Source organism: Macaca mulatta, chromosome 20 (genome assembly GCF_049350105.2).
Source record: "Macaca mulatta isolate MMU2019108-1 chromosome 20, T2T-MMU8v2.0, whole genome shotgun sequence".
Classification (NCBI taxonomy): Eukaryota; Metazoa; Chordata; class Mammalia; order Primates; family Cercopithecidae; genus Macaca; species Macaca mulatta.
The window spans coordinates 61,425,515-61,569,693 of record NC_133425.1 but is presented as its reverse complement, the minus strand read 5'-3'; positions in this window follow the sequence as shown (position 1 = coordinate 61,569,693).

Here is a 144,179-nt window from a genome sequence, read left to right as displayed (position 1 = left end):
TACAACAGAGAGGGCAGCTAGAGAGTGCCTGAACTGGGCCCCCTGACCATTTGGTGGTGCTCAGTCAGCTTCCCTGACTTGTCTTCCAGCCACCAACCTCTCCTCAAATACTGCTTCCCCAGAGGAAGCCTTTTCCAGTTCACCAGCTTAAAACAGGTTTCCCTGCTGTACATTCTCGCATGCCCTTCACTAGACAGATGATAACCCGTAAATGCTGGTGTGATTATTTGCCTAATGTCTGCCTTTCCCTTGGAAGCCAGGCTGGTCTTGTTTACTATGGGGTCCCCAGTAAAATTCCTGGAACAAATTAGATTCTCAGAAATGTTTGTGGAATGGCTGAAGGAATAAATCCTCAGTCTGCAGATTTTTGTTCCTCTTTACAAGCTTTTGGCCCAAGATATTCATCTACCTACATTAGGACTTCCTGGCAAAGAGACAGACTGTGCAATCACTGCGATTCATACACATTTGATCACAAGCCAGTTTTATTTTACTCAACACAAAAATACAAATGAAAAATATTTATGTGAACTTCAAGGAAGATACAGGGGAAATGAAGAAGCCACTTAAAGCTGCAGTGAGTGACAGTGCATCTGCCATCAGAAACCAATTGCATCAGCTTGAGTCCCCAGCCAGGCATGTGGGATCTCAGAGGAAAAAAGACCTGGTCTTCTTCCCCGGGCAGCTCCCCTGTCAATGGCTGCCTTGATTTCCACCATTAAAAATTATCATTAAGTTTTAGTTGAGATTTTCTGATCCCACTTAAATTTCCAGACTTACTCTGAGGGGGTCTGTTTTCTACACTGTTGGAAGACCCTGAAATCTGAATAACTAGGGGGCTGAGAACAGGTGAGTAGTGAACCAGGACAGCTGTAAGAGGGTGGTAGGGTCCCTGAATGGGTAAGGAGAGAAGGCCCCATTAGGAAGAGATTAAAAAAGAGAGAGAGGACACAGTTGGGTTCTAAAGATACAAGCTGACCTTTTGGGAGGTCTTTTTCTATTAATGGAAGGATCCCAGGGCTGGGAGATAGGTATCTTATTAAAATATGCTTACTGAGTGCCTGTTACATTCCAGGCACTGTGCTGGGCACTGGGGTTGTAGCAGAAAATAGTACACAGTCCCTCTTGCATGGCCTCATGAAATTCTCCACCCAGCGGGGAGTTCTGATCAATGTGGAGACACCAGTCAGTGGAGGTCATGGAGGTGCTTGACATTGAATAGCCAGGAAGGAGTTCTTTGAGGAGGTATGGCTTAAGAGCTATAAGGTGAGCTATGCAGAGCAGGGAAGAGCCCCCCCGGGAGAAGGGACTGCAAATGCAAAGGTCCTGAGGCAGAAATGGACTTGGTGTCCTTGGGAAGGAAGGTGGGAGAGTGAGCAGGGATTGTTAAGTGAGCAGGTAGGTTAGCAGGGGAAGCCATACTAGGTGAGCAGGCATGGTAGGCTTTGAGCAGAGAAATGACATGACCTAATTGAAGTTTTATGGAAGTCACCCTCTTTCCCTGAGGACAAGAAATAGGATGAGAAGAGAGATTGGGAGGAGGCTGTGTGGAATCCAGGAAGGGATGATCACCTGGAGAAAGGAGGAAGACAGTGGAGAGGGGAAACAAAAGGGACCAGTGTGGGAGCTTCTAGTCCTGTTGTTGACTGGCCCTGGGCCCTGGTTCCCAGTTTAGCCCTCTGTAAAGTGGGAGCAACCCTCCAAGGTCCTCCTAGCTCTGGGTGTGCTAGAGGGTCTGTTGACTCTGGCCCTGCAAGCTCTTCCAATGTCCATGTTTTATTGCCTTTTCTTCAAGCCCGAGAAAGCTTCACTGGAAAGAATTTCAATGTATGGTTTAAAGATAAATTTTCTAGCTTTCTAAAGTTCTGTTAATATTTTAAATGCATGACCATCTTGTGTCCCCCTTGGTGGGAAGTGGTGGGTGAGGGTGTCACATTATTAATAAAATATGAATACATTAAAACATTTATTTTAATGTAACTTACATGGGAAACATCTTTTGTGAAGCTTTTTGGCAAGCGGATGAAAAAGCGTGTTTGCCCCAAACCTTTGAACGTCCTTGATTGGGTTGGGGGTCTTTGTTTCCAAAAAAGCCCTTGACCCCTTGTGGTTTCCATTCTGTTTACTCTTGGCAAGTGTTTTGGGTTCAAAGGGAGAATCTTTAAAAGCTGCATTTTATAGATTTTATAAAAGCTGCGTCTATAAAATCTTAATGCATCTTTGACATCAAATAGCTCTTTCAAAGCAGTGATTTGATGAAGTAAATAGGAATGCAGCACAAACCATATGGAACGCATTTTCCATAACTGTTCCGCGCTTGAATAACAGAGGAGAAAAGTTCCTGGCAAAGGGAGTTTGGGATTTTAATGACCCTTAAATATTTGGCTCGGTAGCCAGATGTGTTTTACCAGGCTGAAAACCCTGAGGATAGGCCTGCCTTTCTCTTTGGCAAAACATAAGCTAACGCGATGTTGCTGTTCGTGAAAAGATGTTTGTGCCTCATTGCAGAAAGCTTAATTCACCATGATTTCCTTAATTATCCACCCCTCCCCCAAACTGGCATAGCTCCCAGCATGCCTCGCAGCAGCATTTCTGATCTGAGACACTAAGCTGTTTACGATGATGCCACAGAAACCTACTTAATTATTTGAATTTGGGAATCAAAGGGTTGAAACATGGACCAGAGTGTGTCTTGTTGATGGAACTGGGGCGGGGCAGAGGGGCTTAGGCTTCCTGGCGTGGATGCCTCTGCTCCTAACTGGCTGTAAGAGCTGAGCAAGACCCTTGATCTGGGATTAAGATAAAATGGGACAAACCATATTTGAGCCATTACTGTCAAGTTCTGGTTCCAATTATGAACAAACCTGTACTAAAAACACAGATGCACATTGGCAACCTCTCAAAGTCATCTTGAAAGTCCATGCCTGGTGGCTTTAGACATTGGCCCTTTACTTGAGACATTTGTGTGTGAGTATCCAGAGTGATTCTCCTCAAGACAACCTCAAAATTGGTTTATCTAACTTTTACCACTGACAGGTGGATTGTTCCCCCCACCCCTCAAAAAAAAAACCTTCCCCAATAAAAGATATAAGGTTGCAATTTTGGATGGAAGAGGCCTTCAAAGTGAAGTCCAGCATTCCCATTTCAAAGATGAGAAAACTGAGGCCCAGAGACTAGAACTGGCCTGTCCATGACCACACAGTTCTCAGCATCAGGACCAAGACCAGAATCTGCCCCATTCATCAGCAGTCTGAGCCCCCACATGACTTTTGTTTACAAAAGTAAAATGTGGCTGCATAGTATGAAGATTTCCCAACACAGAAGACGTTCAAGAGCATGCACCTCAGGAGGGGATGAGCCAATGGAAAGGGAACAAACCACTCCCTGAGTTCTGAGCTGGCACTGCTCTTGGACTGTGTTGCTTATTCTTCCATTGCAAAAATACAAAACATTTGAGAGAAGAAGCAACTGAGGATTAGAGCTGTGATGTGGCTCTTGCATGTGGCCCAGCTGGTGCCTCTAAAGCCTTTGCTCATCCTGTGATGTGAATTTGGTCTGTGCTTAGCCACTGTGGTGTCTTAGTCTGTCCTGGCTGCTATAACAGAATGCAAGAGACTGTATGGCTTATAAACAGCAGATACTTATTTCTCACAGATCTGGAGGCTAGAGATCCAAGATCAGAGTGGCAGCATGGTTGGGTTCTGGCAAGGGCCGCCTTCCTGGTTCATTGACAGCCGATTTCTCACTGTGTCCGCACATGGTGGAAGGGGTGAGGGAGCTCTCTGGGCCCCCTTTCAAAAGAGCATGAATGCTATTCATGAGGGTTTCACCCTTATGATCTAATCACGCCTGCAAAGACCCCTACCTCATGATACCATCGCTTTGGGGGTTAGGATTTCAATGTGTGAATTTTGGGGGCAACACAAACTCTGAGACCCTGTCTCTGCGCTGGGTTCTGTCTCTGCGCTGGGGCCCTGTCTCTGTGCTGGGTTCTGTCTCTGCGCTGGGTTCTGTCTCTGTGCTGGGGCCCTGTCTCTGCGCTGGGTTCTGTCTCTGCGCTGGAGCCCTGTCTCTGCGCTGGGTTCTGTCTCTGCGCTGGGTTCTGTCTCTGCACTGGGGCCCTGTCTCTGCGCTGGGGCCCTGTCTCTGCGCTGGGTTCTGTCTCTGCACTGGGGCCCTGTCTCTGCGCTGGGTTCTGTCTCTGCGCTGGGTTCTGTCTCTGCACTGGGGCCCTGTCTCTGCGCTGGGTTCTGTCTCTGTGCTGGAGCCCTGTCTCTGCGCTGGGTTCTGTCTCTGCGCTGGGTTCTGTCTCTGCGCTGGGTTCTGTCTCTGCGCTGGGGCCCTGTCTCTGCGCTGGGTTCTGTCTCTGCGCTGGGTTCTGTCTCTGTGCTGGATCGAATGGTTGGATCACTGCCTTTCCCTCCTCTTGTCACCCTGGAAAAAAACTTGACATGTTCCTCTCAGCCTGGCAGGAGCCCCCAAAATGAATCCATCTTTCCATTCTTGTCAATAGATGGATATAGATGAAAACCCCCATACTTTGTGGAACTAGGAGAAGGTACAGAGAAGTCCAGATCAAAGTCACAGCAGAAACTGCGGTATAATTTCTCCTTTTAAAAATGTAAGTGGCATTCTGCTTAAAAACAAGAAAAAAAAAGAAAAAAAGAACCAGCCCCTCTACCCTACCCCCTAAAAGCCCCAACCAAATGCTGAATATAAGTTTCTCTACCTTATGATGTACAGAGTTGTGGGGAGGGCTGGTGACTGTCACTAAGGGGAAGGAAGTATTGCCTGCCTTGCTGGTTTCCACCGCTGCTTCCAGCTTTGCTTGCTTTTTTTCACTTCTCCCTACCCCACAACCTGGCCAGCTTTTGTAGCAATGCTCCCCTGGCTGACCACTGACTTCCTGTTTTCCAACCCATCAGACATACACAGTGGGTAGCATGAACTTTCCATCAAAGACAATACATCATTAAGAGAAAAAGGGCCCGGCATGGTGGCTCATGCCTGTAATCCCAGCACTTTGGGAGGTTGAGGTGGGAGGATCACAAGGTCAGGAGATGAAGACCATCCTGGCTAACATGGTGAAACCCCATCTCTACTAAAAATACAAAAAATTAGCCGGGCGTGGTGGTGGGCACTTGTAGTCCCAGCTACTCGGCAGGCTGAGGCAGGAGAATTGCTTGAACATGGGAGGTAGAGGTTGCAGTGAGCCGAGATCGCGCCACTGCACTCTAGCCTGGGTGACAAAGCGAGACTCCGTCTCAAAAAAAAAAAAAAAAAAAAAAAAGAGAAAAAGAGATCCAGCCAGAGTGATGGGGGCTGGATCAGAGAGAGAGAAAGAACTGAGTGAGAAGAGCAGGGGTCAGAGAGCCAGGACTGTTCTCCAGCCAACCCTAGGGAAGGTCTTGTTGTTCCTGTCCTGTGCCGCACCTTCATCCTTGGGAGAGGCAGGGGAGGGTCACTGCATCAGGACAAGTAGGAAATCACTCTGATTTTGGTTCATGCCAGCTCCTGAGCATGGTTTCCAGGTTTTTGTTTCTCAGTCCAGAGGCTAAGAAGTCCTGAGACCTTCCAGCAGCCCCAGACATGGAGCGGGAGAGGAAAGCCGTTGCTCCATCTGAGCCAGTTCTGATCCTGTATATGCTCTCCGGGAGCATCGGGCAGAGTGAGGGATGATGTGGACTCAAGAGAGAACTGGGTTGAAACTGAGCAGCTTTGCACTGTTTCAGGAATGTTAATTAAATGCGAGATTATAGGCCCCAAATCTTCACAGAAAGTAGATTTATTGTACCTCGTTACCAGATTTTATACACTCCACTTGGGCGAGACTGATGTTCTGTATTATAAAAGAATGCTGGATTTTATGGTCTAAAGCCTTCAGATATTAAGAGAGAAACATTCAGAAATGACAATAGTGAGACCCAAGGTGGCGCTTGGAGGTCCCTGATGAGATGCTGAAGCAGACACGGCTCAAAATGTCCCAAGTGCTCTCCAGCCGTATTATAGGCAAACACATTCAACTTCAGTGCAGTTTGGACCAAGTTAAGGTTTTGCATTTCTAAGGACCTGTGGACTTCATTTTCTCTCCTTCTGAAACTTGTCCCTCTGAATTTCACAGAACTCGCTCCTTCATTCTTTCCTGCACTCAGCACTTTAACACACCTGTTAAGTATGTGTGCAGATAAGTGTGTTTGTGTGTGTATAGATGGGACTCAGAATATGCTATCCCAGAATAGGGCACCTTGGCATCTGAGAAATTAGCAGAAGCAGAAATGTCTCCCTGACCCTGTCTCACCCAGGGAAGACCCTGAAGTGGGCCATAAAACCTGGAAAGAATTACTTGGCCTTCTCCCTTGTCCCAAAGCAAGACCCTTGTGTGGGGTGTACCCTTCCTATAGCATATACCCAGAGGAAAGGAACGTTCTTATCTCTGGAAACACAGGGACACAGAGAATCTGAACAAGCAGGCCTTGCTAAGTTTCCCCGACTTTATTACTGTGAACCCAGGTCTGAATCAATTTAGAAAGTTTATTTTGCCAAGGTTAAGGACGCATCCCGTGACACAGTCTCAGGAAGTCCTGATGACCTGTGCCCAAGGTGACTGGGACAGGGCTTGGTTTTATACATTTTAGGAAGACATGAGACATCAATCAATATGTATAAGACGTACATTGGTTTGGTCTAAAAAGGTGGGACAACTCGGGGGCTCTCAGGTCATAGGTAGATAAGATACAAAAGATTACATTCTTGGGGGTCTTTGATCAGACTTTTATTAAATGCACAATTTACGTGTGAAAGGGGTTAGAGGAATAGTCACTTATGCCTTAGTCTGGCTCTGTGAATCTGCATTTTTACATAAACGGTAGGACAGAGAAGCAATCAGCTATGCATTTGTCTCAGGTGAGCAGCAGGATGAGCATCTGTGAAGATCAGCTGTCGATGTCCACTGCCACGGTGAAATTCAACGGAACTGTTTAGGGTAAATCTCCAGACCCACAAGGAATTTTCTTGAGGGCAAATTGTGAGGGAGGTATGCAGCTTTTTTTTTTTTTTTCTTTCATCTCCATAGCTGTTTTATTTAGGAAGAAAATGGGAGGCAAGTTTGCCTGATGCAGTTCTCAGCTTGACTTTTCCCTTTGGCTCAGGGATTTTGGGGTCCTGAGACTTACTTTCCTTTCACATTACTATTAGATCATACCTGCTTTGTCCAATCATTCTCCTCTGCAACTATCCACTTGTTCGTGAAATTTAACAACACACAGGCTTCCCTGTTTCTTTGGGTCTTTGTTTCTGAAGGCTCAGGTATCACATAAAAATTAAATAAATTTGCATGCTTTGTTGTTGTTGTTAATCTGGTTTTGTTGTAGGGGCCTCAGCCATGAACCTAGCAGTGGCTGAGAAAAGACTTCTTCACTCCCTACAGTGTATATGTATATACATGGTGTGTGTGTATTATATATGTGAGTGTGTGTATGTATATACGTGGTATGTGTCTATGTATGTAGCTAGGGGTGTGTCGGTGTGTGTGTAGGTAGGTAAATAGGTTTGTGTTTGTATGTTTAGATAGCTGTGTGTGTGTGTCCGTGTGTTTATGTAGATGTATGCATATAGGTAGGTGGGTTTGTATGTATTTGTAGATAAGTGTGTATTTATGCAGATAGGGGTATGTGTGTATGTATATTGGTATGTGTGTATGTAGGTAGGTATATGTGTCCAAAACTTAAATATAATTTCAGTTTTTATCAAAGGAACAGATTAAAATATCAAGTAGTTCTACTAGGATCATAATGAGAAACAGCAGACCCCTGATCAATTCCTTCTCACTCTTGATTTCTGTTCCCCAAAGGCAACAGCTTTCAACTCCTATTTCTTTTTTTATATTCACCTTTATATCTCTAATGACATATATACTGCTATTTTAATTTTTCCTGTATTAGACATGATCTATTGTCTTCTTGCTGTAGAAGATGAGGGTATAGCTCTCTTCTACCAGCTCCTGCTCCCCAATCCCCAAATATACATCTTTTCTCCCCCTCCTATAATTATTTCTCACCCATCTTGGTTAAATACATATTCAGTGCTTTTATTATGACCATGTAAATATCATTTACAGTTGAGACATGTAATGTCTCAAGATCACATGTTCTTTCTTATGCAACTGTTTATTGAGTGAAGAGCTAAAGTAATTGCTTTGCGTGGTCATTTGCTGGGTTACTTTGTGCCTATCCTGGATTCATCCACAGTCTCTCCATGCCTGTCAATGAGATCAAAACCACAAGGTCATCTTGCAGCTCTTGCCACCTGCTGCCCTATTGGCCCAGTCTACAGGGATTGCTCTATACGCTTGTTGCATGGTTCTAGAAATTCTTTTAGACATCAGCCTGGGAGTACTTGCCAATCCACTGTATTGAATCTTCTGTTTCTTGAATTCCACCCTCTTCCTCTTCTCTGGTTTATTTCTCATTTGATGGCCCAAGTTTTTGGAATATCTTTTTTCATACCTAAACACTGAATTGTGGGTATATGCTGAATACAGAATTCTAGACTGCAAATTTTTGTTGTTGTTTAGAATTTTGAATTGGCTTCTAGGTTTCAACATTACTGTTGATGACATTTTAATTACTGACCTTTTGCACATGACCTGTGTTTTCTTTCATGGAAGCTTTAGTACATTTTTATTTCTCTCCCTGGTGTTGTGATATTTTACAATGATATGTCTTTGTGTTGATCTTCATCTTATCATTGAGCTAAACTCTCAATGAACTTTTTAAATCTGGAAATGCATGTCCTCTGGGGAATTCTTCTATTTCTTCATTTTTTTTTCTCTTCTCTGTTTTTCTTTTTATTTTCTAGAGCTTCTAGCATTTGTCTATTGTTTTCCTCCATAGATCTTCTAATTTTCTTTCTTTTTCTCCTCTGTTTTTCCATCTTTTTGTTCTACTTCACAAATTCACAAATCTACTTGTTTGTTTGTTTATTTATTTATAGCAAAGTACAATTTCTGTTTCACAGATAAAATATTTTCTTATCCTCTGTGATGGTTAATGCTGAGTGTCAACTTGATTGGGTTGAAGGATACAGAGTGTTGATCCTGGGTGTGTCTGTGAGGGTGTTGCCAAAGGAGATTCACATTTGAGTTGGTGGGCTGGGAAAGGCTGACCCACTCTTGATCTGAGTGGGCACAATTGAATCAGCTGCCGGTATGGCTAGAGTATAAGCAGGCAGAAAAATGTGAAAAGAGAGACTGGCCTAGCCTCCCAGCCTACATCTTTCTCCTGTGCTGGATGCTTCTTGCCCTCGAAAATCAGACTTGAAGTTCTTCAGTTTTGGAACTCGGACTGGCTCTCCTTGTTCCTCAGCCTGCTGAGGGACTGTTGTGGGACCTTGTGATCATGTGAGTTAATACTTAATAAACTCTCCTTTATATATATAGCTATTCCATTAGTTCTGTCCCTCTAGAGAACCCTAATATACTCCCTTTAAGGATACTAAGATTGTGATTGTTTTTTCTTCTTGTATGTATGTCTTAGTTCCTTTATTATTTCTGTTTGCTTTGCTCTGAGAGACTCCTCAAATACTTAGTGATTCTTGGCTGTCCACACACATGTTTGGGGGAAATGTCAAAGTGATGATTGGGAATATTAGTGTGGTCAGGCAGAGCTTGTTAGCTGGGGGCTTTGTTGTCCAGAAATGGAGCTATGACCTGACAATTTCTCTGCCTCCCTCCCTCCACCCCAAATGTTAGTATCAGTAGGTCTTTTCCCTTGGGAGGTTCGGTTTGCCCAAGGAGGAATTTTCTAATCTCCTGAGTGACAATTCAAGCTGGGCTGTGTGTGGTCCTAGTGTCTCCCTGTTCAACTTTTGCCAACTTTGCTTATTCCTCCTATTTTTAGTACCGTGCCTCATTGCAGCCCCACATTGCCTCTGTTGACTGTGAGTGTGGAGCTCCTCTAGTTCCCTGTTCCTAGAGAGCAACAATACCTGAGTCTTCTGCCAGGCTGGGGAAAGAGCTGCCACCTAGATGCCTGATTGTATGGGGAGGGGGAAGCCAGAACCACAGCACCTCCTTGCACAGATTTTCAAGGAATCATCCTGTTTCCATTCTCATCTGCACAGTCCATCATCAGAGCTTCTACCCTTGAGACTATCCAGGGTTCTGTGGTCACGTCATATCAAATGTGCCTCCTCAAATTCTCATGGCCTCACCTGTCTCTTGGACCCTTGGCAACTTACTTGACTCTACTTACATGACAGCAACCCTACCCGGTTGGTCCTGGGTAGTTCAGCCACCAGAGGCTGATCAGGGACAACCTCCTCCCACCACTTCCCCACATAAATGGGTTTCTGGTACCCCCCACCTGGCCTCGTGGGGGATCTTCTTCCAGGAGAAAGAAATGGGTTTCAGCACACACAAAAATTACATTGATTTCCTCCAGACTTCGTCTGCCTGGTTGTGTGAGTAGAAAATGAATCCACTGCAGAATGTCAGATGGGCTGCAAATTGAGGATACCACGTCCAGGTCCTCCTCAAACCCCTGGTACTCCATCCTTTCTCTGGTTCTACAAGAAGTCCTTCCGTCGTCATTCTTTCATTTGCTATATCAGTGTAAACATTGGTGACTTAAAGATAATTTATTTCTTTTTATTTCTCAGGAAATGATAAGGAAACTAGGAAGATCTGGAGAGAAAATACTCTGGGTATCAATCTTGTTTTTGAGGCTTAAAAACCACCTAGTACAGACATGCAGCTGGTGGCTGTGAGCACATTCAGTTTCCCTGAGTCACATTTCTCACCTCATTTTGACATTAGGATCAAGGAACAGGACCTTTGCCAGAGGAAATGCCTGCCATTCTCCCATGTGGGCTCCCTCTCCTCTCCTCCCTTTTTCCAGTTGGTGTGATAAAGGGCAAAGACCTTATCTTGTTTATCTCAGTGGCTCCAGCACCCAGAGAAGTGCTTGACATGGGTTAGGTGTCCAAAATGTTTTTGGAAGAGATGACTGGAAGCCTCTTAGACATCTACCTTCCATGCCGCCCACCCCTCTCCTGGGAACTTGTGTACCTGGAGGCATCAACCTTTGAAGCAAGCAGAAAGGAGCGTCTGTGAAAGCACACATTGCTCATCAATCTAAACTAGGTTATCCAGCTGTGAACCTGCACTTGCCCACTAGAGCAGGGACTCTGTTTCCCTCGCAAAGGTGGTGCCAAGTTTTGGTGATAAATGCAAACTTAACTTCAGATATTCCTTCCAGCCCAGGAACAGTTCTTTCTCCTTAACCTCACACATTCGGGAATGTCTGTTTGCCTCAGTAAGATCCACTTGGCATGCAGGTCTTTCCAGCTATACTGTCGATTCTAAAGACAGCGTCCTTTTCCCCTCCCAGCATCAAGTCTCATTCTTCCATGCAGAAACCAGACCTGTGCTAGCCCTAGTGAGTCAACCCCATCGTTAAAAACCATTTCCTAGCTGCAAAAACAAATATATAGTGTATCTAAGTTGTTAAATGTAGTAATGAAAGACACACCCATGAACTCAAAACTTGATATAAAAATATTACAAGACTATCACCATTGAAGCTTTGCCTCACTTCCGTATACATAATTGTATATAGATTTTCTGGATTTTGTATTCATCATTCACCTACTTTTCTTTAGAAAATTCCCTATATGTATATGCATATACCCCTAAACAAGCTATTGGTAGGTATTTTTGGTTTAACTATATAAAAATGGTATCATGCTATGAGATTCTTATGCATATTCTGAATTTTCATGCAACTTGCATACAACTCTTACCATTAAGTTTGTGAAGTTCATTCATGATGGTCTATGTACTGTACTATGTACTTCATTAATTTTCACTGTTGTATACTATTCCATTGTGTAACTATACCACACTTTCACTATTCTATTAATATTTGGATTGTTTCCAGTCTTTTTCTAGAAAAAGTATGCTACAAACATTATTTTAAACATATCTGGATGAACATGTAGCATCTACTTAAGATTAGGATTACTGTGCCATATGTACTACTCAAACCAAACTCTCTTAGCCAATGCCAAATTGCTTTTCAAAGTGCTTGAGTCAATTTATACTCTTCCCTGGTAGTGTACATAATTTTTCATTAATGTACATCTTCACTAGCACTTTATACTGTCAGATTCTTGAATTGGGTATATTATATATATTCTCTCTAGTTTTTAGTTTACATTTTCTTCATTACATAATGAGATATCTTTAAAAAAAAGTGTCAGCTATTCTAGTTTTTATTGTTGAGAAAACCTGTTCAAGTCTTTTCCATAGTTTTTATTTGGATTGTGTGTCTCCTTGATTTTTAGGAGTGAAATACATATTCTGGACTCAAATAATTTAGTCTCTTATATACTTGGCAAATTTCATTCCCAGTTTGAGCCATCTTCTCACTTTCTCTCAGGTATGTTGATGAACAGAAATTCTTAATTTCAGGATAGTTGAATTCGTCAGTCTTTTCTTCTTTTCTTGAATGACTTTATTTTTCCATGTGGATAATCAATTCAATTGTTGCAGTACCAATTATTGATTAGTCTTACTGTCTCCCACTCACCTGAAAAATTAGCTCTGTCAAAAAAATTGATTGTGTACATATAATGGATCTGTTTTTCAACTCTCTGCTCCATTAGCCAATTTGTCCAGCCCTGCACCAATTCTAATTATTCTTGATGACTGGTGGGGCAAGTTTCCTTGCCATTAGCTTCTGTGGTGTCTTGACTCCGTTTGTTTCCATGTGTGCATTTAAGAACTCTTAAAAATGTGCATTACACTGTTACCAAGTCTAAAACTTAGTAACTTCACATATCCAGTCAACAAAGCAAATTTCTCAAACTCTTTTATATTTAAAAAGCTGTTTGCGTCAAGATCCGAGTAACATCCATCTCAAGAGTTGTTCATAGTCTGGATTGTACTATGATATCACCGTAGTGTTATTTAACATGTTCCTCCATTCACTTTATTTTTTGTAAATAGATAGTTTGAGAGTTGATCAGATTCAGGTTCATTTTGAGGAGGAAGATAGGCAAGACTACTTCACAGGTGGTAGAATGCATTTCCATCAGGAGGCGCATAATATTTATTTGTCTCTCTTTTGTGTTAATAGCAGCCATTGGTCATCATGGCCTAGATCCATTAATCATTAGGAATGCAAAAATGGTGGCGTTCTAATTCTAACACTCTTTCTCACTTGTTAGCTAGAATAATTTGTAAAGAGAAATTTCCTCTAGTTAACTATTCGGTTACCTTCACATAGAATTTGTAGAGGAAAAACAAGAAAAATGCTTGATTCTTTTCCTTGTACTGGGTTTCAGGACAATGACTTGGGGCATCAGCATCCTCCAAAAGTAACAAATAAGTTTACTAAAATATTATGAATTCAAGGGCTAAATCTTTTAGTTGTGTTTTAATCTATTATAGTCATTATCTTCATTGATGTCCAAATTTTCCCATCTATGGCCAGTGGGAACTTTAAGTTAGCACCTGAAATCTTTTTACGTGACCCAGTAGTCTTTGTTATTTTTCTTGAAATCTGAAATTACAAGGTGTTCCAGGTTCATATTGGACATTTCCTACCCCAGACTTAGAATCAGCCATTTGTCCAAGAAGTCCTGGTTCCTAGTAGTTTGAAATTCTGCTTAGAAAAACTACAATCTCGGCATTAAGAGTGCTTCTTGCTATTGCTTAGTAATTGTTTCTGGACCATTTCAGTGATAGAGATAGAGAATATATATATTGCACATCCAGACTAAAGATATGTCCTGCGTTCTTATACTTCCAACTTAAATTTGTGATTACATGGTTTTATTTAACTTCATCAATCTTAACTTCTGTACAATTTCCTCTATATGGCACTAATGCCATTTTGAGTTCTTACTATCTGTATAAAAGTGCTTTTTAACGCACGTATTTTTAGAAAACTTTTGGATGAGAATTGGCATCTCAGTGTAGTTTCAATTTACATTTTTCTTATTTGGGCAGGCAGAACATGCATATACATATACATATACATATACATTTATTTATTTATAAATCAACTTGTCAAGTTCTACAGTTACTTTGTTGGAAATTTTTATTAGAATAATATAGAAAATATATGTCAATTTTTGTCAAATTGGTATTTTTATGACATTGAGTTTTCCTGCCCATGAGGTAGGTCTATTTATTCGTGTATTTTGGTCTTCTGTGTCTTTCAACAAGTCTTTCCAATCTCTTCCATAAAGGTCTTTAGCATCTTTTGTTAGGCTAAGGATGAATCTTGTTGTTACCAAAAATTGTATTATTAAACATTGTCATTTATATCCATTTGATGGTGAAATAAATATTGATTTTTGTATATCACTCTTATATCAAATAATTTTGCTAGGTTTATTTTTTTCTAATTCTAGATTCTTTTATTATTTTTTCTGGAGATGGGGTCTTGCTCTGTTGCCCAGGCTGGAGTGCAGTGGCGTGCAATCATGGCTCATCACAGGCTTGAAATCCCAGGCTCAAGCTATCTTCTCAACTCAGCCTCCTGGGTAGCTGGGACCACAGGTACATGCCACCACCTCCTGCTAATTAAAAAAAAAAATGTAGAGACGGGGGTCTATCTATGTTGCCCAGGCCAGTCTTGAACTCCTAGACTCAAATGATCCTCTTGCCTCAGCCTCCCAAAGTGCTGGGATTACAGGCCAACCACTTTGGGAGGCTTTGACCCACTGCACTTGGCCTAATAATTCTAGATTCTTTTGGGTTTTTCATGAAGCCCATCTTCTAGAAATAATGATGGTTCTATTTATCTATTCTAGTCTTTCTACATTTGATTTCTTTTTTGTGTCTTGGCCTGCTGTTGAGGACCTTTAGGATGACATTGGTTCTCATCAGAATCTTAGGTTATCCACAGAAAACATTGTCAGGTGTCCCTCATCTGGCCTAGAAGCAAAACTTACAAGAAAACTTTATTCTTCTCAACTTGCCCCAACCTCTCATCTCTGTTTGGGTTTGACTTTTGTGCAATGAAGGCTTCAGCTGAAGTTTTCCAGTTGACTTGCAGCTGTGAAGCCTCTCATAGCCAGCTTTTAGTCAACCTGGATGGGCAGAGGAACATGAAATGTGGCTTCTTGGACCTCATGTGCTATGAGCAGGATGGGCTGGGCTGGGACCCCAGGAAGTGAAGCAAGCCCTGGGATAGGAATCCCTGAACCATAGCTGGGCAAGTGGGTGGGTTGAGTCTGAGGAACAGGAAGTCTTATGTCCTGAAGGTACTGAGGGTCAAACATAAGAAGCCATTCTACTGTCAAGACAAATGAGGCAGTAGATCATAAGGCAAAACCTAAGACTTAGGTGACCAGTGGGCAGAGGCAGGGAGCAGGAACAAGTGCTTGGATCCAGGCTGTGTTGTCTGGACATTATTTCATCAGCCTAAGTGCATACTTATATCTGTGGGTCAATGTGGTTAGACTCAATTTTAGCACTGTATGCCATTATACATGCAAAGCCCCTAGCTCATGTCCTGGCATGCAATAAGAGCTCAATAATCAGCAGTTCCTGGCCAGTGCAGCACCTCTGTAGAACTTCAGTGCTATACCTCTCAAGACCTGCTGTTTATTGAGCTCCTGTTACATACTAGGACATGGGCTAGGTACTTTGTTATCTGTCGGCTGTGAGCTCTTCTCCCAACTGAGTCATCCTCCCCAGGCGCCATGTCCCTGGGGCGTTCATAGCAAGCCCATCATAGCACCCATTCTGGAAAACAGCTGTCTGGAGCCTGCCCTTGTTTTCCTGGTCTGTGGATGTTCAACTCTGTGTCCTGGCTTTGATCCCTGCCTTATTAACATGCTCTCTAGTCCCTTTCCAGTTTCTGGGCAGTGCTTAGGCCGTGGGCCCCATCAACACATTGGCGTCTGGCCCCCACAGGGGCTGGGGGAGTCCGTGTAGCCAGGGCCAAAGCTGTTTCAGTCACAGGCTTGGTTAGTATACACTAGTTTTGATCGTCCAGGGAATAAAGGAACAATGCAAATTCCTAGGATACACCCCATCTGGACTACAGGAAATCATGGTCATTCTGGATTAGGGTCTGTCATTTGATGTATGACTTTAGGCACATCCTTTCCCATCTCTAGACCTCAGCTTTCCCAGTTCAACTGGTCCAGGATTCTCTGACTAATGACTGGCTATCCCCTCCCCAGCCTCTTCCGGGCAGGCTCCCGACTCCAGGCAATATCTTTCTACAGAAAACTCAGCCAGGGAGGGGTTAGGAAATTCATTGCTCACGTATCTTGTACTATTATCATGACCAATCTCCTTTCACACATTTTATCCTTCATTTTATGATGGCTATTAAAGACTGTTAGGAGCTCTCTCAGTTCCTTGAGGAATATTTATGCATTTTATAGGACTCTCATGAAGGAGAGAAGCCCTTATTAGGAGCAGGCAGGGAGATTCTGCATTAAGGGGGCATTAGGAGGCCTCACCCAGAGAATAATGATGCTTGGGGCTTCCTGTTTAACTGGCTAGTTTATGCACCTGTTTGAACTGTTTTCTTTCGGGGGAATTAAGGGATCTTTGAGAATTTCAAACAGTGCAGAGAGACTGCTCTCTCGTTAAGATCTTGCTTATGTTTGTAATAACATCAGCACTGGCCAGAGAGGTGGGGAGAAATGGAGCCTGAACTTCTTATTTTGATTTCCCAACCCATCTACCCCACCATACTTTACTCACTCATTAAGAAATTGGCACCTGGCCAGTGGCTTGGGTTTACTCCTGCCATGTCCCCAATAGTTTTAGCCCCCTGTCTATGTTTCACCACTCAGCCTCCCCACTACTCCCCTATTTCATGGGACCTGAGGCAATCTCCAGCCCTGGTTTTTAATTTTTATTTTTCAATAGACTTTATTTTTTTAAAGAGCAGTTTTAGGTTCATAGCAAAATTGAGCAGAGAGTACAAAGTTCCCGTGTACCCACTGCCTACACACAGGCACAGCCTCCCCGACTATCAATATCCTCACCAGAGTGGTACATGTACCTACATCCACACATCATTATCCCCCAAAGACTATAATTTACATTAGAGCTTACCCTTAATGTTGTACATTCTATGGGTTTGAATAAATGTATCAAGATGGGTATCCACCATTACAGTATCACACAAAGTAGTTTCACTGCCCGAAAAATCCTCTGTGTCCACCTATTCATTTTTCCCTCCCCGCTAGCCTCAGGGAGCCACTGATCTTTTTACTGTCTCCATGATTGTGTCTTTTCCAGAATGTCATAAGTTGGACTCACACAGTATGTAACATCTTCAGATTTGCTTCTTTCACTTAGCAATATGCATTTACATTTCCTTATGTCCTTTCATAGCTTGATAGTTTCTTTTTAGGGCTGAGTAATATTCCTTCCACCTGTGGATGTACCCCAGATTCTTTACTCACCTACTGAAGGACATCTTGGTTGTTTGCAAGTTTTGGCAATTATGACTCAAGCCACTATAAACCTGGGTGCAGGTTTCTGTGTGTATGCTAGTTTCTGACCCTTTTGGGTAAATACCAAGGAGCACGATGGCTGGATCATATGGTGCAAGTGTGTTTAGTTTTTTGTAAGACACTGCCAAACTGTCTTGCAAAGTGGTCCAGCCCTGTTTTGAGTCATGCTTCTTGGGAAGCAGGCTACCCAAGCCAGGAGCCTGAGAGATCTCAAAGACCACCCCTTTCTCCATCTGTCTGACCAACCTCATCTCCCAAATTTAGTTGATTTCTTCCCCTTAAACGTTTCTCCAAGAGGCCTCATCTTCTCTGGAGGGGGTGATGCAAGGGTCTTTTTGCTTTCTGTCTTCAGGTTTCCTGCAGCAGTCCCAGGGATAAGCAATGCCTGTGGTCATTGCTGCTACCCTGGTGACCAGGGGTACAGCATGATCTCTCTAGTCTAGTTCTTGCTTTGCAAAGTGTGGTCCCAGACCACCTGCACTGGATCCTGTGGACGGTTAGATGGGCAGATTCTCAGTCTTGCAGTGACCTAATGAATCAGAACCTGTGGATGTGGGGTCTAGACTGTTTAACCCCATACCTTCGTGCCCTTGAAGCTGATTCTGACCCTAACTGAGAACCCTTGATCCTTGGTCCACTGACCACCAGTCCCCCAGATCTACAAAATGAAATCTTCTAGCACCCCAGGATTCCTCTCTTTCCCAAGGGAGTTGTCTCCCTGGATTGAGGTCCTTCTGTTCTGTTCCCCAGTAAGGTAAGCCTCTCTCCTCCCTGCCCTCTTTCTTTCCTGTTATCCTCTATTTCTTTGTGCCTTTTTCTCTATCTCATTTTAATTGATCCCAAAGTGTTAAGGCATTTAGTGAGTATGAATTTGTGTTTCGCTGAAATCAATCTCTTTCTGCAAGCTTGCTTCCCCCTTCTTTCAAGTCAGCTAAATCTTCCTCCCCAAAATTAAAGGGCTCCGGGCGGAACCAGCCTTGAGTTGGTTACCTAATGCTGTAGCAGCTCCAAGGCCACTGATCTGACTTGACCTAATTTGACCCCAAAATGCTGTCCCACTCATGAGCATAGTCCTTATTGCAGAAAATACAGGTGTGCTTTTAATCTGTCATTCAGAGGACAGAAGGCAGGGAGGAGAGGGAGATTTGGGGGTGACGGGGCCATTTTGCCCAAATGAAAAAGGAGAGAAGCATCAGGACTTGGAGTGGGGATGTCCTGGTGGGGGTGGGATAGGGGAGGGGTTGTTACTGGCCTCTAAGGAAGACCCCAAGGAAGATACAAAAATTCCTTTCTCAGTGACTATTCAAAGCTTGTTGTCCTCCCTGTGGGCCAGGAAATCTGGCGCCCTGCATTGCGAGGAGTCAGGAGGTGTCGTGGAAACAGATGGGTTTCTCCATATGACCATGTGACTCCAAACCTGTTTCCTCATGAGCAGAACAATGAGTATCATGTCAGGCACTCAGTGATGCCTTTGTTATTATTAAAGCTCTGCTGGACACGTATTAACCTGCTCATTTTATCAGTGCAGAAGTGACCACTGGGCGCACCTTGGTGGCTTATCCAAGGTCACATATCTGCCTCCATAGGAAGTGGCAGGGCGGGATCTGGATTCACTGCTGACTGCCCATCAGGCCATCATGTGCAATGCGGCTGGCAGAGGCCTGGGGGACGGGGGGTCCTCGCTGGCCTGGATCTGCCTGATTTCTCATTTCCATTAGGAGTGGTCGTGGCTTATTCTTCGGCTCTTGCTCATTCATTCCTTGGTCTGAGAAAGTGAGACACATTCAGACAACATGGGGGACTCCTCTCAGACCTGTCAATCATGCCTGTAGCTGCTGTGCTGAGAACAGAGCTTGAGCAATGAGCCCTGGAGATCACACAAGTCCTATCAAAGCCTGAGATGAAGGTGCTCATGACAGCAGTGTCTTGGGTGGAAGTAGCCCCCCCGGGGCCATCTTCTCCCTTGGTTCCTTCAAATGTCAAGTGGGACTCCCGCAGGGCATTGTGATGAAGAATGAATGTGTTCATGGATGTGAGTAGATGTAGCACATTCCTTGGCACCTAGTAAGTGTTCAACATTTTTTTAAAAAAATATCTGTCCCTATAGAAACAAATAATACAATACACATCTATTAAAACATCTGTTAAAATATCCATGAGAGCTGCATGTTGGTTGATGAATGCAGGCAGGATAGGTTTCACCCCCTCTGCCTGCCCAGGGCAAGCGTTCAGCTCTGCAGCTTGGGGAACAGGGTGTGACTCCACATCATAAGGATACCTATCTTAGTTAAAAAATATACAGAGGGTGATTAGGGGATGCACTGATTACATGCACATGAAAAAGTTCAGCCTCTGTCGGTTAGATCAGCAATTCTTCCTCCTGGTTTCTTATCACCCCAGGGTGTCTCCAATTATCTCAAGAAGGGTCAGGAACCACTCAAGATGTTATTAATTTTAATCCATTCTAATTAAATATATAAATGGGCCATGTACCACTTTGTGGAAGGAGAAGAGAAGGGGGAATAATATCTTAAAATCAAATATGTAATTCTTCAGTACCACCAACCAGCTTCTCAAGGCCTGAGGCTTTTTCTTCTTTCCCTTCTCTTTCTCCTCCTCCTTCTCTCATTTGATGCCTTGCTGGGTGCTCTGATTGATATAGTCAGAGGTTGATTATATTTGCAGAGCCAGCAGCATGATAGGAAAAGTGAGGCCCAGGTTGTGGTGGTGTGTGCATGCAGAGACCCAGAGGCCTGGGCTCTTCTCCTAATTTTGCTTCTTACTGCTGTGAAATCTTGGTCCAGTCTGCTTTGAACGAGACCCTGATGAGGCTCTGTCCTTCCTGCCTCATAGGTCATGGTGAGCTTCAGGACCATAATGAACGGGCCAGTGCATAGTAACTAGGATGTCTATGCATTCATGCATTCCTTCACTGCATGTGATTAGCACTTTCTTGTGCCAGGCATGGGGCTACCTGGAGGGGAACAAAGATAACCCAAAATTGATGGGGTCCCTGCTCTTGTGCTGCTCATAGTGGAAGGGGTTGAATTGGGATCCTAATAGTTCATGAAGAATGTTGCCCAGGGAGAGAGAGCTGCTCTTGCCTTTGCATCAGGATATTGCTGGGCCTCCAGAGGCTACTTCACGGGCCAGGAGGGAATGGTCCCTGTTCACAATGAGAACTAACGGAGGAGGAAAGGATCCTGGCCCCCAGACTTCCATCTTTTCCTCCAGCAGTTCCCAAGGGTTTTATGTTCAGGCTCTCTTCCTCTGAAACTCTATATAGGTTGGGTTAGAGGGGTGGAGGAAGCCCGCAGCTCAGCCAGCACTGGTGGGATGGGGAGGTGTGGAGGGGTGGACAGAACTTGTGAATTGACACCACTTGCAGTAGGAAGAGGGAATCCATCACACAGAGAGGGTCAGGTTGCTGGAGAGATGCTTTGTCCTCTAAGCTGCGATGTTTCCATATGTACCCTAGGCCTCCCTGCGTGCCGCCTGAGTGTCCCCACCATGAGGTCTGAGGTGAGCCGGTGGGATTCTCGGGGAGAGGAGGGAAGATGAGTTTCTCACTCAGGAATCTGAGACTAAGCCACTGGGTGAGCAGAGCCCAGAGTCTTGTGGGAAGTGGAGTCCATGGCTACTGAGGGGAGGTTGAGCAGGTGACCCAGATGTAGGGCCCTGAAGCAGGCCTGGCTGCATTGCTTTTGTTTTTAAATGCCCGGTGTCTCTGACCTTGGGACGTTGCATGTGCCACTCCCCTGCCTGCTGTGTGAATTTCTCTCTTCCCCTGCATTCTCTCTGCATCCTGGCTCACCTTTCAGATCTCGTCATCAATTTCCTTTCCTCCAGGAAGCCCCCTGATCTCCTTGGATGGGGGAGGGACTATCCCATTGGGTCCTTCATTTCATGGCTATCAACTCCCTGAATCATAATGGTTGTTTTCACATCTGTGGCCACATTAGCCTGTGTGCTGCATCTACCCTGGCTCCGAGCACAGGGCATGCTACCTAGGAGGTGCTCAAGACGTGTTTCTGGAATGAATGATGGACTGAGGTTGTGTATGCAAAGCCACGGCAAGGGAGTTAGGGAGACCAGGGCCATGACAGCAGGAAGCAGACATCCCTCCTTGCCGTTGGGACTCTGGAATTAGGCACTACTGGCCTGGGTCATAGATGGTCTTGAGGGTCCTTTTCTTCTTTGGAGCCCAGGCTACTCCCTCCTGGGGCTGAAGCTGCAGCTACATTCAAATTCTTTAAATGTCTTGGGTGATTTTTCAAACGTTTTACCTCCAACGTGCTTTGCATACTGCCACACATTTTAAAACCCACATATAATTTAAGGAACATTTAATCAATAGAGTCTTGATTCATTTTTTCCCTTAAATCATCAGTATTATTGTTGTGAAGAGCCCATTTGAAGTTCAGGAAGGCTCTTAAGCATTTTTAATAACCATTTTCTTCCCCTGCGTGCTATTTTTTTAACTATATTTTTGAAAGATACTTTTTCCGATGGTTGAGCAAGCTCAAAATGCCAGGTTCCCGATTGCTTAAATTATGTCCAATATGCAGTTCTGTAAGGAAAACGAACTCTTCCTGAATACTTTCAAACAAATTTTTTAAACAGAAGTAGTTTTTGCTGGTGGCTGTTTGAGTTATCTGAGAAGGCCTCTCGGCTCCCAGTTGTGACTTGAGGAACTCCTGCTGGGGCAAGGTAGACAGGTCTCAAGAACACCGCACCTTTTCACATCTTTGAAGCTCCAAACACACACACACAGAGCAGCATTATCTCATTTCCTTGGGTCTGATGCAATTCTCTGTTCCTGTGGTGTTTTGCTTGTTTCATCTTACATTCATTGGGTGCTTAGAATATACTAGATTCCTTGCTAAAATGTTCCAGTGCACCATCTCCTGAAGTTCCTATCCCATTTTACAGACAAGGAAACTGAGTCAGAGGACTCCTGAAGTTCTTATCCCATTTTACAGACAAGGAAACTGAGTCAGAGGACTCGTGTATAAGTTTCCTGTGGCCGCTGTGACAAATGACTTATTGGTTTAAAACAACAGAAATTCAGTCTCTTACAATTCTGAGACCAGAAGTATGAAATCTAGGTATTCGTGGGGCTGTACACCTTCTGGAGGTTCTAGGGGAGAATCTGTTCCTTGTTTCTTCAAGCTTCTGGTGGCTCCAGGCACTCCTTGGCTTGTGGCCACATCAAATTCTCCAACCTCTGCCTGTGCAGTCACATTGCTTCCTCCTTGTCGTGTGTGCTGCCTTCTCCTCTCTGTGTCTGTCTTGTAGGAAAACACTTGTCATTGGATTTAAGTCGTTTCCTTCAATGTCCTTAACTTAAGGACATCTTTTGCCCCATATGTGATGGTTAATATCGAGTGTCAACTTGATTGGATTAAAGGATGCAAAGTATTATTCCTGGGTGTGCCTGTGGGGATGTTGCCAAAGGAGATAAACATTTGAGTCAGTGGACTGGGAAAGGCAGGCCTACCCTCAATCTGGGTGGGCAGTGTAATCAACTGACAGTGTGGCCAGAATGAAAAGTAGGCAGAAGAACATGGAAAAACTAGAATGGCTAAGTTTTCTGGGCTCCATCTTTCTTCCATGCTGGATGCTTCCTACCCTCGAACATCAGATTCCAAGTTCTTCAGCTTTGGGACTCTTGAACCTTTGGCCACAGACTGAAGGCTGCATTGTCAGTTTCCCTACTTTTGAGATTTTGGGACTTGGACTGGCTTCCTAGCTCCTCAGCTTGCAGATGGCCTATTGTGGGACCTCACTTTGTGATCATGTGAGTCAAATAGTCCTTAATAAACTCATATATATATATATGTGTGTGTGTATCTCCTATGAGTTCTGTCCCTCTAGAGAACCCTAATACACTATACAAGGTAATACTCACAGGTTCAGGGAATTAGGATATGAACATATCTTTTTGGAGGTCAGCATTCAACCTACTAAAGCTTGAAAGAAGTAAAATCAGGACTTAACCCAGGCAGTTTGTCTGTAGGTCTGGGGCTCCCTGCTCCGCAGCTCATGTGCTAGGACAATGGTGATGCCAGCTGCTGACAGCTGCCAAACTCAGACAGCTTGGTTGGGATTTTAATTGGTCTGTCCCCCAGAGTGTGCTCATAGCCTTTCTGCCTTTTTTCCCCCCTCTCCTATCTTGGCAAAAATACTTGGGTCTGACTCCATCACAGAAACTCCAGAGTTTACTCGGCTGGTGTTCTAAATTGTGGACAATGGTCTGTATTGCAGACAGTTACGTGTCTGCTGCCGGGGATGTGGGGTTATGTGTATATCTGATTGAAACACCTCCAAGTGCCATAGTTTTGGTCAAGAAAGATTAAATATCAGCAATTTTATATGGTTCAATCTCATATTTGCTTAAAATATATTGCCCATCAGCATTCCTCCTGTGTCCTCCAAGGGCCAACAAAATGTTCCAGTTTCCTGCATGTGCCTTTGGCTTCAGCACATGGCTCATCTGACCCATGTCTGTTGCTTAGTTATTCCAGCACATCTTTGGCAAATTTGGTGCTCCGTCATGCCCCAGATCCCGTCTTAATTTCAACTGTCTCCAAAGAAGCCACAAAGTAGCCAGCCCATCTTGAAGTCATCAGCTTCCATCAAGGGTTCAGGAACATCTGTTTGAAACCAACATGTTATTTTCCTTCCTGGCAAATCAGTAGCAGGATTGCATACTCTGCCCACGAACACAAAGTACTTACGGGTAGTGTCAGGTTGGGTCCAAGTCTAAAAATATTCTCCTTCAGCATCTCATTTTTTTTCTGTAGAGTGGCTTGGCTCACAACTGGAACTTTGCCACACTCTAAACATTTACACATTTAATGCATCCTGAAATATTAACCAATAGTATGCACGAGCAACAGTGTGAATGCTTCCTTTCCTGGCAAGGACTGTGTTATTGGAAATCATTTACCGAGATTTACATTCTAATAGAGATGAAGGGCTGTTTGCATTGTTAAGATTCCCCAGAAGCCAAACTGGAAATTCTGGGGTTGGGGTTCCATAGAGATTTGGAGTCCCTAGAAACTCCCTCCTGGGGACGGAGCTGTCAATCAACCCATAATACTTATTGCATGCATACCATGTATACCATGCATGTGTGCCTAGAAAATTACAGTCATACCTCACCAAGGTTGTGTGACCTTGAACAATTTCCTTTCTGTATCCTAGCTTCCTGTTTACAGGATGGGGTGATAGCAATGATACATACTTTGCAGGGTTGCTGGAAGGGCTCATGGACTTGGTCCAGAGCCAAACCTACTGGTGTGTAATTCTAATTTTAGAAGAGCATTTTGTAGGTAGTGAGTTCTCAAATGCTGAAAGTGTTTTGGCAGAGACTGAGAGATCGATGGGCAGGAGCCTTGCTGAGGGGATTCTACTACTAGAAGAGAGAAGGGGATTTGCCCACCTAGCCAGGAGAGCTAGAATTAAGTGCTACCTTGGACTGGGAAGAAAGTAAATATACCTACACTGAAAGGTGAAAGGCAAGAGAAATGATCAGAGACTTTGGTCTCTGGTGACCAGCACAGAGTCAACCACTCAGTAAGTGATTAATCATTGTATATTTGCTTAATAATAAATATTTACTGATTATCTGCCATGGTGCCAGCCCAGTACAGGGTGCTAGGGACACATAGATGGTTGTACCTAAATATCTGACCTGAAGAAATTATGTCTCAAAATGCCTAATCCCATCATGAGAAGGACTTGTGGGAAAACAGTGCAGAGAAGAGAGTGTGCAAGCTGACGTGTCAAAGGCCTGCAGTGTACCAAGCATGGTATTTTGAAAACTATGAGATACAATTGTCCCCATTTTACAGGTGCAGAAATTGAGTCTCAAGGAGGCTATGATTTAATCAGTGTCACTGTAGCAGTCAGGATGAGCTATGTTATGCTATAGTAACAATTAGCCCCAGAATCTTAGTGACTGAAAGCAAAGACTTATTTCTTGATCATTCTATGAATCTATTGCAGGACAGCTATGGGTTTTTCTTCTTATTTTCCTTATGTAGGAACCCAGGATGGTGGAGCAGACACAATCTGAAACTTTGCTGTTTGCCATGCCAAATGGAAAAAAACAATGCATTGGTCCTTAAAGTTCTTCTTTCTTAGTTCAAAGCAAGTCCCATGGCCACACTCAGCTCCCAGCTGGTGGGAAGATCATTCTTACCGCATGCCTGAGAGGAGAGTGCTGGAATGTTGGCCAAAAGCCCTATTGATTATTGGTCTCTCAGCCGGTGGCAGAGCCAGAGTTTAAACTCAGGTCAGGCTCTCAAGTCTACACTGTTTCCAGTAGACCATGTGGCCCGGGAGGTGGGAGGTGGCCTGGGAGGTGGGAGAAGGCCTGTGGACCCTGAGTCTGCTGGCTTCTGCAATGGGAAATGGTCCCACCTTGATGGCAGTGACACTGTGGTCTGGGACCAGCCCCCGCTACTGTTCCAGCTCTCAGCACCCTTAGTCCTAGGTAACATCCCTGCTCTTCTTGAGAGATTTGCCAATCACTGCTGTAAGTGGCCAGGCCTGAGAAAGGCTTCAGGCAGCCTCCTTCCCTGGGCTCTAGGAAAAGGGACAGATCCCTGTGGCACATGCAGACCAGATGGTAGTAAAAGCCCCGTCATCAAGATGGAGTAAATAAACTGGCCATGATGTGAGGAAAACAAGGGGGTAAGAGGGCTGTAAAAGATCCCAGCAGGCAAAAAGAAGTCCCTTCCTTGAAAGTGGCTATATCAATCGGCTGTGGTTGCCATAACAAGATATCCCCACAGAGTGGCTTAAACAACAGATATTTTTTTTTCTCCGAGTTTGAGGGGCTGGAAGTCCAAATTCAAGTTGCTAGCAGGGTCGGTTTCTGGTGAGGTCTGCCTTCTTGGCTTGTTGGTAGCCACCTTCTCACTGTGTTCTCATGTGGCCTTTCTTCTGTGTACGTGGAGAGACATAGCGTGCTGATGTCCCTTCCTCTTCTCATAGGGACTCCTGTCCTACTGGATAGGGCCCCATCCTTATGACCGCATTAAACTATAATTGTCTCCTGAAAGACCCTATCTTCAAAAGCAGTCATTTTGGGGATGAGGGCTTCAAAATATGGATTTGGAGGGGACACAGTTCAGTCCATGACAGCGAATTAAAAATTCCATATTTGAGAGATGGTGGATGGAGGAGGCAGGAAAAGTGGGCTTGAGTTCCTGGTTCTTGCAGTTATGACCTCTGTGTCATCTGCTTCACCTCCATGGCTCAGTTCCTCTATCCACAGAATGAAGAATGCTGAGTTCCATGCACAGCGTGAGGCATGTAGAGAACACACAGTTGATTCCCCCCTCCCTTCTGAGCCTCAGTTTCTCTCTTGTCCAGTGGACATGGCCATTCTCTATTCACAGAACTGCTCCAACAACCAGAAAAGTGAGGTTTCCTGAACATTTAAAAGGCTAGAGTTGCCTCAGAGATGTTATCATCGCTCTTCCCCTACCTCATGCCCAGCACAGAGGTTGGGACACAGTAGAAATAATAAATGCGTGTTGAAGGAATGATGGAGCAATAAAGATTTATTTATTTATTTAATTATATATATATATATAGTTTTGCTCTGTTGCCTAGGTTGGAGTGTGGTGGCATGATCTTGGCTCTCTGCAAGTTCTGCCTCCTGGGTTCAAGCAATTCTCCTGCCTCAGCCTCCCTAGTAGCTGGGATTATAGGTGCACACCACCACGACCGGCTAATTTTTTGGATTTTTAGTAGAGATGGGGTTTCACCATGTTGGCCAGGCTAGTCTTGAACTCCTTACCTTAAGTGATCTGCCTGCCTTGTTCTCCCTAAGTGCTGGGATTACAGGCGTGAGCCAACGTGCCTGGCCTAGAGCAATGAAGTTCTAACAAGAGAATGAATAAGGTGCTTGGTGCATTGGAGGCTCTCCACCTATGCTGAGCCAGAATAGATTAGTCTTGACCACTAGGGTCAAAGAATGACCAGGGAAAACAGCTGATGTGGGGCAGAAGACAGACCAGGAACACTGGCGACACATGCAGGGTTCACATCCTGGCCCCCAACATTTCCTAGATGTGCCATTTAGGGCAAGGTGGTATCCTCCCTGTGCCTCAGGGTCTCAGCCTCTAAAGTGGGTGTACTGGCCCCTTCTTTGTGTGAAGATGAGGAGCAGGGTCCCAAAAATTAAACACATGAGTGGAACTCAATAAACAGTGTCTGGTATGGTTGAGATACATATCAGCTCCTTGTGGCCAATGGACATTCAGAGTAAATTCTTGTCCTTTTCAGCATCTTTCCCTGGGGTGGAGCTGCAGCCTGGTGGCCCCCTGATGATGGCATAGCAGCTATGCCCTCCTGAAATCAGTCATTCCACCTGAGCACCAACCTGAGCTCCTCCATCAATGACCTTTCCTTGTGCCTCCCTTCCTCTGCTAGTTCTTAGGCTGTGGATGATGTAGAATCACAGTGCTTTATCCTCAACAAGGTTCCTGATGGGAGGGTGTTTAAATTTGACCGATGGCTTAATATTTTGTCCTCAAGAGGAGGCAGTCTCCCTGAGGGGCCCTCTGGCTATGAATCTTTGTAATGGCCCCTCTCTGAAGTACCTGGAAGTCATCAGGAGAAAAACAGTCCCTTCTAACGTTGACTTCTGTGCATGCCATTGGTTTCTTACAAGCCCTCCTGATTTCTGCAGGTGCATTTCTCCAGGCCCTGTCTGAGGTTCCAGGGGCTCCCCATGGCTCCGGTAAATGTCCTGGTGGCTGCTTAGTTATTCCATCGCCCTCTCTTTATTACTCTTCCTCCCTCCTCATTATTCTTGCAGAACCATAGGCCGTGGGTGCATGAACTCCTTCTGGGCTGAGGCCCAGAGACGCCGCTGAACTGATGGATGTGCTTAATGGTGTTCACAGTCCAGATGGCTGGAGGCGCCATCAGGATGCCCTCAGCCATCTGGGGGTCCCGGCTGGCCTTTTAGTTGTATTCAAACCAAGTTTTATTAAGCACCCACTGTTGGCTGTGGCTATCCTTGGCAGTGGGGCAGCACTTTACAACTTACCACGTCTACTCTTCATGTGCTTAATAAGCATTCCCCATTCATTTACTCATTCATTCCCCATTCATTCATTCATTCATTCATCATGTTTATTGAGCATCTGTTATACAGTGTGCAGTGCACAAGGGCTATATGCTTCCTAGTGTTAATATAAAATGGTCCCTGTCCTTTACAAGCTATGAGGGAAAAGAAAGTCACAATATCTCATTCAATGAGTGAGAAAGGAAAGCATTTTGGGAGCCCATAAGGAAAGACATTTAGTTCAGTAGTTCATGTGTTGAGAGCACAAGGTGGGAGGTATTAGACTAGGCTTCCCAGAAAGGGTACTTCCCATGCCGAGTCTTGGGGGATCCACAGAACCTAGGTAAGCCAAGAATGCCATCAGGAGGAAGAGGGGGCAGGGGGAGATGACAGCACAGGCAAAGGCTTAGAGGCATGGTGCATTGTGCAGTAGGGCATTACAGGTCGTTTGGTTTTTCTCGGGGTAATGGGTCTGTTTAAGGGGTGTCAGGAGAAGACAATATGGGAGTTTCCCTTGGTAGAGCACTCCTTCCCTTATGTAACAGTAAGAATACATTGCTGTGCAGAGAGCCGTGGATGGGTTCTTGCCTATGAAAACCTAGAATATGGTTGTGGAATGAGGTGGCCTTTTCGTCTCAAGGACGGAGCGGGGCAGTAAGTTGGCAAGGGGCCCATACAGTGGTTCTCGTTTCAGCCCTTTTCCTTCCAAGCCCTGGTCCTGAGCTTTGGTTAAGGACTTGGACTCTAGAGGGGCTGCCTTAGACCTTCCTTTCCCTGTTCTGCCTGCCCTGTCTCCAGACACAGCACAAAGCTGGGAGGGCATCCTTACTTGGGCTGGTGGAGTGGGAACCACTGGCCTCAGTGTCAGGGCCTGCGTTCCAGCATTGGTTCAGCTCCTGACTCCAAGTGAGACCTTGGGCAAATGACTTCTCAAATTCTTGGGGTGGGGTAGGAGGCTGTGAAATTAGATGAAATGTCTCCCGAGATCTGCCCATCATGATTTTGTGCTTCTAAACATACAACTAGATCTCTGACATTGTGTTAGTTAATATGTTATTAACCATTCATTCCTAGAAACCCAATTTTTTTTTTTTTTTTGCCAAATAACCCTAAACCAATAAAATATTTGGCTGATCCAAAAGCAAAATGGAGTGAGGCAGATAACGATTGTGTTATTCTGTTTTCTAATATCACAAACTTTAGAGACTTGTATATTATAGTTACACAAAGTTGGGCAAATTACTTTCTCTAATCCCCATTTTTCTTGTCGCTAAATTGATGCTACAAATAGTGTACTCTTCATAAGGAGAGTGCTGAGTAGGGCTGCCATGTACAGTTGTGCCTGTCACACACTGCCTAAGAGCGCCTGGCTGAATGGCAAACGGGGACAGAAATCCGGCCCACGCTCTGCTCACCAAGCCACGTGTCCTGTCCCAGGTCCCTTACAAATGTACAGTAAGGGTTGGTGGCTGCCCTGGTCTTTAGCATAGCATCTGGCCCAGAAATAAGTCTCATTTTATTTACTTTTCTTGTGAGGAAAATTAATATTTGAGGACCTACTTGAACCCAAAGCCACAGTATCCCCATCTGTAAAGTGTAGGAAGTAGGTTTGTTCATGTCTGCTATTCTCACGAACTTGGATCATCTGTGTGATTTTCGAATCTAGGAGATGAGGACTCAACCTTGAAACTGATTGTGCATTTCTTCCCAAGCACATGCTCAAGCTGATTTGAGTCCTGAAGCCTGGCATGGATGAGACTTCCTGGTTGCATGGGCCAGTTTAATGGAGGGAAGCTTATTTCTCCACCCCAGGTTTGCCACCAGAGCCCCAAGTGAGGCATCTGGATGTGTCTTGGCAGCTAATGGAGACATAAGTCACTGCTTTGGTGAATTTCACCAAGGAAGCAAGGATGCTATTATGAAGGACCCTCTGCCAGGCTGTTCTAAAGAGTCAGGGGTAGGGGTGGGTAGAAAGGAGGATGGTCTCCTGTGTAGTCCAGAAGAACCACATCCAGGAGGGATTCCACCCCCTCAAAGAACCAGTCTGTGAATTTGTAAAAATTCCTTTCCAGTCGCTATCTTTCCTTTCCTCCTTCCTCTCATCATGTAACTTTTCTCCAATGAAGCCTACGCTTGAAGTGAGTTGAAGCAGGGTTTTCAGAACCTGAGCGACTCAGGCTGGAGGTTTTCAGGCACTTTCAAGCAGAATCTGGTCTGGCTGGCTGCCCAGTGCTCAGCCCGCCTCCAAGGCCCTGACCTGAAGGCTGCTGGACCCTCACTGGGCTTGGGATTGAGTCCTCTGTTTGGTGAGTCATCTGCCAAAGCAGCACAATTAGTGAAAACTGCCTCTGGTGGAGCCAGCTGCATTTGCCCATCAGGGCCTGTACTGGGGCCTCCTTCTCATTAGCCTTGACTTGGTCTCTGGTAGTGAGAGGAGCTGGCTCTTTGATGTTTGACACCTGCCTCTGGCTGTGAGTCCCAGAACCACCAAGCCTGGCTGTTCTCCACCTTCCAAAGGCTAGGGCATGCAACCTGCTCCACTCTCTCCAGTGTGTTTTCCACTGCGATCTCCTATTCTCTGTTTAACAGTGGCGGGAGTATTCTGGCTTAACCCAGAGACTGACATCAGTCCACTCTATTGCTTTTCCAACCTCCTTTCCCCCAGGGCCCAGCACAGTGGCAAATCAATGACTTTAAAGACTGATCCATTATGAACACTGAATATTACCATATCTTTACTCCCTTCTCATATGATAGTATTATATATCCATATGCCTTTGCCATATGACTTTGCAGTATCTTTCTATAGGAAAGGTATATTTATCTCAGTCTCATTTCTCTTTGACTTTGGACATGGCCATGAAACTTGTTTCAGCCAATAAAATGCTAGTAGGTGTGGCAAAAGCAGGTTTTTTTTGAAACAGGGTCTCACTCTGTCACCCAGGCTGGAGTGCAGTGGCACCATCACGGCTCATTGCAGTCTTGACCTCCCAGGTTCAAATGATCCTCCCACCTTAGCCTCCCAAGTAGCTGGGACTACAGGTGTGAGCCATCACACCTGGCTAATTTTTGTATTGTTTTGTAAAGATGGGGTCTTGCTTTGTTGCCCAGGCTGGTCTTGAACTCCTGGGCTCTAGAGATCCTCCCACGTTGGCCTCCCAAAGTGCTGGAATTACAGGTTGAGCCGCTGTGTCTGGCTTAATTGTATTTGTGGAGTTTTGCTCAGACTCTTGCCATTCTGCCATTTGCTGTGAGAAGACAATGCCCATATTTGCTGCTAGTCTTGGAGAGAGACATGGAGCAGACCCCAACCTGCCCCACTTCCCCATAGCCAGAACAGTAAATCTACAGACTTAAAAGCAGTAAATGATGTTGCACCACTGAGAGTTTGGACTTGTTACACGGCGGGATTGCAGAAAAACATCTGCCTGTCATAGGGATCATCTGGGAGCCAGGGCTGTGTCGTATTTGCTTCTGGCTGTCTCAGATCTTAGGTATGTAGTAGAAATGCCAAAACAATTTGCTGAATGGAAACAGGGACAGGCAGGGTAAACTCTGGACTTACTGTGCTTGGTTGACACTTTGCTCTCAGTCTGGGTCCAGACTCCCACGTTCAATCCATCACCAAGCCCAGTGGAATCTGCTGCTAAGATATAGCCCAGATTTGAGTGTGCAATCTCACAATTGTAAGGTATTGAATCAAATTGTTATGCCACTCTATAAACAAAGTAAAAACACTTCAATCCATGGATCCTGAATGTGCCCTTCCTCTAAGCCCCTGACATTGGCTAAAACATGAATGGGAGGATCCAGGAAGGCAGAATAGCAGTCAGCCTAATGGCATATCGTGTTCCTTGGAGAGTTCCTCTGGTCTGTTGAAATAGTTCAGATCTGACCAAGAGAGCACTAGCCTGAAAACTCAGGGTTTTGAGTTTGCATCCTGCTGCTACTTTGACTTGCTCTGTGACACTGAGTGGATCACTTTCTCCCCCTGGTCCTCAGTTTTCCCATCTGCATAGTGGCTTTATCACTTACAAGCTGAGAAGGTAAGAATCTGAGAACAATTCACTAAACCTCTCCAAGTGTTAGTATCCTCATCTATAAAATGAAATACTGGCTGGGCGTGGTGGTTCACACCTGTAATCCCAGCACTTTGGGAGGCTGAGGCGGGTGGATCACTTGAGGTAAGAAGTTCAGGATCAGCCTGGCCAACATGATGAAACCCTGTCTCCACTAAAAATATGAAAATTAGCTGGGCATGGTGGTATGTGCCTGTAGTCCCAGCTACCCGGGAGGCTAAGGTAGGAGAATCGCTTGAACCTGGGACGGGGAGGTTGCAGTGAGACGAGATCACACCACTGCACTGCAGCCTGGGCAACAAAAGCAAAACTGTCTCTCTCCCAAAAAAAAAAAAAAAAAAGAAAGAAAGAAAGGAAAGAAATACTGCTGCTCACCTCTCCAAGTTAAACAAGAATGGAATAAAATGACAAATGCAGCCAATAGTTCACTGCCTGGACACACAGTCCAGGGGATGCTGCTCGTAGTTATTATTTATCATTATTATTGTTTATTTCTGAGGCAGGGTCTGCTCTGTCATCCACGTTGGAGTGCAGTGGCATAATCGTAGCACACTGCAGTGTCCAACTCCTGGGCTCAAGCCATCCTCTCATCTCAGCCTTTTGGCTAGCTGGGACTACAGGCATGCACCATCACGCCTGGCTACTTTAATTTAATTTTTTTTTTTTTTTTGTAGAGATGAGGTCTCACTGTTACCCAGGTCGGTCTTGAACTGCTAGCCTCAAGCAGTCCTCCTGCCTCAGTCTTCTAAAGTGCTGGGATTACAGGTGTGAGCCACTGCCGGCTACTGATAACTACTAACAACAATAGTAAATGGAAAATGACCTATTTCAAAACAATGCCATAGATTAGCAGAGCCTCTCCAGTGAAATAAACTTGCTTATAACTATCTTGAAGAAAAGCAGAATAATCGATTCACATAACCTGAAAGCTCAGGGATTGAGCCAGGGCCTCATATACATTGTCATCTCTCTCACTTTCCTTCTCTATCTCCCTCTGCTTTCACCCCCAATCCCTTCTTGCCTTTGCCTGAAGGATGCCCTTCATACCTTTATAGAATGTGATTGGCGTAAGCCCAAACAGAAATAGGACAGCTTTTCTTCCAAGCTATGATTCTGATTGGCTGCCCTTGGACACATCACTGTTGCTGGAGGATGAAGAGCCACATTTGGCTGCAGCTGAATGTGAGCCTTGCACTGCAGCAAGTGTGTGTGAGGTGTGCTGTCCCCAGCATTCTCTCCAGAACACTGCAGCATGAGGGAGGTGTGGCTCTCTAAAGGAGATGGGCTGGGCTGCCCCTGAATGCTCTGCCTGACCTGTCTGGGACAGTGTGCGAAAGCTTCAAGCCACTTGGTTCTTGGTAGATTTCATTTGGCAATTCAAGATTGGGGGATATCCCCATAGACCTCTTTGCTGTAGGATGACTAGTATAGACTGTCAGGGATAGGAGGACCAGGTGGATTCAGCAGCAGTGATGTCTTGGATGATGAAAGGATTACACAGCAATTTTTGTAAAAGCGGAATTGTCTGACATATACACGTGCAGAAAGCAGAGGCTGGATATTATATAACATAGTAAGCCAACTTGTGTTTACATGGCTGGGGAAGGCCTCGTGCTTCTTTGTTTTTTATTGTTGTTGTTTTTGTTTTGTTTTGTTTTGAGACAGAGTGTCACTCTGTCTCCCAGGCTAGAGTGCGTTGGCATGATCTTGGCTCATGGCAACCTCTGCTTCCTGGGTTCAAGGGATTTTCCTGCCTCAGAGTCCTGAGTAGCTGGGATTACAGGCAGCACACGCCACCACCTGGCTAATTCTTTTGTATTTTTAGTGGAGACAGGGTTTCACTATGTTGGCCAGGCAGGTCTTGAACCCCTGACCTCAGGTGATCCAGCCGCCTCAGCCTCTCAAAATGCTGGGATTACGGGTGTGAGCAACCATGCCCGGCCAGAGCTCATGCTTCTAAATGGAAATGGGTCAGCCAGCAGCACATCCCTTGTCTCTGCTCTGTCTCCCATTGCCTTCCCCTATGACTCCTCTAGGTGGGGCCTCATCTCTGCCCCTTTAGACCTGGCTCTTTTTTTCCGGCATGCCACCTCTCTCTGCCTCCCTCCTGCCCATGTCCCATGGAGCTGCAGGTGCAGCTCTTACTGCGTTCCCCTGTTTACAAGCCTCTGCCGATTCTTATTACCCATTAGAATAAAGTGTCAGAAACTTCCTTATTTTCATATAAAACCCTTACTTTGCCCTCTGCTGCAGACCAGAATAAGTACATGTTGGAATATGACTGACCTGGATTTGAGTCTTGCTGCTTCTTTCATGTGATTTTGAATTGGACATTCATCGTCTCTGAGGTTCGGTCTCCTGTAAAATGAAGTTAAAATCTTTCTCTTCTCTCCCTCCTCTGTCTCTCTTTCTTCCTGCTCTCTTTTCATTCTTTTCTACTCTCTCTTCCCCACTTTCCCTCTCTCTGCCCTCTCTGTTATCTTCATTCCTATCATTCTCTCCTCTCTTCTACTTTCTGTCACTTTCTCCACTTCTCTTTCTCCATTTCTCTTTCTCTCCCTTCCTCTCTCCTCCCCTGCACATACACTGTACAGTGATGTCTTGAGGATCAGATGATAGCACAAACCAGAGCACCCAGAGCAGCAAAGGTATAGATGGGAAACTCAGCATGTGCCTGTTGCCCAGTGTTCTCTGTTGCCTTGTACCTTTGTTGTGTAAAACAACATTTGTCTGGTCTTAGCCCTAGGTGCCTGGTACAGAGCTTGTAAAGCTCTTGGATTTCTTTTTCTTTTTCTTTCTTTCTTTTTTTTTTTTTTTTTTTTTTGAAACAGAGTCTTGCCCTGTCGCCAGGCCGGAGTGCAGTGGTGCGATCTCAGCTCACTGCAACCTCCGCCTCCTGGGTTCAAGTGATTCCCCTGCCTCAGCCTCCTGAGTAGCTGGGACTACAGGCATGCGCCACCATGCCTGGCTAATTTTTTGTATTTTTTAGTAGAGACAGGGTTTCACCATGTTGGCCAGGATGGTCTCGATATCCAGACCTCGTGATGCACCTGCCTCAGCCTACCAAAGTGCTGGGATTATAGGCATGAGCCACCGTGCCTGGCCAACTCTTGGATTTCTTTAGTGATAGGAGTATCTTTGTTATGCAGGATCCCCTTGGATCACACCTGAGTTTATGCTGAAATGAGATGACTTGGGCTGGAGGCTGGTCACCAGGAAGACCAATTAGGTAGTTAGGTTGGAGCTTGGAGCCAGCCTTACTTCCAGTAAGGTGAGGGAGGATGGAGATTGAGTTATCAATCATGTCTATGTAATGAAACCCCAATAAAAACTCTAGACACTGAAGCTCAGTGGAGCTTCCTGGTTGGTGAATACACTGATGGGCCAGGGAGTGGCAGGCCCTGATTCTACAGGGAGAGGGCATGGATGGATGGATGGACAGATGGATGGAGGGATGGATGGAGGGATACATGGAGGGATAGAAGGATGGATGGATAGATAGGTAGATGGAGGGATGGATGGATGGATAGATGGATGGATGGATGGAAAGGTGAATAGATGCATGGAGGGATGGATGGATGGATAGGTGAATAGATGGGTGGATGGATGGATGGATGGATAGGTGGGCAGATAGATGGATAAATGGGTAGATGGACAGGGAGAGGGCACGAAAGCTCCATATTCAGGACCTTCCTGGGTCTCACCTTGTTGTTTGACTGGTCCTGATTTGTATCCTTTATAATAAAATTATAGTAATAAGTATAGTGCTTTCCTGAGTTCTGTGATCTATTTTAGTGAATTATCAAATCTGAAGGGAATGCTAGGAGCCTCCACATGTGTAGCCAGTTGGTCAGAAGGGCAGATGATGTGGGACCCCACTTGAACTGGTGTCTGAGGTAAAGATGGTCTTGTGGAGGACTGAGCCCTTATCTTCTGGGGTCTGCACTATGGGTGGTTAGTGCCAGAACTGAATCACACTTCACCATTTTAGGTTGAAATAAAATAATCTTCCACAAGACTGCCCAGCTCTGGGCTCTACTCTTGTGACATCCCTTTTTGTCTGGATTGTTCCTCTGCTCCTTATTTGACCAGAAACTCTTATTCAGCCTGCAAAACTCAGTCCAGATGCCCAGCTCTTAGAGGTTTTCTTTCTCAACTTCTTATGGAAAATTTCAAACATATGCAATTAGAGAGAATAATACAACCAACTCTCATGCACTCATTGCCAGCTTCAACAAGCACCAACTTCCTGTTGTTTGTGTTTCATAATTTACCTTTATGTTCGGGTGTATACTTTCGCCCACACCCGAACTGTCAGAGGCTCCTCATGGTCTCTGCAGTGAAACCAGGGTGCCTTCTGGGGTCAAGGAAGTGAAAACTAGGCCAAGGTCATCCTTCAGGGAGTGTGGCAGACCTGGGGTTTAGCTGCCTTGCATCAGTGACTTGTATGCAGAGGAAAATGAAATGAGAAATGCACTTACATAAAATCTGAATTGGCACGACAAGCAAATTTACAGAGAACTGCGTGTCGTTTGAAATAATAAGACCAGCATTGTTTAGAAGGCAGCAGATGGGAAAGAGCACACGTCTCGTCAGCCAGAACTCGGGTTTATCTAACAGCCCCGTGTTAGTTCAGTTCACCAAATATTTCTCCATGGGTGAGGGGGTGGGCTGGACTTCACACCTACTCTGGAGGCTGGATATTAGCAAGGAAGTGGTAATGAGCAGGGGAGTGAGGAAGGGTGGGGAGGAATGGTGGGAAGAAAGGGGCTTCCAGGGATTGCTGACATATTATCTTTCCTCTTAAAGAATTTTACTCAACTCTCTCCCTCCATCCCTTCCTCAGCTGCTTGTGGAGCTCTAGCTGTGCCAAAGCCTGGGCTAGGAGGTGGTGATGGTGGTGGTGGTTTTTCATCATGATAAAGATGATAATGATAAGAATATGTAATAATAAGCACTTACATTGACTTTAGCATGTGGCAGGCACGGTTCCAAATGTTTCACATGTACTCACTCATTTCATCCTCACAAAAAACCTATCAAGGTCAATTGTTATATTATCTCATTTCCAGAGAGGAGACTGAGAAACAAAGAGATGAAGTCACTTGCCCAGAGTAGCAGAGCTACTAGACTTGCAGAGAGGAATAAAGCACATGGCTGCCAGCTTGCATGGGCTCCCACGGGCCAAATTTAGATCAATTTTTGAGCATCAAACAGAACAATACTATATTCATGACTCTATGGTTGATAATAGACCAGGGGAGAGAAAAAGAGAAAGAGAAAGAGGGAGAGAGAGAAGAGGTGGAGGAGGAGAGGAGCTCTTCTTTACAGAAAAATGCCAACTAATCAATGTAGATAGAATGAGAAAATTATCATTTTTCAACCTCCATTGCAATAATATATTCAAGCAAGGAGCACAAGGGATGCTGAAACTGTCATGTCAAAGGTGCTGGGGAACAGTATATCCTTATGGTTTGAAAGAATCACCCCGCATGTTAACTACACATTACAAAGGAAAAAATGGACCTTTACCCGTGGAGAGACCTGGTATTCATCACCTTAACTAAATGATCAAATGTAGCATCACCAAAAGTCGGGACATCTGACATTATGAGCTTTTTTCTATGATACAGTAAGAAGTTGAAGACATCGTCTACATGGTTTTCTCACTAAAAATGTTGCTCTGAATCTAATCACAAGGAAACAAGTAGACAGATACACATGTGGGACATTCCATGAGACAACTGGCTCGGACTCTTCAAAAAACCAACAGAAAAAGTCACAGTCACAAGAAATAGACAAAAAAGGTATAGATGTGTGTGTCGTGTGTGTAGGTTTGTGTGTATATGTATGATGTGTGTAGGTATGTGCATGTGTGTATGTGTGTATATGTATGTGTATATACATGTGTATATGTGTATATGCATGTATGTATAGATATGTGGGTATATGCATATGTTTATGTTTGTGTATACACATGTGGGCATATGCATGTGTATGTATGTAGGTATGTGTGTATATGTACGTCTATATATATGTATGTGTGTGTTTTTCAAGGCAGAGCTTTTACACTTTAACATGTATACAAATTCCCTGGAGATCTTGTTAAAAGGTAAACTCTGGTTCAGAAGGTCAGCAGGTGGACTGAGGTTGTGCCTTTCTAACAATATCGAAGCTGATACTGCTGCTGCTGTTGTGACAACCACAGTTTGAGTACAGGGGTCTGGATTTAGAGAGGTTGGAGAGCATCACCAAATTCAATGCATGGGCTTTCATTGGTCTTAGACTCAAATAAAACTATGAAGGACACTATTGGAGCAATTGGGGAGATTTGAATATGGATGATATATTAGATGGAATTATCAACTTCCTGTGAAATTTCTTATGTGATTATGTAGGGAAATGCCCCTATTGTTAGGATGAAGGCCAAAATACTTTCAAATGCTTTGCCCAGCACGCACATACACAAAGAAAATGTGTAGAACATTAATAGAGATCCAGTGAAGAGGATATGGGAGTTTGTTGTACTTTTCTTCAGTTTTTCTGTTGGGCTGAACATTTCGAGAAAAGTCCTAGGGAAAATGAGGTTGGAGGTAAGGAATGCCTATGTGGACTGCTGAGAGGTGGGAGCAGGTGTGTCTAGGATTTCAGATGGTGAACTCAGGGGGTGGGCAGGATGGTGGAGGGGTGGCAGGTGCTAGACAAGTAGCTGAGGAGTCTCAGTCTTGAGGGTTCTGAGTTCATGGTGGAAGCTGACAGACTCCGGCTGGTCATGCATGGGCCTTCAGGCACACATCACTCTAACTCAGCTCACAGGGCCCCAATAGGTTCTGCCCACAAATTAATCCATTGGGCAAATACTTATTGAACACCAGGCACCAGGGAAGGTATTGGGGAAGTGGAGTGGACAAGGCAGGTGTTGTTCCTGGCCTCAGGGAGCTCAGGTACAGTCTGGAAACACGACAGATCAAGTAAAGGGCTGTTACATAGTGTAGGTAGGGCCACCATGGGAGGGTAGGCAGAGCTGGGTGGGCTCACTGTGTGGCCTCTAATTGTCCCATGGTAGCCGAAGCTTCCTAGAGGAAGCATGCCTTGGTGGGGAGGGGGACGCTTAGAAGCAGGGATGGGGCAAGAGGGAAGGGCTGATGTGTCTGGTCAATTGCACAAGAGCAGGGTCAGGTTCACCATTTACATGATCGGGGCTGCTTCTCTTCTCTATCAGCTGGTCTTTGTGTCTGCTATGGGGCACTCTTAAGGAGGGGGCAGTCCTATGTCCTAGCAGTCATTCAAGGGGAAGGGAGGTGCACATGAGAGGGTGTGGGGTTCCCCAGGGAGGTCATGGGGTTATGGGTCTCTTCGTCTTGTGAGTCCTGGGAGAGGCTAAGCAATGAGTTAGAATAGGTACAGACGACTCAGCCAGTGTGACCAGATGGAGGTGAAGGCTGGAGCCAGAAGGGCTAGCTTAAGGTCAGGAACCCAAAGGAGCAGGGACTACAACTGAACAGTAGCCAGAATTGGTGGTGTTCACTCTGGGTCCCCAACACCTAGAAGAGCAGTTGACACATGAGTTAAGCACGTGAGTCTGCCAGCTGGTAAGTATTGGGGCTGTTCCCATCGTCTTCTCTTACCCATGGCACTACTTTTATGAGTGATAACTTAATTAGATACATATCTTTCATAGTTATTCCTACACTTAAAGGGTGACATTGTTTTCTAAGATAGGTCATGAAAAACTGCAATCCTCCACCTTTTCTTCATTTCTTCTTCCCTGGAGCAATCACTTTCAACTCTTTTAGTTGATTCTTTTGGCATGCATCTCCATATCTCTAATCCCATGTCCATATCATGTCTCTTGACTTCTCAGCTTTCAACATTATCGGACGCTGTCTCATCTGTGAATGATGGGGTGTAGCTGTCTCTCACCCTCATGCATTCTTTCAGTGCCTCATCCTCTCAACATGATTATATCATAGTGTCCATTGGATTGATCTTCAGAGTTTGCATTCTTTTGACCATGCAAATGATATCCACAGCTGAGCCATCATTATGGTCTGATTGTTTTTTCTTGCCTACAGTTTCAGGAGAGAGTTATTTTAAAAGATGAAATGCTAGATATAAGCATAGAAGGAGGAGATTTAGACAATTAGCAGGGATTTGGGGGTAGAATTAACAATTCACACCTAGAAACTAAGCACATGAAAATAAAGCAATGATTAAATCAAGGGGTAAATAAAAAAAAGTTGTGCAAATGAAAAAAAAGTCACCATAGCTCCTGTATTAGTCTGTCCTCACACTGCTAATGAAGACATACCTGGGACTGGGTAATTTATAAAGGAAATAGGTTTAACTGACTCACAGTTCCACATGGTTGGGGAGGCCTCACAATCATGGTGGAAGGCAAAGGAGGAGCAAAGTCACATCGTGCATGGCAGCAGGCAAGAGAGAGCTTGTGCAGGGGAACTTTCCTGTGTAAAACCATCAGATCTCATGGGACTTATTCACTATCAGAAGAACCACATAGGAAAGACCTGCCCCATGATTCAGTTACCTCCCATGGGGTCCCTCCCATGACATGTGGGAATTATGGGAGCTACAATTCAAGATGAGATTTGGGTGGGGACACAGCCAAACCCTATCAGCTCCCCACTCCTGTGTGGAGGAACTAAAGGGAGTCTGGAATTTTAGAATATTCACTGTGAGCCAGGAGCCAGGCTGTGATCTCCTACTGCTTGGGGAGAGAAGTGGTGGACAGTCAACCAACATCTACAGAGTGCCACGCACTGGGTTAATGTGCTAAGTTGGACTTTATTCCGCAAGCTAGGAGACCTAGTGAAGGATTCCAGAGGTTCCTGGTGCAGAGCCTTTTGGGAACCCTGTTATGTAAATGAATTTGCCTCTCAGCTTCCTGAAGACTTAGGAGCCTGTTTCCTGGGGTCTAAGTCACTTACTCCTCCTCCACTTGCTTCCCTGCATCCCATATTTTATTGTCTCCTTGCTCACTATCTTTATGTTTGCTGGTTTATTTGCTTATTTCTTTTTAAAAATCCATTTATTTTCATTTCAATGAGATTTTGAGAGACAGAAAAAGTACATATGAATGTAAAATTCCTCTCTCCCTCCCCTGCTTTTTTTTTTTTTTTTTTTTTTTTTTTTTTTTTTTTTTTTTAAAGACAGGGTCTATCTCTGTCACCCAGGCTGGAGTGAAATGGTGCAATCATGGCTCACTGCAGCCTCGACCTTCCTGGCTCAAGTGATCCTCTCACCACAGCCTCCCAAAATGCTGGGATTACAGATGTGAGTGACACCTGTCCTGAAGTTGCTCCTTTTTAAAACTTTTTCCAGCCGGGTGCGGTGGCTCACGCCTGTAATCCCAGCACTTTGGGAGGCCAAGGTGGGCAGATCATGAGGTCAAGAGATTGAGACCATCCTGGTCAACATGGTGAAACCCTGTCTCTGTGAAAAATACAAAAATTAGCTGGGTGTGGTGGCATGCGCCTGTAGTCCCAGCTACTCTGGAGGCTGAGACAACAGAATTGCTTGAACCTGGGAGGCAGAAGTTGCAGTGAGCTGAGATTGTGCCACTGTACTCCAGCCTGGGCAACAGAGTGAGATTCCTTCTCAAAAAAAAAATGTTTTTTCCCTCCTTTCCTGGCCTTGTTGTAACCTCATTTGTACAGGAAAGTCTTGTCTTTTTAGGGTATTTGGCGACTCGGGAATGGGGGCATAAATATATGCCCTGGCTCATTTTGGATCCAGGAACAGGGCTTGGTGGGCTTCCCCGAACTGTAGAAAGAGGGTGAGCGCTGTCTCACACCTAGGGACATCCCTATTCCCTTACTTCTCTGTTGTTCCTCTTAGTGCTCAGAATGCAGCTTCAACCCCCCACTTTGAACCTACATCATGATTCCTTTGTGTGCTTCAATGAATTCAACATTTGTGGGTTATAGTCCTGTTTTGAAATTAATTGGGATTGGACAAGAGGGTGAAACAAAACAAAGCCCTCCCCCACCAAAACAAAACAAAACAAAACAAAACGTGTGGAGTTGAAGCAGCTCTGGGCTGCTCACCCTGACTCGGGAGCTTCCAGCCCATTGCAGGCTGCAAAGGCTTTCCTCTTTTGAAGTGGGCTTTCTGCTCTGTGAAATATTTAATGAAGGCACGTTGCAGACAGGGCTTGAGAAGGTCTCTGAACCTACTGGCCTCCCTTCTAAAGTGCGCTGCCCTGATTCTGTAACAAAGAGCTCGGAAGCGCTTGGAGGACTGGCTGGTGCTCGGCGGCCCTGGCGAGGTGTGTCCTCTCCTCTCGGTCAGGTTGGCGTTGACCCACCCGGCACCTGCTGCCCAGCGCTGTGCTGACCCTGATTGCGGGCGTCCACATTACCTCTGCTGAAGCTGTCTCGGGGTTTGTGATGTCCAGAATGAAACATTTCTTCCTGCTGTCTGCTCTGGATTCACCCGTCTCTGCTTTGTACTTGGGTGCCCTTTGTTCCATCGTCCTCACAGGGTAGAACTTAGATGCAGCACTCCCTCTGATGTGATCTTTCCGTTTACAGTTTTACCCAGTTCCATTTCATTGCTTCTTACCCGATTTGGTTCTGAGATACATAAAGCTACCCTCTTCTCTACAAGCACTTTCATGTTGCTTCTCAGCTACTTTATCTTAAAGAGGGCATGCTTCACCATCTCCCCATGCTTCACGTTTGCCGGAAGACGAGCCTTCTTCCCAGTCCAGCCTTGTCCTAAGTTAAAGAATGCCCTTCCTCAGGGCTGGGTATGGTAGCTCATGCCTGTAATCCCAGCACTTTGAGGGGGCCAAGATGGGAGGATCATTTGAGACCAGCCTGGGCAGCATAGCAAGATCCCATCTCTGAAGAAAAATTAATAAGAAGAAAAATAAAAGAATCTTCTTTCTCAAACAGAAATTCAGCCATATCATTTCCTAGCATACTTCGCTGCTTCTACCCTGGCAAATAGAATAAATATACTCCAACTTAACCTGCATGAGGCATTCAGGAAACATTGGCTCACTGTATGAATCCATGTCGCGTCCACTGCCTGTCTCTCTGGGTTTACAGCCCATGACTTTCCCAATCAGACAGAATATTTGAAAACGCCTGACTGTTTTGTTCCCCACTTATCTCCCGCTATTTTATCCCTCTGTTCACTCGATTGATATGCACTGGGTGTCTGCCGTGCACCAACTGTTCATCCGGATCAGCACTGTCCGATAGATGTGCAAGCTGCTTATGTAATTTTAAATTTTCAGGTAGCCGGAAAAGAAAGGTTAAAAAAAATGGTGAAATAAATTTCAGGAATTTATATTTAATCCAGATTTTCCAAAACATCAATATGTAACAAAAATTCTTTTTTCTTTTTTATACTGTCTTTGAAATCACTGTGAATACTAAATTTGAGTCACATGTCAGTGCTCAATGACCACATGTGGCTACCATATTAGATGGTAGGACTGTAGGTGATGGGATTCAGCAGTGAGCAGGGTGTATGGAATTCCCCTCATGGAGTTTACATTCTAGTTGGAGAGAGATGATAACACAATGATATGTCTATAATATCAAGTGGTCACCCTTTCTGTGTCACCCCTCCCCACTCCTGTAAAGCAAAGCCCCCTGAGGACTGCTTCTGTATATGGTAGTGGTTAAAACCATCAAATGAAGGTTTCAGTCTCCCCTCTGCCCCTTACTACTGTGCTGGATGGGATCACTGGCCCCAGTGATGTCCTTATCCTAATCCCTGGGACCTGTGAATATGTTACCTTACATAGCATAAAGGGCTTTGAAGATGTGATTATGGCTGAGGACCATGAGATGGGGGAGAGAATCCTGGATTATCCAGAGGGCCTGATCTAATCACACGGGTACTTAAAAGTCAAGCACTTTTCCTGGCTGCAGAGAACCAGAGACACTGAAACGTGAGAAGGGACAGCCTGTATTGCTGGCTTTGAAGATGAAGGAAGGGGCCATGAACCAAGGAATGGGGTGGCCTCTAGAAGATGAAAAAAAGCCAGGAAATAGATTCTCCCTTACAGCCTCCAGAAGGAACAAGCCCTACTAATACCTTGATCTTAGCCCAGTGAGAACTGTGTTGGACTTCTGACCCACAGAACTGTAAGATGATAATATGTATGTTTTAAGTCACTAAATTTGTGATGATTTATTATAGCAGTTATAGAAAACTAACACACTAGCTTTGGGTCTAAGTGATGAGTAATTCACCTTTCTGAGACTCAGAAGTTCATTATATCTATCCTATGGGATTTTTCGGTGGATTAAAATGAGAGACCACCTGTAAAGCATTTAGCCCAGTGCCCAGCCCATTATAAATGCTCACCTACTGTCAGCTAAAACAACGTGTGTTATGGTTTCTCAAATTGGTCAGCCTGGAGCAGGAAGTTTGTAAATGTATGCTGAATGAATGCTGAATAGACTGGCCTCTGACCTTGCCTTCCATGACATGGTTGTTGGCTTCTTACAGATCATCTGCTTCATTGTTTTCCAGATTGTGGTACCCAAGGAGATTTGGGTGGTACACAGTCAAACCTGTTCTATTTGAGCAGTTATGCATTTTAAAGTGCATTGGGAAGAGTGGGCTGGCACATCAAATTCATTATTCACAGATAAAGGACAACAGAGAAAACCTATTTTTAAAAAGTGGCATACAAACACTGGTTCCCATGGTGAGGGTGGCAGGTAAGGGACTGAAACCATGATCTAGGCAGCTCTCTTGTTCTACAGATGAGGAGATTGAGGCCAAGCGAGGGAAGATGAGGGATGGGCCACATCCATTCCATGTGTGCCTGAGAGGTTGCATCTCTCAACTCTCTGGCTACTGTTCTTCCTCAGATCCTGAGCTATTTTGAGTTAGGACCAGCCTTTTGGATTCCTTAGAAACCAATGCCTAATCTTCAGGCATGGAAAATTTTTCAGCTGAATCTCCCTCCTGTTACAGAACGAAGAGGCATCATTGTAGAAGAGACTCAGCTGATCCCAGTTTTACTTACCTCGTCTCCAACAAAGGACCAGGAAATGTGCACACAGGACCTCGGTATCCATCTGAACTCTTTTTGATTGTCTAAAACTAAAATATAACTACTACTGGCTTAGACAGAGGAACATTTATTGGCTCATGGATTGCAAGGGAGAATTCATTGAAGAACTAAGCCCCAGGAAGAGAGGAGACCCAGCTAGACTTTGGGCACTGACCATACACGGATTTCAGACACTGCCATCCCTCTCTGCTTCTGTGTCATCTCTACTCTCTCCTGAGAATGACTGCCCACTGCTCCTGGCCTTCATGTCAGTCTCACATCTTCTGCTGCCAGATATCAGAGAGGGTCTGGCTCTGATTTTCAGTTCCAATGTGAAAAATCCCAGAGAAGGATTCTGATTGATCAGGCTTGGGTTGAATGTCAAACCCTGGACCAATCAACTGCGTTTAGTGGGGGCTGGGCAGGGCCAAAGCTGAGGAAGAACATGGCTGCTATATTAATCTGTTCTCAGGCTGCTAATAAAGACATACCCAAGACTCGGGAATTTATAAAGGAAAGAAGTTTAATGGACTTACAGTTCCACATGGCTGGGGGTACCTCACAATCAGGGCAGAAGATGAAAGAAGAGCACAGGGACTTCTTACATGGCAGTGGGCAAGAGAGAGCTTGTGCAGGGGAACTCCCATTTATAAAACCACCAGATCTCCTGAGACTTACTCACTTCCACAAGAACAGCATGGGAGAGACGCACCCCCATGACTCAATTACCTCCCACCAGGTCTCTCTTATGACACATGGGAATTATGGGAGCTGCACTTCTAGATGGAGTTTGGGTAGGGTCACAGCCAAACCATATCAGCTGCCTTCTCTCAAGCCACAGGATACTGTTCTGCAGAGAAGGTGCTGGTGGGGCCTGGCGATCAGACCCAACCAGAGACCACCTCTGGGTAAGCCTGTGGAATTGCAAAGCTTGTTTGCACAGCTCAGACCTCTGCTTCTCTATTTACTAGCCTTTTTACCTTGAAAACAATTCCAACTTCTCTAAGCTTCAGTTCCTCCATCTGTAAAAGTGGTAGTAGAAATACTTATTTTGTAAGTTGTTAGGAGGATTGTGGGCAATAATGGGTGAAAATATCTAGTGTGGAAGAAGGGATCAAGAAATCTTCCATCTTTCCCTAGTGGCCAATTTTTCTCCTGGATTTTTGCTTAAGAAGCAGATTTCTCAGCTTATGATTGAAATCCTTCTCTTATTCTTTCTTCCTGTTGATGGAAAAAAGTAAAACTAGTTCCCTGCTATAATTACTTCTAAGACTAGTTTTAAAACATACTGCGTTAATGATAATTGGAGAACACATAGGACATCAAAAAATATGTAGGTCATGCTAATAGTGACTGCTGGAGTTCCTGAAATAAACATGATGGAAACTGTCTGGGGAAACCACATTATGCAAAATGCTAAAATGAATGGGGAGGTGATGGTAAAGGGAGGCACTGGCTGCTTCTGAGTGAACTGCCTGAGGAGGGTGGCATCAGATCATGGGGCACAAGAACAGCAGGGCTCAGCATGGACCAGGGTGGACTCCTCCCTTCAGAAGGGTCTCAGGACTTCTCTCTTGCAGAATGTCTGGGTGGTGGCCTTTGACACTTAACAGACTTCTGAGGACCAGCCCAACTGGGTGATAAGGATATAAAGAAAGGCTTTTCATAGTGGAGACAACTCATTTCTCCAGGAGACGAGGAAAGCCTGGGAAACCTCTGAGTTATTGAGATGTTCTACCTACTGGGGGAAAAACATTAAGTTCTGTCCCAACAGTCATCTTGAAAAATGCAAAAGGTAATGAATCTGGGGTGCTAAGAGTAGAGAAGTATTGGGGGAAATTTGGCCCCTGATATTTTACGTGGGTCCTTTTCTGTTTTCCCTAAGCATCAGCTGGTCTGAGAAATAAAGGGAAAGAGTACAAAAGAGAGAAATTTTAAAGCTGGGTGTCCAGGGGAGACATCACATGTTGGCAGGTTCTGTGATGCCCCCAAAGCCACAAAACTAGCAAGTTTTTATTAGTGATTTTCAAAAGGGGAGGGAGTGTATGAATGCATGTGGGTCACAGAGATCACATGCTTCAAGGGCGACAAAAGATCACAAGGCAGAAGGTCAGGGCAAGATCACAAGGTCAGGGCAAAACTAAAATCACTAACAAACTTCCATGTCCCGCTGTACATGCATTGTCATTGATAAACAAGGCTCAAGACCAAAAAACCGGTCTGACTAAAATTTGCCAGGCTGGAATTTTCTAATCCTAACAAGCCTGGGGGCGCTGCAAGAGACTAGGGCGTGTTTCATCCCTATCTACATCTGCATAAGGCAGACACCCCCAGAGCGGCCATTTTAGAGGCCTCCTCTGGGAATGCATTATTTTCCCAGGGCTGTTAATTATTAATATTTCTTACTGGGAAAAAAATTTAGCAGTACTTCTCTTGCCCGTTTTCAGTAATAAGAGAAATATGGCTCTGTTCTGCCCGGCCCACAGGCAGCCAGACTTTAAAGTTACCTCACTTGTTCCCTAAACATCGCTGTTATCCTGTTCTTTTTTCAAGGTGCCCAGATTTCATATTGTTCAAACACACATGCTCTACAAACAATTTGTACAGTTAACGCAATCATCACAAGGTCCTAAGGCGACATACATCCTCCGCTTATAAAGATAACAGAATTAAGAGATTAAAGACAGGCATAAAAAATCACAAGAGTATTAATTAAAAAAACTAATAAATGTCCCTAAAATCTTGACAATTTATATTCTTCTGCCATGGCTTCAGCCAGTCCCTCTGTTCGAGGTCCCTGACTTCCCCGCAACAGAAAAGAGATCATGAAGGAACAGGGAAAGAAGTAAAGTCCTGAGGAGAAACCTCACCCCTCCACCCACGCATGCACCACCCCTCTGTCAGCCGTCCACTCATCCATCCTCTCTTCCATCCACTTTGCTGAATACATAATTCAGTTCTATTGACCTAAGGTGGCAATAGGGTTAACTAGTCAGTGCTGGAGCAATGGAAACGAACTAAACAAGGCCTTTCCTACATCACAGACTTCACAACTTTATATTTTGCACAATGCACAGTGCAGGAAGGAAGCTTTTGTTCTGTACATGTAGCAACAAGAAAACAAGGAAAAAATATTTAGAATACATAGCACACACCAGAAAACCTGATCTATCAACTCAATTATCCCTGCTTATTCTTTTTTTTTTTTTTCCTGAGCTGTATTCTAGAATTCCTTTGGGGAAATTCGCCAGATTCAGTTTGAATTGGGGTGCATGGGACAATTAGTTTTCCTGAAGTACTGGTTCCCTGCTACTTCCTTACCCTTCAAAAAATATTGCATTCTGACCTGCTAGAAATGACCAAGGCCCAGCCAGCCTGGTTCCAGCTCACCCTTTGTGAGCAGCGATATGGGTGAGTGGAAAGGATGCTCGCTTGGGAATTCAGAGCCTGGGTTTGTAGTCCTTGCTTTGTCCCGTTAAACAAGTCACTTCCCCACTGTTGGCTGGGCTGTATAATTTCTCAGGTTTGCACATCACAAACATTCTTAGACCCTCAGACACTTCCACTTAGGCTCTCTGTGTGCCTTGGCCAGTGTGTCAATATCTGTGGGGCAACATTATCCACTCTCCTCACTCCAGAATGGGGGATTTTGCTTGGTGGATATGTCAGTAAATGTTTGAGTGAGCCACTTTATGCCACCTTTATACCACTTCCTTTTTTTTTTTTTTTTTTTAAATAGATGGAGTCTCCCTCTGTAGCCCAGGCTGGAGTGCAATGGCGCAATCTCAGCTCATTGCAACCTCTGCTTCCCAGGTCCTGGTTCAATCAATTCTCCTGCTTCAGCCTCCCGAGTAGCTGGGATTACAGGCATGCACCACTATGCCCAGCAAATTTTTGTATCTTTAGTAGAGATGTGGTTTCACCACATTGGCCAGGCTGGTCTTGAACTCCTGACCTCGTGATCCACCTGCCTTGGCTTCTCAAAGTTCTGAGATTACAGGTGTGAGCCACCACACCCGGCCTATGCCACTTCTTTAAAAAACATTTTTTAAGAACGGTGGCTCATGCCTGTAATCCCAGCACTTTGGGAGGCTGAGGTGGGTGGATCACGAGGTCAGGAGATCGAGACCATCCTGGCTAACATGGTGAAACCCCGTCTCTACTAAAAATACAAAAAATTAACCAGGTGTGGTGGCAGGCTCCTGTAGTCCCAGCTACTTGGGAGGCTGAGGCAGAAGAATAGCAAACCTGGGAGGTGGATCTTGCAGTGAGCCGAGATTGGGCCACTGTGCTCCAGCTTGGGCAACAAAGCGAGACTCCGTCTCAAAAAAACAAACAAAACAAAACAAAACAACAACAACAACAAAAATTTTCTTTGTTGCCAACATAAAATACCAACAATGCCCAGGACTCATGAAGGACACCAAATGTAGCTAAGGATAGAAGGGAAAGCCATATGGCTCTTTAAAAATGTGTAAGTGCACCTCTACAGTGTGCCAAGCTCTGCATGTAGCCTGGGGCTCCATGGACAGATGAAGACCTGGTCTTACCCTTGAGGAGCTCACTTTCTTTCAGGGAGGTAAGCCAGTACACAAATGTTGATGCCATGAAAGAGCCACCAGGAAAATGCATCTGAGTGCAGAGGATGGAGTGGGCAAGGATTCCCAGATAAGGGAGCATTAAACCAGGGTCTTGAGACCTGAGTAGGAATGAGATGGGTACGAGGAGATGGAGAAGAGAGAGCTCAGCTTGAGAAGATGTGAGGGTGTGCAGCTGGGTGGCGGGTTTCAACTGTGGGTAAGTGGGTGCAGCTGGCATTCGGGGTTCACATGAGGAGTAATAGTGAGGAAGCAAATTCAACCTCAATCCGTTGTCAATGCCTCCCTTCAGAAGAGTTGCTCAGAGTGTACCATTCTTCCTGATGGTCTGATCTCTCCATGGGAGATGCTCTTCCTGGCTGCATCTAGTCAGCCATCTACCAAACCCCCATAAGAGGTAATTTATCCATATAAAAAAACTCACACATGTACCCCCCCGAACCTAAAATAAAATTTGGGAGAAAAAAAAAAGAAGCAAACTCTTAAGGGCCTTGAATATTAAGCTAAGGAGCTTCAGGTTCAGGTTCATCTGAAACACAAAGAGATTTTGAAAGGTTTTAAGGAAGGGAATGAAATGGTTTCTTAGTTTGGGTTTCTCTGAAAGCAGAAACTAAGATGAGGATTTCAGTGCATGTGGTTTAAGTGGAAGGTGATCCCAGGAAACAGGGAGCATGGGAAAGCAATGCAACAATGTTATTGAGCTAGAAACTACCATGGGCCAGGCAGATCTTAATCTTGCTGGAGGTCCTTTAATGAATGATGTGGAACATGTCTCTGAATTGTCCTACAGAAGAATGGGAACTGGGGACATTGATGCACTGACTTCTATCCTTCATTAGCAGAAGGGCGCCCTCAGAAGCAGTAATTCCTTGCATATTGGGCTGCATCTACTGATGGATTAACTGGCTTCTGGAACTTCAGAGAAAGCCTAGAGCTAGAAAAGCAGAGAGACATCTCAGTGCATCCTTGAGGTGGGATGCTGGGTATGTGGACAGGACTATCCATCACTGCTGCCTTCAACTTAGGTGGGCTTTGGGGATGTGGGACATCTGTTCTGCATATGGTCAGAGTTAGTTTTTAGAATGTCACTTTGGTCTTAGTAAGGAGTGTTAATTGGAGGGGGCAAGAAAAGTGATAGGCAGACTGACTTTACGTGAGACATCCTCCGGTAGTGATTTCAAATCTCATCAGAGCTATTTGACTTGAATATTTATTGGTGTCAAGCCTGGTCCATCTACAGGAAAATGTCCAGGGAAGTAGTGAGAATAAGTTTATCTAGGAGGAAGGTGGAGGGTATGAAGGCAAAGTTAGCGTGGTCTGTGATAAAGGATGTTTTTCTCTCAACTCATTGGGTCTTGAGAATTTTCTCCTTGGTGGTGTTCAACAGCAAGAGAAGTAGAGTCAGACATCAAGAAGGCAATTGGAATTTTGACCATTCCTCTTTTCTAGAGCCTCTGGAGGACAGGTAAAAATTTATGGAGTGGGAACAACTCCTAGTTTTAGAGTCAGAACTTCTATCTTATTGCTGTGGTACAATTCAGGCCCACAGCTTGTTGGGGGGAAATTAAAGATTAAATCAGAGCTTTCAAATATCCTGTGGGGTATATTACTATAAATGTGGAGCATTCATATCAGATACCTTTGGTCCAGAAAAAGGTTACTTTTTTTTTTCTAGTAGAGAAATAACATTTAGACCCTACAGACCTTGGTCCTTGCGTTTCCAATGTCTACCATGTAATTGAGGTAATTCTTCTCTTTCTTTTACATTTTCTACCTGCTACTTGGAGGAAATAGCTCTCCATTGCTTTGAAGCCATCTTTCTCTAGACTTTAGGGCAAATAAATTCATTCCCATTGTCTGGCCCTAAAAATGCTGGGAAACTCAGGAAAGAGCAAGGTCAGCAGAGCAATTACTAAATTTTTACTGGAAGTGCTGGGCCATGGCTGTGGAGCTGAACTTTGTAGGAACTGGATAGAGAGTAATCCTATTTCCTATAGCTAGGCTGTCAAAGTGTCTGTAGTTACAGGTGTGTTGTGTGAGCCATTGCTTACATGTCAGTAACACCTGTCTGCACTCAAGCTTTGCCCTCACTATCTGCATCAGAGCCTCTCACACACGTGCACAGGCAGAGTAGTTACCATTGACGACACAGAACCATGCCTGACCTTATTCCCTCTGCTTGACCTCTGCCTCCAAGGAGTTTTAGTCCATTCTTTCTCTGCGCACAGTCATTTTAATCTTCCTAGATCAACAATCCCAACATAATAATTTGTATTGATGGATAATGCACTCATGCCCTCCTTTCAATGATATTTTCATGGGATTCCATGCCTCCTAGGCACCCAATGAACATTTGTTGAGTGAGCAAATGAATGAATAGATGAATGAATGGGATGAAGCAAGATTCAAGGCATTGGAGAAGATAGCACTAAAATGTTAATGGTGATTAGGACCAGCTATATAATTAGCAGACCCAATGCAAAATAAAAATGCAGGGCCCTTCATTAAAAAAATTAAGAAATTCAAGATATGACAGCAGAGGCTTAAATCAAGCATAGGAACCTTCTCAGTGCAAAGTTTTTGTGGCTGCACAGGTTAGATGACCACGAAGGTAGTCTTGGTGGTATTATCTTTGAGGACTGGGATTATGGAATAAATATTTCATATTTCAAAAATTCTGTGTCAGGAACATACTTTTAATCAGAAGAAAGCTATTCTAAAATAAAATCTATATGGCCAGGCGCGGTGGCTCATGCCTGTAATCCCATCACTTTGGGAGGCCAAGGTGAGGGGATTGCTTGAGGCCAGGAGTTCGAGACCAGTCTGGCCAACATGGTGAAACCCATCTCTACTGAAAATACAGAAATTAGCTGGACATGGTGGCACATGCATGTGATCCCAGCTACCTGGGAGGCTGAGGCAGGAGAATCGCTTGAACCCGGGAGGCAGAGGTTGCAGTGAGCTGAGATCATGCCACTGCACTCCAGCCTGGGTACTGAGTGAGACTCCATCTCAGAAAAATAAAAACAACAAAACCTATAGAATATGAACGGCTGGCTGGGCATGGTGGCTAATGTCTGTAATCCCAGTGCTTCGGGAGGCCGAGGTGGGCAGATCACTTGAGGCCAGGAGTTCGAGAGCAGTCCTATCTTGACTAAAAATACAAAAATTAGCCAGGCATGGTGGTGCATGCCTGTAATCCCAGCTACTTGGGAGGCTGAGGCACAAGAATTGCTTGAACCTGGGAGGCAGAGGTTGAAGTGACGTGAGATCATGCCACTGCACTCCAGCCTGGGCAACAAAGCAAGACTCTATCTCAAGAAACAAACAAAAGAATACAGCTGCATATACACTGGACCATGAATTGGGAGATGATCTGGATTCTAATCTAGATTCTCTTGCCACTTCACCCTTGATGAGTCTTTGCACAATCTGTGTTTCTCAATTGCCTCCCCAGTAGCATTTCTGGAATGGCGAGGAAGAGGTCTGAGGCTTCCTATGCCCTATGAGTCTAGGATGCTAGGATAATCACTAAGAAAACTTACCCTAAGAGTTTCTTGGACATAAAGTTTAGAAAACCATGTGAGGGGAAAGTCTGACTAGATTTTCCTCCAAAGTGACTTTGGAAATATTCCTGGCTAGGCTGTTGGGGGCATAACCCTCTCCACAAAAATATCTTCTTGACAGAAGCTGCTGGTCTCCAGGGGGATGGATCTTTGTGTGGCTCTAAGTCAGCAAAGCAGAAGAGGATGAACCAGGCAGCTGCCTGTCATTTTAACCTGACACCTTGGCCCAGCGTAGGGGCCAGTGGGGAGGGGAGCGATCTGCGGCACGCAATCCCCTGTTTTCTTACAGCAATTGCATGAAGACTACAAATATTTGAGTTGATTGTACTCACTTACATGCAGCAATGAATCATCTTGTGATGAGAGGCCTGAAATATGCTGGGATGAAATTAACGTCAATTGAAACAGAAAATGGATTCTAGCTCCCACCACAATGAGCTTCAGAAGATGGGCCCAGAGCGCAGGGAGTCGACTGCTGCTATTCTTAGTGGCAAGAAAAAAAAAAAAATCCTATGCCACTGGTATTACTTTTTCTATTTTTATTTTCTTATAAAACTTCTTTTCAGCTTCTCCTATAGGGGCACCTTCTAATCAGGGACTTTGGTTCAGGCTCCTTCTTGACTTCTTGGGTCTCTGGGGATTTAAAAAAAAAAAATACAAAACTAGAATAAATCTTTCCTCACCTTTAAAGTATAAAGGAGAGGAAAAAATGAGGAACTGTATTCCCCCAAAACAACTGGAGGTTTGCACTTCTAAATGCTGGATGAATCAATGCTTAACAACCGAGGTAACGTATTTCTTGGTGGAGGGGGGTGTGGTGGTGTTACAAGTTTGAAGACTTAACTAGTGTTCCTGCCGTTTCCTTAGCTCCCCCTTACTCCTCTTTCAGTCATCATTTTGTTACTGGCTTTTGAGTTTTCAAAATGTAGCAACTAGAGATAGATTGGAGAGAGTAAATGGTGGATCTGAGCAAGGCTTCCCACCACAGCATCAGAAAAGGATTCCCTGGACTGAGCAGAGCAGACTCAGAGGGAACACAATGTGAGCTGAGATGCTGGAGTGTCTCTGGGAAAATCTTGGTCTCGTGAGAGCCTTCCCAACCCTGGAGATCCCCAGCAGGGGCACTGACACCTGTTTGCTCCAGGCGTTATTCCTGAGTTCTGGGCCCTGCTCCTCATGCCCTCCACGTCTAATGGCTGGCCACACCACTATCTGAATAGTCCTGTCCATATGCTCCAGTCACCCCACCCAGTCAAGCTCCTTGGGTGACCTAAGCCCAGAGTCAGCCCAAAACCTCTGGGCAAGGACTCAAGCTCTGTAGGGCGAACAGACCCAACGGGCTCTAGCACTTATCTTCTCTGAGCTTCGGTTTTCCCAAAAGTGAAAGGGGAATAATGTACTCAACAGAGATGTAGACCATGTAAATTATAAAACTGATAAAGCTCTTGGCTCTGCATTCATCACGTGATTGCCAGCTCGTGGTTAGTGGCTCGTTGTCTGAGGCTATAACAAGCATTGCAACTGATCTCCCTCGGCTCTGGCCTGAGTGCTGGGCCAGGGACTCAGCCTCACTCAAGCCTCTCTCTGGCTCCATCCAGTCCCCTGAGGCCCCTGTATTTTGCTTGGGACAAAATCCCCTTAAGCGAAGAGATCCAGGTCCAAAAACTTTTGGAGACCATAACAATACTGCATTGACGATATAAGTTCTGAAGGTGTGAAGACCAACCTCTAAAAGGAGGGCAGACCTCAGCTAGTGCTATGTGGACTGGTTTAGTGTGGTTCTTAGGGGCTCAACTAACTGAGTTTGAGCCTAAATCTTACACACTCAAGAGCTGTGCCAAATCACTCAAACTTTCAGTGACTCAGTTTCCTCATTAGTAAACTGATGATAACGATAGAAACTACCTCATAAGTGGTTGTGAGGATTGCATGAGTCAACACCCTCAAAGTGCGTAGGAGAATGTTAGGCATCTTGGAAATGCCCAAGAAGGGCTAGCTAGTACTGTTGCTCTATTAACATCATCTGCCCCCAACACACCATTTTTTGCCTTGGTTTGGCTTGCCAATATAATTAGGTTCTCCAGAGGGTGCAAAGACCAGGACTTTTCTCTGGCCTTTGAAGAAGAGGGCTTTCTGTAAGGTCTCTTGGACCTAGGCCTGCACCTGGAGAGCCATGTGGCACTGAGGCTGCTTAAGGGAGGGACCCCCAGCCTCCCCTTATCCACTCTGGGCCTTTGACTCCCTCACCCTTTCCTCTGCCTCTGCCACTCCTGCTTCCCCATAACTTGGTTCCCCATGTCTCTCCATGACCTCTTCCTTCACCTTAGAGGGCTCCTTGAGATGGACTTCAGAAGCAGATCCTGATGTGAAGATTCAAATACAAGTGGTTATTTGGAAGATGAGTCTGGGAAATATCGGAAAGTGGTTAGAGAGAGAGAGAAGCAAGGAAAAGTGGGCAAGAGAGAGAAAAGGAAGCCAATGAAGGATGTTTTATCAAGCAAGTTACCATTCTGGGCAACTGGAGCCTAATCTTTCTTGAGGAACTCAAGACAGTGTAGAGTATGTGCTCCTGAGATGGTCTACGTAAGGGACAAGAGGGCTTGGGCGATTTATATACCAAATATAGTTAGTCGTCTTTCAGGGCCGCATTAACTCTTGCTTGTAGAGGCATTAACTCTTTGGCACTTCCCGCTTCCTCTGTATGTTGGCCAAATGTGCTCCTGCAGCCAGAGTTGCAGATGTTTGCAGACAGCATCTTTCAGTATATAAAGGTGGGGACCTAGAGAGCATGGGAGGGGGACATTTAGAGTAATACTGGAATCCCCTCACTGCTGACTCAGAACTTGTCTCTCTATTCTGCAATTCCAGATATGAGGTGTAGGAGAGGAACGAAAGAGAGGAGGGAATAGAGAGCAAGAGAGGAAGGGATGGAAGAGAGGAGAGAAAGAGGGAGACAGAATAAATAGGAATGGGTATATGAATCTGGGAGATGCATGTCATCTCTGTTCCATCCTTGGTCTGATCAGCTATGGCCAAGAAGGAGGGATCATATGTTCCATGAAGGCCTTTGGGAGGGGAAGGTCCATTTGAGTGGTCAATCTTTTATATAATTTCCTATGGGTTAGGGTGATGGAAGTAGGTTTCTTCTGGCAGCTTGAGGAGAAGAGAGGTGAAACCTGATGGTCTCAGCCTTGCTCCTACTTTTTCCCGGCATCTACATCACAAGCTACACTGAATTTCATTCTGCTCAACAGCCAAGGTGATGAAAAGTCACATAAAGCCAGATGAAGCCCTGGGACAGTGGCCAGCTCAGAACCGTTATTTTACCTTAAAACAAGCCTCATCTTGGCTGTGTCATCATCATGAGAGAAGTCACATATGGTTGTGCTGTTTTCACTTTCACTCGCAAAGAAATTGAAGAGGAAGTAATAGCTTCAACCCCCTGACATTTTTCTTGCTCCAGGGTAAATCTCAGCTAGGAATCGTAGAATATCTTGGTCCAACCATACTGGAAAAAAAAAAAAAGAATCAGGATTTAATTCTCTGGAGGCAGAATCACTTTGAAGGATACTTGGAAAGGGTTCTTCTAGAATAATGATATTCAAATTTAAATGTGTACTTGAGTCACATGGTGATCTTGCTTAGATGCAGATTCTAATTCAGTAGGTCTCAGATGGAACCAGGGAGTCTGAATTTTCTAGTAAGTTCCAAGATGGTGCTGGTGATGCCAATCAAAGGACTTTGAGTGGTACAGGTCTTTAGACTTAACTGGATTCCAGTCCCAGGCCCTTAGACTTAGACTTAACTGGATTACCTTTAGACTTAGACATAACTAGATTCAAGTCCCAGCTCTGCTGCTTCCTGGCTGTGGGAAGTTGGGCAAGTTACCTAACATTTTTGAACTCCAGTTCTTTGATATTGAGACTACAGAACAGAACTCAGGATTGTTGTGTGGATGTGATGGCGGAGTAGCTGCCAATGCGCAATGATCTACACTAATTATGGAGTGGTTGGGATCTTGTCATTCTACCCTTGTCCTGCTCTTGGAGCATTCCCTGGGCTCCCAACTGATTTCTTATTCTGTCCCTGCTCCCACACCTGCATGTCCACTCACTTGTTGAGTTTACAAGCACTCCTGGGCTTGCGTTGCAAGAGCTGCTTGTCCCCAGGTTGTTAGCCCAAGCAACAACTTTTTCTTCCTGTCGATCACCTCATTTTCTGAGCAATGAGCAGTTCCCTCTCTGTGTCTTGGTTTCCACATCTGTACAATGCTGAGTCTAATTCAAGCAAGCTTTTCTGGGACAGTTTTTCGCTTAGATGGGCTCAGCTACAGCAGTCCCAACATTTTTTTTTTCTCCCCGAACTTCTTTCATTAATCTTCCTTATTGTTTGTCACTGACCATTTGCTGCATATCCTGCCCCACTTCCAGGCTCTATAGATGTAGGGCTGAAATATTCACATAAAATAGTGTCTCCTGGAATTGTGCAGTACACAGCTTGCACAACTGCACATTGGAAACTTGCATAGCCATACATTGGAGCCTGCATAGACCTACTGCTTTGGACAACAGTACCCAATCTCTCAATTCCAAACTCTTCCAATTCTATGTTGACTCCTAGATTTTAAAACCCCAGTATGAACCAGGCTTCTGGCTTTTCTTCAACCAAGGGAATTGGAGCTCCAGAGTGAAGCTGGAGGAGGCTGGGCTAGCACTCAGAGAAGTAGGGCATGAGTTGAATGTGCGTGAAGCCAGATGACAAAACCAGCACTCAGTACTGTAAGCCTTTCTTGGGCCCTACACCTCAGGCTTAATGACATGACTCATTGTTTTAGTAAATATTAGGATTTAGTGCTCTTCAGAAAGCTGCTTGCTCAGCCTAGAAATAGCATCTTGAGTCCATTCATTCTGGATACTATATAACAAGCTCCGGTTGTTTAATAATTGTTAGTCTCTGTGGCATCCATAGCAAGAAGGCAGATCCCAATTAGGCCTCCATCAGTTTCAGCACCTAACACCAGTTCCCTTTGATGGAATTCACTTCAGTAGCTTTGTTTCAATGTCGTCATTCATGTTTTGATGTTTGCGTGTCAGCACTCACATTTTAGTGCCACTGTACTTGCCAGCAAGGAATCTGTGAGATCATCCATTTCATTTCACGCTAGAAATAAATTAAGCATATTAATATAAAACCCAGAAATGTATGATACTTTTCCCATCAAAGGAATATCATGTGCACACATGGGTGAGGGAAAGAAGAGTTGCAGTCTGTGAATGGAAGACTGAACCACACGCATGCCATGGCTCCCACTGTCCAGAATCGGAGCTGAAAATATGAGGCAAGTGTGCCAGGGTGTACTGAGCCCGGCTTGTACCAGCTTGTGAGAGCCAATCGGGTGCATTTCTTAACAGCTCTTCCTTATTATGCCATGTTAGTGGCTTGGAACTGGCCATGGTGAGAGCATCGTCACCATAGATGTTGGCTAATGTCACAAATCAGGGCTTTTCTTCTTTTTAAAGGGTAGTTGTTAAATATTTACCACTGCAAATGGGTTGCAATTTCCCGCTTCACATCCACAGCAGACCTCATTAATGGATTCCAGCACATTTTCCCCACTTTTGAGCACATATGAAGCTCAGGATCCTTTTCAGTACAATGAGTTAGTGTTAGCTCATGGAATAAAACTCGCTCAATAAAATCAGCTGACCTTGGTCCAGTGTGGCCTGATAAGACCTCCAAATGGCACAGAAGAGTAGACCTCAAACTTTTGAATTTTATAAACCTTTAAAATGTTAAATATTTTTGGAGCACATTAGAATAACCAACTTTTTCCTTAGCTAAGTAAGGGCATAAAGCAAGGGGCCATAAAACAATAAGAAATGTCTTCCACCATCTATTAGGAGGGACATTTTAACCACAACCCCTAGATATCAAGTATATAATCTCGGAATAAAGGAAACTCCATTAAAGTTAACAAATACCTTTTCATTTTCCTCATGTGCTGCATTCCAATGTAAAGTTTCTCTTGGAGCAGCTGCAAGTCCCTGTAGGAGTGTTTGGGGTTCTGGGGATATTGCCTCGAAGCTATCTGTGCTCCGTATTTGTAGGGCTGCGGGGATGATTGGCATAAGATGAAGCATGCGAAAATATTTTCCTGCTAGTGTAAGGAGCTTGACAAAGTTTGACAGTCTTGCCATTTTGCAGCCACTTTTTCTTCAATGTTGCCAATTTCTCTCTAGCAAGACTAGCAAAATTAAAGTGCTGCTCCACATTAGTAATGAAAAACAAATTTTTAAAAACTAAATCCTAATATTTTTTATGGTTTGCTTGGCAGGACTTGGATCAGTGAGATGCGTATGTTTATATTATTGGGCTATTTATAATACTAGGAATGAATTCAGTGAATTACAAGAAAGGGAATGACTCATTCATGCATTCACCTGTTTATTTATTCAACTAACATTTTTACAGCCCATGACCAGTCCTTCACTGCAACAACTTTCCCTCCCCTCACTTTTCCTCCTGTCTGGCTCCTGCCATGTGGCAGCACAGGATATCAAACTAAAAACCAAATCTGCCCAGGTCACCCCTCTGCTTAAAGTCCCCAGTAGCTCCACCTTGTTCTTTGTTCTCAAGGGGATGCTAACCTCCACTTGGGACATACAAGCCCCATCATCATGACTTAGTCATCACCTACCTTTCTAGTCCGAATCCTCCCTATTCTCCAGCATGCACCCTCTCCTGCAGATGTAACCAGTTTATTTTTCCTCTCCTCGTCTTGCTCATCTTTTTTCCTTAGCAAGGCTGCTCACTCCACCAGAATTACCTACAGCTTAGATGGGTTCGCTCGTATTCTCCTTTTAACGTTCAAATCAGGGATGGCCTTCTTTTGAAAGTCCTCTGAGCTCCCCCTGGGTCTGTATCCCCAGAACAGCACACATCTCACTATCCCCTAATTGTCCATTTGCATGTCTCTCCCACTTGTCTCAGAGCTCCTTGAGGAGGCATAATTAAATAACCTCATCTGTATTATGGCAGCTGCTTAGACATTTGTTGAATGAATGTGTGGGTATACACTAAGAAGAGAAAGAGGACATTGCAGGAAAAGGGAATAGTCACAGTAAAGATTAGCTGGTTCAGAGGAGAATGTCATATCGTGAGAAGAGGGAAACAGCCAGTGTGTCTCAGAGGAAGGGCACCTGTGGCTGGATCTGGACAGGTAAGCCTGGATGGGTGGCCTGGAGTCAGTTCCCGAAGGACCTAGAATGCCATGTCTGGGAGACTGGGTTTAATTCTGAGCATCAGAGAGGCTTTAGAGGAAAGGGGTGAGAAGACAGGTGTGCCTGTTATCATGGAAACTGGCACGGAACATAGAATAGTGGGATAGGATAACTGGAGTCAGATTAACCAGTGACTCTGCTGTTGCCATGGTCCATGCAGTGGATGGCGATGATCTAAAGTAAGGAATTGGCAACAGAGGTGGAAGGTGGGGGGCATTTAATCTAGTCTGTGCCTAGAGTGCAGGTATATTCCTGGAAGCAGCGTCAAGACATTAGGAACAGATGTTCCTTTGCAGGATGTGGCAGAGGAGGCAATCAGGTGTGCTGCACTAGGGAAGCCTGAGATATAAATTGGTAACACTCTGAAAAATCATCCAAGGAGTCTGATTGTGCAGGTTAACATGTAGCTAATTTTATTGGGAACAAACAGTCGTGTTTATGTGGCGTGCATTCTCAGGGTTTGCCAAGTTGGAACATATTTTGATGTTTCCCTTTGCCCACTGCCCATTAGGAAAATGTAACTCTTATACAAGGTTGTTGTTGCTAAGAACATTTTTCATTAGAACAAATTTGTTTCAAAATTGACTGTAGATTATGTTGCATTTTGTTTGAAATAACTCTCTAAGTTAATACACGGAGCTGGGTATGCAAGACTCAACATTAAACAGAAGTTAAATTACCTGCAATTACGGGCATGCTCTTCTCCATGTGAGTAGAGATGGAGTCACATAGGTAAAGAATTTTAGGGCTGGAAGTTGCTTTACAGATTACTTAGTGCAGAGATGGAAGCACAGAGAGGGAAAGGAAATTGCCCAAGGTCACAAGTTAGTTGCAGAGCTGGGAATGGTTTAGGTATCCTGATGTAACTTTTTGATGAGATTTTAAAAAATGTATGTTTCTGAATTTCCATTTCACTGGATATTCAACTGTTCTTTTTCTGTGGACTAATGTTAAAATAATTTTGCATCACACAGATTCCAGAACAGATCTAAGGACAAAATATGTTTGAATATACCCAGCGCAGTGACCAGTTCACAACACAGAATCCTGGAAAGGGCAGCACGGCAGCCACTTTTCAATGTTGTTCAGTCGAGTAGCCTTCCCCAGTCCTACTTTTTGATTGAATCTATTTTCATGAAGCTCTTTCTTTGTTTTGTTCTTGATATGGAGTCTCACTCTGTTGCCCAGGCTGGAGTGCAATGGCGCCATCTCCGCTTACTGCAACCTCCACCTCCTGGGTTCAAGCAATTCTCCTGCCTCAGCCTCCTGAGTAGCTGGGATTACAGGCACATGCCACCGTGCCCAGCTAATTCTTTTTTTTTTTTTTTTTAAGTAGAGATGGGGTTTCACCATGTTGGCCAGGCTAGTCTCAAACTCTTGACCCAGTGATTTGCCCACCTCAGCCTCCCAAAGTGCTGGGATTACAGGCATGAGCCACTGTGCCTGGCCAAAGCTGTTTTGTTTGGCTTTGAATTAGCTTGCGTGAGTGAGCAGTGGATGAACACTAGGGCCAAACCTAACACTGTAGTCTTCCTTGCCCACTCTAGGCAATTCATTGCCAGTTCAGCTGATTTTGCCTCCTGGAATATGTCTCTGAGGTATATCCTCTCCACTCCATCTCCACTGCTGCTATCCTACTCCAAGCCCAATTTCATCACTCTCACTGGGATCACTGTAATAGCCTCCTATTCAATTTACCTCCCTCCCTCTTGACAAAACCTACAGGCCAGTCCCTGCACAGAAGCAAGATTTATTGTACTTTTTTTTTTTTTTCAAAATTCAAATCTAATCATGTTGACCTGTTATTCCAACCAAAAATTCTCATCATGGCCTGGGCTCTGTGTGGTCCATCCCAATCTCCAGCTTCCTCATTTTCCAATTCCCATCCATTCTCGGTTCCAACTCACAGATTTTCCTTCACTTCTTCATATTCAGCAGGTTCCTTCTTGCAACAGAGCTTTCACACACACTGGTCTCTCTTGCCCCAGTCCTCTAACCTCACTTTGGCTATTTAATGCCAACTCATTCCTCAGACCTCAGAAATTATTTTCTTCCTCATATAAATATTTTACTGATTTTCAAACTAGGTCAGTTTCCCATATTATTCACCCGCACAGTATGCCGTGCTTGGTCATAGCCCTTACCAAACTTACAACTTTACAGTTACTAGTGTATTGTTTGGTTAGTGCCATGCTTCTCCATTGAGATCATGAGTTCTATAAGCCACAGGGGTCCCCAACCCCGAGACTGTGGACTGGTGCTGGTCAATGGCCTGTTAGGAACTGGGCCACACAGCAGGAGGTAAGTGGCTGGCGAGCAAGCCAGTGAAGCTTCATCTGTATTTACAGTCACTCCCCATCGCTCACATTACCACCTGAGCTCCACCTCCTGTCAGATCAGCTGTGGCATTAGATTCTCACAGGAGCATGAACCCTATTGTGAACTGCACATGTGAGAGATCTAGAGTGGATGCTTCTTGTGAGAATCGAATGCCTGATGATCTGAGGTAGAACAGTTTCATCCCAAAACCATACCCCGCAGCCCAGCATCCATGGAAAAATTGTCTTCCATGAAACCAGTCCCTGGTGCCAAAAAGGCTGGCGACTGCAGCTGTCAGGGATCACTCTTGTTCTGTGTTGTTGATTACCATCATATCTTCAGAACCTATCACAGTGCTAGGCACTCATAAATATTGTTGAATGAATGTCTTCATAAGATAAACCCTGGATTAAAAAGTTCCAATGATTTGGTTCTGCTGGTGATCAGAGTATATCTCAGAGTTCAAATCAGCTGATTCTATTAGTTCCCATAAGATGTTACCAAAATGCAGGATTTGTAGCCGGAGCAGTGTCTCATAAATGCACTTGGGACTCTGCAAGAATCTCTGGGATCTATGAACCTTGCGGTTCTACTTTATAGGTGAGGTGGTACTATAATCTTTTAATAGTACCTCCTTGTGTTGATCCTCCACGTGTCTGTTCCTATGTCAGGGGCCAGCGAGGTAGGCAATGGACCTGGGGAGAGGACTGTCCTGGGGTTTCATGATGAGTAATCTAGAGTGAGAGAAGCCAGAGGATGAATGCAAACCATGACTTAGGCTCAGAATGCTGATGGCTAACCAAGTCAGATATATTCTCATCCCCAGGGTGAGAATCACAGTGGAGTTGGAAACAAAGCAACAACAACAACAAAGCAACAAAAGCAAAGCCAAAAGTGTCCAAAGCAGGACAGACTCTAGAGAAGGGTTGAGGGGAACAGCAATGGCAGCAACAAGGCAGACACATGCATGACACTGAGTGTGGTGAAGACTGTAGGCCAGAGATGGGCATTCTTCTGTGGCATCTGTGGAGGGTGGTGAGGGGGTCAGTTTGGTTTAAAAGTAGAATATCCCAGTGGACAACCTTGAGTTTCCTTTTCCTCATCAGTATTTAATTCCCATCCAACTCATCTCATTTCATTCTGGCTCTGTTCCCCAATTAGTCTCTTTCTATTTAACTAATAATTATTGTTCTGGAGTCTCCTAAGGTTCTTATGGATATTATTGTTTGTAAAACAATATATAGGTACTTACCTCAAAGTACTCACACTCTCTTGTGGAGGTAAAGTAATGCATAGAATAATTCTTAAAAAAAATTTATTTCCATGCTGAGAAAATGCCAAGCTAGTCATTCTTACTGCAAACTTGAAGACAAGAGGGTGAAATATTGAAGTACAATAAAAAACCAAACTCCCTTGGTTACTTAAGCAGCCAATCATTTGCCAGAGCCTTGGAGGCATTCTACCAGTTATGAATGAGAAGGTAGAATTCTCAGAACAAAACTAGATGGCCATTCACCCTCTGCAAAGGTCAGACGTGAAACCATGTAAGAGGCTCCATCCTAAATCCATTTGGTGTGTAAGCACTGAGATACAATGCCCTGTCTAGAGCACCCAGCAGCTATGGCAGTACCTTGAGTCTCCTCACCTGTGTCAGTTTCTCTCATGCTGTGTCTGCTTTTGGATCCCTGCTTCTAGAATGCAGTGGTCAGGAAAAACAGGAGATGGTGGTGACATTTTGTATCCCAGCATGGATGGTCCTTCAAAACAGGGTGGTGTAGGTGGGGAATAGCCACTTCCTGCTGGGATTTAGTCTAGTAGGTATGGACATAGATTAGAAGAGAAGCATGTTAATGCTTTCTGCAAGTGTTCCCACATAGAACAGCTGAGGATAAACCATACACCTTAGCTATGTGAGGACCTACGTTCTCTGGTGACTATAATTCTCCAATTACATTTTCCAATTGTATTATATATATTCTCCAATTATATCCCTTATAGTAGTTATAATTGTTTAAAAGGCTCACAGTTTTATTCTATGCTACTTACAACCTTTGAAAATCTTTGCAATAAATGCCTTCTAGACACTAAAAATCAGCCCAGTGGTTAAATACTTAAACGTTTCTTCCAGCTTGAGATCCAAGAGAGATGGCTTTTCTAGCATCCACTGAAGGGGCCAAGAGTAATTTAATTAACCCATTTGCTACCCACACTGGTCTGTCTGATACATGACATCGCAGCCATTCAGAAAGTATTTAAGTGAATGTGTTAATGAATAAATGAACAAACAGAACTACTTCTCACAATAAAAGCTATGCTTTCTATTTAATAATCCCTTTAAACATTGTTTCATTATTTTCTTTCTTTGCTAAGGATTCATTCTTATCAACATACACATGTGACCTAATATCTTCCATCTTAACAAAAAAAGGGTGAAAACAACCTTGTCCCATTGACACCATTCACTGTCCTGTTCCTTTCATTCAAATTGTCTCAGAATTTACCTCTGTGGTCTGAACTTTCCCATCTTCCAGTCTCTACTCAGCTTCTTCCAAGGGCGATTGGTCGGTCCCCTTCTGACCTCCTGAGACCACAGATTTTGAGGTCACCAAATAGTTCCATGTAGCTAATTCCAACAAATCTCTCTTTCTGCTTCCTCTTGACCACTAAGTAGCATTTGGCAGAGTTGCCCATACTTTTATACTTGAAACCCTTTGTTTCCTTGGCCTCTGTGACTTTATGTGCCCATGACATCAACATTTTAATATCCAGATCTGCTATTTCTAAATACCTTTTCAACATTTTTGTTTGACTGATTTGCATTTGGAACTTAACGTGTTGAGAATAGAACACTTGAGTATCCACTCCAGACCTCCAGATGCCCATCTTCCCCATCTCAGTAAATGTCACCCCAATGTTCAAGCTAAAAACAACCAGATTCCTCTCCTCCTTTTCTCCAGTGTCCCATTCATTCTTTCAAGGATTTCTATTGTATTTGTAATAAAATACAAACTACAGCCGGGTGCAGTGGCTCATGCCTGTAATTCCAGCACTTTGGGGGGCCGAGGTGGGTGGATCACGAGGTCAGGAGATCGAGACAATCCTGGCTAACACAGTGAAGCCCCATCTCTACTAAAAATACAAAAAATTAGCTGGGCGCGGTAGCAGGCACCTGTAATCCCAGCTACTTGGGAGGCTGAGGCAGGAGAATGGCGTGAACCTGGGAGGCAGAGCTTGCAGTGAGCCGAGATGGCGCCACTGCACTCCAGCCTGGGTGACAGAGCGAGACTCCATCTAAAAAAAAAAAAAAAAAAATACAAACTACTTTCTACGGATTAGATTAACAAGTAGACTGTGGGGGCAGAGACACAAGTTCGGCAAACACGTGTCACTCTATTTCTTGATTTCTCCCTTGCCCATAGCAGGTATTTGTTGTTAATGTAGATTTCCCTCTAAAGCAAGATGAAACCACCCCAGCTTTTCTAACTCGATGCTTCAGGAAGCCAGTAAAATCAGGTTGGCTTGGCATAGGAAAGACAGAACAATTGGGTGTGACTGACCAGATGAGCCCAAGGGAGTATCTCAATCAGAGCTTGAGTGATAGGGTAGGTGGTGGTGGATCTAGAGGGGTCAGGGTCTTCACTGACCCCATGGTTTTAAGATCTGAGATTCAGGTCACTGGGTACACAGTCCTCTCCAGATCCCTATGTTGGGTTCTTAAGATGTTCCTGTTGCATTGCCAGCAGACCTGGCTTTTGCTGTCTCTTAAGACTAGGAGCATTAGAGTTTTTATCCCAGCAGGTAGAGTAGAAACTAGATGGGAGGGAAATGAAGTAGACACTCCCTGCCTTGGTCTATTGGGCTGCTACAACCAAATACCATAGACTGGTTGGCTTATAACAACAGAAATTTATTTCTTATAGTTCTAGAGTCTGGGAAGTCAAAGATCAAGGCACTGGCAGATTCAGTGTCTGCTGAGGGCCTCTTCCCCAGAGACAGCTACCTTCTTACTCTAACCTCATGTAGCAGAAGGGGTGAGGGGTCTTTCTCAGGCTTCTTTTATAAGTTCACTAATTCTATTCATCAGTGTCCCACCCTCATGACCTAATCACCGCCCAAAGGTCCCACCTCTTAATACCATCACTCTGAGGGTAAGAATTTCAATATAGAAATTTTAGGGGGACATAGACATTCAGACCACATCACTCCAAAATTCCATTCACCATTTACTCTGTGTACTCACCAATGTTTGATGCAGAAAGGAGGTACCCTGGGGTTCTTGTAATTTGCTCTCTATGTTTTGACCTCTACGAAAGCCCTTGTGTGTTTAACTTGGCTCCAGTGTTGAGCCCCCATCCTCTGCAAATCACCACATATCAGCAGCACATGCTCACTCTTGCTTTTGCAAGGAAGACTGACAAGGACTTGTCATAACTCAGTGTCCTCCTTCTGTTGTGGCCAAGGCTTCATGCTGGGAGCTTTGAACATCTTAGCAGTTGAAATAACAAAATGAAATGGTGTAAATGAATGTGCTATTGCAAATGCCCCACTCCTTTAGTTTAGGATTTGAGATCACATTTCACTCAATTCTGCCAAGTCACAGAGTGATTTGTGATAACACATTCTGGTGATGATTTAGCAGAACCAAAATGATATTTGAATAGAACTGCAGAGACGTCAGAGCTGAAGGACTCCCACAGGGGGCTTTATGAAATAGAACTGTTCGTTTACTTACTACCCTTTGGAACAGTGGACCTGACCTCACCTCTGCTCTGTCCCTTTAAGGTTGATGGGCTGGTCCCTCCTTTTCTCTATTGCTTCAGGCCTCTCTGAAATAATCACACTAGTGATGACAGGGGTTCACATTTATTGATTACATATATAGGGCAGGTCATATGCTTACATGCTTCATCTCATTTTAGATACTTAATGCAACAACCCTAAATAACTATAGTAGCTGTTATTACTTTATAGAAGAAAAAACCGAATTTCTGAGAGGTTAATTCGTTTCCTTGAGGTTAGCTGTGGTGGTGGAGCTGGATTTAACCCTACATCTGTCAAATTCCCAGTGGTCATAGGAAGAGTTGTTGAGATGATGAGGAATATAGGAAGCGCCCTGTAGAGAATGGGTAGAAGACGGAGGCTTTTCACCTTGAGGAAGAGGCAGCATGAGCCTGGTCCAGGGGTGCTATGTTTCTGTGTGGGTCCACGGGACAGAAGGGCAGATTTCAGTTCAATAGAATGAAGGAGTTTTCTGGTGAGATGGATGGGTCCCTCCTACTGGAGCTGAACAAAACTGTGCCGTCTGTGCCAAGGGTGCCAGGGAGGTTGGGTTACACAGTAGACAGGATTGCTTCCAACTCTTAAAGTCTATGATTCAGTTTCATGCCGTAGTTCTATTCTTGAGGTCCAAAAATATCTGTATGCAACTGTACCATCATGTGGAAATTGATTTTTTCCCATCTTACACATTGTTTCCGTCATGGTGAGATTACAATCCTACTCTTGCTGCTGGTGTTGCTAACAGGCACCATTAATTGTGTTTGCAATGGTAGCTGAAAGGGATTGGATGATGAATTTAAGATCTTTAGGTCTTTCCCTAAGAATCCTGGTCACCATGGGTATGTTCCCAAATTTGAGCTCCATCATTTTCTCCGTTACTTTTAGCATAACAGTTAAGAGCTTGAACATTTGAATATGATGGAACTGGTTTAAGTCCTGGCTCTTGCCACTTACCAGCTTTGTGAATGCTGGCAAGTCATTTTGTTTCTCTGAACCTGTTTTCTTACCTATAAAATGAAGTTTGCAATACCTATTCCATGGGTTTTTCTACAGATAGAATTATGCAATGCAAAGAAAGCATTTGACGTAGTGGCACATAGTACTTATAAAATGCTACTTATTATGATTTATTCTATGTCAGTCACTATGCAATACATGTTACATTATTATTCATGGTGCTTACAGCCACCTAAGTATTATCTATGTTTAAATAAATGATCCACAGCCTAAGAGATGTTAAGCCAGTAGCCCAAGGTCACCCAGCTCAAAGAGTGGCTTTCACTCTCCATTACCTCAAGTTCAGCTCCCCTGTGTTGCCTCACAGAGTGTGCCTTTCCTGGCAATGCTGCCCATCTCAGGCTGGATATCTCTCACACATGCCACACACACAGGAGATACCCAACAAATTCCTTTTGACTGAATGGACAAGGACCAGAACCTTGTCATCTCCATCTCTGTTTTCTCTGTAGCAGATCAGGCATATCCCTTCCCCTTTCTCTGGGGCCACAGTACCCTTGCATGTAACAAAATGCAAAAAGATTCTCCTTGGACCAAAAAGATTATCCTTTTGCCTAATAGGTTCTAGAATAGCACGAAGCACATAGTAGGTACCCTACATGTGACTCTTACTCGTAAGGCTGGGACTGGGGTGAGACCAGCAAAATGCCTAGGTCACAGATTTGAGAAGGCACATGCCCTGAGGGTGGTGCACGTGCAGGCTGGGGCTCTGAGAGCGTGTCCTCCTTAAATCTTGTGCCCGAAGTACCTCTCCTCTCTCTATAATCTCAGCCCTGCTCCACAGGGTGGGTGAAAGAATTAATGACTTAGTGGCCAAAAACAGATTTATTTTTTTTTCTCTTTTTAAATGCTAGGAATGTGAGCAATGATATTTTTAATAAGAATTGGCTGATACTTTAAATAGCTCTACTCAAAAATACATGCTTGAAAAAGGCTATTATTCATCTAGTTATATATTTTAGGCTTCTGGGGAAAACAGTAGGGGTACCAGGGTTGTAAGAAATAGAAGAGATGTAAAAGGGAAAAGATGGAGTTACTGAGCAACCATTAGGCTAGCCAAGGAAATAATTTCCAATGATATGGTCATTATTTGTACAAGCATTCCCTCCCCAAGAAGAGCAGATCAACAGAATTTTCACACTTACTTCTTTGGTTTAATTGTCTATTTGTTTCAAAATGAAAGCTAATTAAAAGATTATTTTCATATGCTTTAATCACACTACCGCTAACTGTTGGAAAATTTGCAATTAATTGATGCAACAGTTGACATAAGAATGCGTTTTTTTAAAAAAATAACATCACAATTTGAATATACAGAGTGAAGCAATTAGTCCTTCATTAGTTCTGAGTTATTTCAAATGCTTTGAAATACTAGTGTGTTTAATGTTTAATCAGCAAGGAAATATATCTGGCAATGGTGCTAGCTCCAGTATTATGAATTAAATATAGCCCCTTCGGGAGAGGGGAGGGTTCAGGAAGAAAAATGGCAGCCTCCCCAGGCCTGGCTGTAGGCACATTCCTCCTTCCACTGGGCTCCAGTACAGTGAAGCTGTTCTGAATGCATCCATGCTTGTCACTTCACAAGAATGGCTGTGCATGCTGCAGTGGGGCGTGGTAGCATAGAGCCCTGAGTGTAGAGCCCCCTACTGGAGAGGCGAGGAGGAGGGGATGTTGGCAGCTACAGCAGAAGATGAGAGAGGGACTGCGGGTTGGCAGGTCGACTGTAGTACTAGTGGTGCCCAGCGCTCTAGTCAGAGGATGTTGCAAGAGCCTTTGGCAGGGACATGGAGGTTAGGTGGAGAGCATCTTTCCAACAACAACAGAACTTGGCAAGGGGGCACTACCTGGCAATAAAGCTTCAGACGGACACAGACATTAAGGCACTGATTGGCAGAAAATGACCATGGCTTTAGTCCACAGCTAAATCAAAAGGACCTGCCCAAACCGGCAATAAAAGGCTCCTTCCCTGGAGCATCCATATGGCCATCAGGCACAACACATGGCACGACCATAGGTCACGTTCCCCCTGGATCAAGGAAAACATACCAAAAGGCTGTAAGTTTTCACCTTCTGAAGATGTACACATAATAAACATACTTTTCTATCCAGGCTGCACACTGAGTTCTTTACATACACTTTCTTATTTAGTTCTCAAAGCAGCCCAGTGAGGTAAGTGTGGATATAATCCCCACACTATAGGTAAGAAACTGAGGCACAGAATGCTTAAGCAACCAGTTAAACTGGAGCTGTTATTAATACTAATGCTTGCCTCGGCTTGTAGGGGAAATGAAACAGTGTTACCTATGGTCAAAAGGAAAATGTGGCTTATACAGATTAGAATACCTGCCAAAAGGCACACACATACATTTGGTAAGTGGCTGAACCAATGTTTGAACTCAAGTCTTTCTGGCTCCAAATTCATGCAAGTCTCAGCACATGGGTATATGTGTTTGTGTATGTGCCATGCACATCCAAATACAAAGAAGCAGCCCTCTTGGGCACCCTGCTATCACAGGAGGCTCACTCCATGTCATCAATCAAGACAGCAGAATTGTGGAAACAAATGCTGCTTCCAGGAGGCCCCAGGTTATGTTCTCTCTTCTTAGCAAAACAAGGATTCTTCAACTCAGAAATTTAAAAATATCAAAGCCTGAGACTGGGTCAATGGCAGCAAAACAAATTCCAGACCTCCCGTCTGCGGACATATCCTAAGGTCAGACATGATGGTCCTGGGGAATGCAGGACTGGGGGAAGCTGGGAGTGACCCTGGCTCTGTCTTTATTTCTAAAACTTGTGTTGAAAGTGAGTAATGAAATATCTCCGGGTCTTTCCTTTCCTCTTCCTTTTCCTTTCCGTCCTTCCTCTTTCTCTATTTCTCTCTTTTCCTTCCTTCCTTCCTTCCTTCCTTCCTTCCTTCCTTCCTTCCTTCCTTCCTTCCTCCCTCCTTCCCTCCCTCCCTCCCTCCCTTTCTCTCTCTCTCTCTCTCTCTCTCTACAGGGTTTCAATCTAGTCAGAGGATGTTGCAAGAGCCTTTGGCAGGGGCATGGAGGTTAGGTGGAGAGCATCTTTCTAACAACAACAGAACTTGGCTAGAGTTCTCATAGGCTGGAGTGCAGTAGTGCAATCAAGGTTCACTGCAGCATTGACCTCCTGGGCTCAGGGTATCCTCCTGCCTCAGCCTCCTGAGTAGCTGGGACTACAGGCACGTGCCACCATGCCCAGTTAATTTTTCTATTTTTTGCAGAGATGGGGTCTCACTATGTTGCCTAGGCTGGTCTTGACCTCCTGGGCTCAAACGATCCTCTCACCTCAGCCTCCCAATGTGTTGGGATTACAGACTTGAGCCACTGCACCTGGCCCCGCCTGTCTTTCCCAACATGAGCCAAGGCCCTAGCTCCTCTGTGCCCAGCCCTCTCTGTGCTCCATCCCCAGTGAAGACTTGAATCTAAGGTGTGGTCCTTCCACCCATAGGGAGCTGGGAGATTTGTCAGCAGGGAATGAGAAAAGACAGTGTATTCCACAGATGAGAATTAGAGTATGTCTGGGGTGGAGGTGAGGGACAAAAGCCTCACCAAATGAAGGAAGTTGCTTTCTTTTTCTTTAAGAGCCACTTACACTTATTTATTTATATTCTCTCTCTCTCTTTCTCTCTCTCTTTTTTTTTTTAACAAATGAGTGATAATGCATATCTTCTGAATTAAATCATACAAAGAAATGCAATTGAAAATAACAAAATACATTACCGAGGGAGCTGGGGCAGGGATTAGAATCTGTGAGAGCACAAGTCCTGTACCATTGCAAGTTGCTGCCAAAATAGCACTGAGGGTTCCAGAGGCCAAGGCTAAGAGGGAGAAGTTGAATTTCCCAGTCCATAGTGAATACATGACACAATCAAACTGGAATCAACCTTTCCTGATACAGAAGAGGAAATGCTGCCGTGGATTCACCAAAAGGAGCCCTCCAAGAGATACATCAGGAATTTCAACAGGCTGTTTCCTCTGGGGTCCCACAATGTGGGCTGATGGGATTGCACTGAAGCTTATTTTATTTCCAGAAATTCTAAGGGCAGCAGAGCAAAGTAACATGACCGAGGCTTGCAGAATTCTCACCATCTGTCTTGATTGCAGGAAAAAAAAAATAGTGCAAAATTGATTACTTTTGTCCTTTTAAGGGATAAGCATCCTTTTTGAAAAAGCTCACTTCTTATATGCAACTCCAGTACCTACTATGCAACAGATCAGACCTCCCATTCTCTGCCTTGGGGTAGAGATAGGGAATTGGTTTCTAGGGAACCTCAGGGATACCCTCAGGAACTCCGGGGCTCTGGGAAAGGTAATCTGAAAAACTGCTGATCTAAAGGAGTGATGGACAGCATGTCCTTCAGGCAATACTCCATAAATATTATTTCTCGCAGTTGGGGTTTTGACTGGGATTGGAAGGTAGCATGTTCTGGTGGAGATTTGTCAGGTGGATGTTTTGTGCTGCTGATTACAGGTGATTTAGAAAACACTGACAAGGAGTAAAGGGTCAAATTCTCCAGGCTCACATAGTCTGCGGTCCCAGGTTTCACAGGAGCCTGCCTTTGAGAATTCAAGGCCCTGAACATGGGCTCACAGGCCATATCACCCTCACATCGGCCCTGGCGGGAGACATATTCACTCTGACAAAAATCTCTCAGGACCATGTTGCACTAGATCTTTTTAATTGTTTCTTGACATGTCATTTAAGCTGTCACACTGAAATGTGATTCCCATCTCTATTTATCTAAAGTCACTGGAGGGAGGCACTTGGAGAATTGTTACGACCAGGCATCAACCGGCAAACCCACTCTCTCCCCTCAGCGATCTCTCTCTACCTTCTGGAATGTCTCTGTAGCTGCTCAGCAACTGGCAAGGTCTTTAGCAGCAATGTTTGGAAACAGCCTTGGGGAAAGCAAGCAGCTGGCTGGTTCCCCATGATGCTTGATGCTTCTCCTGGAGATTCAGTTACACGTAGCCTTGCACCTCCTCTATGCCAGCCACTGAGATGGGTAGTGGGAGATGCCCATGGGAAGGAAGGGGAATGCATGCCCTTAGGGGGCTCACCATTAGGTGGGTGAGGCCAGCACACCCACACGTGTGATATTCCTGATAAAGGAGTGCCCAGCAAGTGTAATGTGAGGGATATAGACTTTGTGACAGCAGAGCAATGGGAAGATCTGCTCCCTACCATTTTCCTGTCTATTTTCTGCCCCAGAAGCCGAATTGTATGAATGACATCAATGGGTTCGTTTTCCTGCTGCTTCCAACTGGGTCCATCCAATGTGGAGCCACACAAAGCATTTGGAGGGAGGTCAGAGAATGCAAATCATCCATCTCACCATTGTCAATACACTATGCTAACAAACTCATTCAAACCAGCTCCAAATGCCTTTGGCTGACAGTTACAAAACAACATTATTAATCAGTACATTTCATGGCTTGACTAAGGGTCACTGTCATCCTGGTACTTGATCAAAATAGTTTGGGTCTATTCTATATTTTAGGAATTAATTTTCATAGCCAAGGATGAAGTCAGAGTATCCCCTAACAATCTTCCTGCAGAGTCCCCTCTTGGCTGGCCATGTCCTTTGACTGAAGACCATGGCTCCTCCTAAGGAAGCTGACTCTCCATGCCTCTCCATGCCTCTCATTCCCTGGTTTCTGGTAACTACCTGCCTCTTAGCCTTTTGGTCCTAGGGGTGGTAAAGTTCTGCTTGTACCAATCCCCAGATATTTTCTTATCCCTTTAGTATCCTCTACCCACATTTTCCTACACAGCCCTTCAGAAAGAAACCTTTTGAGTCACTCTATTTTCAGTGTGCGATTTGTTACTTTTTGAGATCTGGATTGATTCAAGGAGGAGTAGGTCAATTCTAAAATAAGGAAAGCAGTTTTCAAGGGTTGTGTCTTAACAGACTGGGATATAAGTAGGGGGAGACAGGGCCAATGCTCAGTGGTATGTCTGGTTGGTATCACTTTAATTTACAGAATCCTACTTAACTCTCCCAATAGCCTCATGGACAGGAGTGCTCTGTAGGATAACAGCCAGGCTTGGGGAGGTCTTCTAAGAGTACACATTCTGCGTGGCACAGAGGAATTCTAACTCTGTTCAGCTCACCTCCATGGGTAAACTATCCCTTGCCCCATGTTGCTTCTTATCAAATACCTAAGTCAAAGCCCAAACAACAGGGGGGGATGGAGGGAGCAGGAAGACCTGAGAAGAAGGGAAGATGCTTTAGAGACACCTTGGATGGTAGAGGCGACCTTGGCAAGTTCTGTGTCTTGGAAGCCTAGATCATGTCGGGGCTCAGAAACTGCTACCCCAAAGTGTAGCTCTTTGACATGCTGAAATGAAGAAGCCTCAAAGTCTCTTTTGCCTTTTCCCCTGCACCACTGTCTCTCCCAAAGCACAGGATGAAGTTGAAGTTCCTTTATCTGCCTAAGACCTAGACCCACCAAAAGGAACAATCGTTTTTTCTTCATCTCGCTGTAATACCAAGAATGTAACCACACCTGATATTTCACTAAATAATATCTGTCTCTCGGGCTCATTCAAATTCCCAAGAAAAATGTTTACAAATTAATCCTGTTCCAGGATCCATTAATCTCCTTACTGATCCTTTATTGCCCCTCAACAGAATTCCTCTTGTCTGCCTCCCATAACCTGTTTTGCTAGGATGGTTTATAAGCTTCTGAACCCTGTTGTGGGGGTGAGGGGAGGTGATCACCTGTGGTTCTCCCTGTATACACGTTAATACATTTGTGTACCTGTAAATGAATTGTATAGTGGTAAAGTCTGAAATTTTAATGCACTTGTCACCTGAGTAGTGTACATTGTACCCACATGTAGTTTTTTATCTTTCATCTCCCTCCCATCCTTTTCCCTTCTGAGTCTCCAATGCCCATTATACCAGCAGTCCCTAACCTTTTTGGCACCAGGAACAGTGTCATGGAAGACAATTTTCCCACAGAACCAGGGCTGAGAAGGGATGCTATCACAATGAAACTGTTTCACCTCAGATCATCAGGCATTAGATTCTCATAGGAGCCCACAACCTAGATCCCTCGCATGCACAGTTCACAACAGGGTTTGGGCTCCTATGAGAATCTAATGCTGCCACTGACCTGACAGGAGGCAGAGCTCAGGTGGTAATGCTCACTGGCTGCTCACCTCCTGCTGTACGGCCCAGTTCCTAACAGGCCACAGACTGGTACCAGTCCATGGCCAATGGGTTGGGGATCCCTGCATTATACCACTTTGTATGCATTATACCACTCTGTATCCCTGCATTATACCATTCTGTATACCACTCTGTATGCCATTATACCACTCTGTATGCCTTTGCATACCCATAGCTTAGCTTCTACTTGTGAGAACACACAGTATTTGGTTTTCCATTCGTGAGTTACTTCATTTAGAATAATGGCCTCCAGTTCCATTCAAATTGCAGCAAAATACATTATTTTGTTCTTTTTATGGCTGACTAGTACTCCACGGTGGAGATATACCACATTTTCTTTATCTACTCTTTGGTTGCTGGGCGCTTAGGTTGGTTCCATGTTTTTGTGGTTGTGAATTGTGGTGTGATAAGTATTGCGTGCAGGTGTCTTTTTGATATCATGACTTATTTTCCTTTGAGTAGATACTCTGTAGTAGGATGGCTCAATAGAGTGTCAGATCTACTTTTAGCTCTTTGAGAAGTGCCTTTTCTCTTATTAATCTGCCGTTTGTGAGTTGGTTTTTCAGTCAGACTTCAAGAGGACAAAGGAAAAGTTTAGCTCCTACAGTCATAATTGTTGAGAGGTGGTACAGCAATGTGGATTCGGGACTTCAAGCCCCAGAAATGTTTTGTAAGTAAGAAGTCCTGCTACCTTTCATAGCCTGGGGTTCCTCAGTCCTCACCTGGGGATAACAATTGAGTGTGCTTCAGAGGGTTGTGGTGAGAATTAAATAAGAAGAGGTGTGTACAGTATTTGGCACAGTCTCTGATTCATATTTGTCATTCAATAAATACTGGTGATTATTACTGTTGACAAGAGGTAACAGGTGTGTGGCTGTTAAGACAGAGAAGAGAGATCATAGCAATAAGATTTCATGGCATGAGAAGTCTTAGACCAGAATGTGACTGACTGCCAGAGCTGGAAGGATACCTAATTGATCATGTTCTCTAAATCTCTTCATGTTCTAATGAGGAAACTGAGGCCAGAGTGGGAAGGAAGTTTGTTCGAGGTCACAGGTACCCTGATGGTAGGACGAGGACTTGAACTTGTGTTTTCCACTTTTCTGTCTTAGTCTCCTTTCTCTGGATCCTCCCATAGAAGTCTTTCCCTTGATTTCCGCACCTCAAGGGAAGTAATGACTCTCAAGGCTTGTTAATGTTATTTTGCAAAATATTTAAGGAAATGGTGTCACTTAATCATGCCAGTTTCATTCTTTGAGGGGAAAGAACAATTGTTGATTTTACACTGGTTTAGTAATAAACCCAGAGACACATAGCTTACAGAGGTAGAGGCAGGGCTAATTAACACGCTGCCTTTTCTGATCTCCAAGTTTATATGCTCTGCTCTATATCATACTCTTTCAGCTGTTTCTCAGCTGAAATTAAGAAATGTGGCTTCAAACACAGCCACTTGCTTCACACACTCCTACTTCCTTGCTCCAAGAAACCCTGTCTTTGTGGCTAACTCATACAGTGTTGGTTGTTAAAAAATGCCGAGGGACAAGAAAACAGAGTCTGAAATGTTTCATCTGGAAAAACAAACTCACACACAGGCGAACAAGGGGACAATTAGTTTCTGTTTGGGCTGAAGCCAGAGGGGTATTTGTGTCATGTAAGTAGAAGTCTGTAGAATTTAATAGGATTATGGTAGAGTAAGAAAGTCCATTCGGAGGTGGCGAAAAACAATAAAAAACAGAGAAGCAAAACATGCCAATATACATTTTTTTATCAATACTAAAAATAAAAAAATAAAAAATAAAAGAATCCAACCTAGGAGTAACCTGGTAGGTGAAAGAACATTATTACCACCAATGACAATTGATTGTAATGTTAACAAACTACCATTAACTGTGTCTCATTGCAAGCATTCCACATACATGATCTCATTTAATCCTTGAAGGGCTTCAAAGTCCATATTATTTAAATGGACTTTATAAACATATAAAGTCCATATTTCTGCTTTGGTGGTTAAACATACTAGGGCTAAGAGGGGCTGAATATCTTGTGCAAAGTCACAAAAGTAGAAAATGGTGGCAGTGGAATTTGAGCCTCTGTCTGATGCCTCTTTCTCATTTCTGCCTCTTTTGTAATGCCCTGGGAGCAGAGGTAGGACCCAGAAACCCAGCTGATACATGAAGAGTGACATTGCCAGTGTGGGCATCTGAGCAGGTCAAAAGGCTAGGTCAAAGTCTGTGGTTAATCCAGGATCCCAAATCAAGTATGTCCATAAAATAAGACTGATGAGTAAACAGAACACTGCCTACCCAGTGTAATTCTAATGGAAATAGGTTTGCTCTTCCCCTAAAAGTTGTAAACAGTGCCTTCTGAAGCATGGCTTCCCTCAGGCAGCATCTGCAGGATCATTTTTCTAATTCTTCTTCCTGCCCCAGATGCCCAGCAAAAATTGGTCTCAATATGGACATGCTGATCTATTGACCGACTGATTGATTGATTAATTGGTATCTTTGTGCCTCTATGACTTGGGGCTCCCAGCTGTAGTTGGGAATTGATTTTAATCTTCACAGGTTAAAACAAAAGCTATCAAATCCCTTACAGGAGATGGTGATGAGACACAATCTTATTAAAGAGAAACTGACAATTTATCATCTCCCAACAGCCCGAGGCCCAATTTTTTGTGCATTCTTGCCAGGATCTCGGCATCTTGTTCAATATCTAATTTATTTGGAGTTTTATCGAGAGAGGAGCATCTTCTGCAGTGCTAGTCTCCAATTTTAAGGCCCCCGCCCTCCAAAAAGGAGCTCACAGCAGAGAACTTGGTGGGCACACAGGGTTTAGTCTACGTAATGGGCTACATACATGTTGTCTCTGAACCCGGGGTCATGACAGTTTTCTCCCACACCCAGTTTCTTATGTTTCTATTTTTTTTTTTTTTCCTGACAAAACATTTCTTTGTTTCTGTGTTGTCACCTTGATTTTAAGGATTTTCTCTTTCACCTGCCAAATACTGAAATTTTTTTTAAGCAAAACTTATCATTTAAATGCATTTCACAAGCTAATTAAACCCTCAAGCAGCACATATAAATTAGACCCCCTGGCTAATGGAAATGCCCACCTCATCTGGACTGGCCAGGAGTTTGTCTCACTCAGTAATTAGCACAGGACAGACAGCTCTCCCGGAAGGAGGCTACTGGGTTCTCGGGTAAGTACATGGGATTGGTTATTACCTGGCCACCATGATTGGTTTTGGGGATGCTGCAAGATCTCAGCATGGGCTACCTATCAGAACCATCCTTGGGCTTGGTATATGAGCTCTGAGAGTAGATTTTCTTTCCACTAGACTTGCTAATGTGGGTGGGTAAGAGCAAGCCTGCTGGGTCCCATCTTTCCAGGCACAGGGTGAGAGAGTGCTTAAGAAGGAAGAACGGGAAGGCAGATCACACAGATGGAGAGGTGGCCATGTCTGCAGTGAAATTCCTCAGCCCCTCATTCGTAAGACTCAGTGAATTCCTTCTCCACTCTAAGCTGGCTTAAGTTGTATTTCTGCCATTTGCAGCTAAGAGCTTTGACCAATGCAGGTAGGTTTATTTTCTCCTTTTTACAATGAGCTATACTGAGACTCAGAGAGGTTAAGAAAGAGACTTGAGGATTAAAGAAATGGTAATTGGCAAAGCAAGCTTCAAGCCAGCACCAAATATCAGTCATGTCCCCTGTCCCCTCCCAGGGTGAGTGGAGATCTTCCTGTTTTCCATTATTCCCTTGACTTACTTTATAATCATACTTCCTTATTTTCTAATGTTTTCTAATTATAAAATTAATGCATGCACATTGTGGATGTTACAGAGAAGCATAAAGAAGACAATAAATTTACTCACAATCTTGCCACCTGGAGGAAAACAGTGTTAAAATGGTTTGCTATTTTCTCTCCAGGCATAAGAAACCTAAATGTTCACTGAAGTCATCTGGTGCCTTAATGAATAGATAAAATTGGCTCCAGCCACCATTCCATGGCCTGCATGAAGTTCCGTGTCAGAGTATTGAGTCCCAGCTCTGTCCTATACGAGATGCATGATCTTGGGCAGGTTATTTAAGCTCCTCGAGTCGTTTTGTTATCTGTCCACTGAAGTCAATGATCTCCTAGCCTGAAGGGTTCATGTGAGAACCAAATGAAACAAATCAACAAACACTCTGGAAAGTATAAAGTGTGGTGCAAATAAGTATAATAATAAAGGTCTACAAACTTTTTTCTTTCTTTCTAGTCACAAAACCATTTTATTAAAATATTCCTATTTGGAATCCTAGTATATAAAATAGATAAAGAGGGGTTTATCTGATTAACTCAGAGCCATTCCTATCCCAGCCAGGCTGGGCTATGAGTGCTTTCACTTAAAATCTGGACCCGGAGGAGCTATTTGAAGAACCTGCCCTCTTACAGACAATTTCCAAAGTGCTTTAAGAAAACCAAGGGAAGATGGCTGAGGAGAATATACAGGCCTAAAAATAGAGGGAGTAGATGATGTGGTGAAGAAAATCCCAATACATTGACGATTGTGAATCATAAATGAACAATAACCCCACCCAGCACCCATCCTTTGAAGACAACACTGAGGAAGATGGAATTCTAATTCTGGAGATTCCTTGGCCATTGCTGTGTGCAATTAAGTTCTTCTCCTGTTACCTCCCTTCCTCAAACCACTTGCCTAGAGTGCTGGGACAAAGCCGAATACTAAGACTGCTAACCCTGTGCACACACGCACTCAAAGACACTTCCCTGGACTCTGGGAGTTATCCAAACAATATTTGGATTATTTATCCAATATTTATCCAATTTATCCAAACAAAACACTCGCTGTGTGCTAGGTACTTTGCTAGATGCTGGGGATATAGTGGTGGACAAAACCAGTCATAGCCCCACTCTCTCCCTATTCTCTGAAGGCCAGCTGAGGAGTTAGACACACACCAAACAATCCTAAAAATTAATGTAACAGTGTAGTCTTCTATGTGCCAGAAGAACCCAATTTGGGAGATCAGAAGGAGTATGGTGAAGTCATGCCACTTCAGTTACGATCTGAAGTTAACAAGCATCCTATACCTAATAAGAAAGCTGTGCAAAGGCCTTGTGGGGGATGGGGATTAGTACCCTCCAAGATCTGAACGAAAGCCTGTGTGTGTCCTGAGTGCGAGACAAGCCCGGGAAGGGAGACAGGGACCAGGAAAAGCAAGATCTCGTGGGTCATGCCAATGATTTTGCTGTCTATCTTAGGAGTCATGGGAAGCTAGAGACTGTGGAACCTACTCATTTAAGAGATAATGGAAGGGAAGGAGGTGGGGAGATGGAGAAAAGTAGATGCATCTGGGAGTTATTGAGATAGCAAAATCAAAAGGACTGGTTGGGGTGGATTAGTAGGGTGTACTGGTTCCCTACTGCTGCTGTAACCAATTGCTACAGACTCATGGCTTAAACCAACAGCAATGTATTGTCTTACAGTTCTGGTGGCCAGAAGTCAGGAATGAGTCTTAGAGGGCTGAAAATAAAAGTGTTGACAGGACTAGTTCCTTCTGGAAGCTCCAAGGGAGACTCCATCACTTGCTTCTTCCAGCATCCAGTGGTTGCTGACATTTTTTGGCTTGTGGCTGCACCACTCTAATCTCTGCTTCTGCCATCACATGGCCTTCTCCTCTTCTGCCATTAAATCTTCCTCTGCCTCCCTCTTATAAGGGATCCTGTGATTACATTTAGGATTTACCCTGATAATCTAGGATAATCTCTCCATCTCAAGAACCTTAAGTTAATCATATCTTCAATGTTCTCTTCTGCCAATAGAGTAACATCACAAGTTCCCTGGATTAGGGCCTGGATATCTTTGGGGGCCATTATTCATTCTACCATATACGACGGGGAGGGAAAGAGATCACGGATATTGCCTGGGATTCTGGTTTGCAACTTGGATTGATGGTGCTGAGATGGAGTTGGGGGTCACAAGATGAACTCAGTTTTGATTCTGCTAAGTTTGAGGTGCCTCTGAGATACCTAAGAACAGTGGTCTATCAGGCAACTTGGAAATAGAGATCTGGAGTCCGGAAGAAGGGGCGAGAGATACAACTTTGAGAGTCACCATAGTAGAGTATAAGTAATGCTGTGGCATGGATGAGATTGCCCAGGGTAAGAATACAAAACGAGAGAGAAGGGCCCATGACCAAGCCCTGAAGGACACTTATAAAAGAGGAAATTGATGAAGTCATGACAATTTTCAAAGAGGATCCATAAAGGCAGGGGGAAAACCAGAAAATTTCTGGCTCAGAAGCCGAGGAGGAGGTGATTTCAAGGAGAAGGAAGTAGCAGTGTTGTCCAAAATGCCTGAAGGCTCAAGCTGAGGATTGAACACGTCCATAAAATTTATTGTATGAACTTCAATGACAGAATGATGGGAGCAGAAGCCAGGTTAGTTTGGAGCAGGTTAAGAGGTCAATGGACAGGAAGAAAATGGAGCAAGTACAGAACACTCTTCTATATTCATATAAATTATTTTCTCTTTACATATTATACATTTGCACTTATCTTTCAGATCACACATCAACCATTCTTCGGCAGAGTGTTTCCTGATCACTTGACCCTCACTTTTACAAGTTCTTATAGCTCTATGTCTTTCTGCTATGTAGCTGTGATCAAAGACAATGGAAACGTATTTGTTTGTGTGATCATTTTATTTATGACATTCTATCTCACTGTCTTTGTTCCTTGAAAGTGGGGTCTAGGTCAATTTTTGCTCAGTATTGTATTCTCAGGACATAGCCCAAAGCTGGCACATGATAGGCACATGATTGACTTTATTGGATGAACGCATGGTCAAATGAATGCTGTAGCTCTAAGTAGGGGAGGTGGAAGCATTTTTAATTTCTAGAAAGAAGCTTACTGTAATTAAAAGAGTTTGAACTCAGACGCCCAGAGTTTTGAATTCAGAACCTTCTGTTTTCCAGTTATGTGGCTTAAGCAAAATCAGATTAGCTGACCTTTGGAGGCTTGGTTTTCACTGCTATAGAGTGAGATAATTACTTTTTTATAGATGATACCATCTACCTGACTGAGTCTGATACATTTTCTTCTTACAGCAATTATATCTTGCCAAGAGCTGACAATCAGACATACAAAACAAGTGATACCTATGAATTTTGCAAAAGTATTAGTTTGGGAAAACAGAAACCAAAACAAATTGAGAGAGAAGTGGGGGAACTAGGAGGCAGGGCGAGAGACATAGATATAGAAAGACAGGGAGAGAAGGGAGAAGAGCATGTACTGGCTGCTTCATAAATCCCATCCTTTGGTTGTGTTAGGTTTAATTTTGTCCTTAGCAAGTTGTGGTTGGGCTGTTGTAGCTACATGAGGAATGACTGCCTAATTAGAGAAGTTGTCTTGGTGGAAGCTTGTACCTGCTGATGTAGATGAGGGCTCAACATGTCTGAGCAGAGAGGTGAGGCTAGGAGGGCTTAGTTCTCCTGCATGGGGGCCTCACATTCCCCTTTCCTGATGCCTTTCCAGCTGGGCACCTGGCAAAGGAAACCCAAGCATTTTCCCTTCTGTGCCCACACCTCTGAGATCACACTCGAAGATGGGCTGCCTGCTGGAAATCTGGAGTAATTCCAGTTTATTAATTTGGGCCCGTGTAATTACACAGTCATATTAATTAGCATTTCTGCTTCTGTACCTTCCTTTTTCATGTTAGAGCTGAGACTCCAAGTAATTATTTATATGATTTTTCAATTTGTTTTGGTTTCTGTTTTCCCAAAGTGATACTTTTGCAAAATTCATATATAGCACTTGTTTTGCATGTCTGATTGTCAGCTCTTGACAAGACAGAACTGCCGTGTGAACAAAATGAATCAAATGGTTTCTGTGTTCTGGGTAGTAGTAATTCAGAGAACCCATTCCTTCTGAAGAATTTGCAAGGAACTTTACAATCTCCATATGAAGAACACTTAGTAATTCTTGCATTGTTTCATTGTGTTTATGTTTGTGTGTGTATTTTGTTGTACACATGGGAGCATTACATTTTTTTCTATCTAACTTTTGGGTTCAAGGGGTACACATACAGGTTTGTTACATGGATAAATTGCATGGGGGTTTGGTATACAGATTATTTCATCATCCAGGTAATTAGCATAATACCAATAGGTAGTTTTCCAATCCTCACCCTCCTCCCACCCTCCATTCTCGAACAGACCCTAGCGTCTATTGTTTCCTTCTTTGTGTCCATGTGTACACAATATTTGGCTCCCACTTACAAGTGAGAATATGTGAAATTTGGTTTTCAGTTCCTACATTAATTCACTTAGAATTATAGCCTCTTGTTCCATCCATGTTGCTACAAAGGCCATTATCTCATTTTAAAAAATAGCTGTGGCTGGGCACAGTGGCTCACAACTGTAATCCCAGCACTTTGGGAGGCCAAGGTGGGTGGATCACCTGAGGTCAGGAGTTTGAAACCTGTCTGACCGACATGGTGAAGCCCCGTCTCTACTAAAAATACAAAAAATTAGCCAGGCATTGTGGTGCATGCCTGTAATCCCATCTACTTGGGAGGATGAGGCAGGAGAATCGCTTAAACCCAGGGGGTGGAGGTCGCAGTGAGCTGAGATCGCACCATTGCACTCCAGCTGGACAACAAGAGCAAAACTCCATCTCAAAAAAAAAAAAAAAAGCTATGTAGTATTCCACAGTGCATATGTGCCATGTGCCACATTTTCATTATCCAGTCAACTGTTGCTGGACATCTAGGTTGATTCCATGTCTTTGCTATTGTGAATAGTACAGCTTGGTTTGGGCACCGTAACAATGAACCACCGTTTTGTCTTCTCAGTATTGTGTTAGAATAATGGGTCCTTGCTGTGATATAACCTATAGCATGGAGAAAGGTGGAGAGTTTTAAGGATTGGTTTGAGGGCCTTCTTTTTGCCAGCAGTTCCCTTTCATTGTTGATGGGAATGATTCCTTCCATGGGCATTTGTGGAACATGTCTAAGCAGCTACTGTCACTTAAGATGAGGTAGGCTTTGGTCCTTGTTGCTGAAGAATTTATTATGTCCCTCCAGAGAGATGAGGTCAAATTAATGAATAGGTCCACACCAGACCCCCACCAAAAACACAAGAACAGGTAGGAGATGGAGCACAGTCCTGGTGGTGACATTCATAAGATGCAGAGGCAGGAAACTGGGAGGTAGAGAGTTGGGAGAGGAAAGAGGAAAAATGAAAGAAAAAGGTGGAAGGGCGGAAGGAAATGAGCATTTATGCTATTCCTGACAACAGTTTCTTTTTCTACCTATGGTGACCTAGCAGCTTTGGTATCTAGACTGTCCCCCACCCCCTATTTTACAGACATGAAATTACAGGCTCCAGAAGGATTGAATGACTTCACCCAGGACCACCCACTAGAAGGTATCATAGCCAAGACTTAAACTCTAGCCTGTCTGATTCCGGAGCCTGTGTACCCTCCATTGTCCTATGTAGCTGCTCTTGACACTAATTAGCATGTTCTTTGGAAAACGTTAGAGAATTTTCCAGCAATTCATGACTTGCTGACCATTTTATGCCAAGCTTTTTGCTATGGGCATGAGAAATTATCAGTGCAATACCAGGGAGAGAATGGATTTGGAGTCAGAATGACTTAGCCAGAAACCTTTAAGATACCAACAAATAGTAGTTAACATTTATTGAGCACCGACTGTGGTAGGCTTGTGCAAAAAACATTCTGTATTAATGATCTCATCTGATCTTCATAGCTATTGCCTGAGATAGGTACCATTCTGATCCCATTTTATAGATGAAGAAACTGAGGAACAGCATGGTTAATGGAGAAAAGGGAGAAATGAATTTAAGTCAGTGCTGTCATCTAGGTCTGGCTGAGGAAGTCTTGCAGGGATTGAAGATATCATGAGTAAATGGATGCTATTCCAGCTGGAAGCCAGGCAGATGGAGCTGTAGCATCCATGACAAGCTCTGAGATCTATTCCCAGTAGAACCGAGGCATGCTCAGCAAGGTAAGTGAAGCCCAGATAGATAGCATTGAGCTGTGGGTCCAGCAACAGCAGGGTGGCCAGTGGAACAGAAAGGAAAGAGCATGGGCTTTGGAATCAAGTCAAACCTGGTTCAGATCTTGGTCCCATCTCTTACTCAATGTGTGATGTTGAGCAAGATAATTTCCCCAGGCCTAATTCCCTCTTCTCTCAAATAGAGGCAACAAGACTTGTCTTGCAGGGTTGTAATGAAGATTACACAAGCTCCCATCTGTAAAGAGCCCAGAGCGATGCTTGACACATGGGGGGCACTCTATGAATATTTGGGAAAGGATGAAAAGGAAAGATAGAATTCAAGTGAGGGAATCTTGAGATACTTCAAGGAGGAGATAGCATTTGTATTGGGCCCTCAAAGTCAGGTGGGGTTTCTGTGAACGAAGGCCAGAGATGAGTCCAGGATGGGCTGTCTCTTGGAACCTTTTGAGGCAGGCACAGCTGCTCAGGATACTCCATGGTTTCTGAGAGCCCTTGAGACAAGAAGAAGCCTGCCCCAAGGGGTCTGTACCATGGTTGGCGATCCAGTGAAAAGTATTTACTGAGAACCTACTATTAGCCAGACTCTGTGCCTGGTGGGTGCACATATTATTTCCTACCTCCCTGTAAGAGAAACTCAGTTCTAGAGAGGTTAAGTGATTTGCCCAGGGCATACTGCACGCCCTGAGTCATGCAGGGTCATGCTGAGACTGAACAGCAAGGCAGATTTGCAGCCCAAGCCCTTTCATTCCATTACATCCTGCATCTCACAGCTGAGCATTGTAAAGATGAGCCCTCAGAGCTTGTCTGCACTGCTAGACCCATTGTCCTGCTCTAACAAATAGGGGCTTGGGGCTTGACTGTCAGGTGAAGCTGAGCTTGCCAATGAAGATACGTACATGGTTTACAGAGGCCATAATTTTTGACATGACACCTCTAGCATGAACATTTCAAATTCTAATTGTGAAAATAATTTGGAAGAAGGAGATGAAGGTTATCATTTATTTAGGGGGCTTTATCAACAGAGGGCCTCTCTGGCTTTAATAAATGAGATGTGTTGAATAGAGTGGGATCACTGAGGCATGAGATACTGTGTCTGCCCATAAAGGACTTTGAATAATTTACATCCTGAAAGGATATTTTATGACAGTGCTTATAATCTTCTTATTGGTTCAAAATCAACATTTACAGCACACGTCTTTGAACTGATGCAGCTGATAAGCTTATCTCTTTATTATGTGGCACGAATCAAGTCCTCTCAGGAAAGGGAGGTTTCATAGAAATTGATTCCTCTTTGGGCCTCAATATTTTATTCTCCAAAACCAGCCAATAAATAATAGAGGACAGCCATTAATATTTCATTTTAGATAATATATTAGTAGAGGGAACTCTTTTAATTTGAAGGGGCATGGAAAGGAGGCTTTGGAGTTTTGCAAAGATGCTTTATCTGGTGGCTCCATCTCCCATTAAATAGGTCTTGGGCTTTTCTTTAATGGGAGACTTTTTATTATTGATTCAATCTCCTTACTCATTATTGGTCTGTTTAGATTTCCTACTTCTGTGGCTTTTTTTTTTTTTTTTTTTTTTGAGATGAGGTCTCACTGTGTCACCCAGGCTGGAGTGCAGTGGCACGATCATGGCTCACTGCAGCCTTGACCTCCTGGGCTCAAGTAATCCTCCCATCTCAGCCTCTGAAGTAGTTGGGACTATGGATGTGCCCCATCACACCTTGCTAAGTTTTTGTAGTTTTAGTAGAGATGAGGTCTCATTCTGTTGCTCAGGCTGGTCTCGGACTTCTGGGCTCAAACAATCCTCCTGCCCCGGCCTCCCAGAATGCTGGGATGTGTTGTTGTATAGTTGTGCGTTGTAGTCTCTTACGAATCTTTTTCTGTGGTATCAGTTGTAATATCTTCTCTTTCTAATTTTGTTTACTTGAGTCTTCTTTTTTTCTTTGTTAGTTTAGCCAAAGGTTTGTTGATTTTATCTTTTCAAAAAGCCAATTTTTAGTTTAGCTGTTTTTTTTTTTTTTCTAGTTTCTATTTTGTTTATTTCTGCTCTGATCTTTTTTATTCCTTTCCCTCTGCTAAGTTTGGCCTTTTTTGCTCTTTTTCTTGTTCCTTGAGTTGTAACGTTAGGTTGCTTGTTTGAGATCTTTCTTTTTTTGATGTGGGCAATTATTGCTATAAGCTTCCCTTTCGGGACTGCTTTTGTTGCATCTCACAAGTTCTGGTATGTTGTGTTTCCATTTTTAAGATATTTTTAAATTTACCTTTTAATTTCTTCTGATGATTTCACTGCTGAATTCTATCAAATATTTAAAGAAAAAACTATTAGCAATCCTTCTCAAACTCTTGCAAAAACTTGAAGAGGAGAAGTACTTCTTAACTCATTTTACAAGGCCAACATTACCTTGATACTAAAGCCAGACAAGAACGCTCTAAGAAAAGAAAATTACAGGGAAATATCCCTGATGAACATAGACATAAAAATCCTCAACAAAATGCTTATAAGCTGAATTCAACAGCACATTAAAAAGATAATTCTCCACGATCAAGTGGAATTTATCCCAAGGGTGCAAGGATGGTTTGACATACATAAATCAATAGATGTGATACACCATATTAACAAAATGAAGAAAAAAACTACGTGGTCGTCTCCATAGATGGAGAAAAAGCACTTGAAAAAATTCAACATCTATTTATGATAAAAACTCTTAGCAAAATAGATATAGAAAGAATGTACCTCAACACAATAAAGGCCATGTATGACAAGCCCGCAACTAACATTCTAAACAGTGAAAAGTTGAAAGCCCTTCTTCTAAGATCAGAAACAAGACAAGGATGCCCACTTTGCCACTTCCTTTCAACATAGTAGTGAAAGTCCTAGTCAGGGCAATTAGGCAAGAAAAAAAAAGGTACTTATATAGGAAAGGAAGAAGTGAAATTGTGTATGTTTGCTGATGATACGACCTTATGTATAGAAAACCATAAATAGTCCATCAAAAAACTGTTAGAAATGACAAACTTATTAAAGTTGCAGGTTACAAAATCAACATACAAAAATTAGTAGTGCTTCTATAGATTAACAACAAACTCTCCTCAGGAGGCTGAGGCAGGAGAATCACTTGAACCAGGAGGTGGAGGTTGGAGTGAGCTGAGATCATGCCACTGTATTCCAGCCTGGCCAACATAGTGAAACTCCATCTCAGAAACAAACAAACAAAAACAAATTCTCTGAATAAGAAATTAAGAAAACAATTCAATTTACCATAGCCTTTAAAAAATAAAATAACTGAAGAGGTAAAACATCTGTACACTGAGAACTATAAAACATTGATGAAAGAAATTGAAGAAGAAAAACAATGGAAAGATATCTCATGTTCATGGATTGGAAGAATTAATATTGTTGAAATTTCCAAACTACCTGAAGAGATTTACAGATTCAATGCAATCTCTATCAAAATTCCAATGTCATTTTTCACAGAAATAGAAAAAACAATTTAAGAATTTGCATGAAACACAAAAGACCCCAAATGGTCAAAGGAATCTTTTGAGGAAAAAAAACAAAGCTGGAAGTATCAAATGCTCTGATTTCAAAATATATCATAAAGCTATTGTAATCAAAAGGGCATGGTACTTGAATAAAAACAGACACATTGACCAATGGCACAGGACAGAAAGCCCAGAAATAAACCCAAGTATTTACTATCGATAATTTAAAAAAAAATTTTTTTCCATAGGTTTTTGGGGAACAGGTGGCGTTTGGTTACGTAAGTTCTTTAGTGGTGATTTCTGAGATTTTGGTGCACTCATTACTCGAGCAGTATATACTGAACCCAATTTGTAGTCTTTTATCCCTCACACCCCTCCCAACCTTTCCCCTGATTCCCCAAAGTCCACTGTATCATTCTTATGCCTTTGCATCCTCATAGCTTAGCTCCCACTTATGAGTGAGAACATAAGATGTTTGGTTTTCCATTCCTGAGTTAGTTACTTAGAATAATAGTCCCCAGTTCCATCCAGATTGCTGCTAAGGCCATTAATTCATTCCTTTTTTTGTGGCCAAGTTGTATCCCTTTATATATATATATATATATATATATATATAGTGTATATTTTATATTATATTATATATATTTTATATATATATACACACACACACACACCCCACAATTTCTTTATCTACTTTTTGATTGATGGACATTTGGGCTGAATTTTGACCAAGGTGCCAAGAACACACTATGGAGAAAGGACAATTTTTTAAAATAAATGGTCTTGGGAAAACCGGATATCCACATGCACAAAATGAAATTGGATGCTTATACCATATACAAAAATCAGCTCAGAATAGATAAAAGACTTCAATATAAGACCTGAAACTGTAAGGCTACTAGAAGTAAAAGGAGAAAAGCTCCATGACATTGGCCTGGGCAATGATTTCATGAATAGGACTCCAAAAGCATGGCAACAAAAACAAAAATAGACAAGGAGAGTGCATCAAATGAAAAAGCATCTGCATTACCATAGAAAAAATCCACAGAGTGATGGGTTATACTATGTATTGGGAGAAAATATTAGCAAGTCACACATCTGATAAGTGGCTAATATCCAGAATATATAAGGAGCTCAAACAAATCAGCAGTGAAAAAACAAATAACCCAATACAAAATAGGCAAGGGATCTAAGAGCAGGGACAAGATATTTCTCAAAAGAAGAGATATAAATGGTCAACAGATTTATGAAAAAAATTCTCAACATCTCTAATCATCATGGGAATACGAATTGAAGCCACAGTGAGATATCACTTCATACCTGTTAGAATGGCTGTTATCAAAAATACAAGTGATAACAAGTGTTGGTGTGGATATGAAGAAAAGAGAACTCTTGTACCCTGCTAGCGGGAATGTAAATTAGTATAGCCATTTTGGAAAATAGTATGGAGGTTCTTCAAAAAACTAAAGATGGAGCTCTCATATGATCCAGCAACCCCACTACTGGGAAGACATACAAAGGAATTGAAATCGGTATGCTGAAGGGATATCTGTACTCCCATGCTCATTTCAGCTTTATTCACAATAACCAAGATATGGAAACAACTTAAGTGTCCATCAAGGGATGAATGGATAAAGAAAACTTGGTATATATACACAATGGAATACTATACAGCCTTAAAAAAGAAACAAATGCTGTCATTTGTGACAACTTGGATGGAACTGGGGGATGTTATATTAAGTGAATAAGCCTGGCCCAGAAAGATAAATACGCTATGATCTCACTTATTTGTGGAATCTAAAATTCTGTCTTAGAAATAGTAGATACCAGAGATGGGGCAGGGGTGGGGGTAGCAGGAGAGATGGGCAAAGAGGAGATGTTCATCAAAGAGTACAAAGTTTCAGTTAGACTGGAGGAAGAAGTTTTGCTGATCAGTTGCACTGCATGATGACCGCAGTGAATAATAATGCATATTTCAAAACTGCTAAAAGATTAGATTTTTAATATCCTTGCCACAAAAAAATGTTAAGTGGGCAACGTGATAGATTCATTAATTACCTTGATTGCATCTTTCTACAGTATATACATAGGTCAAAACAGCACATTGTACCACACAAATGTACATAATTGTTATTTGTCAATTAAAGATAAATTAATTTAAAAAACTCAAAAATCCAGCCTCGAGAGATGTGTCTGCTGTTATCAGTCTCTACCCCTCAAAGAAAGGCCTAGAAATCAGTTGTCAGGGGCCGCAGTGGTTATAAGAGGGGGCTTTTCCAGGTGACCTTTTTTTTTTGTCTTGAGCCTAAACAGTCAAGACAAGAAAACCGCATCAGGTCCTCTGCAAAATATGAAAAGAGCATTTTGCTCCCACCAGCTCTGTGATGTTTGGGGCTTGCAGAAGAAAGGGTCATGGAGGGAAATAAATGATATTTTCTAAAAGCCCAAAGGGCTGTCTGTCTGGACATACATATCTAACACTCCTGGGACAATCTTGGCCTATGCACTCCTGCAGGCAGCAGCCTGGGGCAAGGGAAGGGCCCCAGGCTTTAGCATTCAGTACCAGTATTCAGACACTAGCTCTGTGTAATACTGGGAAAATTAGTCTACTTTTCTGAGCCTCCCTTTTCTCATCTATAGACTGGGATAATGAGTGTTAATCTCACAAGATTGTACTGAGAGTTGGATGTGATGATTTATGTAAACAGCATTGCACCATTCCAAACAGAGGTTAGTCCTAATATTTTACAGTGAGAAACGCTGGTGCAATTGAAGGCCAAAACATCTTTTGGATATTTGGGATTCCTCATGCCATTCAATCAACAAGCAAAGAAGAGTGCCACTGAATTGGCCCCAGGAAGAGGTCCCAATTACCAAGGCGAATTGGGGGAGTGGGCAAAGAGGATTATATTTGTAACTCAGGATATTTGCAGGGACACCTCTTAACTCTTAATACTCCCTTTCCCAAAGTCCTAGTAAATCCAACTGTGGCAACCCAATAAAAACAAGGCTATCAAGGACTCACACCTCACAGAAATAAAGCCTTGGTTCTCTCCCAAGGTAAGGAAGTTCCCCCAAGCAGAGGCTAAGGGGAGTGTGGAATGCACATTGGAAGATGAACTATGATTACAAACTAAAACTTTGTGATCAGAGGACTGGTGTGAGTATGATCAGACTGACATTACCCTGCAACAACTCAGTGGCCGATGGGACATTATGTGTCCTCTTGTACTTAAGATGTGGAATTTTCACCTAGACAAGGGTGGATGCCCCTGGCTTTTTGTCTTGGGATGCTGATCTTTCTGGAATCGCATCTGGCCCCCTTGCCTTCTGGCTTACTATTGGTTTTGGTCAATGGCAAATACAGGAGATCAGAGGTTAAAGTGGGGCCTGGGGGAGAGGGTGCTGGGGTATTTATACTCTGTGATATCTTCTTGGGGGTGCCCACGAGCTGGCTGCACCTATTGGCATAAAGCCACAGACCCCTCACCACACAGCCCCCTTGATTCTGCTTCTGGCCATTATCTTCCCTTCCCTCTTCTGGGCTGCAGTGGTGATGGCTCCTTCCTGCCCCAAGCCTTGGGATCCCACCCTGAACAGTCCCAGTGGCTTTTCCTACCCACACATAGGTGAATAGCTTTATCAAACTCTCCTTAAATATCCTTTGGAGTGAGCCATCACCCTTTTCCCACCAGGCCCTGACTAATGCAGCTGGCAACCTCACAGACATAGGGTGGGATCTAGATGGGCAGAATCTGGGCAGGTGGGCAGGTGACTGGATGGTGTGGTGGGAGTCAAGAGGCCAAGATGTGAGTGCTGCGCACCATTTATCTGTGGGTCCTTGGGCAAGTGGTTGAGTCTGTCTCTATCTTTGCAACTTTAACTGAAAATGAGAACAATAATAATATCTGGCCCCCAAAATGGAATGAAATTCAAGATAAAGTTCTTTCCTGTGCTAGGTTCTCAGTGAAGCATTAGTTCTTTCCCCCAGCACATGCTATGCATTCAACTAATGTTACATAAATACACACATATGTACGTGTGTGTATATGTGTGTGTGTATACACACATATATATATACATATAGATACACATATGTACACACATATATATACATACACATATACACACACACACACACATATATATATGAGACACACATATATATGAGAGAGAGGGAGAATACCCAGGGGTTGGAGGAGGGTTTTACTAGAAAAGAGGTCTGTGGTCTGCCCACAAATGTCTCTGGATCAATGCAGAGATTTAAATTTGGAGAACATTCTGAAACACAGCCGCTTTGGGAGTGAGGGAATGAGGTTAGGGAAGGCCTCAAATACCAAGGTCAGTCTACAAGTCAAGGTCAGGTCATGGAGTGCTAGAGCAGAGGGAATGAGTCTTTGCAGAGGCTTAATTGTCTGCTTGCAGGCTGGGAGGTCAGAGAAGCAGCCAGGGAGGAGGCCAGGAAGGAGCAGGGTCGAGCCAGCAGAGGAAAAGGAGTGGGCCCTGCTGCCCTGTGTCCCCGTGTGAAGATCTGGGGTTCTGGCCCTCCACTCCCTGGGGCTTCCCTTGTAAGATCTGTGGCTGTTCAGACTTGACTCATCCCTCGTAAGCTAGCTGAGGGCTTGTTGGCCTGCCTAACCCCTTCTGAGTTGATCCATAACTCATAGCAAGGTTTAGGGTTTTAGAAGCATGTTGAAATTTTGAGGTGAACTCAGTCTACAGATTTACATAAGGAATCTGGGAACAAGAGCAGAAATCTGGATGTGATGCTACAGACTCACATGTGAACCCACTGCCCCAGGCAGATGGACTGGTGTATCCTTTTCTCAATTCGTTCGGCAGCTCTTGGCTTTTTAACTCCTCTATGCTGGTCAGTGGGCAGGATGGGAGGGCTGGGGGGAAAAGATTCAAACAGGCTTCTGTGGCTGTACTTGAGGAGGTGTTTGCTTCATGTAATTAAGGGAAAGTGGATCGTTGAGAGCTCTTTGCCCACTTTCCAATCAAAAGCATTGCATTAGGCATGCTGTCTTTGAGGCCCTGCTGGACCACTGGCTCAAGATGTGCACTGATTGGAGCTTCGGGGAATATTCCTGCCCCAGCCGGTTGATGCTGACTGCCTTAGATGGAAAAGCAGCTCTGTTTCTTGTAGATGTCCCCAGTGGGAATTTGTGTGATGATAGAAATGGCCAGAGGGCAGAGCTCATGGGCATGATGATTAGACAACCTGCAACACCAATGCAAGGTAAACACCAATTTAGGTCTCTTAATCACTCATTCACATTTATATTGAGCATCTCTTCTGGGCTGAGTCCAGCTATGCCCTGAGGATTTATAGATAAATAGCACATGGTTTTGAGGTGCTCTGGTCAAGCTGGGGAGAGCGAGAGGGAAGCACGCCACCCCATCACAAGAGACAGGGAGATACTGGAACCCATGGGAACAATACCGTGAGCTCCATGAGAGCACAAAGTCTCTTTATTCTCCACTGTGTCCTCAGATCCTTGCACTGTGTTGAGCTAAAGAAATTCCTGAGATATTTATGAATTGGATGAATAAGTCAATGAATGAATGCAAAAGAGGCAGCACAAATGCTGAAGAGGTGTCCAGGAAGGCTTATGCAAAGGGTGGGTGACATTGAGTCTTGAAATTCATGCGAAGTTGGCCTGGACTGAGGAGAAGGAGGATGTCATTCCAGAGAGAGAAGCCATCAGAGGAAGGATGGAGGGTGATGAATTTGGCATAGGTGGCACCAAGGTCCCTTGACACAGCCCCAGCTTTCATTTCTAGGCCACCTTTAGGACATAATTGGATCAGATTTGAAACTTACATGGAGCTTCCAAAATGCTGATAGTCCCTATAACTGTGATAGTATTTGATATCTACCAATCTCCTGGATTTTTTGTTTGTTTTTTTAGTTTTTGAGATGGAGTTTTACTCTGTTGCCCAGGCTGGAGTGCGATGGTGCAATCTCAGCCCACTGCAACCTCCACCTCCCAGGATCAAGCGATTCTCCTGCCTCAGCCTCCCGAGTAGCTGGGATTATAGGCATGCACCACCATGCCCAGCTAATTTTTTTTGTATTTAGTAGAGACGGGGTTTCACCATTTGGCCAGGCTGGTCTTGAACTCCTGACTTCAGGTGATCCATCCGCTTCGGCCTCCCAAAGTGCTGAGATTACAGGTGTGAACACTGCGCCTGGCCGATTTTTTTTTTTTTTTTTAACCAAAGTAACAATTATGCCACCTAACCTGTTCTTCCAGAAGGTTGGTGCACTTGGTCTGGGGAGAAGTGGGTTGACAAGTTCGATGAGGCATATTCAGGTCACTCCCTTGTCTATTTTTATTAACGTGAAGAAAGGGATTCAGATGCAAGTGTGTCTTTACTCAGCCAGCCAGCCAACAGTTTACCTGGGTTCTCATCATCCATTAACTCGGTGACGTGTGACGGTTCACCCAGCAGCTCTCAGGTTCGGCTTCCTCATCTCAAAAGTGGAACAGAATGGTTCACCTAATTTATCAGGATAATCCTGTCCAATTCTGTTGCTGTGAAATACCCCTAAATGAGGAGAGGGTGAACGCAGAGCTCCAGGAGTTTGACAGTATTGCCCAAAGCACAAGTCTGTTGTTTTATCTTTAAAAAGTCACAGGGTTTTTGTATTCCACTTGTCGGTATAACTTGGTTTGCTTTATTTGTACTTATTTTAAATGACTTACTAGCTTAGTGAGCCAGCCAGGAAAAAGGTGAGGAGAGTGAGGCCCTCACCTTGAGGAACCAAAACAAACAAACAAAAAACAAAACAAAACAAAACAAAAAACTCAGTGATCAAGATAAATAACATTTGGATGCAATATTTTAAAGACTCAGATTGTCAAACTGGCCATTCCTGTTTGTAAATAAAGTTTTATTGGAACCCGCACTGGGATTAGGGGGAAGCAAGTGAGGCAGAGTTGTGCAAATACAGGATGGAATGCCGTTTTTACTTACAGTTTTGATGTTTTGTTCATAATGAATTTTGGGGCATTAATTTGGATTTTTAAAAAGTACTGCATTAAAATATAATTTATCTTGATTACTGAGGTTTTGGCATCTTTTAAGTTTTGCTCCGAGGCAGGGGCCTCCCTTGCCTCACCCTAGTGTACTTAACCCTTCTTCACTTTTCTCCTTCAAAGCTTGAAAGACGATAGACCCTCAGGAAGATGCCGCGTGTTATTCCTGTGGCCCCCATGTGGTCACACCTGGCCGGGCACCTGCATTGAAGAGGCACTTAGATGTGTGAGGCATCTGACACAAGGCCAGGTGCCCTCGGGCTCTCTGTAAACGCTGCACCCTGAAGGCCATGGGTTAGATCAGTCTCCCTTCTCACAAACTCATCTTGCAGCTTTTGGGAAGTCCCTTACACAATCTGATTCTCCACTTCCCCATCAGCAGAATGAGGGGATAGGAACAGGTCCTTAGGGGTTCTTCAGGCTCAGTGTTCTGGGGTTCTGGGAAGGCATCCCCCTGCAGGTAGTTGGGGGTAGAGGATAGGACAGGTGCATCCCTGTGCGAAACCTTCCTATGAGTCAGGGACTGAGAAAAGGTCAGCATATAAGATCACTGGTGTTTAAAACAGAAATGCCAAAGCGATGTCGCCAGAGTGGGAGTGAGGGAGGAAATGCTTATCGGTCTCTTAAAACCCCAGAGCACACAGGGCTTGTGCCGGGCGCCGAGGGGGAATGAAGAGAGGCTTGAGAGAGCCTGAGTTCCTTTTGAATGGTTGCAAGAGAGGTTGTGTTCATAGACTGAGGTCTGATAGTGAAAGGGAGAGGGTGATGCAAGCCAAATGGTAGGTGGAAAGTCAGCACAGAGATCTACCTTACGGCTGAGATGGGGACGGTTCTTGGAAAAAGTGGGCCTTGAGAATGTGCTTCCAATAACAGAGAACATTGTGAACTCAGAGAGGAGCCTGGGGTATCCATCAGGATCCCAGAAGGAGACAGATGGTACCCTCAAATGGGGGAATTGAGGAGAGGTCAATAAATAAACCATTTGTAACTGTCTGGGAAGGTGAAGGGAAAATCAGCGAGGGATGGTGAAGCACTTTTGGGGCTAGCAACACTGGGGGCAATGATCATCTCTAGGCCTCAGTAGTAGGGCAAGAAAGGGTTCCCAGAACCTGCCATGGACCTGCAGCTGGAAGGGCGAGCTCCAGAGTGAATGCCTTGCTCCCTTTCCAACCTCTGATCTCTTGTCAGCACCTGCCAGATGGACCCAAGTGAGAGCTCCAGGGCAAGAAGCCTGCCAATGTCGTTCACACGACCCAGCAGCCCAGGGCTCAGATCTGGAGGGCAAATGAGGAGAGGCCGCACACTGAACAGGACAGGCACGGGAACCGAGAGAGACTGTGTCTGTGCAAACATCTGTGTGGTTAAAGAGAAGGGAAAATGAGCTTCTGGGCCAGGCGCGGTGGCTCACGCCTGTAATCCCAGCACTTTGGGAGGCTGAGGCTGGTGGATCACTTGAGGTCAGGAGTTCGAAACCAACCTGGCCAACATGGTGAAATCCTGACTCCACTAAAAATACAAAAATTAGCTGGGTGTGATGGCAGGCACCTGTAATCCCAGCTACTTGGGAGGCTGAGACAGGAGAATTACTTGAATCTGGGAGGCAGAGGTTGCGGTTAACTGAGATTGTGCCTCTGCACTCCAGCCTGGGCCACAGAGCGAGACTCCATCTCAAAAAAAAGAAAATGAACCTCTGTTTCTGGTGCTTCCAAAGCAGGAAGTGACTTAATTCTCACAATACCTGGCCGTGTAGACATTTTGCAGGAGAGGAAATGGAGGCTAGAGAGACTGACAGCTGGACTTTCCAGTCAATCATTCAGCCAGGTGCAGAGTCTGTGGGCATTTCCGGTGGGGAGAGGCTCCCCCAGACTCCTGCAATTTGATTCTGCCTTGTCCTGTGATTGAAAGCCTCCAGTGCAGTAAGAAGTAGCTCCTTGCTGACTCCTGAGTGGAAGAAGAACAGGGCTCCAGAAAGGGGCAAGGAGAGGGAGAGGACTCCTGCGCAGAGGAGATGAGTGTTAACTTGTGTCCTGCTAGCAGTAGGGGTTGCTAGCTGTGCTCTGACACTGGCCAGGCCATGACGGGACTTGGGGCCTCTGAGTGAGAAAGGCTGGGGTTGACTCAGGACTGGGCCAGCTGGGGGGCCTCAGACTTTAGACTTGTGTTCCTGCATGCGTGCCTTCAACCAAGCACACTTTCTGAATGCCAGTCAGGTGCTAGGTCTGGCTGCATGTTGAGGTTTCACAGGTGAACGGAAACATCCTGACACCTCTCCCTCGTGGTCCTCATCTGCCTTCTCATCACAGCCACCATTTATTGAGCTCTTGTTAGGTTTCAGGCTTTCTGTTAAGTTCCGCAAGTCAATCAATGCATTTAATCCTTACGACAACACCACAGGGGTGGGTGTCCTCACTACTGTTTTACTCGTAAGGACTTGGGCCATGGAAGGGCTTGCATTTTAGTGAGAGACAGTGACAAGAGGACAGGCAGGCACAATCGGGTGTGGGAGCAGTGCCACCATCACGGACTGTCTCCAGACATTCCACCAGGGAGTTGAGCCCTGCCACCTACTGCTGTGTGTCCTTGGTCAGGTTTCTTTGAGTCCTGGTGATCGTCTCCTAGAAAGCCCCTCTCTGGGCTGTTAGAGGAAGAACGAGATGGCCCACAGGAAGCCTTTAGCACATGCACGGCCCACAGAGGCCCTGGGCAGCTGTTACTCTTCTTGCTCTAACTATCATTGTCACGCCAACTTTTTGTCTTCTTTCTTACTTTTCTCTCCTTCTCTCTCTCTCCTCTCTTTACTCCTTTTCCAGCCCAGGGGCTTTCATTATTGGCTTGGGGGTCCCTTAAGCACAATGTTTTGAAAAGACTCTGCAATCACACCAGGTTTGTTAGGCATATATCATGTTCATGTTCTTCGCAAGGTCCCACATTGGACCCAGAAGGATGTCTTGAAAGGGTAGAGGAATGTGTCTACTTTTTATCCCAGAGTATGGCCTCCCTCCCTCCCTGCCTCCCTCCTTACCTCCCTCCTTACCTCCCTCCCTCCCCCCTCTCTCCTTTCCTCCCTGTATCTCTCCCTCCCTCTCTCCCTCCTTTCCTCCCTGTATCTCTCCCTCCCTCTCTCCCTCCCTCCCTCTCTCCCTTGTTTCTCCCTTCCCTCTTTCTCTCCCTTCCTCTCTCCCTCCCTGCCTCTCTCCCTCCCTGCCTCCTTCCCTCCCTCCCTCTCTCTCTCCCTCCCTGCCTCCCTCCCTTCCTCTCTCTCTCCCTCCCTGCCTCCCTCCCTTCCTCTCTCCCTCCCTTTCTCTCTCCCTCCCTTTCTCTCTCCCTCCCTCACTCACTCTCTCCCTCCCTTCCTCCCTCCCTCCCTTCCTCTCTCCCTCCCTTCCTCTCTCCCTCCCTTTCTCTCTCCCTCCCTCACTCACTCTCTCCCTCCCTGCCTCCCTCCCTTCCTCTCTCCCTCCCTTCCTCTCTCCCTCCCTGCCTCCCTCCCTCCCTGTCTCCCTCCTTTCCTCCCTGTATCTCTCCCTCCCTCTCTCCCTCATTTCCTCCCTCTCTCCCTCATTTCCTCCCTCTCTCCCTCATTTCCTCCCTCTCTCCCTCATTTCCTCCCTCTCTCCCTCATTTCTTCCCTCTCTCCCTCCCTTCCTCTCTCCCTCCCTTCCTCTCTCCCTCCCTGCCTCCCTACCTCCCTCCCTCTCTCCCTCCCTCTCTCCCTCCCTCTCTCCCTCCCTGCCTCCCTCCCTTCCTCTCTCCCTCCCTTCCTCTCTCCCTCCCTGCCTCCTTCCCTCCCTCCCTCTCTCTCTCCCTCCCTGCCTCCCTCCCTTCCTCTCTCCCTCCCTGCCTCCCTATCTCCCTCCCTCTCTCCCTCCCTGCCTCCCTATCTCCCTCCCTCTCTCCCTCCCTGCCTCCCTCCCTTCCTCTCTCCCTCCCTGCCTCCCTATCTCCCTCCCTCTCTCCCTCCCTGCCTCCCTACCTCCCTCCCTCTCTCCCTCCCTGCCTCCCTCCCTTCCTCTCTCCCTCCCTGCCTCCCTATCTCCCTCCCTCTCTCCCTCCCTGCCTCCCTATCTCCCTCCCTCTCTCCCTCCCTGCCTCCCTCCCTTCCTCTCTCCCTCCCTTCCTCTCTCCCTCCTTGCCTCCCTCCCTTCCTCTCTCCCTCCCTTCCTCTCTCCCTCCCTGCCTCCCTCCCTTCCTCTCTCCCTCCCTTCCTGTCTCCCTCCCTGCCTCCCTCCCTCTCTCTCTCCTTTCCTCCCTGTATCTCTCCCTCCCTTTCTCCCTCCTTTCCTCCCTTTCTCCCTCATTTCCTCACTCTCTCCATCCCTTCCTCTCTCCCTCCCTTCCTCCCTCCCTCTCTCCCTCCTTTCCTCCCTCTCCCTCCATTCCGCTCTCCCTCCTTTCCTCCCTTTTTCCCTCCCTCTCTCTCCCCCTTCCTTCCTTGTGTAAGGGCCTGGGAAAGCAGCAACATAGCATCAAATATTTTCACAGATCACTGATGGTAGTTTCCTCTAGTTGTACAGATGTGCACATTACACCAAGATACAGGATGTGATTAGGTCATGCAGCTCACTGGAGGGGAGCGGGGACCAGCAGCAAGTCTGAGGTGATGAAATCTTGACCTCACTCCGCTCTCACCCAGTCGCCCTCACAGGTCAGTAAGCTGCTATTGTCTCCTCTTCTGGCCTTGATTTTCTGTTTGGTTTTTCTGAGGGGCCCCTCCCCTTCTCCCCTTTGTCCCTATTTTAAGTCCTTGAGTTGTCCTGAGGCTTCTGCCTGAGGCTGGGCAGGTAGGACATTGTCTCTTCATGGGGATTGCCCTTTGGAAAGTTCCAGATAGAGGCTGCATGGGCATGAGGGTAAGGGAGCGAGACTGTGAGTAAAGAGAACAAGTGAAACAGACAGGACCCCAAGGACAAAGGAAGATCCTGGGAGAGCCAGCAGAAAATGGAGCCTTCATGGGATGTCCACTTGGTTTGGTACCTGGATGCAAGAGTACCCACTTGGGCGCCAGCCTGCCCTCGGTGAGCAAGTGCTTAGGCTAGAAAGAGACGGCCCCAAACAATCGAGGAGCTCGACAGTGGGTAATAGAGCTCTCAACCCTGTGGCACAGACATTTTTATTAGCTTGTTCATGTACAGATGTAGCAATTTTTAGAACAGGAGAATAGTGACACATACCCTGAGGCTACTGTGGCTTCTGCCTTCTTCAGCAGTAGATTCTGTATCTCAGGCTCCGAGCTGAAGGAAGGCATCGCACCCCATCTTCCAATGCTGGGCCCGGAGCCACAAGAAACCAGCCTCTGGCCTCCAGTGCTATCACGCACGCCAGACCCACGTGGTACATGGTCAAAGCTCCCCAGTTTATTCCACTGTATCAGTCTACAAACACACCATCTCAGTGCCCCCATTCATCCAGTAAGCTTCTGATTTTAATGTGGATGGCAAGGTTGAGAATTACTGTCTTTGACCACTGCAGGGGGCAAAAATCCAGCAAAATAAACCTACAAAACAGATATAGCTTTTCTAATTCTTTTGTTTGATTCAACAAGTCAGATGGTAAATATTTTTGAGCATGCCTTGTGTGCCAGGAATTGGGCTGGGCACTAGAGGTGGAAAAATGAAACAGACCACAGACATCACTGTGGTGAGGTTGGGCGGTGGGGAGGCGACATTGTTAGTTGCAGGAGATACTTTCAGAATTAAATGTCTAACATACCTGTGTATATTACCACATAATTTGAGCTCATCCATTCTCAACAAACCCCTCTGCTGTTTGCATAGTGTCCTAGGGTCTTTCTGGGTCTGGCTAAACAGGGGCAATGCAACTAGTCTGCAGACAGGGAGTCGACACTCTGTGAAAGCTGATCAGATAAACAACACTTCTTCAAGATGGGAGAAACCCACCTCCTTCTCCTGTACATACATAAACCTTATATGTGGGTCATACTCCTGTAGTTCCTACACTAAGTGCTATGCTAAGGCCTGCTAGAAAGGAGAAAAAGACCTTTGGGCTTTGTCATATGTGGAAACCCAGCAGGATCAGATGAAGGTTTTGTGACTCTTCCTAGATGATGCAACACAGTCACGTTGTCAATAGGAAGCCAAAATCACTAGGTAAAGACAAAGTCAAACTTCAAGTCTTTATGTGGCTCAAACGAAATGTCAGATGTGCATATAATTTGGAAACTGCAAATCCTCTGTACTTTAGTTTTCATGTTTTTTAATTATTATTACTGCATGAAATAAGATGGTCCCGTGAATTCAATCTTAGTCCAGGCTCTCCAGTCCACGCAGTGTGTGGACCCAGCCTAAGTCATAGGAGATTCAGGTGGTAGCATACCTCCTTTGTAGGGCCTCTGGGAGGGCTGAAGATGGATGAAACATCTGGCACTCTTCCTGGTGTGAAATTATTTCAACACAGGTCAGTGGCCATTTGTCCCCATCCCCTGACTGATGTCACTGACTGTCCCTGAGAAGTCAGCGTGATAATAAAAAACTTGCTTTCTTGAGGGGAAATCTTGGCAAATGCAAACGGGATAAGGCAGAGCCAGATGAGATGATGTGGGATGTGAGCCTGGGGAGCAGGAGCAGGAAACACTGTTCTGAGGTATATTTTGTATATGCATGGCCCTAGGTCCGCAGACAGGGGAGGGACTCAGCTGTCTGTCACTTGGCATATGGTTCCTGTAGATCAGTCAGTTGAAACAAACATGTTGGTTTTCAGAGTTTCCTTGGGCGCAGATTTCTCTACCCACACAGCACTATGAATATAGACTAATTACAAGCAAACTCCAAAAATGTGTGATTATGTGATGGTTGATTTACAGCATTCTTTATTTCATCCTCTGCCTGTGGCTGGAGAATGAAAGAGCTAGGCTTTATCTGATAGACTTCCATGAGCCCCTGGGTCCCTTTGCCTTCCTTGGGCAGAGCTAGAATTCCTGTGAATTGGGTGAAGCTTTCCAGAGATTCCTCTTCGCAAAGCAGGGAGCACCCTTAGTGTCCTAGCTGGAGAGGAAGATAGTGTCTCTTCTCCTAGGTTTTATTTTCTTAGCAGTAAAAACCAGGCCAGGTGTGGTGGCTCATGCCTGTAATCCTAGTACTTTCGGAGGCTGAGGCAGGAAGATTACTTGAGGTCAGAAGTTCAAGAGCAGCCTGGGCAACATGGCAAAACCCTGTCTCTACAAAAAAATACAAAATTAGCTGGGTGTATTGGTTCACGCCTGTAGTCCCAGGTACTCAGCTGACTGAGGTGGGAGTATCACTTGAACCCAGGAGGTTGAGGCTGCAGTGAGCTGAGATCATGCCACTGGCCTGGGCAACAGAGCAAGATGCTATCTTAAAAAACAAAACAACAACAACAACAACAAAAAACAAACCCAAAAAAACAAGAAACTAATGATGACAAATGGCATTCTTCATGTCTGCGTGTAAATCAAAGTAAAATTATAAGTCCCTCTGCCCCACAACCGACCAAATGGACCCTCCTCTTGGCCAAGGGGATCCCAAAGAAAACTTAAAAAACTAGTTCAGGCCATAATATGATGGGAAAGGAGGTCATGGGAAAGTTTAGGCACGGCTGACCAGCATTATCATTAGGATAGAGCTCTTGACTGACAAAACAGACTCCTTGTAACAACAAGATACCCAACTACAACCTGACCCTGGAATAGCATTGCATGACAGACAGCAGGCCCTGGAGGAAATCAAAGTATTTTACCCCAAAATATATTTCTTTGACATACTTTGAAACGGTCCTGCAAAGCCTTTTTTTTTTTTTTTTTTTTTTTTGGTAGGGGAAAGTTGCTTTCTGTAGAGAATCTCCTTCTCTTACTGTCTTTTCTGGAGAATCTTACACCTTTTAAGGTCTAAGGTCTGGTAAGAGACATTTGCCATCTTTTCTCTTTGAAGCCTGTTACTTAGAGGCTTCAACTGCACAACAAGAACCTTGGCTTCCACAACCCCCTTCATCTTAACTCAAGCATGTCTTTATGCTGACTTTAATTCTGCAGGCACTGCTTACCTCTTTCACCCAATTGCCAGGAAGCAATCTTTGAATCCATGCCCTGCTTTGAGATGTCTGGCCTTTCCTGGTAGAACCAATGTATACCTTGCATATATTGACTTATACATGTCTTTTCCTGTAACTTCTGTCTCCCTAAAATGCATAAAATCAAAAGGTGTAACCAAACCACATTGGACACATGTTCCCAGGACCTGCTCAGGCTGTGTCATGGGCTATGGCCACTCACATTTGGCTCAGAATAAACCTCATCAATCTGTTTTACAGTTTGGCATTTTTCATCAACATGTGTATGTCTGTGTGCTTAAAAATAGACCAAAGCATTAGAAGAATAGACCTTGTAAATCAAAAATAAAATTCGAAGACCCCCTGCCAACCATCTGAATGGACTTCCTCCTCAACCAGGGCTCTTAAAATTTAACCTGAGAGACTGTTTCAAGCTATAATGCAAAGCGGGGGTGGAACATGTCTCATTATACCTCTCTGGCATTAGTCTGATAAGAAATATGGCCGGGTGCAGTGGCTCACGCCTGTAATCCCTACACTTTGAGAGGGTGAGGTGGGCGAATTGCTGAGCTCAGGAATTCGAGACCAGCCTGGGCAACATGGCGAAACCTCATCTCTACAAAAAATAAAAATCAGCCGGGTATGGAGGCATGTGCCTGTAGTCCCAGCTACTTGGGGAACCAAGGCTGGAGAGTTGCCTGAGTCCAGGAGGTTGAGGCTACACTGAGCTGTTTGTGCCAGTGCACTCCAGCCTGGGTGACAGAGCAACACCCCATCTCTTATTTATTTCCTCACGTCATTGCTTTTACACATGGGATTCCTGAGGGTTAGAAAGAGGAGAACAGACTTGTCCTTCACCTCCACTATATATGGCATGAGCCCTGTTATTGGAGACATAAAGTCCTGGGTTCACATCCCATCTCCTTTACTTAATCATCCAGGTAGTATTTTTCTTTCTTTTGAGTCTTAATTTTCTTATTTACAAAATGGGAACGATTGTAATGCCCACCTAGTAGTGTTATTATTGGGACTAAATGAGAACAATTGCCTCTAGCAATCTAGTCAGTGAACCCCTTGAAGGATGGATGAAGTACCCTCCCTGCTGCACCACAGTTCACATTATTCATCTTTATTCCTTAGTTCTCAGTCCAGTGCTGGGCACACAATGAGCACTTATTGATTACTGAATAAATAAACAGTACCTGATTATGGGAAAGGGCTCTCCGGAAGCCGGATGCATGGAATGCACCCAGGAAATGCCACTTTCCCAAGGGACATGATCGGGGAACGGTAGAATGAGAACCATCTTCGCATTTCATCGAGCAGTGCACACCTGCTGCGTGTGCTCATCTTCAAAGCCAGATTGTGCCCTTTCAGTTTTGCTGTGACTTCCATGTGCTTTTAAGTTAATTACTTTAGGTGGAGTTCTTTTACTTTTGTATTTTTTTTAAAGAACACTACAAAGAAATGTCTCCCTTGGTTTTATTTCCTGCCAGTCCCTTTAAGTTCAGCATTCTTGGGCACAAACGCTGGGTAAACACCAGGCTGGGAAACACTCATGACATTTTCAATTTCTTAACTCAATGGTGCTGGTGGCCTTGGCCCTGGTCTGGAGAGAGGCCAGGGGTACTACAGAGCGTGGGTCATTTACTGCTCTCTCTTTGCCCAGTGCCTTTCTCCTCTCAGGGTTGTGGACCTGAATTCAGAAAGTCCAAGTTAAAATGGGTTTTGTGAGCTGGCCTGGGAACTCAACCACCAAATACAAGAAGGGTTCTAGAAGAAACACACTTAAACCTGTCCTTTTCTCACTAAAGGGTCCACTTCCTTTCTTGTGGTTTGGTGAGCTGTGTACCTCTCCAGCTTTCTTTATGGTCAGCACTAGAAGAACAACGGATTGGGGGTTTATGCTTTCTCATCTGAAATGGGATTCTAGGTATTAGGTGTGAGCAGCACTCACTTTCCAGGCACTGCACCAGCTGCTTACATATCTTTATAATTTAAACTTTATAACAACCTTGCCAAGTAGTGATTGTACTCACTTTAGAGATGATGAACCTAAAGTTCAGAAAACATAAGTCCCTTGCTCAAGGACTTCTGGCTAGTATGCTACAAAGCCAGGATTTTGGGGGTTTCTAAGTCCCTGTTTTCCATGATCCCTCATTGGGTACCTGCACCATTTACCTGCAGGATTTCACCCACAGCACTGTTGTGAGGATCAGAGGACCTCCTTGGGACCTGTACCCTTGGAGATGGCCTTCTACTGTCCAGTGAGATGACTGCTGTCCCCAATCCCTTGCTCCCTTAGACAAACAGTAACTCTCAGTTCCTGAGTCCACAATTCAAGATCCTCAGTTCCCAAGTCTGCTATTCGAGGTCTCAGTGACTTCTCCGGCCTTGTCTCCACCCCTCCCTTCACAGCATCCATAATGTACCTGGGCTTCTCCCTTTTCTTTCACCAACCCTGAATTGCTAACACAATTATTATCACACCACCTTTTGGGGACAATGCTTCATTGTCTTCCCATAGACTCTAATTTTAGTTTTATGTTTCTAACTAAATGTTTCCATGCATATTTGGATTCCTCTGTTCTAGAGATTCCCAGTGATAGCATTCATTATAACGATCTAGTTTCTAGTGGGATGGTTAAAACAGTTTGCCGTGCTCTATCCCTAGAGCCTCTGAATCAGTGCATCTGGAGTGGAGACTGAGAGCTTGTATTTCTAAGAGGTTCCCAGGTGATGTGGTTGGACTGTGTCCCCACCCAATCTCATCTTGAATTGTAGCTCCCATAATTCCCTCATGTTGTGGGAGGGACTCAGTGGGAGATAATTGAATCGTAGGGGGCAGTTTCCCCCATACTGTTTTCATGGTAGTTAGTAAGTCTCATGAGATCTGATGGTTTTATAAAGGGAAACCCGTTTCGTTTGGCCCTCATTCTGTCTTATCGCCATGTAAGACATGACTTTTGCCTTCTGCCATGATTGTGAGGCCTCCCCAGCCATGGGGAACTGTGAGTCCATTAAACCTCTTTCTTTTGTAAATTGCCCAGTTGTGGGTATGTCTTTATCAGAAGCAAGAAAATTGACTAATATACCAGGTGATGCTGATGATGATTTTTTTTTTTTTTTTTTTTTTTTTTTTTAGCATTGTTCTAGTCTTTCCCTCAATACACGCTTACTAAGAATCTTCTAAGATCTTGCTACTAACAGAGTAGGGAATGGACACTACCTTTGAGAATCCACAGTCTAGGTAGTAATTCTCAAGCTCAGCTACATGTTATAGAATCATCTAGGGAGCTTTAAAAAATTATATGCCTGGTCCCATCCCAGAGCAATTGATCAAAATCTCTGAAGTGGGGCCTAGTAGTATTATCATTTGTTAGCTCCCCAGGGGATGCTAATGTGTAGCCATCCAAGGTTTAGAATCACTGGTCCAGGAAAGAACAGTCTTATCAACAGAAAATCGCTCTTTTAGAAGCAGCAGGATATTTCAAACAACATCCTCAGGGAAGTGGCTGGGCTGAGTTAGAGCGAAGGGATTGAATTGGGTGTTAGCAGCCCTGGGTTTTTTGTTCAGTCTCTGCTTTGTGGCCTCAGGCAAATGTCTCAGCCTCTCTGATCTCAGTTTCCTCAGAGGCCCAGTGATATGGCAGGTCTGGAGGATTTCAGTGCCTCTCCCCCTTCTACAGTGATGACTCTAATGACGTGAGGATGAATTCCTATCTCACTGCAGGTATTAATAAACTTGAGGGTTGGCATATTACTGCAAACGATGAAGGAAAAGTAAAAAACCAAACAAAACAATGAACCTGGTTATTTGGGGGCATAACACCCGATGACAACACAGGCTCGATGGCCCATGAACTCCATCTCATCCATCTTGCCTTGGAGAAAGTAGCATGTTTTGCCAATGAAGCTTTCTTTGCCTACAGTAGTGGTTCTCAAACTGTGGTACCCGGTTTGGCAACATCAGCATTCCCTAGAGACTTTTTAGAAATGCAAATTCTTGAGCCCCACCCTAGACCCACTGAATCAGGAACTTTAGGGTTGGGGCCCAGCAATCAGGTGGTTGTGAGAGACCTTCAGTGTGGGAAGCTCTGTGCTGGAGAAATGCTGCTCCCTCCTGGGCAGGGAGCCCCTCCTCAACCTCACTCCCAATTGAGTACAAGGAGTTGACCTTAATTGCAAACTTTGTGTGTCTCTGTAGAATACCTTGTTGTCCAGTTTGGCTTAAAAAAAAAAAGAGATGGAAGAGAGTTTGGCAGTCTGTGTTTGTTACATTCATTGGCAATTTTTGCCTTGCTCAAATTATACACATTTTCTTCTACTTGTTTTTGGTTTTGAAATAAAGTTGCATATCCTTTGCTTAACATAGATAAAGGGGAAGAGGCACTGTCACCATATAGGATGACTAAGACATTATATAATTTTCTCTAAATGTGTCAATGCTCAGGTTCACTCTTGTGATGATCCTATTGTTGCATGTTCTAGCGGTCTACTTAGATTATGATGGAGAAAAGTCATTATATGGGTGTGTTGTTCTGTGTAAAGAAAGTGCCAGAACATTGGGTAGGAATGTAAATCAGCAACTGGACTCTGATTCTGGCTGGTAAAAGGGTGGGTTTAAAAGGCTTTGGAGGAGAATGGTCACATTGTATCAAAGCAGTTAAAAGGGAAGGTCTCCTTTATTTTCAGCACAAGAGGGCTGCCTATAAGGATTCCAGGTCTGCTTTTATGAATATGAGACTCTAAGAAGTGTTGCAATTGTAAGCCATGGGGGACAATGTCACCTTGATCCACCAATTTACTGCTGCCAGCAGTCAAAAGAGCTAAACATCTTCACACACTTCTCAGTCCACTTTCATTTGATCACCCAAAGAGGTGCCTGGGACAATAGTCCTGGGATGTGACATTGATGTGATATATATTTGCTTCAACTAAAAGGAGCAGGTGCCTTTGAAGAGCTTGAAACTAGGAGAGGATTCTGATTCCCCTCTAGCTCCCTGGCACCCTGAGGAAGTAAAAATAGTGTTTTGCATCAATCTGTCTCTTGCTTGACTGAAGTTTCCCCTAATGACAATCATGTCTGCAAGCCCCAAATTCATCATCGCCTCCTAAACCATCATCACAAAATCCACCTGTTGTCAGGCAGACCCCCAAAACCTTCAGCAGTGCACCCTGCTTCAATGCCTACTCACTTGCAAAGGTTTTTATTGGATTTCATCTCAAGACAATAGCAAAAAAACCAGACATTGGGTGATGGCATTTTGCTGCCTGCTCTATTTAATTGATGTCTGGCTGGTTTCTCCCCCACCCCTCTTCAATTTAGCTCTGGAAACATCTGTCTTTTTTATCCACCAATAGAGTCTCAAAAGGGTAACAAACCTGTTAGATAAAATATCAAAGTTATGAATTCTGATTTAATAAATGTGCATTCAAGAGATGATTCATGGCATGTATGATGACTTTCAATTGCTTTCTCAAACAGTTCATGCTTCATTTCATTAAGTGCTTCAGTCAATGCCAACTGATTAATTATCACAGCACTAGTCATCTTTTGTTTAGAAAACACGTGCATGGGACCCGTCTGGGGCTTGGTCATATAGAAAGTTTACTTAAAATGCAAATAAAAATGTTTTAAAATAAATACTTTTATAAATGTTTATATAATTCCACTAAAATGATGTTGAAAATGATGTGTTTCTTTGCTTGAGAAATGCCTGCCTGGTACTTACAAGGGTCATAGGCACAATGAGACTTTAAGTGCCAGAACATTGGGTGGGATTATAAATCAGCAACTGGACTCTGGCTTCATTACATTTGGCTTCAAACCTCTTCATTGGTTTGCTCTGAATGATACTGTCCCAGGAGTCAATATCTTGCCCTCAGTGAGCTTATTGTCTAACGGCTACCAACTCTATTAGGGAATTGATTTCAGTCTGAGGAATTCTGAGTCCTGATGGTTCAAGATTTATGACTTGGAGTCTCAGTTGGACCACAAAGTGACTATGTGACATTGAACAAGATGTGTCAGCGCTCTAAGACTTGTTTTCTCCTGCTTCAAGTGACATGGTTGGCCTCTGCTGCCTTTTTATTTTTTTGAGACAGAGTTTCAATCTTGTTGCCCAGGTTATAGTGCAACGGCGTGATCTCAGCTCACTGCAACTTCTGCCTCCCACGTTCAAGTGATTTTCCTGCCTCAGTCTCTCAAGTAGCTGGAATTATAGGTACCTGCCACCACGCCCAGCTAATTTTTTTGTGTTTTTTAGTAGAGATGGTGTTTCACCATGTTGGTCAGGCTGATCTCGAACTCCTGACCTCTCCTAGGTTTTTCCCATTTTGCAAGGTTTAAGAACTGAATTTCCAGATCCACCCACCTGAGCCTCCCAAAGTGCTGGGATTACAGGTGTGAGCCACTGCGCCGGTGTCTGCTGTCTTTTATGTTCCTAGTAGCACTAACACTATGTAATCTTAATACTCCATATATATTTTTTGCCTCTCACTTCACTTCTAACAAAAGGGACCCAGTGAATAAAAACATTGAGGTTTAGTGAAGACACTCATACTACCATGTAGAATTATTTTCATTTTGGCAGACTTATTCATCTTTTCTATACACTTGGAATGCTTATACAGTTGCCATAATAGCAAAAGTCAAAGAGAATATCGCATTTTAAGCACTTTAATAGGTGGAAATGGCTTTTTCATTTCATGTGTAGTGTCTTAAGGTTTTTAAAAAATGTTTTAATAAATAAGAACAATTTATTTTTAACCAAATAAATAAGGAAGCTACATCACCATTGGCTCCTGGGGACATGTGTGTTGACTAGTCTGGGAAGAAGTGACTACCCACACAGCTGGTTTCCTTGGCTGCAGCTGTGAATATGAGACTCTAAGAAGTGTTGCAATTGTAAGCTGTGGGGCACAATGTTACCTTGATCCACCAATTTACTCCCTCCAGAAGTCAAAAGAACTAAACACCTTCATTGGCTTCATCATTGGCTTCATTACATTTGGCTTCAAACATCTTCACTGAATGATATTGTCCCAGGAGTCGTCAAAGCAAGGGTGCCCTCTTGTAATTGCATTTTTCCATGTTTGGTTTCGCTGCTAAATGATAAATTCCATGAAAGCAGGGAGCAAGCCTGTCCCATTCTGAACTGATTTCCCAGTGCCTGGCATAGTGCTGGTGTTGGATACTTGTCTGATAGATGAATAGATCTATCAGACCCCTAAACATGTAGGTCTTTGCTTTATACCCATTTTCCAGGAAGGAAAGACTGAAGTTGAGCTCTGGGCCTCTCAATGTGTACTCAAACAGCTGAGTGGCTCTTGGCTTAAATCCAGCTCTGTGTTGTCTCATCCTGCCAGAAAATATGCCTTTTCTGAGCATACTAGGTTTTTCTCATTTTGCAGGGTTTAAGAACTGAATTTCCAGCTGCCAGCAAGTGTTTATTTGTGTCTCTGTCTGACAACAGGAAAGTTCGCCTTTGCTGTCCCTTCCTGCCTGACCTCATCCTTAATAATCCCACCGCCACACTGCTCCTGCTCCCACCCCTTTATAACAGCCAGTGATACTCGCTTTTCTTTGCTAAGCCTGCCTTGGGTAGACAGCTGTTGTGGGAAATGACTGTGTTTCTGGCACCCTGAAGGGTTTTCAAATAAAGCTCCTTTATTGAAGTTCAAAGACACCTGACCATGTAGTACCAATGGTGTTACTTAACCAAAAATGGGATGCTGGGGTGCTAACCCATTCCATCCCTTTAGCTGACCTGATGAGATGGCTCTCCTTGTAGGCCATGCAAATATTTCTGAGCAGTGCACAGAGACCTTCACCTTCTGCCTATCTACCACTGTCTATGGCACATCGTGCACTGCTGGCTTCCTTTAGACCTGGGGTGGAGGTATAAAGTGCAATATTTCAGGAAACAAGCAGCTCATGAAGAAAACAGACTTGACCTGAAATTCTACTGATCTCATTTCAAGATTGCAGATGCTTTTCCTGCCCACTGTGTGGCCTTGAGAAAGTATCAGAACTTTCCTTGATCTCATCTGAAAACTAAGGTGAAGAGTCTGGAGAAATACAAAGGGCACGTTGAACTGGGGAAGGACTGAGAAGTCCTTCCTATTGGGGAGAATTGCAGGGGAGAGGATACAGCGCATGACTTCAGGAGGCCTTGACTCCAGTCTGGGCTTTGCCACAAGCCTGACCTTAGAGCTCCATCTGTCTTGCATGTCTCATAGCTGTGTCCCTTGGAGAGTGCCCAGCACAGAACAGACCTGCTATAAACATAAGCTTAGTGTTTGCTCTTGTTGGAAGAATCGATCTCTTGAAATTCCTTGGGCTCCGGTGTCCTTACCTAGAAAATGGAGATAATACCTTGTACATCTCAAGATGGTAGGGAAGGATCGAGGTGACGGATGGCAAGTGGTGGCTCCAGAATCTGGCACCTGGTCAGTACTTAAGACTGAGTTACCATTTTCATTGCTTAATTCAGGCCATCTGCTTCATGAGAGAGCACTGTCTGCTTTCTCATATTCTGGTTTTGGCACAAGATGGTGAGCAGAGCTCCACTCCAGGTCTACCTGACTCCAAAGTGGGTGCTCTTTCTACCCTGCCACCTCCTCAGACTGGGGCTGTTTGATTTACCTGTCATTCATTCATTCATTCATTCAAGATGGAATCTTGCTCTGTCACCCAGGCTAGAGTACAGTGGTGCGATCTCAGCTCAGTGCAACCTCCACTTCCTGGGTTCCAACGATTCTCCTGCCTCAGCCTGTGGAGCAGCTGGGATTATAGGCCCCCAACTCCACGCCCTGCTAATTTCTGTATTTTTCTTAGAGGTGGGGTTTCACTGTGTTAGCCAGGCTGGTCTTGAACTCCTGACCTCAAGTGATCCGCCTGCCTCAGCCTCCCAAAGTGCTGGGATTAGAGGTGTGAGCCACCATACCCAGCCTTGATTTACCTGTCAAAGTCCATGCACTCACCTTGACCCCAGAGACATCCTTGTCATGACTAGGCTGTGACCAGGCTATGACCCTTGGGCTTCCCTCATCCCTAACAGAGGATCTTTGCTGCCAGATTTGGCATCCCCTGGCAGATGGTATGGATCAGGCCAATGGGTATTGGCAAAGAAATAACCACAGCATCATCACACCCTGTAACTGTGTTTGATCCAATGGCTAATGGGGTCATTAGCAAAGGAGAGTAATTTTAGGTGTGCCCTGCCAATGGTGGCCACCAGATCAATGGCTGTTTATCATCCTCTGGCTTCCCTGCCTGGGGTGCAGGCAATGACATCAGATTGGTACTGACATCAATTTCTGGGAAGGTAAACACACTTTATAACCATCCCCGGTGCTCGTCAGTGCTCTCCAGGGCCTTCCTGTGGTGGGAGCCTGCGGCTGCCTCGTTGGTGTTCCTTTGCCCAGAAATGGTCCTTGGCATCACAGCATTCTCCGCATGTGACACGCCGGGCCCTGGGGACAGATTGGAGATGGCACGTTTGGTCCCGAAGGCACCCAGCAAGCCTCCTTTTTGAAACAGCACCAGCTAGACAGAATCAATTTCCCATTGACTTTCAGCTCCATCTCAGTCACTGTAATTCTTGTCTGAGGGTTTATAAAGGCCATTGACTCTCTTATAAAAGATTTAAACACTTACCTTGTGGCATGCGGGAGCTCTATCTGTCATGATGCCTTTTTGACAATTTGTGGGGGTGGGATCGGTTGGGGGAGGAGGGCTGGTTGGCATTCCCACGGCAGGTGTGGCTCAGACAGCTGGTGCCTGCCAGCCCTGCCTGCACAGATAAGGGTTGGGATGCATTGAAAGATCCTACTAATTTATCACCCAAGGGCTCTTTTCCATGGAGAGTCAGGCTCTCCTTGCTCCATTTTGAGAACAAATCGCATGTGACACAAGATAAACTTTACCCCAGCATTGCCTCTGCTGCAACCAAGGACACATCACTGGGTTATAATTGGAACCAGAGGCATCCAGGATTTTATAATTTTTGTAAACAGGGACACAGGATTTTGCAATTAACAGCAATGAGAACAATAATGATGATCCTCTTCACTTGGACCCCCACCCCCCAAAATCCATAAGGTATGCATATGGGTTCTCTCTCTTTTTAGAGATAGGGTCTTGACTTGTTGCCCAGCCAAGAGTGCAGTGGTATGATCACACCTCACTGCAGCTTCAAACTCCTGGGATCAGGTGATCTGATCCTCCCACCTTTCAGTCTTCTGGTAGCTGAGACTACAGGCACAAGCCACCATGCCAGGCTAATTTTGTTTTTTATTTTTTACGTTTTATAGACTTGGGGTCTTGTTATGTTGGCTAGGCTGGTCTCAAACCCCTAACTCCCAGTGATTCTCCCTCATCAGTCTCCCCAAGGGCTGGGATTATAGATACGAGCCACCAAGCCTGGCCCTAGTCTCTTTTTTGATGTGTAGAATCACTCTGGAATGCAAGTAAAGCCAGGATTGCTATATTCATTTTACATATAGAGAAACTGAGATTCAAAGAGGTTCAGTGTCTTTTTGGCCAAGATAATCTCAATTTTCAGGCAAAGCAGCATTTTTCAACTTAACCTCTACCTAACCTTCTACTGCCTATTCTCCTTCCATCCACCCATTCTTTAGCCAGCCAGGTGGTGCTTCGTAGGACAAAAGAGGCATGAGATGACGGAATTTCTTTCCTGCAGGAGCTCTGTCCAGTGGGTAATATAGCCAGTGAGTAGGGTAATTGCATTCAGTGCATTTAGTGTATAATAACATTATGGTCAAGGAATATGGGAGCATAGGGAGTGTGATGGTCAGGGCTCTGGGCTGGGGAAGGGGGTTGTGGTCAGACAACCATGGCATCAGGACATAGGCACAGCTCTAAGGCATCAGGAAAGCCAGTCTTTGGAGTTGCAGCATTGACAAGTGTTAGAGAAAAGACCCGTGAGGATCAGGCTGGGGAATGACAGAGGACCATGATGTGGCCCTTTCCCTCTGTCATGGCATCTCCTTATCCTTTCCTTCTTGTCCACTTTGGCCACACTGGTTTCTATGCTGTTCCCCCAATATCCCTGCTGAACTCTCAACTCAGGGCTTTTGCATTGGCTTTTCCAATGCAAACTGCCTGGAGTGATCTTTGCTTCGAGAGCCTTGACACTAACAATCCCACTTCTTCCAAGTCTACTCCAGTGTTATTTAGGCTAATTTGGACCAACTAGTTTTGCAGCCCTCCTACCCCATCCCAGTAACTCTAGATCCTTTTTCCCCTGTCCTACTTCTTCCTTTTTCCATAGCACTTACCATCTTCTAACATACTTTGTAATATACATCCTTATAGGGTTATTAATCGTGGCTTTCTCCTTCAGCTGGAATGTAAGCTCCATAAAGGCAAGGATCATCACCTCTGATCTATCCAAGTGCCTAGAACAGCACTGGCATGGAGTAGACACTGAGTGCATATTTGTTGAGTAGATGAATTAATGAATGATTAATGAATTAATGAATGGTTCAATGATGAGCAAGCTGAAGAATTGGACTTCACTGATGTGGCTGATGACATCAGCTTCGGATTTGTTGTTGTGGGCAATGGAGTTGACGAAGTTAAGCAGAGGAGTTATGTGGTCATATTTTGTTTCAGAGATGCTTCTCAAGTGGTTGTGTGGAAGGCAGAAGAGGATCAGGAAGACACAATCCAGGTGAGGGATGAGGAGGAGGTTCTAGGCCAAGGCAGGGAGTGTGGGGATTGGGGAGAGGGAGACATATCAATGGGATTACATAGACTTGCTGCTATGAGATGCGTGGAGAAGAGAACTGAAGCTGAGGAACTCGGTGGAGAATCTGGTCATTAATTGACTCTAAGATCGTGGTTACAGAAAGCATGTTGTGAAAATGTGTGTGTATGTGTGTACATGCACACTAGCAAGGGAAGTGAATCCTTGCTGCACGGCAGACTGTGTAGTGATGTCAATGGTGGTGTACATTTGGCTTGAATGGCAGGGCCAGGAGTTGGCCTGGCCACCAGAGGTCTGAAGTGATTTAGAATGGTTAACTGGCTCAGTAGAATGCTGATGGGAAGGAAACAAAAATGAACGAGTAGTTATTGGACTACCTTCTGCTTGGTGTTCTAGGGCGAGGACCAGATGCACTGGTGAAATTATTTCTGACTCTGAGGCAACACAGTGTTTCCCCTAGTCAGAGCAGTGAGCGCAGGGCTCTGCTTCCTGGTGGGGGCCAAAGTCGAGAGTTCAGCATGTCCTGTTTCCTCTCTGTCCTGGGATTCCTGGGGCTGGGTGCATCTCTTCCCTACTCCTTTTTTTTTTTTGGATCCTCTTCTGTTGTCTCCTCTTCCGTCCCGTCCTCCTCATCACATAACTGTATGGTTAACCAGGACTTTGTATCTATCACAGCCTCTGTACTAACACACATGGGGTCCCTAATCCTGAGGGGTTTCTCCTATGGGACCTTGTGGACCCCAGGCTCCTGGGGGCAGACACCCCACCCCACAGTGGTGAAGAACCAGGCTTTGGTCCCAACTCTGCTATGGGCACTATACATGAAACCTAAGGAAAATCCTCTTTTTTTTTTTTTTTTTTTTTTTTTAAATTTCAAGGATCTCATCTGGAAAGGAGGATAATAATGACTGTCCTGTATTTCTAAATCAGCATGCTCGAATTTGAGAGTTGAGGATTGCAACAAATTGTTGGTTATGCTGTGGGCAGAAGGAAAGAAGGACACTTCGATCCTGAGCTTGCAAATACCACATGAGGTAACATCCAGATCATATGAAAATTGCCCCTTATAGCATCTTCTCTGTTGGGTGACACCCTCTGTGGTAGGAAGAACCATCTCGAGAAATAACTACATAAAAATAGTTCCTGAAAAACGGGTATTTATATTATGCCATAAAAATTTCAATTTATACCGTATTTGATAAATTTTCTCTGAAATTTCTGAAAAACTTTTTATCTCCTACTAACAGCATTTTACGAAAGGGGGATATGCCTGTGGCTGAGGGGCAGTTATGTCCAGTTAGATTCTTAGTTATCATACTTCAGTTATTCCTTTGGTGACATGTTCACTACCGCTAGGCCAACAAGGGTCTCCACCATGTAGAGCAGAGCAGACTTTTGTCCTGCGACGCAGTGGGGACTATTTTAGAATGCTGAGCAAGGAGAATCACATTTCTATTTTCTTTCTTTGGCATGGAGTAGGGGCCCGACTGGGGGGTTTTAAGTAGATGTCTTTGGATGAGCTTGGAAGGCCAGAACACATCACTGATGCATGGAGAGATGGAAAGGATTTAAAAGCTATTAAGCAGATAAAGTCTGGATTGATGGAACTTTTAATGATTGGACAGAAGTGAGGAAGAGAAGGGAGTTGAGTGCAACTCCACATTTGTTACTGACCTTAGAGCAATTTTGTGGAAAGAGAGACTGCAGGGCCAGTAGCGGGTGAGGGAGCAGAGAGGGAAGGGGAAGTATAGATAACCATTTGAAGAAGCTTGTCTGTGTGATGGGGCTGGAGGGAGAGAGAAAGCCAAGGGGGATTTTGTTTTGTTTTGTTTTGTTTTATTTTTGAGCTGTAGGAGCTCTGAACATATATGTTTTTATTTTTTTAATTTTAATTTTTTTTTTTTTTTTTTTTTTTTTTTTGAGATGGAGTCTCCCTCTGTCACCCAGGCTAGAGTGCAGTGGTGCAATCTTGGCTCACTGCAGCTTCCGCTGCCTGGGTTCAAGTGACTCTCCTGCCTCAGCCTCCTGAGTAGCTGGTATTATAGGTGTGCACCACCATGCCCAGCTAGTTTTTGTGTATTTAGTAGAGATGAGGTTTCATCATGTTGGTCAGGCTGGTCTCGACTCCTGACTTCAAGTGATCCACCCACCTTGGCCTCCCAAAGTGCTGGGATTATAGGCGTGGGCCACTGGCCCGGCCTTCTGAGCACACTGATATGCTGAAGGCAAAGGTTCTTCCTGGTGGGGGGAAGCTGAGCCATACAGAATGCGGAAGTGACAATTGATGAGCAAAAGTCCTGAGTGATGCCCAGGCACAGAGAAAGGTGGCAGCAGACACATCTTCCAGTGAGGAGGAGGATATGGTAAGAAGAGATGTGTAGGCTTGTGTGGGCAGTGAAGCAAACTGTTGGAGAAGTTTATAGCCAACCCTTCTAATGATCACTTTGGGGTAGAAAGTGGGGCCGTCTGCTGTGAGCCGGGGATGGAGCTGGGGCTGGAGGCTGGAGGACAGTGGATGGAGCAAGTCTGCTTAGAACAATGGAGGGGATCTGCCTGGAGACCAAGGTGTGCCAATGTCACAGCTGGGATGGGACCCAGGAGAGGGCATGACTGGGTCATTTTCTCCAGCATGAGGAGGGGCTAGTGGGGCAGCAACAGGGGCAGATGGTTGGGTGCTCTTGGGAATCGCAGCAGAGGAGCTACAGAGCAAGAGCTCAGAGAATGACTGAGTGATGGATGATAGCAGCGGCATGAAGGGAGGATTAGGCCGGGAGCTGATGTGTTTACAGAACAACTCAGGGGACTGGACATCATGATAAAGTCAGACAAAGGATGCCTCATGATTAAGGGAGCTGAGAGGAAGTAGGCTGGAGTCAGGCATTAGATTTTAAGATTTTAGAGCCAGAAACTTCTGGGTGACCTTGAGGTCCAGGATGTTGGTGGGTTGGCAGCAGAGTAGAAGTGAAAATGACTATGAACATGGTTCTAAGTATAACACTCAATGATTTAGATGGATTCTCTCCTTAAATCTTATAACAATCCCTATTTTAAAGATAGGACACAGAGGCATAGAGGGAAGATGCAACTTGCTCAGGGCACAATGATTATTCATTGTCAATAGCTGGGATGTGAAGCCCCGTGGTGTCTTCCACTCCCAATTGCTACTCCTAGCACCCTGGCAGCAGTTGGCTAGGTCTACTCTATGCATGTCTGTTAGGATAATGGCAGTGGTTAGACTGGAGAGGAAGGGGATAAAACTGGGACCGAGTCTCATATGACATGTTGAGCTGTACCAAAATGATAGCCAAGCATCAATCTGCCCATGCTGGCCCACTCCCTGTAGGCACTCCATAATGGCCAGTTCCATTCTGGGTTCCAAAGAGCCAGTGAGTCACCTGCTATACATGTCACTCACCCTCATGTGGGAGCTGAGCTTCCTGAGGCTGTGACTGTGTGTCTGGGGACTGGAGATTGGCCTTTGCACAGGATTCAAGTCACAGCCATCAGTGGTACGATGCGGCAGGACTCAGCCTTGACATGGGCTGCTCCTTGTCAGGGGAGGGGAGTGCCTCCCACAGTGAAAGTGCTGTCAAACAGGGCTGCCCGGTGACCCGGGAGGATGGTGGCTTCTGTGTTCTTCTCCACACTGCCTCATCAGACCACCATGTAAAGTTTCCCTGGAGCCCTATTTTCCATGAGGTGTCAGCGCCCAGGACACATTTCAAATGGTGTAGTTGCTTTCCTCAGATAATTCTCCAGGGACAGTCTGGGTCCAGGCAACTGATATTAGGAATACTCTGGTTGTTTCCAAACTTGGTTCAATTATTCCAATTGTTTTTATTCTCTTTCTCATTCTAATGTAGATCCTTCCTCTTCTCTCTCCCCTCCCCTCCCCTCCCCTCCCTCCCTCCCTTCCTACCCACCTACCTACCTACCTACCTACCTACCTTCCTGGGTCTTGCTCTATCACCCAGGTTGGAGTGCGGTGGTGTGATCATAGCTTACTGAAGCCTTGAACTCCTGGGTTCCAGTGATCCTCCCACCTCAGCCTCCAGAGTAGCTAGGACCACATTTGTATGCCACTGTGCCTACCAATTTTTAAGAATTTTTTTTTTTTTTTTTTGGCAGAGACAGGATTTCTCTATGTTGCCCAGGCTGGTCTCAAACTCCTAGCCTCAAGCTGTCCTTCTGCCTTGGCCTCCCAAAGTGCTGAGATTACAGATGTGAGCCACCATACCTGGCCTTTTTCTCCCTGTTTATCTCATCATTAAAAGGTAGCATGGTGTGGTAGAAATATCTTTATTCACTTGTTTATTTGGAAAACACTGGAATGTGGATTTGGTGTGAGGTGGCCTTGGGTTTAATCCCAGCTCTGCGGGGTATGCGTATAGGCATAGGAGGCATAGGTCACATCATCACATCCTATGGAGGACACAAATGAGTGAAGCTTTTAACCTGCAAATGATAGGGGAGCTATGACCATAGACAAATTTATTAAACTCTTGGATCCTCAGTTTCTTTCTCTGCACAGTGGAGCTTTTATCAACTTGGCATGATGTTCATGAGAAGTCAGTAAGAAAATATTAGTAAGGGCCTAGCATGGTACCTGGCATATGGCTGCATCCAAACCTGTTGATTCCTCTTCCCTGAGGTTCCTGATGGAGAAATGTCATTTCCCCAGACGAACAGGCAAGCTAGTTGCAGCGCAGTGGCCAGTAGGAGTGTCTGTTTTGTACTTGCATGGTGGGCACTGAAGGTTGTTGGCAGCCGTGGGTGGCTGTGTGTCCAATTAACCTGGCTGGGAGATGTGGAGATTTTGACTGGAGCAGGATAAGAGTTTGAAAGAGTTCATTTCAAAGCTTGTTCCTTTATTTCATATCAGCAAATCTCTAGCCTGCTTCCTTCCCTGGTTTTGTTGGTCTGGAATGTGCCGTGGTCGGATCTGCCTGACTCGGGCTTTGGACAATAATCCTTGACGTTGTGATTAAACCCAGTGTGAAATAGTCCATGATGCCTTACCATTCAGGGAATGGAAATTGCATTCTTCACAGCAGATACATTTTTTCAGATGATCCAGGCCTGTTCTTCACTGGCAGCTTTTATTTTAGCATTTCTGGACCTGGAATAAGGTCACTGTGTCCGAGCGAGAGCCCATCCTTGCTTTGGCTTTGTGGGAAGTCTGTGTTATACCCTGGCCTTGTCTGGTGTTTCACTTGGTTATGATATTGTCTGGCTTCATGTCATGTTTCATCTCACACATGTCGTACCATTTGTTCAAACATAAGAGGTGCAGTGATTCTGTGGAAAGAGCAGAGTTTAGAGTGAGGCTGCCTGAGGTTGTTTTCAGACTTGCAGCCTCTCTGAGTCTTTATGATACCAAGTCCTCAGGAGTTTTGTGAAGGCCAGTGACATAATGCATGTGAAAATGTCATGCAAAATGCAAAGAGTTATATAGATATTATTTACAGTTTTATTTATTACCTTCCAATCTATAGACGAAGACTCACATTTTAATGACAGGTTTCAAGAGTGTGACAATTCATTTTTGTTAAAATATAATTAATCTTTCAAGTCATTCATAGAGAATAGGAATAAAAATCCCTCCATGTTTATGAACTTTTTTATTAACCTTTAATGGCATGTTTGGATGGTGTTTGGATGGTGTTTGGATGGTTGGTCCGAGTTTTGAGAATCTATTTTCAGGATTTTTCTTTTTTTAGTTTAAAAAGTCAATGCATCATCCTCAATGACTTTAATGGAGATTAAGTGAATAAAGTTCACAATATTGTCAATGTTAATTTAAAAACTACATCAGCTCTCTCAGACTCAAGGAGTTGGGAATGGTAAGAAAAGTCGATGGTCTGGCTTCAGGGATGCCACTGATAATTGGCTCAAGATTCTTCTTTTTTGTTTCGTCTTGCCCCCTCTCCTCACTCTGACTCCTCTCCTCAAGAATCTGTCATGGCTCCCTGTTGTCCAATGGGCTCTCCAAAGTCTGGCTGGTGTCCTCCTTCTTTGACATTTTTCTCTCAGTCTCTCCTGCTGGTGATCTGTGTTTGGGTCTTTGTGCACTGCATTCTCCTACAGATTTACTGTCAACTTGCACATTAGTTTTTGTAAGATTAGCATCCCCGAGGTGCGCCTCCAGCAGAGTGCTGCCATCGTGACATTCCGTGCCTTTTCTCCTACAAGAAAGATATGCTTTCTATACTTTATTCAGTGCCAGTCTCACTTTCTGCAGGAATTTGTCCTACATAGAACAGAGAAGAGGACCATGCCCCTTAAGGTCGTACATACTCACAGCCAGTCGGAAAGTTCTCACAAGATGGGTTGCTTTTCAAAATGAAGAGATCCTGGTAACTGTGTTCTAACAGATCTCTGTTAGGAACAATTGCCCCCTCTTGTGAACTTGCTTGGCTGCTACCTACATACCTCATCTATCTTATAGGCTGAGCAAGTTGAGACATATTTGACTCTGTAAAATGACATAGCTTCTATCACAGTGTCTACATAGAGTGCACTCTCAATAAAATTCACTAAATGCATTAAAATCATGGGTTCTCATAGATCTTTCGAGGCCCTGGCCATTGAATCAGGAAACTCCCCAAATGCTGGTGAGCTCAGGTATCCCTCCCTGGCACATACGAAATAGGATCAAAGCATGAAGACAGTGATTGGAAGGGATTTGTTTAGAATAGTACCTGTGTTTTCCATTTCTGTAACAGACTACCATACGTTTAGTGACTTAAAACAACACAAATTTATTATCTTATAGTCCTGCAAGTTGGAAATCTGACATAGGTCTCACTAGGCTAATATCAAAGTATGAGCAGAACTGTGTTCCTTTCTAGAGCCCTAGGGGAGAATCCATTTTCTTGACTTTTCCAGTTTATAGAAATTTTCCATGTTCATGGCCTCTTCCTCCCTCTTCAAAACCAGTAATGTTGCCTCTCACTGATCATTCTTCCATATTTATATCTCCCCCGACTGTCTCTTCCACCTCCTTCTGCTTTTAAAGGCCTGTGTAATTACATTGGGTCCCTCTCGATAATCCAGGATACTGTCCCTTTTTTAAGGTCAGCTTATTAGCAATATCAATTCCACCTGCAAACTAATTTGACTTCCCTCTGTAACCTAACATATTCACAGCTTCTAGGGATTAGGGCATGGACATATTTGGGAGAGCCATTATTATGCCTCCCAAAAATAGAAACTAAGATATATGGTTCCTGAATCTACTTTTTCTTCACCCAGAGTGAAGGCATTCATATATGTAAGAGATATCCACATGGAGGTCTCATCTATTGAAAGACTGTGGGCCATGGCCATGGCCATGATTGAACCATTGATAAATCAGTCAACACAAAACCCATCAATCAGCTACCTAAACAGCACGCACTGACTGATACCTAAAGATTCTGAGGCAATTGATCTCATCACGGGGCATGAGAGGGAAGGGCCTAAAGGGACATGAAACAGTAATGAAGGCTTCTGAGAGGAGTGCACACATCTGCTGACTCTTGAAGGAGACATAGGTCATACAAAGGTTTTCACTGGACAGATAAGGTTGGGAGGACATTTCTAGCAGAGGACACAGAATGTGCAAGGTATAGAGGGGCAGACCAATACAGCATGTTCAAGAATCAGCCAGTAGTTCTCCTCCTGCCATTGAGGAACCTGTGGAGGCCTGCTGGGATCAGGATCTCTAAAATGCCAAATATGCCTGAAAGGATATGGCCCGCAGTCATTTTTGCTGGAAGCGTCTTCCAAACCAGAGGGAACACACAGCTCTTCTTAAAATTGAAGGTGCCTAAGATGCCTGAGATGAAGCCGGATTTTAGTTAGGCAAGAGATATGTTTATGTGTACAAAGCAAAGGATAATACAGTGTGTCCTGGTAGCAAACCAAAGCCTGAGTTATCTGGGAAAAGGTCACTTGCTCCCGTGGAAACAGTAGCGTGGTTGGTCCCAAATCCTGAAGCAACCTCTCTGTGAAGGCCATAGGACACGGAATCTGTGTTGTGTTGTACCCCTTAAGGATTAAAAGCTATTACAAATAAACAAAATTCTGGGGGGAAAAAGAATTAGACAGACGGTGCTCCTCAAAATTCACATGCTGGTCTTAAACCCTGGTATCTCAGAATGCGACTGTTTGGAGCTAAGGCCTTTGAAAAGGTAAGTAAGAGTATGCTGGCCACGGTGTCTCATGCCTGTAATCGCAGCACTTTGGGAGTCTGAGGTGGGTGGATCACTTGAGCCCAGAAGTTCGAGACCAGCCTGGGCAACATGGTGAACCCCCATCTGTACTAAAAACACAAAACTTAGCTGGGCATGGTGGCATGCACCTGTAATCCCAGTTACTTGGGAGACTGAGGCAGGGAAATCACTTGAACCCAGGAAGTGTAGGTTGCAATGAGCTGAGATTATGCCACTGAACCCCAGTCTGGGTGACAGTGCAAGATTTGGTCTCAAAACAAACAAGCAAACAAAACACAAAGGTAAGGTAAAATGAGGTCATCAGGGTGGGCCCTAATCCAATAGAACTGGTGTCCTTATAAGAAGAGACAAGGACACAGATAGACATAGAGGAAGGACCTTGTGAAGACACAAGAAGAAGATGGTCATTTGCAAGCCAAGGAGAGAGACTTCAGAAGAAATCAACCCTGTCAACACCTTCATCTTGGACTTTTAAATTTCCGTAGGTGTGAGAAGATAAATTTCTGTTGTTTAAGACACCCAGTCTGTGGTACTTTGTTATAGTATCCCTAGAAAATGAACACAGCAGGTCATAAAAAGCTATAAAAATCACTGAATAACATAGATTCTGGATGTGCTGAGGTACCACTCAGATCTCCCTTCAGGACTGATGGCTTATTCCCCTAGCTGCTGGCAGACTTCTCTCAGCTGCTGGTTCTCTTCAGGACTTGTCTTGGATCAAGGATTGCCCTTTCCAAGGCTATGCCTCTGTACCTATGGTAGCCTGAATCTGAGATTTGTTGCATGTGGGTATTAAGGCTTGGTCCTCCTGCCCAGCTTGGGTCAACCCTGAAAGGTCATCTAGCATTAGAGCTTCCTTTGCAGTTGACTGAGGCCTTTGTCGGGACTGCATCACAACCCAGTTTCTTCTCTTCAATCCTACCTCTTTCTGACCCCTTCTCTTCCTCATGAATTGTTAACAAGAGTGCTGATACATTCCTGCATGCTAATATTTGTCTCAGGGTCTATTTCTTGAAGAACTCAGCCTGTGACATTATAATAAAGAAATCAGACTTTATTTGGACAACTTTGGGGAGCTATTGAAGCTCATATTCTGATGTGGTATGATTTGTAGTGTGGCTGCTTTGAAGGGCAAATCAAAGAGGGTCAGACTGGATGCAGGGAGACCAGTTAGACATAGGGAGAGTAGGCAAAGGTAATGGAGGCCTCGTTGTTAATAGTTATTGTTCACTCAAGGCTTCTCTTGAATTCTCTCTTCTCTGGGAAACTCAACATCATTCCAGTATAAGCAATGCATGGTCCTAGCTTGACTGGCATTTACTTCTTGTTCAGAGCATTTGAAGGAAGTTCATGTCAGATCTGTTTTCCAAGATGGGATAGCCGATCAAGACCACAGATGAATGTATCATGGGTGAATGATGATGGCTTAATGCGCTTGTACATCTCCAGGGATCCAGACAGAAATCAGAAAATAAGGGCTGCACTTTCTCCTTCCAGCCTGCAAGTGTCACATGAGCTTATTTCTGGCTGGATGCAAGCTCTCACACACCAGCCCCGATTAGCTGTGACTCTCCCCTCCAAGCATGCCCTGGTCAGCCCCTGAGCATTTGCTCGTGCCATTGCCTGTGACTGGACTGTATCTCCCTCTGCTCCTTGACCTTCATTTAACTTATTCATCCACTGATCTATCTTTTCTGCACTCAGTGCTTCCAGGAAACCTTTCCTGATGGCCTCCTTCAAGCCGGATTATGTATATTTTTACAATATCTTTTTTTCCTTTAATCACAAGACCACAAACTCTAGACCATGTTTTCTTAGAGATTTGGGCAAAATAAATACTCTTCTTCCCATTCAAGGTTCTGACCATTAAAGAATACATATACAAAGAACTGATGGCCAAATGGGGATCCCTTTATCTATTCTAACAATGGTTGCAGAACACTTAGTGACCACCAAACCTGGAGACTGTAGTAAACTGTCTCCAAGCTTATGGCTTAGACCTGGGAATGAGAGGTAGCTACTACTTGCCTTTCTGTGTTTAAACCTCAGGACACACAGACTTGCACAAACCACAGGCAATAGAGCATAGCTTGTAGAGTGAGTTCCAAATCCCTTAGCTATCCAACTTTGTAAAAAAGGACTGCAGTTATGCCATCATCAACCAAAGACGTCAACAGGGAGCAGATTAGAGAGAGAGGGAGAATGGTGGGCTTTTCCCCTGAAACAGGGAAGTCCTGCCCTGCTGGGATCATAATAGGAAGGTGGGGAAGGGAAGGAGATGTGTAGCACCAGAGTCTGGATGGCAAAGGGAAGAGGGAGAGTCTTTGAGGCAGCATCCCTGACCACTAGGAAAATGGAGCTCATTAAATTTAAACTGACCAACTGGATTAGATGGAAGGAGGAAACAGGGAGTGGCAAGTGAGAAGGTGGAGAATCAGAGTTCCCACCATGACATTTCCCTACATAAGGAAAATGGGTGGATAAAGGCAAAAGTTTCCACCGTTAGGAGATGAAGTGGGAACATGGGGGAAAGAGCACACGGGGCTTTTCATCCAGGCCTGTTGGCTTTTATGTCCCTAGCCACTGGCATGAAACCAGCCCAACATAGGTATCAGTTAGCGCTTGCTGACAGAATGGGTGAATGGACCATGGAATACTACTCAGTCGTGAAAAAGAATGAAATCATATTCTTTCCAGCAGCATGGATGGAACTGGAGGCCACTATCCTAACTGAAATAACTCATAAAGTCCAATGCCATATGTTCTCACTTAAAAGTGGGAGGTAAACAAAGGGTACAGATGGACATAGACAGTAGAATAATAGACACTGGATACAACAAAAGGTGGGAGGGTGGGAGGAATGTGAGGGTTGAAAACTACCTATTGGGTACAGTGTTCATTCTTCAGGTGATGGGTACACTAAGAGCCCAGATTTTACCACTATGTGATATATGCATGGAAGGAACCTGCACTTGTAACCCCCCAAATATATGAAAATACATTGATTTAAAAATCAAAATAAAAGCATAAAAATAAATAAATTACCATAGACTTATGACAACAGGAAAAAAAAAAAGGAATGGATGAATGGGTGAGGAGTGACAGTGGCTGATGAATTTGTGGTCATGCCCTTCTTTCCATTTCTCCCAGTTACTAATTAGTATCGCTGGGCTTTGTGGTATAAATGGAACTCATTCTCAACTTCACAAGCCTGTCTCTGAAAGCCCCTCAGAATCTTTTGCAACCTCACCTTTTGTCACATCCATCATGAAGTTGTGTTGTCATCTAAGATGAGCTCCTGCTAGGTGGGCACTGGGAGGTGGACAGAAGGTAGGACCAAGAGCCTGACTGTGCCGCTGCCCCAGGCCTCAGTGGCTCCTTGTTAACCTAATGAAGTGAGCGCTGTGTAGAGCTAAGCAGGCCTTGTTATCTGACAAGGGACAACACAGTAGAGAAGTTGGATGCTGGGAGTGGGTGGGGATCTGTGCTTCAACCACCTGTGGTGGAGGAGAAGCAGGGCAGATGCCTCAGTAAGGACTCAAAAGACTGACCAGGGCTTATGGTCCTCTGGAATCAGGGAGGTGTCAGAACCAACTGCAGCCTCAGTGGAGAACTAAAAAGCTGGGACAGGGAACTGGAGGCCAGCACCCCATTGTAGGAGTTAGCCCACCCAGACAGGGATTACGAGTGGTCTCTCAGAAGGCAAGTCTCCTTATCTGAGTCCACGGATTCCAGCCCTGATACATGTTGGTTGCTCCGGGTTGGGCGTGAGGGGCATGCTGTTTTCCCACACTGGTGGAGACAGGCTTGCTTCTTGTTGCACTGTGGTGGATGCTGTGATGTGCTGCTGAAGTCTCCCTTCAGTAAGGTCTGATGATCTCAGCTGTAGAGGGTAGTGTCGGCAGACAAGTTTGAAGTCTGTCAACCTCTTTAAGGATGCTGTCAGAAACTACCCACTTAAGATCACATCCCTTCTTGGGGTGGCCTGTCCAATGAATAGTAGATATGGGAGTATAAAGTTTCTTGGCTCAACTTGAGGCAAAGATGAAAGGTCATTCTAATGCTGGAGCTCCCCATAGCGTCAGCTGAGTCTGGTATTTGGTGTGCATCATGCTTGATTTTCTCCTTTTGTTAACCAATTTCCCTCCCCTCCTCTCCTTTCCCCTCCCTTCTGTTTTAGTCCATTTTCACGGTGCTGATAAAGACATACCTGAGAGTGGGCAATTTACAAACGAAAGAGGTTTATTGGACTCACAGTTCCACGTGGCTGGGGAGGTTTCACAATCATGGCTGAAGGTGAAAGGCACGTCTCACCTGGCGGCAGACAAGAGATGAGAGCTTGTGCAGGGAAAGTCCCATTTTTAAAACCAAGAGACCTCATGAGACTTATTCACTATCATGAGAACAGCACAGAAAAGACCCACTCCCATGATTCAGTTATCTTCCACTGTGTCTCTCCCACAACACGTGGGAATTATAGGAGCTACAAGATGAGATTTGGGTGGGGACACAGAGCCAAACCATATCACCTTCCCTTCCACGGGCTTTGATCTGATCAATACTCTTAAACATACTACATGCTAGACACCTCCTGGGGAACCCAATGTGGGACAAACTGAAAACTGTCAAATGTCTAAACAAATTCCAGTAAGGAGGAATGACTTTCTCTCAAGCTCAATGGTCCCATTCTGTGGTCATCTTGATTGTAGAAAATCCTCCCTGAGCAGACACCTTCATCCATTGGTTCCTATTCTTTCTCTCAGTGTTAGCAGAGTGAACCAGAATTTGTGATGCTTGAGGACTGTTTTAGCTGAAATTAGTAATCAATAAAAATCTACGGTCGATAGGCACAGGGCAAAATAAATAGTCACACGAAGGTGACCAACCCTAATTTAATGAGAGTGATTCATCACTTTAAGCAAAGTGGTATTGGCCCCAGAAATTGGAATTGGATCCTTTAGGAGGGATACTAGGAGGGCCTGGGGAAGGGGAAAGGAGGGCAGCGCATACGTGGGATCGCAGGCCTGTTCGTTCTATTGATGCCCCCGCACACAATAAATGGACCTTTCCGCAGCAAAGCTGTCACAGAGCAACATTTATAGTTACATTTAGATGGGAAAATTATTAGCATAAATATGTTTGGTGTCCCAAAACACAAGTACTGATTAGCTAGTGAGGACAGCATTAGGAGACTCATTAAGAAATATGTTTTTGTCCTTGCACTGGCCTGAGCATCACAATTACCATCCACACCCACACAAAATGCAAATATAGTTGTAAAACAAATTTTGAAAATTGAGTCCCTCAAGCTTCCTGGTTTCCATGCCAATCGTGTACATCTGATGTCAGTTGGATTCTGACTGCATGAAAAACACATCTTGTTCTAGCCCTTCCATAGCTTCCTAAAACATGTGGCTGACAATTTTTACTGTGTGTGTAAAAAATAAGGCTGTATTGTTAAGGCCCCTTTCGTGGGACATTTCACTACTTGGAACTGAAAGCATCTGTGCTGTTCTTTCAGTGACTTGCCTTTTGTGGGATCTCCCTTTCAGTAGATCTTTCCTTTCCTGCTGGTTTAAGTTTCAGCCTAAAAAACAGCTACAACCCTTTTTCATCCCACTTCTTTTCAACCTACCACTTCTTTTCACTTCCAAACTTCTTGTGTGTGTGTGTGTTCCAGTAAGACTTTATTCACAGACACTAAAATTTAAATTTCATATCATTTTTCACATGTCACAAAATATTCTTCCCCCACCCCAAACCCTTTACAAGTGGGAAAACCATTCTTAGCTCACAGGCCATACAGTAACAGACTGTTGACCTCTGCACTGTAGTGACCAAAAGCACAGCTTCTGGAGCTGGATTGCTTGAGGTTGAATTGGTTCTGTTGTTTGCTAGCTGTGTGACCTTGGGCAAGTTACTTGATGTTTTTGCACCTCAAATCCCCATCTGTGAAATGGGGAAGTGGCACCATTCTGTATGATTTTTTAATTATTTATTTATTTATTTTTTGAGACAGAGTCTTGCTCTGTCACCCGGGCTGGAGTACAGTGGCGAAATCAGCCCACTGCAACCTCTGCCTCCTGGCTTCAAGCGATTCTCCTGCCTCAGTCTCCCGAGTAGCTAGGATTACAGGCACCCACCACCACGCCTGGCTAATTTTTTGTATTTTTAGTAGAGACGGGGTTTCATTGTATTAGTCAAGATGGTCTTGATCTCCTGACCTCGTGATGTGCCCGCCTCAGCCTCACAAAATATTGGGATCACAGGCGTGAGCCACATTTTGTATGATGATCTTCTCCTTCTCCCTCTCCTTCTCCTTCTCTACATGTGAACAACGTGTAGATTTGTTACATGGGTATACATGTGCCATGTTGGTTTGCTGCACCCATTAATGCATCATTTACACTAGGTATTTCTCCTAATGCCATCACTCCGCCAGCCCCCACCCTGAAAAACCCCAGTTTGTGATGTTCCCTGCCCTGCGTCCAAGTGTTCTCATTGTTCAATTCCCACCTATGAATGAGAACATGTGGTGTTTGGTTTTCTGTCCTAGTGGTAGGTTGCTGAGAATGATGGTTTCCAGCTTCATCCAAATCCCTGCAAACGACATGAACTCATTCTATTTTATGGCTGCATAATATTCCATGGTGCATATGTGCCACATTTTCTTAATCCAGTTTATTATTTATGGGCATTTGGGTTGGTTACAAGTCTTAGATATTGTGAATAGTGCCACAATAAACATACATGTGCATGTGTCTTTATAGTAGCATGATTTATAATCACTTGGATACATACCCAGCAATGGGATCGCTGGGTCAAATGGTATTTCTAGTTCTAGATCCTTAAGAAGTTGCCACACTGTCTTCCACAAGAGTTTAGCTCATTTACACTCCAACCAACAGTGTAAAAGCGTTCTTGTTTCTCCACATCCTCTCCAGCATCTGTTGTTTCCTGACTTTTGAATGATCACTATTCTAACTGGCGTGAAATGGTATCTCATTGTGGTTTTGATTTGCATTTCTCTGATAACCAGTGATGATGAGCATTTTTTCATGTGTCTATTGGCTGCATAAATGTCTTCTTTTGAGAAGTGTCTGTTCATATCCTTTGCCCACTTTTTGATGGGGTTGCTTTTTTCTTGTAAATTTGTTTCTTTGTAGATTCTGGGTATTAGCCCTTTGTCAGACGGGTAGATTGCAAAGATTTTCTCCTGTTCTGTGGGTTGCCTGTTCACTCTGATGATAGTTTCTTTTGCCGTGCAGAATATCTGTAGTTTAACTAGATCTGGTTTATCTATTTTGGCTTTTGTTGCCATTGCTTTTGGTGTTTTGTTGCCCATGCCTATGTCCTGAATGGTATTGCCTAGGTTTTCTTCTAAGGATTTTATGGTTTTAGGTCTAACATTTAAATCTTTAATCCATCTTGAATTAATTTTTGTATAAGGTGTAAGGAAGTGATCCAGTTTCAGCTTTCTACATATGACTAGCCAGTTTTCCCAGCACCATTTATTAAATAGGGAATCTTTTCCCTATTGCTTGTTTTTGTCAGGTTTGTCAAAGATCAGATGGTTGTAGATGTGTGGTGTTATTTCTGAGGACTCTGTTCTGTTCCATTGGTCTATGTATCTTTTTTGGTAGCAGTACCATGCTGTTTTGGTTACTGTAGCCTTGTAGTGTAGTTTGAAGTCAGGTAGAGTGATGCTTCCAGCTTTGTTCTTTTTGGTTAGGATTGTCTTGGCAATGCAGGCACTTTTTTGGTTCCATATGAACTTTAAAGTAGTTTTTTTCAATTCTGTGAAGAAAGTCATTGGTAGCTTGATGGGGATGGCATTGAATCTATAAATTACCTTGGGCAATATGGCCATTTTCACAATATTGATTCTTCCTATCCATGAGCATGGAATATTCTTCCATTTGTATGTGTCCTCTTTTATTTCATTGAGCAGTGGTTTGTAGTTCTCCTTGAAGAGGCCCTTCACATGCCTTGTAAGTTGGATTCCTAGGTATTTTATTCTCTCTGTAGCAATTGTGAATGGGAATTCACTCGTGATTTGGCTGTCTGTTATTGGTGTATAGGAATGCTTGTGATTTTTGCACATTGATTTTTTATCCTGAGACTTTGCTGAAGTTGCTTATCAGCTTAAGGAGATTTTGGGCGGTGATGGTGGGGTTTTCTAAATATACAATCATGTTATCTGCAAGCAGGGATAATTTGACTTCCTCTTTTCCTAATTAAACACCGTTTATTTATTTCTCTTGCCTGATTGCCCTGGCCAGAACTTCCAACACTATGTTGAATAGGAGTGATGAGAGAGAGAATCCCTGTCTTGTGCCAGTTTTCAAAGGGAATGCTTCCAATGTTTGCCCATTCAGTATGATATTGGCTGTGGATTTGTCATAAATACCTCTTATTATTTTGAGATACGTTCCATCAATAACTAGTTTATTGAGAGTTTTCAGTATGAAGGGCTGTGGAATTTTGTCGAAGGCCTTTTCTGCATCTATTGTGATAATCATGTGGTTTTTGTCATTGGTTCTGTTTATGGGATGAATTACGTTTATTGATTTGCGTATGTTGAACCAGCCTTGCATCCCAGGGATGAAGTCTACTTGATCGTGGTGGATAAGCTTTTAGATGTGCTGCTGGATTTGGTTTGCCAGTATTTTATTGAGGATTTTTGCATCGATGTTCATCAGGGATATTGGTCTAATCTCTTTTCTTGTTGTGTATCTGCCAGGTTTTGGTATGAGCATGATGCTGGTCTCACAGAATGAGTTAGGGAGGATTCCCTTTTTTTATACTGATTGGAATAGTTTCAGAAGGAATGGTACCTGCTCCTCTTTGTACCTCTGGTAGAATTCGACTGTGAATCTGTCTGGTCCTGGGCTTTTTTTGGTTGGTAGGCTATTAATTATTGCCTCAATTTCAGAGACTGTTATTGGTCTGTTCAGAGATTCAACTTCTTCCTAGTTTAGTCTTGGAGGGTGTATGTGTCCAGGAATTTATCCATTTCTTCGAGATTTTCCAGTTTATTTTCGTAGAGGTGTTTATAGTATTCTCTGATGGTAGTTTGTATTTCTGTGGGATCGGTGGTGATATCCCCTTTATCATTTTTTATTGCATCTATTTGATTCTTCTCTTTTCTTCTTCATTAGTTTTGCTAGTGGTCTATCAATTTTTTGATGTTTTTTCAAAAAAACAGCTCCTAGATTCATTGATTTTTTGAAGGGTTTTTTTGTGTGTCTATCTCCTTCAGTTCTGCTTTGATCTTAGTTGTTTCTTGCCTTCTGCTAGCTTTTGAATGTGTTTGCTCTTGTTTCTCTAGTTCTTTTAAATGTGATGTTAGGGTATCGATTTTAGATCTTTCCTGATTTCTCTTGTGGGCATTTAGTGCTATAAATTTCCTTCTACACACTGCTTTAAATGTGTCCCAGAGATTCTGATATGTTGTGTCTTTGTTCTCATTGGTTTCAAAGAACATCTTTATTTCTGCCTTCATTTTGTTATTTACCCAGTAGTCATTCAGGACCAGGTTGTTCAGTTTCCATGTAGTTGTGCAGTTTTGAGTGAGTTTCTTAATCCTGAGTTCTAATTTGATTGCACTGTGGTCTGAGAGACAGTTTGTTATAATTTCTGTTCTTTTACATTTGCTGAGAAGTGCTTTACTTCCAGCTCTGTGGTCAATTTTGGAATAAGTGTGATGTGGTGCTGAGAAGAATGTATATTCTATTGATTTGGGGTGGAGAGTTCTGTAGATGTCTATTAGGTCTGCCTGGTGCAGAGCTGAGTTCAATTCCTGGATATCCTTGTTAACTTTCTGTCTCATTGATCTGTCTAATATTGACAGTGGAGTGTTAAAGTCTCCCATTATTATTGTGTGGGAGTCTAAGTCTCTTTGTAGGTCTCTTAGGACTTGCTCTATGAATCTGGGTGCTCCTGTATTGGGTGCATATATATTTAGGATAGTTAGCTTTTCTTGTTGAATTGATCCCTTTATCATTATGTAATGACCTTCTTTGTCTCTTTTGATCTTTGTTGGTTTAAAGTCTGTTTCATCGGAGACTAGGATTGCAACCCTTGCTTCTTTATGTTTTCCATTTGCTTGGTAGATCTTCCTCCATCCCTTTATTTTGAGCCTATGTGTGTCTCTGCACGTGAGATGGGTCTCCTGAACACAGCACACTGATGGGCCTTGATTCTTTATCCAATTTGCCATTCTATGTCTTTTAATTGGGGCATTTAACCCATTTACATTTAAGGTTAATATTGTTATGTGTGAATTTGATCCTGTCATTATGAGATTAGCTGGTTATTTTGCCCATTAATTGATGCAGTTTCTTCATGGCATCAGTGGTCTTTACAATTTGGCATGTTTTTGCAGTGGCTGGTACCAGTTGTTCCTTTCCATGTTTACTGCTTCCTTCCTGAGCTCTTGTAAGGCAGGCCTGGTGGTGACAAAATCTCTCAGCATTTGCTTGTCTGTAAAGGATTTTATTTCTTCTTCACTTATGAAGCTTAGTTTGGCTGGATATGAGATTCTGGGTTGAAAATTCTTTTCTTTAAGAATGTTGAATATTGGCCCCCACTCTCTTCTGGCTTATAGCGTTTCTGCTGAGAAATCCACTGTTAGTCTGATTGTCTTCCCTTTATGGGTAACCTGACCTTTCTCTCTGGCTGCCCTTAACATTTTTTCCTTCATTTCAACCTTGGTGAATCTGACAATTATGTGTCTTGGGGTTGCTCTTCTCGAGGAGTATCTTTGTGGTGTTCTCTGTATATCCTGAATTTGAATATTGGCCTGCCTTGCTAGGCTGAGGAAGTTCTCCTGGATAATATCCTGAAGAATGTTTTCCAACTTGGTTCCATTCTTCCTGTCACTTTCAGGTACACCAATCAAATGTAGATTTGGTCTTTTCACATAGTCCCATATTTCTTGGAGGCTTTGTTCATTTCTTTTTACTCTTTTTTTCTCTAACCTTGTCTTCTCACTTTATTTCATTAATTTGATCTTCAATCACTGAAGCCCTTTCTTCCACTTGATTGAATCAGCTATTGAAGCTTGTGCATGCGTCATGAAGTTCTCGTGCCATGGTTTTCAGCTCCATCAGGTCATTTAAGGTCTTCTCTATACTGTTTATTCTAGTTAGCCATTCGTCTAATCTTTTTTCAAGGTTTTTAGCTTCCTTGTGATGGGTTAGAACATGCTCCTTTAGCTCAGAGAGGTTTGTTATTACCAATCTTCTGAAGCCTACTTCTGTCAACTTGTCAAAATCATTCTCGGTCCAGCTTTGTTCTGTTGCTGGCGAGGAGCTGTGATCCTTTGGAGGAGAAAAGGTGCTCTGGTTTTTAGAATTATCAGCTTTTCTGCTCTGGCTTCTCCCCCATCTTTGTGGTTTTATCTACCTTTGGTCTTTGATGTTGGTGACCTACAGATGGGACTTTGGTGTCAATGTCTTTTTTGTTTATGCTGATGCTATTCCTTTCTGTTAGTTTTCCTTCTAACAGTCAGGTCCCTCAGCTGCAGGTCTGTTGGAGTTTGCTGGAGGTCCACTCCAGACCCTGTTTTTCTGGGTATCACCAGTGAAGGCTGCAGAACAGCAAATATTGTTGCCTGATCCTTCCTCTGGAAATTTCATCCCAGAGGGGCACCTGCCTGTATGTGGTATCTGTTGGCCCCTACTGAGAGGTATCTGTAAGTTAGGCTATAAGGGGTGTCAGAGACCCATTGGAGGAGGCAGTCTGTCTGTTCTCAGAGCTCAAACGCCATGCTGGAAGGACCACTGGTCTCTTCAGAGCTCAGTTGGAAATGCAGAAATAACTTGTCTTCTGCATCAATCACACTGGGATCTGCAGACTGGAGCTGTTCCTATTCAGCCATCTTGGAATGGAGCTGCCACATTCTGTATGATTTTGAAGGGAGTCACTTGATCAGTGAAGAATACCTAGTAAGTATTTAATAAATATTAACTGTCGTAATATTACGTTGTCATATTTTCATGTAATTCTCATCATGACTCTACAAGCCATGGTACCAGTGTTTTAGTGGAGAAGGACATGGTCAGTGGTTCAGCTGGACCTGACTCCATGGTATTTGCGGGGTGGACTCATCTGCTACTTTTGCCCCATTCACTCCCAAACTTCTTGGAATGACTTGCATACCTGCATCCTTGGCCTTCTAATACCTTGCCCTTTTTCCTCTTGTAACATGAACTCCATCCCTCTGTTAAGAAATCTCTTGAAAGTCTTTAGAAACATCTAAATTGCCAAGCCCAATGGATCCATTTTAGTTCCCAGATATAGTGTCCTTCACTTGTGCTCTTTTGCTCAAAGCTGCTGCTTCTGTGGCCTTCATGAACTATTCATGCTGTCTACCATATTGAAGCTTTCTCTTCTTTCCCCCTCCTTCACTCACTTGTAAGTTTCCTCTGAATGCCTTTGTCCTCTTCTTCTCTTTATCTGCACTATTTGTTTTTTCAATCTCATCTGTGTGTGTCAAGAAAGACTCCATGTAGGTGGTCTCCACATCTCCATGCTGGTCCTTACCTCCGGAACTAGGTCTTGCAACTAACTGTACACCCCTAGCCTCCATGTCTGAATGTACCTCAAATGTGGTATATCTGAAATAAAACTCTTGGCATTCTCTCACAAGCCTATATTTTTTAGGACCTGGTAATGGAGCTCTGGCTTGGTTTAGAGGCCAGATTTATAGCAAGTGTCTCAGTTTTTCTACCAAATTCCTTCCCCTGAGATAGCATATTGATCATGTACCAACAACTGTAGACTCTGGAGGAAATCAGACTTTCAGGTACTGGGAAGGAGATCTTTCCCACACAAAGTCAGTTTGAAAGGTGCATGGAGTTTCTATGTAGAAAATTCCCAGTTGCCATGAATGCCACCTCCATTCCTCCAGCCATCGAGGTGTGGAAAACTTGAGTTGTTGGTGTTCTACCATGTATCTTACCCTCATATTTGTTGGTTTTCCATCCCTGCCCCTTCTACCTGAGCAGTATTTGGACACTTCTTTCCACATTTGTTTCCCTAGTTTGCTCCCCTTTCAATTCTTGCTCAGTTTTTTTGCAACTCACTCTTAAATGGTCTTCCTGCCTCTATTCTCTCCCTTAGCCAATCTGTCACATATTCAGTCACCAAATTCATCCTTTTAAATGGCATTTACAAATTTTCAGTAATGTTCTCAGAACCTTCCATGATTTCCATTGCCTATGAAATAAAGTTTGAACTTTATGGCCTGACATTCAAAACTTTCCCTATCTGTATACAAGCCTTTCACCTTCTTGGTTAGGTTTATTCTCCAAAATTTTATTTTATTTTTGGTGTTATTGGCAGTCTATTATTCTATTCTATTGGCAAATTATTCTATTTGGTGTAATCTTTAGTGTTTTCTACATACAAGATGATGCCAGTTGCAGGCAGAGATAATTTACGTCTTCCTTTCAATCTGGATGCCTCTTATTCTTTTTCTTCCCTAATTGTTCTGGCCAGCACTTTCAGTAAAATGGTGACTAGAAGTGGCAACACTGAAGAAGGAAATTAAGACAGGCACAAATAAATGGAAAGACATACTGTGGTCATAGATTGATCATGTTACAAAATCTATACTTCCTAAAGCAATCTATAAATTCAATTCAGTTCCTATGAAAACATCGAAGACATTTCTTACAGAAATTTAAAAAATTCTGAAAATCATTTGGAATCACAAAAGACTTTGAATAGCTCAAGTTATTGAGCTAAACTTGAGCAAGAAGAACAAAGCTGCTGGCATCCCATTTCTTGATTTCAAAATATATTATGAAGCTATAGTAATCAAAACAGTATGGTACTGTCATAAAAATAGACATATAGAACAATGGAACAAAATGGATACCACAGAAATAAACCCATGAATATATGGTCAACAGGTCATCAACAAGGGTGCCAAAAACATAGAATAGGATAACGAGAGTCTCTTCAAAAAGTAATGTTGGGAAAACTGGATATCTGCAAGAAAAAGAGTGAAATCAAACTCTTATCTTACACCATATGCAAAAATCAATGCAAATTGGATTAACAATTTAAACCTAAGATCTGAAATTGTAAAACTCCTAGAACAAAACAGGGAAAAAACTTCTTGACATTGGTCTTGGCAATCTTTTTTTTTTTTTTTTTTTTTTTTTTTTTTTTTTTAATATGACAACAAAATACAGGTAACTATAGCAAAAATAGACAAAAGGAACTACATCAAACTAAAAAGCTTCTGTATATCGGCCAGGTGCCCTGGCTCAAGCCTATAATCCCTGCACTTCAGGAGGCTGAGGCGAGTGGATCACCTGAGGTCAGGAGTTTGAGACCAGCCTGGCCAACATGGCGAAACTCCGTCTCTACTAAAAATACAAAAATTAGCCAGGCATGGTGACACACACCTATAATCCCAGCTACTTGGGAGGCTGAGGCAGGGAATACTTGAACCTGGGAGAGCCTGGGAGAGTGAGGCTCTGTCTCAAAAAAATAAAAAGCTTCTGTATATCAAAGGAAACAATGAACAGAATGAATGAAAACACAGCCTCCTGAATATAAGAAAATATTTGCAAACCAGCTATCTAATAAGGGATTAATTTCCAAGATATATAAACATTTCCTACAACCAAATAGCAAAACAACCCAAAATAACTTAATTTAAAAATGTGCAAAGGACTTGAACAGTCATTCTCCAAAGAAGATATACAAATGGTTGACAAAGATATGAAAAAGTGCTCAAAATAATAAATTCAATAGAGTATTATTCACCCTTAAAAAGAAGGAACCTACGATTTGTAACCTCACAGATGAAACTTGAAGACATTATGCTAAGTGAAATCAATCAGTCATAGAAAGACAAATACTCTATTATTCTTTGCAGATGCCAAGAGGCATCTAAAATAGTCAAATGTATAGAAGCAGGCAACAGAATGATGGTTACTAGGAGATGGTGGAAGGAGTATATGGAGAGCTGTTTAATGGGTATAAAGTTACATTATACAAGGTGAGTAAGTTCCAGAGATCTGCTGTGTAACATCATGCCTGTAATTAAAAAATAAGGTATTGTGCCCTTAAAAATTTGTTAAGAGGGGAGATCTCATGTTTAAGTGTTCTTACCATGGAAAATCTAAAAAGGGACCTAAGGAAACTTTTAGAGGTTATAAGTGTGCTTATTACTTTGTGGCAATGGTAACAGGAGAGTATGCATATTTCCAAACTCATGAAATTGTACACCTTAGTTATGTTCAATTTTTTGCATACCATGTATACTTCAACAAAGCTGGGAGAAAAAAAGCCCTTTCCAGTCTGTTCCTGAGATCTTTTCATAATTATTCCCCATTCGTGAATTTCCTGCTGCATTCAAACTGAGCTTCTGCATGAAACAAATCCTTCCAAATAGTCTAGGGAGAAACTGAGGGCCTCCTTTCTCCAGGGTCTGAGTTTGTTGGTGAATTATCAGTCCTTTATCTCAGGGGAAGGAGTGTGGTAGCAAAACTGAGACAGGTGCTATAGATTTGACCCCTACACCAAGCCAGGGTCCTGTTACTAGGCCCTACATTGTCAGAGCAAGGCTGAAGTCAGGCTGCCTGGATGCAGAGACCTTTGGGGGCCTCTATGTGGGGTCCAACTGAGGCCAGTGACTCTTAGGGTCTTGAATGGAGCTACAGAAGCAAGTGATGGTCATGCATCTTTCACCATGAGCCACAGAGATGAAGAGGTGGAGACACGGGCAAGATATGAAACTTTTTTTGTTTGTTTGTTTGTTTTTTGAGACGGAGTCTTGCTCTGTCGCCCAGGCTGGAGTGCAGGGGTGCGATCTTCTTGGATCACTGCAACCTCTGCCTCCCAGGATCAAGCAATTCTCCAGCCTCAGCCCCCTCAATAGCTGCGACTACATACAGGTACATGCCACCATGCTCAGCTAAATTTTGTATTTTTAGTGGAGATGGGGTTTTTATGTGCATCACCTCTGTCCTCCCCCTACTGAAGTGCAGTAACTATACAGGCAAGGTTGTTTTCTTTGGTTCACTGCTTAACCTCCAGCACCCAGAACAGGGTCTGATGAGAATTCAATACACATTTTATGAACGGATACATTGAATTTGTCAAATAAATTCTCAACAGATTCAAATATAGAAATGCATTCCAGCAGATGGTTAATTTCTGTTTAGTTGAGGTGTTCTATTTTAGCCCTTTGATCCTGGAAAGTCACTCAAGTGAGCACCAGGAAAGAAGGGGCCAGTGGCTTCTTCAACAACGAAGCCCTTGAATAGCCTCTGGCCAAATAATATTGGAAAAACCTGAAAATATGCATGTCCAGTGTGAACAGCATGCAGTCACCATAAGCAACTTTGTTTACAAATCTGCACTTATTCTTTTAGTATCAAGAGAACATGAGAAAACGGCACACCTCATTGAGGGACAGGACAAGGAAGTTGCAAAGATCTGTGGCTCTTTGGCACCTTGAAATCACTCCCAAATTGTCTTCTATTGCCAAAATAAAGTTTTTATCTGTTTTAGAAGATAATTTTTAAGAGAAATGTGTTAAGTTCAGTGACACTGGGTTTTCTAGATGTTACTCATTTTTGGTGACCAGGTGCACTGCTGCGACCGCAGGCTGGCAGCTGGAAAGGCACTAACTGGCCCTTCAAGAAGTCCCTACATAATGGAATGTTGCTGCACACAGCAATGAGGGCCCTTGGGTTTGGAGTTCTTATGGAGCTCTCAGGGAGTGCTATCCTGTTCTCCCCACTCAGCCCCTAGAATCTACATAAAGCCAGCTTGGTTTTGTGCTTTATGGTATTCCCAAGGTTTTCCTTTACCTCATGACAACACAGGGACTGGATAAGGTTGCCTGGATTCCACCAAGGCATGTTTGTTTGTTTGTTTTGAGACAGGGTTTCACTCTGTCACCCAGGCTGGAGTGCAGTGGTACAATCTTGGCTCGGGTCACTGCAGCTTCCACCTCCTGGGTTCAAACGATTCATGTACCTCAGCCTCCCAAGTAGCTGGGATTACAGGCACATGCCACCAAGCACAGGTAACTTTTTTTGTATTTTTAATAGAGATGGGGTTTCACCATGTTGGCCAGGCTGGTCTCAAACTCCTGGTCTCAAGCAGTTCTCCTGCCTCGATCTTCCAAAGTGCTGGGATTACAGGCATGAACCACCACACCTGGCCCACCAATGCATATTCTTGCTAGGAACTCTCTGTTACTCTAATTCCACAATGATAGGTAGCCTTCAGAGTGGCTCTGATCTTTATTCTGATCCCTCTTCACAGGGCACTTGGTAAAACCTGCAGGCAAAGTGGCTCTAAGAAATGTCACTTCCAGGATTAGTCACTTACCTAGATTGGAAGGTCCTCTTCTTTCATTGTTCAAGCCTCTTCTCATTCCTGAGTTTTTTATTCCCCAGGTCTCATGTTGGAATATCACTTTCTCATCTTGGGTGATCCCCAGACTTTCTGTCTGCAATTATACAAACAACAAAACTCTTTACTGAAGACATCATTAAGTGGGTCAAATAAATAATTTCTAGGATATTAATATACACCCCAAATTGCAGTATGTGCCCATCTATTTTTGACTCATCGATGAATAACTGTCTCATCACAGCCTTACCAGTTTTGAGTATTATTACTTTTTATTAGGCTTTGCCAAATTAAAAGACAAACCATGATAAAATTTCATTAGTGGTTCAGTTTTATTCCTTTAATTATCCAAGAGACTGAGCAGTTCCTCATGTTGATTGGTCATTTGCATTTCTCCTTTTGGGATTTATCTTTAACCTCAATAAATTAATGTTTTTGCATTTTCTTCTGCCCCCAGAAATGCAAATCTATTTTTTGGTTTTTCTTCTGGGTGAACTCACAAATCAAAACAGCCAACACTCAGACTCATGCTAGTATATCTGTGTTGCATTACAATTATAGAACATGCTGTTCTTGTTCACCATGTGCAGAATTAAACCCAGACTCAAAAATCAGGAGTTTTCAACTGGACTATCTTCTGTTATTTCATTCATATATGTGTGTGCCTGTGTGTATACATACACATGCATATATATATATTACATACACATATATATTCAATTATGTTTGTTTATATATATGTCTATGTATTCAACACAGATATACAGTTGACCCTTGAACAACATAGGGATGTAGGGAACTGACCCCCCACATGGTTAAAAATCCATGTATAACATTGACTCCTCCAGAAATAAACTAATAGCCTACTGTTGACTGAAAGCGTTATTGATAACATAAATAGCTGATTAACACATATTTTGTATGTGTATTATATATTGTATTCTCATAATAAAGTAAGCTAGAGAAACGAAAATGTTACCAAGAAAATCTTAAATAAGAGAAACTTATTTACTATTCATTATGTGGAAATAAATGATCCTAAAGGTCTTCATCTTCCTCATCTTCACATTGAGTAGGCTCAAGAGGAGGAGGACGAGGAGGAGGAAGAGGAGAGGTTGGTTTTGCTGTCTCAGGGGTGGCAGAGGCAGAAGACAATCCATGTGTAAGTGGACACTCATAGTTCAAGGCCGTATTGTTCAAGGGTGAACTGCATATTCAATTTAAAGTATGTCAGACTTTAATGGAGAAGGTTGGGAGCTATAGATTTAGTAAGAGTATTCTCAAATTGAGCCAAAATGAAAGCCTGTGAATCAAAATATATTTTTTACAGTTCCTTTATAACCCCTGAGAATTAGCCTCTGGATTCAGCATAACAGAAAATGGACTGGTCTTTAAGGGTAACCCCTGGTGTGCTTCTTGTCTCTATGCCCTCGGCCTGCTCCTTCTGCTGTTAGATGTAAGGGTAGAAACCAGTATTTTGGTGTTTAAGTGATGTGTTCCTGTGTGTTTCTTCAAAATCCATAATGCTATATTGATGCCACTTCCTAAAGTGGTGGGTTTGCTCAGCTAAAATAGGAAGATGTGATGCATGCTTTTTTCCTCCACGGAAGTTTGTGTCTATTTCTAGGGTTTGCTCCAAGGGCTTGTTCTGGGCAGGAAGGGGGTTCTCAGGAAGCAGCCAGGCTTTCAGGCAATAGTTCTGGAAGAGCTCTCTGGGTTTCTAGTGAAGCCACCGGAACCTGCGGATTTATGAGGTGCATATTACGGTG